General features: G+C 37.5%; 2 protein-coding genes and 1 long non-coding RNA gene across 11 annotated transcripts; 1 reads left to right on the top strand and 2 right to left on the bottom strand.

Annotated features, from left to right (window-relative positions):
* Nucleotides 1-30,301: 30,301 nt before the first annotated feature.
* LOC142075535 (uncharacterized) lies at nucleotides 30,302-75,470 on the bottom strand. The gene is made up of 13 exons (XM_075136968.1): nucleotides 75,317-75,470; nucleotides 67,310-67,401; nucleotides 63,792-66,275; nucleotides 60,684-60,866; nucleotides 57,222-57,389; nucleotides 55,369-55,470; nucleotides 51,558-51,668; nucleotides 49,727-49,905; nucleotides 37,507-37,664; nucleotides 36,388-36,430; nucleotides 33,332-33,518; nucleotides 31,321-31,456; nucleotides 30,302-30,569 (listed from the first exon to the last, which is right to left on the bottom strand). Exons 2-13 carry the CDS (start codon nucleotides 67,365-67,367, stop codon nucleotides 30,470-30,472), a joined length of 3,909 nt encoding a protein of 1,302 aa, XP_074993069.1. The 5' UTR covers nucleotides 67,368-67,401; nucleotides 75,317-75,470; the 3' UTR covers nucleotides 30,302-30,469.
* Nucleotides 75,471-75,924: 454 nt separating this feature from the next.
* Nucleotides 75,925-89,370, bottom strand: NUDT12 (nudix hydrolase 12). Of its 4 annotated transcripts, none has more exons than XM_075137620.1 (7): nucleotides 89,267-89,370; nucleotides 88,157-88,370; nucleotides 84,956-85,551; nucleotides 83,881-84,048; nucleotides 81,951-82,064; nucleotides 80,224-80,423; nucleotides 75,925-79,294 (listed from the first exon to the last, which is right to left on the bottom strand). In XM_075137620.1, exons 2-7 carry the CDS (start codon nucleotides 88,360-88,362, stop codon nucleotides 79,184-79,186), a joined length of 1,395 nt encoding a protein of 464 aa, XP_074993721.1. In that variant the 5' UTR covers nucleotides 88,363-88,370; nucleotides 89,267-89,370; the 3' UTR covers nucleotides 75,925-79,183. The 4 variants fall into 4 exon arrangements, with proteins under 4 accessions (XP_074993721.1, XP_074993722.1, XP_074993723.1 ...); XM_075137621.1 differs by lacking the exon at nucleotides 89,267-89,370 and adding an exon at nucleotides 88,668-89,173; XM_075137622.1 differs by lacking the exon at nucleotides 89,267-89,370 and adding an exon at nucleotides 88,693-89,087.
* Nucleotides 89,371-89,577: 207 nt separating this feature from the next.
* LOC142075766 (uncharacterized) lies at nucleotides 89,578-119,388 on the top strand. 6 transcript variants are annotated; one of them, XR_012671015.1, is made up of 4 exons: nucleotides 89,599-89,978; nucleotides 90,699-90,822; nucleotides 106,285-106,425; nucleotides 113,601-119,388. It is a non-coding gene; the product is annotated as an uncharacterized LOC142075766 (long non-coding RNA). The 6 variants fall into 6 exon arrangements; XR_012671017.1 differs by lacking the exons at nucleotides 106,285-106,425; nucleotides 113,601-119,388 and adding an exon at nucleotides 91,920-94,630 and having other exon boundaries at nucleotides 89,578-89,978; XR_012671014.1 differs by lacking the exon at nucleotides 106,285-106,425.
* The last annotated feature ends 24,791 nt before the right edge of the window (nucleotides 119,389-144,179 follow it).

The following is a 144,179-nucleotide window of genomic DNA, read 5'->3' as shown; positions in this document are numbered from 1 at the left end:
AACCAAAATGGTAATTGCCTTTAGCCATTCTCCAAACTATCTGTGAGCTCAGTCTGAATTTACCGAACAGTTTTGAATGAAAACATTGCAGAAAGTGATGTCCCACAAAAATGAAGGAAGAAGTGCTCCATTTTTACTCACTAGCAAGTTCCTTAAGAGTGACAGGGTTTGCATGTACAAATCATCTTGCAGGATCAGAGCTGGAATTTTAAACTCTTCACGATGGAACTTGATTCTCAATGCAATATTTAAGTGACACTGGTAATTCTATAAAATAAATAAATGGAAGAACTAGTGTCATACTTAATGTAGCACCCAGCAGAATTGAAGCCTAATTAACGCAAAAAAGCACCTTAGGATTTTTGTATAGGAGACTGTATGAGAAGGCATAAAGTGACGATAACATTTCCTATTTTAGATTGTGTGTTCAGTTGTTCCAGTAAATTTGTAAAGTAATTTGATATTAAGAGCAAGTAATGCCTAGAGATAGCTACAAAAATGTAGGCCAAAGCAGGCATGATTTCTGTTAATTGGAATTTTGTTGGATAATTTCTCTGCTTTGACGGTATGAAACTTGTCTCTCTGTTAGACGCTCCCTGTTGTTTGCAATAATACAGGCCAAAACATAACCTTGTTGTGAAAGTTCCTTGTGCTTTGCCAAGCTACTGAACAGCTTCGTCAGGCTTATTAAGGCAGGAAAAAAAAAAAATCTGTTGCTCTTAAGTGATGTTTCAGGGTGTATCCTAAATCAGTAAGAAGCAGCTAAAATGATTTTTAAAATGATACTTGGAGAGGTTAGGGGTCAACACAACAGATAAAAAGGCTTACAATGAAGAAAGGTAATCATAAGTTTTCTTTGGTACTTCCCCAAAAATGTGGTCTGAGCGTGAATGTGACTGAATTTTTAGAGCTAACTAGCAATGATTTTGGGAGGCATCCTACAGAGCTGGATTCTTTTTCTACCTATGACCCTGTCTCCTGTATAGTCTTGCAGAAATCATATCACTTCTTTGGAGGAGAGGTGTGAAACAGAAACGTGATGGAGAGGTTGCTACAATATCCACGTCAAGTGTGGGGGCAACCTAACCATGCTATTCCATTTCTGTGCTTGAAATAACAAGTCCTGCTAAGATAGCTGGTTCACACAGCTAGGCTATTTTTCTGGGCTTGAGTGAGATCACATGGAGTTAATTATTTATTGCAAATCTAGTCCATGCAAGAGTGGGCAGAGCCAATTCGCCTCTCTTGTCATCTGTCAGTGTACTCCATGGCTTTATTGCTCCTTTACTTTTTGTTCTTTTTCACTGAAGTTATAACCTCGGTGTTGGTTAAAGGGCTTATCTCTTTTGACATGTTTGTACAACACCTCTTCTGTTTCAGGCTTCTAGGTATTGTGACCCTCAGAGACAATAATAGCAGAAAAAAAAGATTTTTTTTTTTAGCCCGGTTTATTTAATTTCATTTGTGCTTTTTTTTTTTCTGACTGCAGTTTTCCTCTTAGCTGATGTAAGTACTTAATCAACTTTTCTAAGTTATGCCTGCACTGAGACTACGTATTTGGTTTTTAGCTGAAGGTGTTATAAACTTGGCTTTAGTATAAGTAATAAATGCCCTGCCCTCTTATCTGCATGAAAATATTTGACATTCTTTCTATGTCTATAGCATTCCCATTTTTGATGGTGAAGACAGGATGAAATCTCCCTGGCATAGAAAAAGGGAACCATGCCTTAATGGATTGAGGAAAATTGTCTCTTCCTTAGAATTTCTAGAAGGACTGAACTCAGGATGAAAATCGAAAAATTTATTCCTTTTCTTTCTTGGGTGAAAATAAGCTTTCTGTCTGGAGGACAGAGAACTGGAAGCAGTTGTAATTGTTGTTTTATTTTATAACTATTTGATATTATTTAAGCCATATATTTTCTGGGTACCTGATGATATTGCTATGGGTGGTGAGTAAGAAGGAAAAATCTTGATAATTCAAAGGGAGAGAGTTCTTTCGGCATCTTATCTAGTTTGCTTTATACAAGACTCAGTTTTCCTTACAAAATGTTTGCTTTTTTTTGGGGGGGGGAAAAATGAATACTCCCTCTGTAAGAGTGTTTAGTCAGAGCTTGTTTGTTTCAGCAAGGCCACTTTCTCAAAAGTTGATCTGTATTACTTGTTTTATACTTATCTGGCTGAAGTCATAGGATTCATTCTCATGTAGTGCTGGTTCTAGGTTTTTCCAGATGCATCCTGTTTTCCACCTTGATGACATTCTTTCATGAATTATAGTACTAATATGGAAAGATTGTTTTTTATTCTTGAACTGTGGAGTAGATTTTTTTTTTTAAGATAAAGTGCAGAATAACTACAGACAGGAGGTGTGCAATGGTGAAATCAGCTTGAAAGAAATGATACCAGTTGAGGGGAGGGGGAAAAAGAACTCTGAAATTTTATTGGTTTAATGCTAATAGCAATCCTTTTTAATAGGATTTAGAGAACTTTATAAGAAATCTCCTTTCTCCTAGAAAGTGAACTTTATTTTTTCAAAGTAAAATCTTCCTGTACTAGGAATTTCTAATTGGGCAAATGTTAACCAATTTAGGCATGATAGGGCTTTACAAAACCAATGAGGTGGCATTAAATATGGTAAGATATAGCATTCCACATCTGCACTCAGTGAATGAAAGAGATTTTTGTTTCTGCATTTGTGCTCTAAAAAGCCAATGTTTAAATGGCAGAATAAATGGTGGGAATCTATTTTTAAGAACAGCTCAGTCAGAAATGTCTCTTGTAGTGATATTTAGCTTTATTAACAATCTGTGTCAGCTCTCTTTGTGGAATGACCCTCATAGGATTCATGTTTCAAAAGAAAAAGGAGCTATACATCAAAATCATATATTCAAATGTATGACTATTAACGGAAAAATACAGTTATTTCTCAACTGAATCAAGTTTAGTTAAAACAATGTGGTATAATCATGAAACTAAAACAATCTGTCTTGGATGTAGCATGCATTCAAGTTTCATATATAGGGCAATGAAGAATTATTAGAATTCTAAGAAAAAAAATTGTTGAATTTTTGAACTGTTAACTTATGAATAAAGATTATAGAGGCAAGGTATGTTTAGCTTAGCTTAAGAATGACTGGAGAGGAATAGTATATTCCTGACACATTACCTACTGCTCCAAAGTGCTATGGTAACATAAACAATACTGTATAACAAATACCTGGTAAAAAGTTGTTGCAAATGTTAAGGATTAGGAAGTAATGGTACAAGAGCCTGCGACTTAGGAAATCAGGAGATTAAAATGCCAGCTAAAAACGATATAACAGCAGTGAGTATTACTTTTTCTTTTGGCACTTTAATATAATGAAATAAACGGATACAAGTTGTCATTTGCCTCATCAAAATAAGCACTGTGATTTTTTAAGGATATTAACTGGCAATGAATCTGTAAGGTGCATAAGTCATTTAGTATCATCTGTGTGTTAGCACAAAGTATATGCTAAGTATTATTGTGGGTTGATTAGTAAGAGGAGAAAACTGAAATAAAGCAAGGGGAAAGGAAGTGATACAGTGATACGTATTAATTTTTAATGACCAAGTATGAGTTTTCTATGGCTGACCTGTGTTTTCAGACGTATGGCTAATTGATTTCAAGATTGCTAAGAAGTATTTTTAAAAATAATTGGAATAAACAGAGATGGTAAAAGGTCAATGTTTCTGTCCTTGGATGTTTATTTTTGTCTGTGTTTGGGACCAGAAGCTGAAATGTATTTTTACAGAGTAGGAGTTTTCAGGCCCTCTCAGAAGAAATGAGTTCAAATACTCCAGTCCGACACTTTCTGTCTTCACTTCCAGAGTCTAAACACGCTCCCTGGAGGTGTTGCACAGTGTGAAACCATGCTGGTGTTGATTTAGTTACACAATTTCTCTGCGTGTGCACAGCTGAACGGCTCAGTGCCCCGTAGCATTTGTAGCTGCATGGTAATGCAGCTGAAGGCAGTTGAAGTTGATTATATGTTACAGTAGTGTTTTGTGCCTGCGTTACCTCAGCATGAAACTCATGACAGAATGCAGTTATTCCTCTGTCTTCTTTAAACGTTTCTATCAGTTAAGTATGAGGCAGTTTAAAATCACTTGTGACTTGACAATATGTAAAATACAGTGAAAATTCAGTTAGGATTTGGGAAGAAGACAATGTGGAGGGATTGTTAGATGGACTACTGGTCACGAGCTGAAATTTTTTTCCTGGGAATTGAGGGTTGAATATGGCATACTTAGTGAAGGCTGGAGATTTCTCGATACGAAAGTTTTTGTGTTTTCAAAATTATGGAGGGATGAGGAAGCTGGATGCCGTGTCCTGGCTGGGCAGTATGAAGTTGACTCTTCAATTCAGATATCAGAGATGGATGCTAAACTTTCTCTTCCACCTGTTCAATCTAGAAATCAGGAGCGTTAAGGAAACATACAAGTAAGATCAAACTTTTTTTGATCGATTAGCTGTGAAGAAAAGTTGTTTCCCTAGAAGGGCCTAAAGTATTTTGGTCTGGGTATCAGAAATGAGAATATTTGTTTTCAACAGCTTCTTAATAATGGTTTCTCATCTCAGTTGTGGCCCTTCTTTTTTGATCTCTTTTTTAACAAACAGAACATGCAGGCATGAACAGAATTAAAATCCTCGGTATGGTAAAAATTAAGTGAGTTAAAATAAAAATAGCTGAAAGGAATGATTTCATCTCGTAATAGATGTCATTCTTTCTCTCACAACACACTGAGTTTTTAGATTATTTCCCTGATCAATTATTGCTTAAGACTGCTGTGTAATTATTCACTCACAGTGCTATAGTGGCTTTACAGGTACATTGCATAAAATGGTATACTCAAATTTACTCCTCTTGCAACTAATCATCTGTAAGACCACAACTAATTTGGCTGCTTCAATTTAGCATTTCTTCCAGCTAAAATATCACCATTATTTTTAGGCCAATTATGTCTCCAAAGATGTAATTACTAGATTTCTCTGTATAATTATAACTTGAGTTTCCTGTTAAATTGTTAATAATTGCATCTTCCCTGGATAATAAACACCTCAGGACTGAGCCTGAAAGTTGAGATTTTTTTGGTTAGGATGTAGTTGTTCCTGATAACCAGGAAAAAGGTCACATTGCAAAATTCGTTTACTCCAGGCCACTGTCATAAAAAGGAAGCACCTTATGATTATTCAGTTACAATCTTTGAATTCGTTCCCCTACTAACTGAGAATATCTGCTAATGCATAAGATATCAGCTGCCATGTCGTTAAGGGCTGAGGACCTACAATGCAGTTAGTCTAATGTCTTTTGGTGGTTTATATGTGTGTCACATGGCAGCGGACTGGATGAGCCTGTTGATTTTGGCAAGAATCAGAAAACAGAACTGGGGTGACGCGCTATGCCTGGTCGGCCCACCTTCTCCCTACCCTGGTTGTACTCGGCAGCCCAGAAGAGTCTTGACGCCGTACTGAAATGTTGGCACCACAAAGAGTTTTGTTGATTTTGCCCGAGTAGAGAGATAAGGTATAAAATAGGAAGTGGGAGATCTGTCACAGGGAAGGAAGCGTGTTGTCCCGTGCCCAGGGAGTCCCTGCTCAGGTGGGAGCCAAACCAGTGACAACAGCGAAAGGGGAGGCATGGGAGAAAAGGGTGCCTTTGGCATGGGACCAAATACGTAATGCAAGCACATAGAGAACTTATATGTGAACAAAATACAGAACAGTTAGAAACAGGGGGACAAATATAATCCTGGCAGTAGGAGAAAAAGTGAGCAGGGCAGGAGTGAGTAATGCTTAAAAGAAAGAGGGAGCATATAAAGCCCATGGCATAGGAGTGAGTGGCAAGGCAGGGAACAGTGGTTTTTGAAAGTGGGACAAAGGAGCACTTTGAGCCCCAACTTTGAACCCTGGCAGGGAGGTCATCATGTGGAAATTGCAGGCGATTTCCAAAAACAGAAGGAAGTGTCTGGAGGATTCATAGTGAATCTGGAGGAGAGGAGGAAAACGGAAAAGCAAAGGCCTCCTGGAGATGTGCAGTGAACTTGAGCTTTCAGTGCACAGAGCGCTCAGGTCCCTTGTTCACACCAGCACTGGAGAAGTGGGGTGTGCAAGTATGGGTCTGCAGGCAGAACCACGGGCAAGATAAATAACAATGAATGCCGTGTGTATAGCTAGGGTGAGACATGCAGTGGCTTTCGGTGGAAAGCCAGGAACTGCTTAAAATGTATCTTCAGAAAGTTTATGAGTTTGTTTCAAAAAATCTTGAACATTTGTTATGATTTGAGGTAAGGTGTTAAAGTAACGCGAAGCTTTTTGCTAGGCACTCTTTTATGGCTGTAAATGTTTAGGTAGAGACTGCCTGCTTCCATTAGGGTGCCCAGAACAGAGGTTTTCCTGTCTGATCTAAATCAAAGTCCAGTGGAGCAGCTAATGAGATGAAGAGTTGAAATATAATCTTAAGGGCATGTTCTCAGATTTTAATAAACAGAAAGCTGTGTGTGAGATTCATAGAGTACTGAATGCTCTGGATATAAATCAATTCCTGTAACATCCAACTAGAGGGCTGTTTTTTATTTTTCTTTACCATTCACAGACTAGACCAAAAAAAAAATCTTGACTGAATTAAATGTTAACCTCAGATAATTTTGCTTAAAATTTTTAAATAACATTTAAATGTTTTATAAATTAAATACTGAGCTTTCAAACTGAAAAATGAAAATGTAAAGATTTTTTTTTCTTTTTTTAATGTCACTTTTGAATCAAGGGCGTGACGTAGTGCATGTACTTATGATCTGAATTTTGTTCCCACTGAGCAGGTAATCTTATCAGGAAAAAGATCTGAACAGTTAATATAAAATCTGTCATGGAAGGACCCAAGATAGATACAAAGGTTTGAATGGGACTGGGAGAATAAAGCTCTTTTACACATTAAATCAACTCTTAAACTTATCTATTTGATGACTATGTAGGAGACCTGCACTAGTGGGGGCTGTATCTGTTTTGAGACAATATGGAGAAATGTCTGGCTAATGTCTACATTGTGTGCAAACATAGTCACCATAAAAATAATGTATTTCAGATTAAGAGAGTAAATGTAATGGAATAAAGCTCTCAAAAGGGCAAAATACTTCAAAGCTTCTTACCTGGGAAGGACTAGCATGATGATATAAACTGAAGCATAAATACCTTGTTTTTCTATAACTTACATCCATACAGGAGCATCTTACAAAACTGAACAAATACTGTATTAATAAGTAAAGCTACTGTTAATATCTTGCAAGAATGAAGACTTTTGCAATTGGGTATGTAACAGAAAAAAATTGATTGTGAAGCATGATAGGAAATTATTGGTTATAGAACCATTTGAAAGTGTATTTCCCTCACTATATTGAAATACATATTTTTGGTTTGGTATTAAATTGGTTTAGATTAGGTTTTTAATTAGCATTGAGATAAGAGCATACATAAGAAATAAGTCATGCTGCTCATAGATTTCTCTGTCAGACTGATAAAATGCATTACATGTTGCATATATTAACATGAATATTCATGAAAGTATCTCCTTGATGTAGAAAATTAACAGTATTGACACTGACAAAAGGAATGGGATACATGTAATTTTAAAATGGCATCTCTATATTTATGGGGTATGCCTTGAAATGGTTTTTAAATTATTTTTCGAATGATATTTGCCTTTATTTGACTTTCCACTGAAGTGTGATTTAATGAGCAACTGCCTGGCAGCTGATTTCTGCGTTTTATCCAAGATGTGCTACCTGGTTGTCAGCAGTCTGCTAGTTGGTGCTGCTAATTAAATAGATTCTATTAGGTGAAAGACAGCAAAAGGTAAGAGAAGTAGATGGATAGGCATTAGTTCTGCTATATCGTATTTGTGTATATAGAAAAATGAAATACAGTTATAAAATTTTATCAGTGGATCTGGAATTATAATCTTCCAGTGTTTATGAATGGCCATGTATACCTATTCTGTATGTCATTTGTGATATTAAAACAATAATTTTGATGGCCAGTACCTCTGATAATTATAATAAGTATATGTTTTAAATGTCAGGATTGTTGTTTTACTTTAACCTTTGTAAAGAATAAAATGTTGAGCTTCACTTAGAGGCAGCAATCTTCTGCTCTCTTTTTCCAGTGGTACTGTATAAGGCGCAGGTTTCCACAGTTGCAAAGCCATAGAACAGCTGACTTCAAGGCTATTTTTTCATTCTTTAAGGCATTTTTTTCATTCTTAGAAAATGTGTCACTGTTTCAGGTCATGCAGCAGAGTGACTTTTGGTAATTCCATACTCTGAAGAAAAAAAATCTGATAGCAGACTGAGTTTTTATTACTGGTTATTATATGGCAGTTTTGAGGATATAAAAAGTTAGAATAAACCTTGCTGAGCAAAGCTTATCAAAGGCCAGATGAGAAAGTCCTGCTGTGTTATACAAATGATCCATCTGCACCTGCAATTTGTTTCTGGAGATGGTAGGACATGTGTTTTAGGGCGAGTGAGTGCAAACTTCGTTACTATGTGCAGTCCATGTTCCTTCTACTCTCCCAACATCCATAGTCACTATATTAAGGATATTAGAAGATACATTCCTGCCTCTTCCACCAGTATCTCTTCAATGGACCTGTGGTGCATAAATTTGCCTTGTCCCTCTTTGAACTGGCTGACACAGTTCCAGAAACTCACTACCCCCGGTATAAAAAAAAAAATTTACTTTCTTATATGTATTTTAAACTGATCTCCCAGTTTCGCTGGGTGTCCCCGATTTGGAGTTTGTGAGATTTGGTAACAGTTCTGCACTGACCTTATCTGCTGCGTTTATGATTTTGTAAATCTTGATCATATCCCTCCTCCGCCTTCTTGCCTGGCAAAGCAACTACTCCTGGGGAGGTACTTGCTCCATTTCTTTAATCTCTTTAGTCACCATCCTCAGCACCTTCCCTCTGACTCCTCTACCACCTCATTAAGTTGCAGAGGCCAGAACAGCCTATAGTACTCAAGACGTGACTGTGCCAAGGCTTTGGATAGCAGCAAGATGGATAGAACCATGTGGCTCATTGCTCAGTGCCCTTTGTGATGATGGCTGACATCTTCTTGGGTTTCTTAATTGCCACTGGACATAAAGCCAAAGCTTTCAGACACCTTTCAGTGATGACTCCAAGATCTTGTTCCTGAATTGTAATTGCCAAATCTGCTTTCAGCCTCTTGCAGGCATGATCTAGATTATTTATCCCTATAGGCATCATCTTAAATTTATCGTTGCTGAAGCTCCTCTGTCACCTTTTCGCTCACTTATCTTTGTAAAGTTCTTCTGGACTATGTTGCCATCAGCATGGCATTTGACTGCAGGGAATTCAGTATCTCCCATAGACTGGACCCGCAACAGACTGGGGACCTTCCGCTGTTCACCGCATTCTCCAGTCTGGCTATTTAAAAGCAAATAATTCTTCAATAAGTTTTTATAACTTATTTTTTTGATGAAGTGAACTCTGTTACAATTAGGTCACTTTTCCAAGTACTGCCTCAATTTTTGCAGCCTCTTCAATTTGTGATATTTCATCTTAAGAAGTGGAGCAAGGATTGAATGCATTACTTGGCTGTTCATCTGAACAAAGCACAATGAAAAGAGAAAAGCCTTTGTGTTCCTTCCTGTGTATTACCCAGCTGTGTACTACCCAACTTTTTTTTTTTTCCAGTCTCAGTTTTGCACCTGGGAGTATATTTTCAGTTTTTTGTCTACTGTGATCCTGGTGTCGTTGTCACTGTTTTGGTTTGTCCTAGATTTGAGTCTACTGAAGTTCTATTGTTTGTGTACACCAGTATCTATCACTCTGCCAGTCTTTCTATTATCTACACACCTTGTATTTTTTTGATGCAACTGCTGAACAGCTTCTGGCCCTATACTAACAATGTTAGAAATACTGATTCCCTACAGGCAACTGCTTCTGGGGGTTTGTTACTTACTGAATTCTTAATGTGTATGAAAATGTTGGGGTTTGACGTTGGATGGACAAATTATAGTATTCGTTTTCCTAAAGAGAATATAAATAAAAAAATCACAGAGGTATCTTCTTTTTTCCCCTAACTTTTACAACATAGATATAGCATGTATTTTGAAATTTCTGTGGTGCAAAATTCAGAGATAATCTATGAAGAATCCTTATGGTTTATATGTTTGGAGACTTACAGCTAAACTTTCATCTTTTAAAAAATAAGTATATGATCAGGAGATGTTTAATTCTCTATTAAGGTTATAAACAATGATATCAAAAGAAAACTGATCTCTTTGCTGCTTTTGAAGAAATGAAGTGACTCATTCTTTCCATTTGGGTAAGTTCCCTTTTCAATAGTTTTGAAGATGTGTGCAAAAGCCTCCAAGTATATGATGACAAGAAATTGTATTTAACTTTCAGTAAGGTGCTAGCTGTGGTGGTCTTTAATGGGACTTGTCCCCTCTTCCTCAAGATGTTTTTCTGTGACAGCAGTTCTTCTCTTTTAAAAATTGTGTTTGTGCCCCTTGGAGTCCCTTAATCTATTTTAAATATTAGCTTAAGATGTCAACAAGTTTCTTCTGATAAAAAGCAAGAAGGGTTAAATTCTCAATTTACAGAACTGAAACGTTATTATAATTTAAGAAAAAAAAAATCCTCAGTTGCTCAGTTGATTCAGCTAGCTTGAAGGACTCTCAGTTTAGCTCTCAACAGTCCAGGTTTTTTTTTTTTCTTAAAGAAGTTTTCTTTTCTTTTCTGCTTCTTACATTTCTATCCACCTTCCTGATTTTTTGGGTTTGTTTTTTTTTGTTGTTGTTTTTTGTTATTAAGAAGAATGAGGATTCTGGATTAAACGAACATTCTTCCCTATTGAACCCTTAGAATTAAAATGCAAATGGATGAAGAGGTATCTCTTCCCTGGGAGCTTATTTCTTCTCTTTCTCTGGACGCTTTCCTTTTCTACTATGTTCCTTGGTATTGTAGAGTTCTTTATTTGCCTGTTACTCTTGCTGTTAGCGTGGGGACACCTGCCATTAAATAATAAATTATTGTCCATTTAGGTCTAACAGTTTTATACATTGTTTCACTGCAGAATTTATCCTACATCTAGTTGTAACAAACATAGAGTTAACTACTGACATTTGTAAAGATTTTTTCATTTCTGTAGCTGAGAACTTATTTGCAGATACAGCCTGTCCTAGGGAACTGAGTACAGCAGTTGTGAATTTTGTTTTAAAATACTCTCCATAATACTTCAAAATGTATTACTCAACACAGAGTGTTTACTAGAATACTTGTAGTATTCTCCCTCTATTTCAGAACATAGCATGAGATGCTTTGGTTGCCAATTTTAATGGGAAATCCATATCAGAGACAGTTATAAGACACAAGAATTGGGACATGGCAAACATTTTGTGTTCTGAAAAGTGTGTTTCTAAAAGATGGATACTAAAATCACAAAAGATTTTGCTTAATTTGCTTATAACAGAATGTGTCCAGACCAGTGAGATAAAGGACTTAGAAGAAAAACACTGCTCATCAGGAAAAAGTCACATTCTCCAGGTGAAACTCTTAGACTGGTACGCAGTCTTTGTGTAAGTATGCTCTAGTACTCTATGTTGCCAAAGTAAAAGGGTAGAGGAATTGTCTTCATTTCTCTTTGTGGATTGCCAGGCATACTGTGATCTCTGCAGTCTGTGCTTTGGCAACATGAAGACTCTGGGCTCCATTCCTCACTTGCTGACCAGTACAGCTGAGCAGAAACTAGTTTAGTTTGTTACTAGGATGGGCCAGCAACACGCTACGATAATCTGTTTCTTCTCCACCCGTCTTCAAGAAAGGTGTTGCTGCATTTCAAAACACCTTATTCTGGAGAGGCTAGTTCTTTGGGGTCAGGATTGTTCAGCCTGTCCTTTCACGCATCCTTCCACAAACACCATCAACAGCAGCCATGAAGGAAAAGAACAATGTTTGTGAAAAACTGATTTAACTTCACTTTGATCTCAGAAGAGCTAGCAATAGTGAAGGATTTGGCAAAGGTCACTGTCTGGGTCTAATACACAAGAGTAGCCTGCACGGAAAGGACACTTACAACCTGCCCAGTCTCCTGAGTTGAATGTTTTTATGAAGTACTTGAGAATTAAATGTGAACACATTGTGAATGATCTATTTTAAATGCATTCCGCAAACAATAGCTGCAAAGCCTAAAGATATATCTATATGAAACATTGATTTCCTCAGAACATAATCCCTTCACCCCCGGATTTAATTCCTACCTATTCTGCTACTGCTCACCAACTCTGCCTACAGGTATTCAAGCAATTAATTTGATAGATTTCACACAAACATATGCTTTTGCACGTACCAGGATTTTTCCTCCTTTAATCACAACAATAAACAGAAAAAGAAGGACAAAATAGAAGTTCTGGAGACAGGAATGGAAGGCTTTATCTAACCTACAATATGTAACTCTGGTCTCAAAGTACATGAGGGATAGTTAGGTGTCAGGTGCTACTAGGTGCAGAATTGTAGTCTTCATAACTGAAGTCTTTTCTCTGTTGGTCAAGAACGGAAGGAAGATTTACCATTGAATTTAACATCTCATTCCACCTTCAGAGGCTTGGCTTCAATTCTGCTGCTTATTGTCTGCATGGGCAGCTGATACCCGCCTAGTGCAATAAGGCTTGGCAATGTTTGTGAGAAATTCGCATTGCATTTTAATATCTCTGATCCTTCAGTCACGAGTGAGGCAGCATTTGAATGAATTTGTTCATGACATTTTTACTGATATCTCTCCATACAGAGCAACATTTCACAGATGCAAGTGCTCTAATGAACAGGTTATACTAACAGTAGCATATCTCAGTCACTATTCAGAATTTGTACCTACAGGGACAAGTGCTGTATGTTGAAAACAGCCAGTTTAGCTTTGGTCAGGATCTATGTTTAGTTCATTATCAGTTTCCTATATTCCATGAGAATAAATAAAGCTCTGGGTATATGATAACTAAGCTTTTTATGAGGCATATTTATACTCCAGCAAGGGTTGCTAATGTTTATGGTTCTTTTTCATGATTTTGTGTATATATTCAATAGATATATAAATATACTATATGCATATACGTCGTCTATGTTAACTGCAGTAAATTCAGCTTTTTGGAAAACAAATATATTATGCCGAGATTGAAAATAACACATAATAATAAAAGGTCACTGACACTGTGACCTACTTTAGCTTGTTATAACAGCAGAGTGAGAAAATCTACTGAAATTTATAGCTCTGCCTTTTAGAGAGGTCAAGTGCAAGCAGGTCCTGTTGATTCCTGCTAGAGTGGATATTCATCACTCCTGAAAACCTGGCTTTAATTATCTGCTGCAGATATCTTTAAAATAACCATTGCATGTTTGGCAAGAACGTGAATATGAGGAAAGTATTGGCCATCAGCTCAGTAGATCCCAGAAAAAAATAATCTGTTATGTATTGTCCTCCTATGATTCTGCAGGAACTGTTAATGAACAAACACTACTCCTTCCAGACCTCTGCTGTTATCACTGATGATGCTGTTGCACAAATGTGCTTTCGTTTGATAAGGAGCTATGTAAATTGAAGATCTTTTTTGAAACAAGAGGTGTTTAGTTTCTCCCAGTCTCAATTTGTTTCCTTCCATGCTGCTTGCCTCACCTATTTAAAAAAAAAAAAAATCAACATGAAAATAATTAAGATAACGTTATTTAAGCAGTGCAGTGGAAGGAAAGAAAAGTTGGAAAGGAAATACTGTCTGAAACTTTTCATCAGAATGTATTAAAATGATGTCAATGTAAGTATATATTGTATCTGATTTGAAGACCATTAAAATCTATCACATATTTCTGAGTCATGTATATAAGGTATACTGCCTTGAACTAGATTATGTTATCCCTTGCTTCAGTGAAAAGGAAATTTTGGATTTCTTATTCAAAGAATATTGACATGGGAAAACCTCTAGTCTCTCATATCTCTACTAATGGCTATAAATCCAAATCTAAGGTGAGACACTTCAGCTAAACTAGTTATAACTCATTAAATTTGCAGGGAAGGAGGGTGACCTTTGAAAAGGACATGGAAAACAGGGATGATTTCAACACACTGTGGAAGAGGCTCATGCCTTGCATGTTTGGATGTAATTACAGAAGGTTTTTCTCCATGTTTCCCATCATTCTCCTCTGTGGCTGCCAGACTGGTAAGTGAAATCTGCACTCAAGCCTTCTGCTAGAAAGCATACAGGGACAGCGTAAGCCCTGTAGTACGAGGTCATCTGCATAGATCATGAAGATCAATAAACTTTTTCAGTAGCTAGGGAACGCTGTCTGCATTTTGAATCGTACACGAATGATAGGTGATTTTGGCCTAGTTTCAATTTCACCTTCTCCTGCCTCTGACATTACCCCTGTGGGACACCAAAGTCTCTGTGCTTTGACATTTGGAATTTTAATGCTGATTTCTTTTGAAGAAGGTTGACTAAGGAGTGTTCCCTGATTGCAGTCTAGTTTTTCTGGTTACAAGATGGAAAGTGAAATGCTGCCTGTTACTAGAGCCCATAGCATGGCTTTCTTGTTGAATTTCACTAGCTTGGTTTTGGTGCCAAGGTGAAGCTCAGATCTACTGTTTTCTGATGCCTTTAAGAATATGTATCTGCATAAGTAGATACCTGTATAGGAATACGTACAGAAACTGTATTGGCTCTTTAGTGAAATGCATTTAGTATAAAATTCTACAGGGGCAAGAAAAGCTTTCTGGTGACATGACAGATGTAGAAACCCTTTAACATTAGATACCCCATTCTGGTTACTTGTTTAAAAGGGATTAATCTCGTGTTTCACCTTCAAGGACAGAGACATACAACAGAAACACACAACACGGACTCTTTGTTTTGAGAGAGACCACAAGGGAATGAGGTAGCACTAGAAATAATCTGTAGATCTGAGATATCACAGTTAAGCATTTCCTCACAATCGCTACTGGCAATGAAGGCAAAAAAAATGAAGTCTGAGCGTACAGAGACATGATTTAAAGATATGAATGACTGGGAATAATGCTGCTCTGTAGAGCAGGTCATACGCTTTTACCAGGTTTGTTGACGATGGCTTGCTGCAGCAAATGGTTCGTTCTGCAGCATGTAGCCTGCTATCATCTTAATGTATTCGCACTGACACTTCAAGGTCATCTAGAAGCTGAAATAAGAATTCAAATATTTATTCTGTGAGACACTATTTAAATGAGCTAACCTATTTAAGTTAAATAAGTTATAGTTTTAATGGCTATCTTTCCAGAGTTACTATACAGAGGAAGAGACTTTCTAGGTTACCAGTTTCTTCAGATTTTAGTAGTATCCACCATTACACAAAGATGATAGTGTGTCTCAAGCAAGGAGAATCTGTCAAAAAAGAATGTTCCCCTCTCCCATCACTGCCTGAAACATTTAAAGATGTCTTCACTATTCATGCAATAATTATAAGATGTTATGTGCTCACTTGGCTTCCTGTCAGCCTTGCTCCCTCAGTCCACATGAAGCAGCAGCTTTGCTAAAGGACTTAGATTGTGCAACTTTGCCTACCCCACCACCTTCTTGGATGTCTTCACTGGCATCAGTACTTCACTTGTGCCATGTTTCCCTGTACTCCACAAATTCTCCATTTACTTTTGTTTTGCTTCTCTTCCCTGCTCTGTTTCTGCTCCTGATGCTCCTTCCATTTTTCTGCCCATCTTTGTCTCCCTTTAGTCTCTGGCTGGTACTTTCTCTTACGCAGTCCCTTTGCCCCGGATAGGTCCCTGGATCATCACCAAAACCCTTAAAATTAATTTTCTCCAAGGAGCTGTTCTGGTTTATTTGCCTCATCTATAGTCTCACTTCCTTGGTTTGTTTGGCTGCCTGTCCTCTCCCTTTTCTATTTGATCTTTGTTGTATGCTGAGGCAACATGTGGCACAGAAAACACATTAATCTGGATTTGTGAATCATACGCATGTTACTGAAGGCTGTGGCAGTGTCACAGTGCCTTTTCTGCCCTTGATCCACCAAGGATACAAAGCTATTATATATCTACTCAGTATTTCATGCTTTTAGTTCTGACAGTTCAGGCAGTTGGCCAATGCAGCAGCTGCCACACACATATTTACAGCACTCCTTTCATTGTCACCAGTGGCTATTTGATTAAAAAGAGATCTGGGAGGAATGTAGGTCTAAGCCTGGCTCTAATGAAGTTGTTACATAAAGCCCACTAACAATTGCTTCCTCCTCACACTTACTTGCTTTTTTAGCACATGGGGCCAGAGCAATTTGTTGTTCCCATACTGGGACACCAAGGGCGGTGGTGGAGGTGCTGCTGGGGCCAGAAGGCTGAAAACTTGAAGCTGACTTTTTGAAAGACTTCTTATTGCATCTGTAAAATACCTTTGCTTCTTTGCATACCCCCTAGCAAATCCTTTGGACTCTTTGAAGCTGACATACCGTTGTTTGCCTTAATGGTGATAAAGCCTACATTTAGATTTCACTCTCAAAGCTGTATGTGGGGTTCTATGTACACAATATGTGTTCAGACAGTGTATAATCCCTTTGAGGCTGGCACCCTAGAACTGTTCAATTTGTGGAAATCATCATGCTTTTTGTTTTAGCGTGTGGCTGAATTTAGCTCCTTTTGCGCTGTGAAGTTATTTGTTCCTGTCCTACATTCTGAATGCATTTACGTTACTAACACATAAGCATTTTCATGAGCTGCTTGCTCTCTGGCATTCGTTGTACGTGCCCCACATTTGACTCGAAAGCTTTTCCACTTCTGAGGTGAATCCTCTTCCTGCATGCTTAAGAGAAAAATATTCAATTGATGCTGGTTAGAACCTGCGGAAAAAAATCCTGTGGAGATGCTCATGAGTGCTTTTATTTATATAGGAATAAATGATTTTAAGGTATGATTTAGTGCTTAATGCTTTCTAATTTTCCCTTGCAAGAGAAAGAGTGAGTAATAGGAAGAAAAGTCATATGGAGGGGAAAGAAGCAGCAAAAGTAATGGGTCTTTTTGCACAGTTAGAACAAAAAAACTGTCCCAGATGCTAGTGCAGACAAAAAGTACGATTTTGGCAAATATCATGAGATCAGATACTGTATCACCACTACTGTGAATAGTGACCCTGAGAAAAAGACCCCTGGAGAGGCATGGGCTTTTAGTAAGATTGTTTCACAGCTGATAAGTAAAATCACACTGTGTGCTTCCACTCTAAATTTGTTTAGCATGGAAGATTTTTGAAAGTTTTCAAATCTTAATTAAATGCTTCAATTTTTATAAATTCTGTTGGTCATGAATAGCAACAATAAATCAGTTTAGGAAAGAAATTACTCCTCCCGTCAGCCTGTAAGTGCAGTTTGAGTGTTTTAGGACACCTTTTATGATTTGGCAAGGTGAGCACTAGCATGTATAAAAAGCTGTGGCATCTCCAGCAGGTCCTTCCTGATGTGAAATGCTTTAAAATTTCTTTTCCTCTGATTTTTACTAATTACACTACATCACTTATCGCTGAATACTCCTTCAGTGACCAACCCCAATACTCTCCTTGTTTTACATTGTAATCTTACCTCCTACAATGCAAAAGCTTTATTTTTCATTGTAGTGCCATTTACAAGATGTTAAGGGCAAGGAACTGCACAGTGTGAGTATGCATGGATATTTCCGTTAAGCCTTTGTTCTTTCACCGATACAGCAATTAGACTGCAAAGGGACAGGAGAAGCTGCAAAGGGACAGGAGAAGAAAAGCTGTCCCTGTGCAATTCCCTCTATCAAGCTGCACATCTCTGAACCGAAATTTCTGGGTTCATTGCTTTTGTAAGAATGCCATTTTGGCACTCTAAGCAAACAAATGATCAAATAAACTGAATTCACACTTTCAATTAGGAGAGGTCTGATGTTCTATTATTATACATTTTTATCCTCTCAGCAGCTAGTACGGAGATCTTCAAACTATTCCCTTGGGTGTTTCTTGGTAGAGAGTTTCCATTTTGTTGAAAGGCTCTTTCTGGGCAGCTATCTCCAGAGAAAATCATGTCTGAGCTACTAGACAGTAAACAACGGTGCAGTCCCACAGGGTCTACAGTGACCTGAATAAGGTTCAAACTAAAGGTAGTGACAGCAGTACAATCCTTCCAGAGTGTCTGTGCATGTGTAATGTTGACTATGAATATTTTAAATAGCCTTGGTCAAACCTCAAGTAAAACAACTTACAAGACACTGTGAAATAAAGGATGTTTTTGATAGTGGTTTACTTTTATCTGCACAAATAAATAAATTTGGTTACCAATGTGTCAGGGTATGTCCTTATCAGTCCTTCCAAGATTTTATACCATTTACTCTTTTCACCTGTTCTCTCCTTGTATGTAGATGCTCCATAATGTTGTCATGATGAATGTGATGAGATAGCTTTATATATCCAGGATTAAATTCTACATTTACTTACACTTATTTCCTGTTCTTCGTCTCTCCTTCCTCCTATAAGCTGAATAACGGGAGACTTTTGCCTATACTGCATTAACATCTACAGCTCAAGCAAGTCTCCCTCAACTTTTCCCACTGGCCTTAAGCTAGTGCCTTGCTTGCTGAACAATTCATTTTTACTAACAAGTTTTCTTTTTACTGTCTGTCAGTTGTCACTGCAATGCTCCATAACAGGTTTAATAAGTGTGCTGAGTCCAATTTTTCTTAGGAAAGAACGTCATTTTTTTAATTTCTAGATGCAGCATCTCAAAACTATTTTAAAGGAGACCACCTTTCTTTCTGTTAACAGGAAACATGTTTTGCATCTGTTTATAGTGAACTATAATGCACTGCACAGGGAAAATACATTTTGCAAACTTTCATTTTATATCAACAAGGGCTGGGAAGTCCTAGACCGTTAAGCCTCAGCCTAACCTTGCATCAACAGACTTGGTGCAAAGCCTGCATGCGCAACACACAACTATGGAGATATGCCCGCGCGAGCTTGTCACCTAGTAGCCCAACCGCACCACTGCACTAACCTGGCTACGCTGCTGTGGGTATCTGAGCTAGCTTGTCTGGAGGTCAGCATGGGAGGTCAGCATGGCAGCATGCTGTGGAGTGTGGACCCATAGGCCCTTTTGCGTGTTTAGATGGATTGTACTACTTGAGCTGAGAAATCATGGCTTCTTCAAAGCTGTTACCTGGCTATTCTTCATCACAGTCAGTTTACCTCTGTGGAGGCAACTTGGAGTAGCAATTACAGGCTATTATACTGCTGGAAAAGAATTAGTATATTGTGGTTACTATTTTGATACGCATAATAGTATATAATTAAAAAAACCTTCACAGCTCAAGACTCTGGCAGACAAAAAATAGAAAAATATATTATGTCATTGCTATGTGAACCTGAAAATAATGTTGTTCTGTATAAAAGTCCTTCTACAATACAATACCTTCTTCATTTTACCAACAGAAAAACAAGAAATGAGAAGAGAGAAAGGTTAAAAACAATGGAAACATTATTTTTTTTAATTGTATTTTTTATTCTTTACCTTTGATCTGAAGTCTCTGAAGCTGGAGCTGTGCTCCTGACAGATCTCAGTAGCTGATAACAATTGCTGAAATTTCATGTCCAAACTTGATATCAAAGTAAGTCTTCTGTGAAAGTTGCATAGCGTTCTGTAACAAAGGATATACAGCTGCTATTCAGATGTACAGTGCTGTTATCTGAATGTCAGAATACATTTTTAAATGTCTTCAAGAGTAGACCTTTCTTCTCATCGTTTCTAGCAACCAATCATCACCTCTGCAAATCAATACTTGCAGCTTTTTCAATTTTTTTTTTTTTTCTTAAAGTGCAGGACATTTAGATTGTCAAATATGTGAAATCTTTCTTTTTCTCATAATTATCTTCAGGAGCAACTAACATTTACTACTTATCATCTTCCAAGTCATTGGCAATAAGGCCTTTTTCATCCTTGGACAGCATTAATAGGAAGGTATTTTACTTAACTTGTGGGTTAATTTTAGTTTAATTTTAGAATTTTTTTTTCTAGGCAATGTGAGGAGATACTATCTGTGATATAAACACATACTAATTTTCATTTTCTCTCTTTTTCTTGTTGCTGTCTTATGGTGTTACCACAATAGGAATATATCTTTCATACTAGATTCTCTGTGTGTGAATAATAAGTAGATCCTATGCTCCAAAGAGCATAAAATGTAGATGGATTAGACAGACAAAAGGCAGTATTATCTCTGCTGGAGAGACGGAAAAGAGAGAACACCTTTGACTATCTCTGAAATTTGGCTTGGATGGAATGAAATGCTCTGTTCTCTGTTATTGCAGTCTTTCTAATTCCCATCTCCATACATTCCTTACACTCTACAGATAAGTACTCTCAGCTGGTCTTCCAGATTTGGTTAGTAGATATACTCCCTTGCTTGTTGTGAGCAGGATTCAATATTCTGGTGGGAAGTACAAACATCTTGAGATGTCTGCTCTGTGTACCAGGAGAATGTCTTGTTCCCCTTCACATAAAATATTGCCCTTACTAAAGGTCTTCATCTTTTGGTACTATGCAATAACTTTTAAAGATTTTTTGTTCATTGCCATGTGGCCAACTGTGAATTATTTGCTGCCTTGGCACCCTGGCTTGTTGGGTAATTTGTTGGCTTGCCTGGAAGCTTGCATAGGAATGGGAAGTTTTTCTAATCTACAGTTGTGAAACTCTTAATCTCATTTTGCACAATGGAGAATAAATAAGATTCACGCACTTGCTGCCGTCAGTGAATTTTCTCCCTAGTGCTGTACATGCTGATACATAATACTCTGTGGCTTTTTCAAGATGCTTTTTAATGGCTTCCTGTGCAGTTCTTATTCAAGGATGAGCTAGTGATGTCCTTTAGTCCCAAGAACTCAGCCAGTAGCTTCCTCTTGGCCTGAGCCTTTCCCTGCCAAAAGTTGTGTGCTGCTGCCCCTATCCTGCTTCTTGGATTTAGCAGAACTGTGCCTCTAACAGCAGGTCAAACTGCTGTTCAGGGTTGTAAAGACTTTAGGACAGCATTTCTTCATTTTTTCAAGTGCTTGCTGAAGCCCTCTCTGTATCTTTGGAAGATGAACTCTGTCAAGGTTTTCCATAGGAATGCATGGAGTCTGGAAAAATATTGGCTATCCCCATAAATTTTTGAGCTCCTTTTATAACCTGGGGTTTGACTATTTACTTAACAGCTTTTGGGATTTCACTGGGGTCCTGCAGGAACCAATGTGTATTAAATATAAGGAAGTCAGCTCTCCTCAGCTTTGCATAAAATCTGCTCGCAGTTGTCAAGGTTTAGTTTTATGGTCTGATGTAGCACTTTTCCCAATGGATGATTGCATCAGAGAGCCTTCAGGGGCTGAGCTGAGGCTGCAGCACCACTGGTGGTTCCCAGCAGCCTTGTCAGCGCCAACTTATCTAGCTAGATAGAACTGAACCTTTCTTAACAATAGAAACAGAGAGTCATTTTCCCTCTGATAAAGTAGGTGTGTATCCTCAGTCATTTGCAATGGATAATGGCTCCTCTGCTGCAGGGTCAGCATGCAGCTGTACTTCACCAGATTCTTCACTGCCAGCAGGCTGCTCATCCACGCCAGCCGGAGTCTGTGACACCCCGTCCTTGTGAAGCACACTGTAAGGATTCTTGTGCAATGACTTTTCTGGCGCTCCTGCATATTTGTTTGTGCTTTAGTGAGGAGGAGAAAAGAGTCTCTTGCTGACTCCACTTTGTCCACTCAAATCAAGATCCTTGATCTGAATTATTTTTCTGCTTGTCAGAGAGAAGTGACTGTTCTCCCTCTTATTTCACATTGAATGTGTTCTGTGGGATTACCTTGCTAGCACCGCCCTGTTGTGGGATGGCATCCACCCATTGCCATCAGTTCAAAGTGACAGTGTTTCCTTTCACTTACCTGTCATATTTACAGCTTATGTTTCTTCCCACAGATGGCCCCTAGAATGATTTTTAAAAGCATCTGGCCATATTTCTCCACTCTGTTATTACTACGTATTGATACTGTTTGGATTATGCTGTACTCGCCTTGCAATCCAGATAAAATTGGCAATGACCTAATGATCTAACAGAGTAACTGCAAACAAGCAGCCTTTGCAGCAGTGAATGTACTCTGAATGCATGGGAAAGAGTGACTGTTGCACAAATATGTAAACTTTTGTTTTGCTAGCACAGGTATTTACAATCATAAAGGCGTAGCAGGCTGGAATTCAGTTTTGCAGGGATTATGGGTATTTGTTCGGATTTCCAACCTGTGCAGAGATAGATGCCAGCTTGTCTTGTGTCTGGTAATATCTAAAGTCAAACTAAGGCAGATTTTCTTACCTCTGCTATAACCACATTGTGAGAATCCTGCTTTCTCGTTGGATGCTTGTATGTCCACAGTCACTGTGTGTACTGCTGCTCTTTATTTAGTTAGGGATGACTACCTAATTTAATTTTTTTTTTTCTTCTGCCTTTGCACTGTAGTTTTTAGCCAGGATAGTTTTCATTCCAGCTTTCATGCTGTCTCCTTGACAGTGGATTATAATGAGTGTAGTTTTGGCTGGGGTTACTTCTTGGGTTCTTGCAGACTGAGCTTGGAAACTTCTTGTTTTCTGGTGGCTCTTACTGCCTCGATCCTTTCCCTCATCACATTGCTTTGGTATTTCCCTAGATTTCACTTGGCCACCGGGAAGTGGTCTTTTTGCTCTGTGCAATTTGACCAACACATGCATGATGCCAAATTTCCTTAATGAAAGTCATTAGCTGTGCTTGCTAATGACTGGCAAATAATAACAATTTCAATGTAAAATGCAGTTGTATAGAAGCATCAAAGACCTGGCCTCTGGCTTAGTATGGGTCCTAGACCAAAATGCCCAGAGCCTCAGTGGTTATAATTTGTTCCCACTGAAAAGAATTAATTTGTTTCATGTCAGCAGAGAGTCCAGAAGAGGCTGAGCACGCTGCTTTCTCTGTATGGTGTATTGACTCATCTGGCCTTCTACTCCGGTAAGAAGTCTGAGGAAGAGGATGTCAGAGCTGTGCATCCACTGGTCTTTCTGCAAAAGGACTCCAGATGTGCGGAAAGGGGAATCACACTTCATTGACAGGGAGCTGCAACCTGGGGTGTTTTTAATGGCTGGCCTGGGAAACTGTGGTTCTTCTCAACAGCTAATTTTCTTATTTCTCCCCGTGTGGAGAAAAACATCTTAACTGTAAGAATGGTCCCATGGCAGCTGACAAGTAGTAAAATAACTGGTGAATATTGGGTCTGAGTAAAATTATCTGTCATCATATTATTTTAGAATACCCATTGCGGTGACAACTGGAGAGCAGTGAACAGTTGTTCTTGTCCTGTCAGGAAAACTTTTTATTTGTGAAAATGAAGATCAAAGTAGTGACCTGAATTTGTTGAATCTGCATAGTAGACCTGCTAAAGTCCTGAGGGCAGCTACAAGTTCAGCAGCTATTCTGCACCTGTGGAATTACAGCGGTTTATCACGTTTTTCATTTTATCATTTAAGCTTAGCTCTTAAAGAAAGAATATTTAGCTAAAGACTTCATAGAGTTGCTAAAAATGTTGCATGTCTTCCTATTTCAGAATTTGGAACAATGACACTATTTAGAGAAAAATCCCAGCCTAAATCCGATAGAAGATTAAAAAAAAAAAAAAGCAGTAATTGATTGTATATCCCTTAGTATTTACTCAAAATTCATAAATTAACATCTCAGTAATCACATTTCAAGCTTGGTTTTTCATTCCTAGATGGGACAAGGGCAAGTATGTTCAAATTTTTTTGCAGAATATCCTTCTTCCAAATGTTTGTTTCAGATCATTTTCATTTAGAAATTGGAAATTAACTTGAAATATTTTATTATTTTTTAAGTGTAAAAAGGCTTACCATTTGTTTTTTATTGAAATATGTCTTCTAAATCAGGTTTTCAAACATTTTTCCTGAAACACAGTGGCTGCAGTTTATTGTAATGAAAACAAGACATTTCAGCTGGTGCTAGATAACAGCTGTTCTCAGCAATGTAAAATTAAGAAAATATTAAGTTATAAATTATAAGAATAGGTATGATATTATACAATGCTACAACTGACATCCTATAATAAAATATAATATAATATGCAAATGAAAAAAACACCAAATATGATTTTCAAAACCTCTAGCTGTCCTAGAGTATTAGGAAATCACATTGGGTCTTTTTTCCTGTGTATTTTCATTAATAGGAGACCTTCTCCTAAATGATGAAACCTTTAGGTGGAAGCAACATTTTTTTCCCAGAAAAATGAAAGTATTTCCTGGCTCTGTCAGCATGAGATTTTTTTTGTTATGAAGTATCTGGCTTGGCTGGCATAAATTGCCCTCGAGAAGATCATCTTGAATAACAGATGTCAAGTTCTACATACTGCTGAAATCCTTCCCCTCCACTCAGATAAAATTAAGATGTCTTCTTGTGAACGGGCACAATGCCAACAGAGGGAATGGGCATAAATGTTCACATGTCAGCAAAGTCTGGGTATTAGGCAGTCAGATTTCTGTCCCAGAGTGCTGCAATGTTTCAACTTTGGCTAATGCGTAGTTGAAAGGTGGATTAACTCTGGAAAATTCAAAAAGATTTTCCACTAAAATGAATTTCAGTGTCTGGGAGAAAGAAGGGGAAAAACTAACCCCAACACCTTTATCCTTCAAAAACATGCTACAAAAGGGAATTATGCACTTTGCAAAAATGTTTTTGTGGTCTCAAAGTGTTTCCTGCTAAATAACTCAGCCCTTTGCGGAAAATGCTTGGTGACCTTCTGTGGCTTTCCCTCTGCAGACGTTGTACATATTTTCTGCTGAACAGGGCAGAAAACGAGCTCCATTTGGAGTGCAGCAAACCATCTGAATAAATCACGCTTCAAGTACATGACCCAATTTCTTCTCAGAGAAATATCATACTCTGCTAATGGAAGCGTTCTGGTTTCAATATAGTTATCTTCTTCCTGGCAGTGAAAGGAAAACCTTGAATGTGGGTGTATCTAGCAATAAAAAGAAAATCTTCAATGCAAACAAATGACCCATGGTGAGATACTGGCAATACAGTGATTGCACAGCTGTGCTGATCCCTGACTGACATGAGACAGCAATGAAGCAGCATACCCTAGTTTCACCTTCCATATTTTCTTTTGAAGGAATTGCAACAAAAGCTAAAATGGGACTAAAATTTAGATTTCAAAGGGGAACTTTAAATAAAGTTTTAAATCTAAACTCCCTCAGTCTTTGGAGAAATCTGGATTTGGAGATGTCATGGCTGACTACTATTTTTTTGGTGGCTAACTCAAAATTCTGTTCCATTTCATAGCAAACTATGTACCTCTTTTTTTTTTTTTTAAATTATGTTATCTAAGATATGTCTAATTTCTGGAGGCTTTCTTTTCATGATTCTTCAGGAATATTTCCAACCTACTTTCTTGAGTTCCCATTTGAAGTGTTGTAAGTATAAAGATAATAGCATTCTGTTGACATTACTGAAATAACTTGAAGACTGGAAAAAGTAGCATTCTACTTCATGTTCTTTCAAGCAAAGAGTGTATTTCTTTCTTAGTCCCATACAAAGGCCAACAAAGACTTCCGTTTCTTGGGATGGAGGTAGGGTTTTCCCTGTGATCATATTTTTCTTACTGTTCTCCCAACATTTTTTCATGTGAAGATAAAGGTAAAGCTGTCTGTAGTCATTTAAACTATGCCAACTGATTTTGCATTAGAGAAAATGAGGAATTATCGCACCATACTTCTGGCTCATAAAATGTGGCATTTTAACATGGATCTATTCCTCAAGTGAGGATGGCAAGAAGCACTTGAGGGTAAACACAGCTAAACTGTTTTTGCAGTTATTGCTGCAACTGGAGATAGGATGCATCAACAGCAAATTACAATATTGAAATGCAAGACTGGTGTGTCCTTGCACATTTTTGTTTAACAAACTTAACATTGATGCTCTTTAAGTTCAAAAGCTCACGTGTTTTCTGTTCATCCTCTGGGTGTCACCAGAAGTGTTCACCTAATTATTATTTAAATATTTTTTAAACAGCCAAGCACTTCTGTTTATGCTTTTAGTGTTATAGAGATGATTTATAAGATACGTTACAGGTTAATAGTCATATGTCTGAGAAATCTGAGAACTCTCATACTGAAAAATTACTAAACATAAGGTTTTATTACAATATCTTTTATAAACTCAGACAAAATGATATTGAGAAAATTGTTTCATTAGTTTGCATCCAGACTCAATTCTAACCCATTTCAAACCCACTTTTTACTTTTTGTTTCAACCCATAATTAAGTGTGCTCTAGTCTAGCTTGAAAAGCATGCTCTTGAGAAGTCACATGCATGTCTCAAAGTCACAAACGTAATCAACAGGATGCAAACTGCTGTTGCAGATATGATTCTGTAAAGTGTAAAATACCATAGGCATGATCCTAATTTCTAATCATATGTTTAACTTTAAACTGAGAGAAGAATGAGACCATCTATTTGACTGGTGGGACTGGATTTGGAGTATTCTGCAGACTTCACATCTCAGCCCTCAGACTGCACGCATTATGTTAAGAAAACTGGAGGAAAAGTAGTTCTTCAGTAAGATACTGACATTCCACTGTCCTTTTTGCTGTGGTGCACCGTTACCCAGGAAGAGCATGGATGTGGCAATTCTGCTTGTGGCTTTACCCTACCTTGTCAAAAAAGGCATTTTGTTTATTTATTTGGCCTTAAAACATTCCTGTTTAAAGATCACAGATAAGTAAACATAAAGTGCATGGTACTGAAATAGTGCATGTTGTAAGGGTACTGGTGTAATAAAACTCCTACCTCTTAAAAGAATTAGAAATTACTTCCACATTTAACAACACCTGCCATCCAGTAGCTTTAGCACATGTTACAGGTGCCAAGTTTGTCCTGGAATAAGTGAAAAGTTTTTTTTGCTATTGAACAACTGCAGTTTCTCCATCAAATCACCTTATCCAGTGCCTTACCCTTTCCCTGCCCAAGAGATCTAGGATTTTTTACTTTCTTCCACGAAAGCCTTACCCAAAACACCTTCATCGCTTCTCTCTGCACTGGTAATTATATTTCCTCTAGTATAAGAGATATTTGGATTAGCTGTTCAGGACAGTGAAGGGTAAATTGAGCAATGTGGTTATGCTTTTATTACTCTCTCTCCTACCTTCAGGAGATATTATTGCATGATTAAAGAAATGGCCATTCACTAGAGACAAGAGACGCATTAGTGCTTCATCATAAAAAATACTATCTGGCTGTGTTATGGAAAGGATGTAGAGTTAATAATCCCACTTTGATTTTGTTTTTAAAAGTCATGGCTGACTTTAAGACCATGACTAACATTTGTCCTGTAGTCATATGTATGCCAAGCTAAGTGAACTATATATCATACTCGAAGTATTGTCCAAGAAGTGGTGTGAATACCTGTTAAGAATAAAATCAGCTATGGTAACTAGGATTAAGATCTTGCTAATTCCTCTGCTGACAATTCTCATGCTATTGATACATACGGAGGAAAAACCTCACTATATTTTTCAAAGTGCTTTTGGTCCTGGTAATAACGGGAAGAGATGAAGTGTGTTACGAAAATGACTGGACAGCAGCCTACCTCCTTGGGGACCATAGCCTCTTCACAGGAAAATAAGAACAGCCCATAGGCTACTCTGATCCCTTTTCAGACATACAGAAAGGAACCAGCCTTGGCTCAGAGAAACATAACAAGCTTGTCTTTGACTCCTCCTCAATTTTCCTGGGTTAAAAAGTAGATAATTCCAAAGCCTGATAGTTTTTTTTAATAATTTAAATTTTTCACAATTTTTCCAAGTTTATGGTCCTTTTAGAAATGGTACGTTTACTACACCTTAGTATTTTATTTGATTTTGGAAGTATAAAATCATAGAAGAGAAAGACAAATCATCAAGTCCATCAAACAGAAAGATTTCAATAAACTCTGCTGATATACTACCCAGTTAAGCAAAGAGCCCCAAAAAGTCTGCTGTGTAAATACATAGTTTTACAACAGAAATAAGATTTGATTCTATTTTATACAGGTATACACTTGAGGCATTTTTGATACATTTTTGACTTGCACCACGGGAGGAAGTATGTACATTTTAAAGTTTTCATATTTGTTGCTTACAACACTGAATAAAGCACAAATTGCTACTGTAACACTAATATACTTTGGAAATTATTGCAATTATGGGGGAAAATAATTCTAATTTATAAAGCACTTTATAATAATGAAAATTTAGTGAGACAGTAAAAGAAAAGACCCTATCCTGTAAACTTTACTCACATTGAACAGCTCATTTCTTTGTGCACCTTGCTAGTGAGGGTACTGAATCTTTCATCGCTGTCAGTTCTTTGTGCCACATATATTATCATAAACCTTCAAAGGTTTATAAAAACAAGACATGTGGTGATCATGTGATTCTGTCTGAGGATGGCTGCAAGTGAACTTGTTAGAGGGAAAAACATGCCAAGTGATCTAGTAAAAATTGAAGGAACAACTGCAGGGATGTCAGTTCAGAGCCTGTGTAAGGAGATTACCATGGGGTAACTAACCCTCTCACAGACCCCACTCTGCTCATTTAAATATTTGGTTTCGTTTTGTTTTGATTTTTTGTTTTGTTTTGTTTTGAAGCACATTTGTTCTGTTTCATTTTGTTTGCATTTGTTTTACTTACTGCTTGTTTTTCTGCTTCCTGGCTCTGAACTGTCACTCTGAATTGGGTAACTGTTCCTTAGGAAATGTTAGCAGTTATTAGTCTCAAGTCAACAGCATTTGTACTTGACCCATATGTGTTATTTTCTCCAATGTGGAAAAGAGTAAGAAAAAGAAGTAATTTGTACCTACTTCATTACTTGTTCTCAGAGTTGTAGCCGAAATGTGAATTTCATTTCTGAACATGAAAATTTCAAAATACTAGCGGTAAATGTAGAATATGACTGTGATGACTGCTTGTTTTCAAATACGGTTATACGTTTTACCTCAGAGCACAGATATATACAAAGCAAGCATGTTAGCATATTTGGAATGCCTGTTTTCAGAAAATTGCTTATACTGTTTAACTAACCATTCTTATTTCTGTGTTAAATCACTCAAATAACTGTAGCAAACCATTTGGACTGTTTAACAGCTTTCTTTGAAGTATTATTGCTTCAAGCATCTAAAACTAATGAATCTGTCTCCTAAAAAAAATACATCTGGTGGTTGGGGGAGTGCCACTTTCTTTTTAGCTTTTTATGGCATTGCAGTCGATATTTTCCAGGCTAGTAATAAGAGCAAGCAAGTAGTTGAGGTTCTGGTGTGTTCAAATGATCTCAAGGTCTAAGGACCATGATAAGAAGACCAAGTATCACAGGCTTTGTCATAAAATCTTGCAAACTGGCAATTTTTTGTCTGTATTGGGTGCGTATTCTTTTCCTTTCTGTACTTTGCTGCAGCAATAAATTGTAAATTTCTTAGGATGAGATATTTAGTTAGTAGGTGGATTCAATAAATATATGGAATTAACCTTTGTTGTTTTACTTGAATTGGTATTTTGGGAAGCTTGGAAACGGAATACCCAGATTTATCCATGGGAAGAATTATGTTAATGTTAGAGAATAACATCGAACACTATGTATATGACCAGCTGCAATAACCACAGATGTCTAATGCTCCGGTGAGGATTTATGCTGCTGTCTCTTACTGCTAACTTTGGAAGAATCTTCGATTCTTGAATTCATTTCTCTCCACAAATATGCTGTCCTGTGATGGCAGATGGCCAAATCAAAACCACTTTAAAATTAAAATTTACGTTAAGATAGAATATACAAGAACAAAAGTATTCATCCAAATAATACAAATTTATTCCATTCCCCCAGTCATGCTGTAATGGTATGTAGCTGCTAGACTTTCAGTCAGCCCAGCCTGTCCCAATCTTAAGCCCCACACCATCTAGAAACGTAAAGGCAAAGCCACATATGAAACGTCTGGATGGAAAAGCAGAAGTCTTTGCAAAGGGTGCATTTGCAGAAAAAAAGGGGTGCAGATATAAAACACCAGGGAGTACAAAATATACATTGAAATACAGTGCTTCCTCTTTTGTCTGCATCAGATAAATGTTGATGCCAGTTCATTGCTGTAAAACAGACTTTATGCATGGTCTGAGTTGAAGCAGAAACATGAAATAAAGACAGCCACAAAGAAGGCAACATTGCTTTATATTTATTTACTAATGCTTACAAAAGTTTTGAATGTATAGCAATGCTAAAGATTACCTGCTGCTAGAGCATTTTTTGAGATTAATTATAAGACATAGCATAGATTTTTTAATGGAAAACAGAAATTGAGGGAAAAAAATGAGCTTTCTTCTCACATCCTTGTCTCCTCCAGTGGTCTGTTCATGAAATCTTGGATTGCCTGGTGTAGGGGTAACCATTTACTAATTGAAGCTTTCAAAGCTGTAATCCACCTAGAAGAAATGAAAGACAAACAACTGTCTTTGATCAATTGTTATGCATGCATTTTTATATTTTTTGAAACACGCCTTTTATAAATGGTGTTTGTACACCTGTGTTACTATGTATGGTGATTGTAAGTGGATTGGAGAAAGGCAGGAGTTGGAGGAGTTGACTATAACAGCAACATATCTTAACACCAATTTCCAACATACTGAAAAGCTTTGTCCTTTGTTCATTAAATTAAAACCCAAATCCTGTAATTAGACAGGATTCTTTAGACAAGAAGAACTCCCACTGACAGCCATGGAATTTGGCTGGATTATGATGAGGGAATTCACCCTCAGAACATGATTTCATAGACCAATTTTCTTTTTTAATTCTAATGGTCATTGTGGGAAGCAAATAATTCTTGGGAATTGAGGAGGATGTACTTCCCATTATCTCTAATGAGAAGTATCATAGCTTTTCTGTTTCATGTGATCACCCACGCATCATTGTGAAAGGCACCTTATCCAGATTTCTTTCTGAACCTCTGCAAGCCAGCCTTGCTGTGGTTCCAGCATTGACAATAGCAGAACTGATGACTCACATGGGCCAGCATGTTATACTGCAGTTTCACTAAAGTTACAGTTACAGGGAAATCTATGGGAACAAGTGAAAACAGAATGAAGAGTTGTCACTAGATCTTCCCAAGCTATAGTGTTCCCGCTTTCCTAAAGTCTGGCAAATAAAATTGAAAAAAAATAAAAAAGATTGGTTTACCTTTTGTTTTCATTTACATTTTCTGCACATAAGTAGAAAGTTTTAAATTCTTCAGATGGAGGTTTGAGTTCAATTACAGATCTCTTGGAGCCCAGAGACTGTTCACTCACAATATACCCCTGTAGGTAAAGGCCACCTGGACAGAATAAAATAGCACGGATCATGTATATTGCGGATACCTTTTATGAAGTTACTGCCATTTACAAGCATACCAACAATTCTTGCAAGTTGGATTTTCAGATGCTTTCTGTTGGGTGTTTCGACAGAGTTGTACAGAATTTACATATAAAATATTTTAAAATGCAAAAGTTCAGGATTTTTTTCTGAAAATTTATTTGAAAATAGTGTAAAACATGCTTCCTGCCCAGCAAATGATCAGCAGTATAGTTTTATTTAGCTTTTCATTAAATAAGAAGTGGCAAAATATTTTTTCTAGCTTTTGATGTTCTTTTTCTTTCCTTTAAAAACTAAAGGGATACAAATTTCAACATTAAAAAAAATCCTAAAGCCAGCATTCGTTCCCCTTGCTGCTATTAGTAACTGGAATGTCATTGCAGGCCACACTAGTCATCTGTGAAGGAAAGGCATTAGACAGAATTTGCTCTTCATGACATTTTCGTTTTAGTCCTTTTTTTTTTTCCCTTAGACATCACTTGACTGAGACAATGTATATATTCATTTTATACATACATGGTGAATAGCCAAAAAGACCTGTGGAACCAATTAATCTGTTATTGTCTTCAGGGTGTATTTTTTTTTGGCTCTCACATTTAGTGACAAGAGCATCAAATTAATGCTATAACATTGAGAATGATATGGGGGAGTGAGAATCTGTAGTGATATTGGAAAAAACAGTATTTGCAATAACAAGAGAGTAAACAACTACTGTATACAAGAATTTGTATATAGTAGAATATTTGAATACCGAAGTGACATATTTAGCAGTAGGTGCATAGGCTTGGATGTCATAAACACATAATACTTAATTTTTACCTTTCCACTAATTCATTGCTTAGCTCTGGGCAAGCCTTAGCTTCAGTTTCATGTACAGAAGAAATCTCTGATCATTTCATATGTACAGCCCTTGGCAGAAGTAAAGTGCCATGTAAATGGTCTAGACTATAAAATGGAATGCCTCTTGCCTACTCATGTGGCAAATAGCACAAACTCTAAGAAAACAGTTTTCCTTTTTGATCTGAAAGCTGGCTAGTAAGCAAAAGTACAACAGCACTTTCTTTCTGATTCTTCTGACTGCCAGCTTCCTTAGCACAGGGAGAGTGCATCTGCAGGTCCTGACCCATCCCCTCTGCCTGGGGCACCTCTTTTTTTCTTTAAAAACTGACTTTCACAGAGTTGTGCTTGCAGGCTCTCCTCGGCACCTGAAACTCAGCTCCTCTACTTGCAGTTGACCCTGGTAGCCTCAGGTTGCTGCCTTCAGAGAGTGGCCAGACACCCTCTTCTCGTACGGGGAGTGCTGCTGCATGGCAGCTTTAGCTGCAGATGTACGTGGCCACACCCTGGAGCACCAACCTAGGGAAGTTCTGCCTGTCGATGGGTGGACTAGCTTTGCCAAGGCCATGTGAAAACTTGGTAGTGGCAGAGAAACCAGTCCGAGTTTATGGCGTTCCTCCCTCTGAGAATGCGACCTAACATGCAGGAGTCAACAGCTTTCAGCAGATTGCCAGTGAGACTGGCTCAAGCCACTGTGAAGTGCTTTGGAAGGGTGGCTCTTGTCACTGGTACTTGCTCCTGAGGTAATGTTCACAGATCCTGACTAGCTCCATTGCAGAAAGAAAAATCAGACCGTGGGAGGAAAAGGAAAGAAAATGGGGGGGAGTGAGGTGGCTATTTTATTAAAAAGAGACTGAGTCTGGTCTTCCTTCACTCGCCTTCACAGAACCTTCAGAGTTTTCTGGTAAGAAAGTCTCATTAATGGTAAAAGTTCTATTTGGAAACTGCAGTGAAACATTTCTGCTTTAACAATCAATTAAAATCCAGCAGCCATCCCTACCTTGGGCAGGTGTAGAGCGGAGAGTGGCATAAAAGTACAAACAGCCATCCTTCAGAATGCAGTAGTGCTGAATCCAGATGTCTTTGTTTCTGTCTAGCTGGTGGAGGAGGCCCAGGCACTCTGGGTTTTTGATAGCCAAGGGTGGAAGTGTAGTGTTATGCAGTGTGACATCTACCCACACATGGTTCTGTAAAGTAAGCATGTAATGAAAAGTTCTGGTAAGAAATTAAGGAGGACCTGCTAATATGAAAAGACAGAAGCTCTTACTCCCCTGTTAGGAAATTAGCTTTTGTTGTGAAAATAATTTGAAAAGTCAACACTGAAAATGCAATTAGAAAAAACTGTATTTGATGGCAAATAGCAACCAACTTCTACTTTCTTCTTACAGTAATAACTTTTCTGCATCTATTTTGTTTTTCAGTACAAGTTTTGCTGATAGAAATAGGATTATTTCAAAGCTGTATGAAGAAGCTTTTTTTTAAAAAAATTGTTTTGCTGACTGCCTGAATTCAACAGTCTTTACTGTATGTAATCTGGCAAAACAAGATTACACCATCACCATCTACGCTCACCTCCAGAGAAAATGTGGTGGTGTCTGAGGCCAGAATACAGCACTTGGACTTGGATGGAAGCACCACCGCACACAAAACATGTGTGGATGCCTCTCCATCCCTTTCTGGAAAGCAGAGTCTTCTTTATTACTACAATTACCCTATTGTCATTTACAGGTGAAGAAAAAGCTCAACGCATGACACACTGTCATTGTGTAGGCTATTTGTATGATAAGAGAATCCAAAAAGAAAAACAGGAAAAAATAAACTGTTGTTTAATAAGACCAAGTTGTCTAATGTGAGATTAAAGCGTTTCTTCTTTTCCTTTAAATCTGAGAGGTGTTAGGAACTCAGCCTATCCTAATGTGTTTTGCTTATCTGCAATATATATTTCGAATTCTGCACCAACCAGTGTCATTGTCATTTGAAATCCATGGGGTGAATGAGTGCAATACCAATAGCATCCTCAGTGTTTCCACGTGGGTTTTCTTTTGCATTTGTTTATGATATCTCTTTAGTATCCTTGACAAGGCAATGACGGAAAAAAGACCTGGCACAATATAGGTAGCTGTATTCTTTGTTATGAATGGGAAACCTGCTGAGACTTATTGCAGGAAAGTGCAGAAGAGGACTTCAGTAATACTAGGTGTATTCACAAAACAATTATCCTTGCAGATTCATTACGAAGATATAGTGTCAGTACACTGGTCTGTTAAATAATTATGTTGTGAACCCTAATGTAACACACCAGCTATTGCAAAAAGTCCATAACAAACAGTACAGCAAGCAAAAAAGAAGGAAAATATAAGCTTTTTTTATTCAACTGTATGCAAAGTCCAGTTAGAAGGAAGGAACAGATACAGTGTTCATTAAGAACAGAGGTTAGGCAATGAAAGTGACATATTAAATCAAACATTTATTTCAGAAAAGGATATTGTTTGCTCAAAGACAAAACTAAAAAAGAAAAAGCAGTCAAAAATAAGATGCAATAGCACAGAAAGGAGCCAGCTTCCTGTGTTATTAATGGGTGAATGCATGAGAGAACTTTCTATATCTATAATGCTGGAACTTTTTATCTAACAAGTCATTTTTGCATGTTACACTAAAGAATGATTCTTTTGATGTGTTTTCTTTTGTGTATGTGTGCCTTTATCCCTCCTTTTGGCTCAGGCTATTTTTTGTTTCTTTTGGCTAGGGTACACACTTTAAATTGTTTGATTTATTTTTGCTGTTTTCAAGTATGTGAATTCCTTTGTATTCTTTTAAGAAACACTGCCACGTAGAATATACTTGGAAACAAATTTGGTTTTGCACTTACAATCTCATCTGAAAGCTGAAGCCAAAAGAAATATATGTTAGATCAATTTTATTTCAGTGGAAAAGGAATTAAAGTAACAATAAACACCTCCTTTCACTGTTTGGAAACTAAAGCACACTGCTGAAGAAGTCACTCATGTGCCGAGCTGAGAGAAGGAGGAAAGTAAACTTTTTTCTTTTTTTTTTTTTTTTGCACTGCAGTAATGCAGGTTATAATTTGTACCTTGCAATTTTCTTATTTATTTATTGATTATTTTATTTCACCTGCAAAAAAGGTAGTCTTTGATACTTACTCTGCGGTTGAGCCTCACATTCTTTCTACTAAAAACCAAGCTGGTTCAGTAGCTAAACCTTTTTAAAAAAAGATTTTATGGATCAACAGTATATTTTTATAAAGGTGGTCTGCCTATTGCAGGAAAGAATAAGAATCATGGGGCTGGGAAAGGGCAGGCTAAAGTGGATTTGACCCCTATGCTTCCAACCTGGAAGTACTAAAATTAGCTTTGCAGTTCCCAGTTCTCGGGTCAGCCAGGGATTAATCCTAAATTACGTTGGGTTTAGCAAGGTCTCTCTGTAACAGCTCAAGATCAATTATGGCTATATTTCTCTCAGCCATAGGGGCCAGAAGAGAGTATAGCTGTATAAAGAGAGAGATAAGTCAAATTTTATCAGCTAACTTATCTTTCTTCATCTCTGAAAATACAGAAAAGAACTCAGCAACCCCCTCCCCCCACACCCTTCCTAATATTCTGTCTGAAAAAGCAGGTGGCTTGCAACCAAGGCAGACTTTCAGAGAATACTTAAGAAGATACAGCCCTTCCCTCCCTTTACTCCAAATACTACTACCTAGGGCAGAACATGTGGTCATGAGAGTCATCTTCGCCCTTCCTCCCTTCCCACTCCCCTCATTTTACGTTATGTTTCTGAACCAGCTTAAAGCTGCTGATATTTGGAGAGGGGGCATTTTGATTCATTCCACCGTATGGCAGCAAAGCCTGTTTACTGAGTCACAATAATGCCTGTATATGGCTTTTAGATTGGAGCTGATTCACGTCCCAGCAGCCCAGAACAGAAGTATGCAGCTTCCCTGTTGCTGTCTGCACCTGACCATGTACAAATACATCTACTCGTCTCTCGTCTTCTGCACAATCTGCTATACACATGCTTCTCATATAAATAAAGAATTACCTGATGGACAGGATGCACTGCTTTATCCATAGCCTCCAGCCACCTATAATATGACAAAAAAATGAGAATAGCTTAGTTTAGTAGAGCAGAATTAATGTGCTTCACTGCCTCTTTTAACTCTTGCTGACATAGCATTTAAAGGGATGTGCAATTTTCAGGACACATTCAGGGCTTCAAGATAGAAAAGTAGTGGATTAAATCTAAATAAACATTGCTAATTCACAGAAAAATAAGTCTAAAATCTTGCTGTGTAACACATTGTAATAGATGAAGGCAATATTGCAATGGATGGTATAGAATTTGGAAGTGGAAAATGCTCTGATATTACAAGAGTGGTGCTATATTAAGTAGTAAGGTGTTATAAAAAGATGGGTGGATGAATATCAAATGTCATCCTACTTAATAGCTTTGTATTTTTGATAATTCACAATAAAACAAAGAGGAAAATAAGATTAGATTTTAGTACATTTTGAAATTAAAGCCTGAAAAGATGTTACTTGTGTTTTGCGTGATTTTAGTCTCTTTGTTTTGTCAGCTATAGTCTTTGGGAAACGCAAAAAAGAGTATTTTTTAAGTCTACCTCCGAGTCAAATCCAAACTCATTGCTTCTTATGAGAACCAGTATCCTTTTGTGGCATGTTTGCATTTTAAAATAATAAAAAATTATAATATGACAGAATGACTGAAAAGGAAATGGAAGATGGGATTGTATTTATTACTAGCGCTGTCCTTGTTGGGCAGAAGACAGATCATTCACGTGAAATGACCGATAAGCAAGTTTATATCCACAGGAAGATTTGCACTTCCACTTGAATATAGCAGTGGATAAAGATTTTTTTCTGGAGATAAATCAAGAATACAGGGGGATCTTGAGCAAAGCACGAATATTAAAGACTTTATGAAAAAAAATTCTCATTAAAAAAACTATGAAGCTGAAAAATAATATTTGAAACTTCTGCAAATGAAAATTAGAAACACCGTCTTCCCATAGTAGCTGATAGATTGTTTTTTTTTTTCTACTGATCAAGGCAGGTATTGTGAACCTCCTTCAAAATCTCAGACTCCCTCTCCCCAAACCAGAAGAACAAAACTGACCGTGTAAAATGAAAGATCACTTACCTCTTCATTTCTTGGTTAGAAGTTGCACAGAAGTAGAAAATCCTGTTTCCAATTTGAGGTATGCATTTAAAAACAAACGGTTTGCCCAGACTGGTGTCAATACCAATTTCCGCTCCTTCCAGCTTTGTTACTTCCAGGGGTCTGCACTTTCCTTCATCCTGCAATTAGAGAGAAAGAGTGCCAAAGTTCAGAACTAATATGAAACTGATCCCTGTGAGATGGGGATAAACTCAGGGAATACTCAAAGGTGTAGAAGTTGGTGATAAGCTCTTATTCTTTTGAAACTATTCCAATCATCATACGGTTTAATCATCAGCAGCCCCAGAAAATACAGTGCAGTCACAAAAGATAAACTGGTCAAAGACCCTCTAAATCTGCATCTCTATTTTTGCTCTCTTAATTGTTTTTGGTTCATCAGAAGTCATATCTGCATGTGGAAACCTCGCTAGGTATTTGTAAATATTCCATCTTTTGAGGGTGCAGCTGAGTGAGAGTGGGATTTTCAAAGCGCTCCAAAGAATTTAGGAGCATGAGTCTCTTTACTAAGTAATGCTGCTTGCAGTCTGGGTTTATGCTGAAAACCTCACCTTATATGTGCAGATAGAGGGAACAAAGGTTTACATTCAGAAGCATAATTTAAAAGGCTGGATTTCAGTTCCTTTGCAAAGTTGCCCTAAATATCAGTATGTTCATAACCCTTCCCATTCATTTCAGACAACTTTCAGTGGAAAGCATTTCAAAACCTTTTGTACCATATTGTTCCTGATTGATTTAAAGCTCTTTGAGACTGAAGGGTATTGTCAGTGTCTTTCTCTGTGATTAGTTATAAGAAGCCATTAAGCTCCTTAATGCAAGTAGGTAGGTGAAGCAGTTCCTCTCCCCACTTTCCCACCCCAGCTCCCCTCAAGAACATGTCTTAACTCAAAACAAAGGTGCACCATCTGGACAGTGAACTCTAGCTGTGCTTTAAACAATATTCTCAGCCCCCTTGCTTTGAAGAGCTATGACTGGAGCTCTAACAATTGCATTAAATTTGGCAGCAATAAAGGAGAAAACATGAGTTAATACTGGGTCATATGAAGAGCATTAGTGCCGTTTGCAAAATACACAGATTGTGGAGTCTCATAGAATAAAATCATTGATTATTGGGAGTTAAATGTTGTCAGTAGGAGCTGAATATAAATGTCCCATGTAATTTTTTTATTAGCCTAAAAATAAACATACATATTCTTCCACGAACAAAATATGCACCTGTGGATATGAGACAGTTAAATGCTTGCTCATATGCTCATTGCCACATGTAATTATCCCTTTGTTATACATTAATTTTCTGGGGGAATAAAATAACCATTAATACTGAAAAACAGTGTAAACAAACATTCATGAATGCATTTCCTAGATTCTTCTGCTTCTTTTTTCTTTTTTTTTTTAAATGCAAAACTAAAGTCAGTACAGAAGATGAAGGCAATCCTGAAAGTCGTCAGTGCTGCGTGACCTACTTTACTTATGATGCCTTCAGACACAAAACTACATTGCAAGGACAGCATAACCAAAATATGTATTCAGGCTCCAAATCTCACTCCTAGTGTAAAGGATACTAAGTGCTAGGTTGACGACATGTTATTCAGCAGGATCCTCTCCATGGTCTGGGCTCTGCTAACTGTCCTAACCTGAAGGCGTCACTGCAGATACTGAAATGGCTGTGTGACCACTATTATTGCACATCCCTATAAACTCCTTTTCTAAACACTTTCTGTGCTGTCTAGAATGAATGCAGATAGAGCTGTGTGGCATCAAGAATGGTTTATGTCCACTCCATTTCAAATCAATACATCTAGGAAAGGAATAAGATGGATTTGAGGCATTCAAAGTGAGACCAAATGGATTTCATTTAGGCAGCCAAGCTCCCCTAATTCTGATAAGCCAAATGTAAGGGGCATTTCTTTTCACTCATGTAGCTTTCATGAATAATATCTTGAGAGCATTCCTTTGGCAAATATCGCTTTGTTACAAAAGTGCCAAAGGTATATTGCTGAAAAAATAACTATAAAACTAATTTCTTATGCCTGTGACTGGAGAGTAACCCACTGACGATACTGCCACTATGGAACCTAATATAACTATGTAATGCTGCTTGAGTTGTGTGGTGATGCATTGCCCCCACCTCCTAGCCTGCTCCACGATCTCAGAAACTCCCGTTAAACCTTGGCCTTGGTGTAATGAGTCAGGTCGTGAAGCGTCCCTTTACCGTATCAGGAACCCTTGCGTAGCTGAGGTTGGGGAATGTACTGATCGTACCAGAAACTTCCACTGCCTCGCCCAAGTGGAGGACGAGAGTGGGGATAATTGTCATCCCCTGATACTCTTATCTGAGTTGCAGCTCAAGTGGAACAATACCATTGTTACTGAAACCTTGAGAGTTTTGACAGATGACTAAAGCCAATCGTCTTGCGACCCTATAAACAGCGGTTCCAAGCGAGGCCCTTTGAACTCTCCAGGACCGCAGTGGGCTGCACCCAGCATCTCCTTCTGAGTGGGACGCCTCTCAGAGATTGCGACCTCTCGAGTCTGCGATATTCGAAGGACCTTTGTTTGACGGGACCTGGGCTGAAACTCTTCACTCCTCGAGGCTCAGCCCTTGCCGGTTGAGAAATGCCGAGACATTGTTCACTGAAGTTAAGGGGAATTTTTAACAGGTATACCTTTTGCACATTTATATATATTTCTGTCTCTCTGTGTGTGAACTAATAGTAAGCATAATCTGTAGTTAAGTCACTGTCGTGATTGTAGTAGACTCTACTAACCTACTTTGTAAATGTTAAATTATTGATTAAGTGTTGCTAAAATTTTGTGATCCACCTTAAAACTCCGAACCTCATGACTCAATGAGAGGGTATCCCTTACACTTTTCATCCTTGGTCTCTGTACAAATCATTCTAGCTCAATTATAACTTGATTTTATTTTGTATACTTTATCCGTGTAGTAAGTAATAGAGTGGACCTTGCCATCAAACTCTGTTAAGTCGCGCTTTTATAAATCACTAGTGAAATCACTTTCTGCTAATACCTTTGATGGCAATTCTTTAACTGGCCTCTAAGCACTCATTCGTGACAAGTTGATGATGTGTATCATACAGATTTTAAATGAACTAACTCAGATTTTAGCTACTACTATTCCATTCTGCACTTAAGTAAAAAACATTTTTTTTTCTCTCAAGGTTGCTATCAGCTATTTTGTGGATTCTTGGCTGTCTGCAGTATCTAACATGGATGGAGTCCTCTGGGTAGAGGGCAGAAAGCATATGCTGCTTTGGTAAATTCTATTCTAGAAATAATAGAAACATCTGAAGTAACCTTTCCCTTGCTGCTAGTTTTTTTAAGATGGCCTGAGTTTTAGAGGAAATATTTCTGCAAAAGAATTAAAATATTAAACAATATATAGCTATAAGAGACTAAAATAAGGGAGAAATAAGAATAGAAAAGTAGACGTCTCCTTCCTTTATTGTATGAAGTGGTCATTAAGGTAGTGTATGTAGCCTGGGGGGGTTCACAAATCAGCCCTATTTAATTTGGTGTAAATACTTCCAGAAAATAAATGGCATTCATAATATTTCCTGAACGATTCACTGTGATCAACGAATTTTGTTTGAGCAGAGTTATATTTGCTATTCTAGTTAAGCTTCTTTGTCTATTAGGAAGAAGAATCTGAAAAGATATATGAATATTTCATGCTCTTTGCAGTGAAAAAAATAAAAAGCTACAACAGGAATAACTAAAATTAAGCCACACGAGGCTGCAAGTATTAGGAAAATGGAATAAAAGAAACTTTAGAGAAAACAAGATCAATTCCTAGAAGAAATAATAGAAAAAATCTAAAACACAGTGTGAAAACTGAGCAGTGCTAAAAAGCAGAAATGAACGACTAGCTAGCTCAGGAGACAGGCAGTAGAAAGTGTAAGGCAGTCACCCCTAGGTCACTGTTCAGATTGGTTTCAGGTCAGTAGTGGCATAACCGAATTTTTGACAGCCTTTCAAAAATGTCTTCCTGGATGTCGCCCTGTGTTCTTAAACTAGACATCTCTGAAATGAGACGTTGAAACGAACACTTTTTGCTTCTTATTTCTCATTTGCCTAACTTTCTCCATCACAGCTGACGTGGCCACAACTCTCCCTGGCACTCAGGCTTGCAGCATTTTCACCATCTGTTATTGTCTGTTTTTCTCAGACCAGCTTCTCCCTGAGGTCTGTTGCTGCTTGCTTAGTGGTATCTCTAAAATCTTCCCCTCTTTTTTTAATCTCAGTGCTTTGTGGTAGGCTCATTGTTCAGATATTTAGGAAATTATAGCTAAAGCCTGTTTGCATTTCTTTGAGCTGGGCACATTGGTGCAGAGGAGAGACTAAGGCTTTTATGTCTTTTTCCCCTACATCTTTTTCCTTTCCCCTTGAAGAAAGGACTTGCACATGTCAGTGAACAGAGAGCTATAGACTCCACAACAGTTTGTATGGCATTTTTCACCAGTAGAGATTAAATTATTTAGTTTTTAATTTTGTTTTGCTTTAAATAATTTACATCTAAATTAGAGAGAGTAGAAACATACTGAAGAGCAAGACAACAGGGGAAAAAGCTGTAAAAGCTCTTCTGATTTGAAGAACCTAATTATCCTACGCTAACTCTATTGGCTGTCAAATGAAGTACGATCACGTGGTCTTGTGATGTGATTAATCTTCACATTCCACTTGGTTCTTTTGTTGAGGTTGAGTCATTCGCTGCGATTAATTGCACAAAAGGTAATGAACAGTTTGCAGGACCAAGCCTCACAAGAAGAACTATTGATTGGGTTAAACTTTTGAACAACTGGAATCAGGTCAAATAATATATTTGATTATGACTCTTTCTCTGGGCCAGTGTGTGCAACCTGTTAGTAGTCCAAAATTAATTTGCGTATCATATCAGCCAGTGCTATTCATAATATATTAATAGAAATAATGCAGTGGAAGTATTGGAAACCTTGGATTCAGCATCTCCTTAAATGTAAATTGAAAAGTATACGCTGGAGCCATGGGAGTCATGGAAAACATAGAGAAGAAATCAGATTGTATACCAGCTCTAAATAATGTGGCAGCTCCCAGACCATGATGATAAAGCTCCGAGCAAGAATGAAGAACAAATAGAAGCGGTATCTTTATAAGCAATGGCTCAGACCTAAATCTATTTATAGCTAAGCCTTTTATATAAAGTGCTTAGGCTTAGTGATGAAGACACAGACCTGCTCAAGAGAACAAAGGACTGAATGTTTGTCATAGATTGAAATGATGTGAAGGGTCCACACATGGCAGGCAGGGGATTTCTTTCTTGCTATAATGATTCGACTCTATATATGCCACAGAAATTCAGATAATTTAAAAGCATTTTTTTTCTCTCTATTCTATTCTACTGGGAAGAGTCTTAAGGGTACACAAAAGCAACCAGAAGCATGTACTGTAGTGTCTGAGTTACAAAATTTTTGTAAACATACATTCTGTAAAATGCCCTGTTCCCATGTACAGAGAAGACAATTGTAGAAGGAAAAGGGAACATTTAAGTCTGTATTTAAATTTCCTCTCTGCATTTAGGGAGGGCTTTCATTTGTTCCATGAGGCCTGGGTGCAAAGTGATGTGTCTTGATGTGAATAAAGCGTAGATGGAAGCCCGGTATCCAGCTGGTTGTACAAGCTGCTGTTGAATCTTATTTGGAATAAAAATAAATAGCAAATTGTAATACAGATTCCAGGTGTTCTGAATAAGGCAGAGGGTGAGAATGGAATGATTTACAAACACAAACATACCCTAATAGAGACAACTAAGGAACAGTAATTTCCTTCACAGAAACACCACTAATTAAAGAATAGTCAATGAGGAAAACATTCTGCTGTTGAGAAAAAGTGAAGGTTATGGAGCCCTTTGAATGTAAATAGCACTGTATAATTATCTGAGCAATAGTTAATTGCCAGTGTGCTGGCTGTATTAAACTGCAATAAACAGAGAAGACAAAATTCTGTTGAGCTATTGAAACGGACTGGCTTCATAATGGAAACAGGAATATGATCTAACATCTGATTATTTAGCTAATTAAATAGCTATTTACCAGGCTGGGCTCTGACTGTTTTTGGTTGTTAAGAAATGCACATCTTTGTTCCCACTGCCCTTGCCTCAGCTTTGAGAAACTTTGTCTTAGTTGCTCACACTATGCCTGAGGGCTTCCTAGAGGCATTAAACATGTGAGCCTAAGAAATGCAAATCATAGTTCTTTTTTAAATCAACGTTATTATATATAATGACATTATATATATATATATAATGACAAAAAGCACATCCTTCTCCTTCACTGCTGCCACTGTGTTCAGTAAGAGTACTTCTCAAGACTATGTGTTGCAGTTTTCTTACAGCATGTTTCAGGGCATTACAACCATGAACTATCACGAAGGCCATTTCTCTGAGGCTTGGGCTACAGGTGAGGGTCAATTTGCTCTTTATTCACAGTTCAGACTCTTGCTGCATCTCTAAAGCACGCTCTTTCTACTTATCTACTGTCAGGACAGTGGTTTCCACCCTTAACTGCTCCTTCCAACTTAACTGCTCCTGCTTCTTTTCTATCACAGTTTGTTCTTTTGACTTTCCTACTTTGAGTCCATACAAAATGCTGGCAGCAAAGTCATACTCTTTAGACATTTATTCCTAATTACTATTGTTCCACATCATTCTTAGCTTAGGGAATTGGAGAAAGAGATGGAATAAATGACAAAAGTAACATAAGGACCTGACAGACAAAACTGATTTGACTAGAATACATCAGTCTCTGATTTCTGGAAAGGAAGTCTGCAAGGGAGACACATTGATAACACTTTCCTGTTTGGAGCCAGTCATCTTTATAGCTTCTCCTAGACCACAACCTCAATGATATTTACTTCATATTTTCCTTTCAGGTACTAGATTGGTTATCTGTCTCACTATCCTCTTTCCCAGGGTCTATTTACGGCTAAGGGACAGGAAAAAATTCCTAGGAACATAGCAAGACACAAAACAGAGAGGAGTTAGAGTGTTGTTACAAACATGATCTTTTGTTAATTCTTTTAATTTTATCAACTCTACCTTTTTTTTTCTTCTTTTTTGACCCATAAAAATCACTTGTTATACATATTTTTTAACTAGTCTTACACAGCAAGAAAGCAATGATGAATTGAAACTATGAAATTCTGGCTTTGGCTGGCATTTTTAGTGGATTTGTAAGTCCCAGCATTTAATTAGCTGAGCTCCTTACATGATGGATATTTGTAATGAGGAATTTTGGGAAACATATTTTTCGCTATAATGCTCTCTTTATCTTTGTGCTTTCTTATTAGGCCTAGAACGCTGTTAGTTCTCTAGCAGGTATGTCCTCATGATAGAGGAATGCATGCTCCACAGCCTTTAAAACCCTTATTGCCCCATTTGTCCCTGGGTCCCAGGAATTGTATTCCTTCTTTTTAATGGGTTTGCAAGACCAGTATTTTCTTATCCTGAAGGCTGCAGCATGTTGTAAAGTTTCCAAGTTACCTGACAGGTTCTAAAAGCCACTTGGTGATGGCAGCTCAGAGATCTGTGTGAACTTATTTAATCTGTTGAGCTGATGCTTTACTGCTGTGGCTAGATTGCTTTTTTTGTCTTACTGGCCTCACGTAAAGCTGATTAAGGTTTCTCTGTCCTACACTGTAGTCTTCACCATAGACATTTTGTGGTGACTTTGCAGTCACTTTATTGTGCTGAGCAGCAAATGCTAGTTTTAGAGGAGCAGACACTACTATTTGTAAAGAATGGATCAATGCTTGATTATGCTGATGTGTTTTCAGCTTTCCCTGAAAAAAGGTGTAAGTTCAAGCACAAGAAACTTGATTGCTTATATTTGCCTCAGGGTAGGACCTAAGTGTACATCATTGTCTACCTTCTCACAATGTCCAGATATATTTCCTTTAGGAGAAAAACTGAGCACATTGGCAAAGAAGGAAATAGCATGTTTGAAATGTCCAGTGATCTGGACAATGGGGGATCAGAACTGTAGAGTGTATAGTGGAACCCCACTGTTCCTAAGTGTAGATAAAAATATTATAAATCATTATATCTCCACTGATCTCGGTAATTTACGCAAAACAAGGTTCTAACCCAATGTGCCCAATATTTCTGCTATGAGGTGGCAAACATAGCTATGTCCACTGAGGTGAAAAATGTGTTTTAGTTACTTATATCGATTGTAGAGTCAAGGTCAGTGGCAACATCTGTTTGAGGGAAAACAAAATGACCTTGTATGTAAGGTGACTGAATCTGTTGCAACAGCTATCACTTCATCAATGTGTGATTGGATAAAGATGAGTCTGAAACAGCAACAATTACATGGGTGAGTCAATATATAAAAAGCTCTAGAAACACCAATGTATTTTTTAATGTAGGTGGGAAAAGGAAAGCTCAGGATGGAAAATTTCTGCCTGTACATAGCAATGATGAGGAAATGTAGCTCCCTGCATTTGTTAATATGGTCTCAAGAAGAAGATGAAATACTCTTTCCTTTCTCCACGACAAAATATTATATGCACCCCTTCAGGCATAAATAAAAGGCCTGGTTGTCTTCTTACATAGGTAGAAATCAGGCATGACCTTGCTGGAGTCACTGGAATTACACCAATATAAGTTGCTGTTCTTAACATCAGAACCAAGCCCTGAAAATTGATAGCTCTGCTTAGTTTGTTGGATACTGACATGCAGATTATCTGAACTATTTTTGTCTCTCTGAATTATTCTTGCCTTCAATGAACTGTTTCAAAGAACATCTTATATCCACTAAATAGAAAAATTTTTCCTCCTGAGTGAGGCAAGGCCTGGAACATAATATTTCCAACTTAATCAGACAGTTGACATTACATAAATGCTGTGTTAAACTAAGAACAGTATTTGTAATTTTGTTAAAAAAGAAAGTGGAATGAGCAGCATCTGTATGCGTTGTTCTTCTTATGCTCTGATAGAAATCATAACAAAAGAAAGAATAAGTGCCAATGAGTCCAACTGATCTCCCTCTTACTTCTTTTGGACATTGGATCTGTCAGTAGTGAAGCAGCGTATTTGTATTTAAGAATCTTAAATGTCTTACTAAATGACTCTTCAGAGTACTCTGTAAGGCCATGAGGCAGTGAAGAAGGTCCTTGTGCTTTCAGTTGCTAAAATAGTACGGCAATATTTCAGTGTATTCTTTGGAGTCCAGAGACACAGAGAGAGCAGCTGGCAAAAAAATTGTATGAAATAATTTAAAAAGTGATTGAATGGCACTAGTCTTGGATAATGCAAGAAAAAAAGCAGTAGTTATTACTAAAAAGGGTTTATGCGGTGCTTTAAATTATTTACTCTTTTTAAGCAAAAGCAAATGCGTGCTTTCAGTAGCTAAAGAGCCTACTATCAAAACACAAGGTCGGTATGGTTGAAATAGCTTTTTTTTTCAGTGCAGTAAATAAGACAAAGCTAGCTGGGGAAGAAAAGATCGGCTTAAAAAGAAACCTGCTAGTTGAAAGAAATAAAACAAAATTCAATTAAATATTAATGAATGTAAGATTACGTGGCGCCTCCTAATCCTCAATCCAATTTATTTAACACTTGTAGTCTTTAGAGGTACTTAGCTGATTGGAAAGTGGAGAGTGTTTAAAAGACATACCTAGATTTTTTTTCACATTTCAGGAGTTTGATGAAGGACCTGACTAGGATAAAATAAAACCTTCTCTCCAAACAAATGTTCCTATATGTTTCCAAATGTTTGTATCCTTTTTAGTGTGTGATATGTTTATTTATCTGTTTTTGTTTTGAGACCAGAATAAGTAGTGTTGAAACAACGACGATGGAAAGCCAGACTACTTTGTTGTATACCCAATGGTTCTGCAGCATAACCTTGATTAGATGACTAGGGTGTATATCATGGCATATGCAGAGACATAAACCTACCAGATTTTCTGCTGGAAATGTCAGGTGGATAGAGAATTGTAGAAGAGCAAGCTCTTTCTATGATTTTTAATTACTTTTCACAAAATGTCTTTTTCTCACAGAAGTGTTTGGTTTTGATCAAGAAACTGAAATGTTGAAAGTGTGATTAATTTAAGTTTGGATATGAAACCGCAGTGCCTCATGTGAATTCTTTTCTTTGTCTTAACAGTATTGTCCAAGAAAAACTATGCTTAGGATCACGAGGAGGAGGGACCAGAATGCATTGGGGGAGTTATCAGAGAACCTGAACTATAGAGAAAGATTAACCTATGCAGTCCTCAATGTACAGTCCTTGGGAAGCATTGCATCAGCATCTTTCAGGTAAAAATAATTTGGTTTCTAGTTTTCACTAAAAAGGAAAAAAAATCAAGTGTGGATTTTACTGGAGTGGCTCTACTGTTCATGTAGAAATGACCAAACAGGCTAATACATACGAGCAAAAAATGAAATACATAGATGGGAGATTGAAGTATGAAATAGAGAGAGATGACACAGTAGAAAAAAACAGTACAAAGGTAGATTCATAATCAGGAGTGAAGCCTGTAGTATTAGCTCTCCTATTATCTTATGTTGATTTAACTTCCTTAACACCATCTTGTTGTCTAGATTATACTCACTTTTATTGCAAAATTGAGCTGGTATGTCTACATATGTACGTGTGTACATGTACGTCTACATCCTTCATATGCTGAGTTTACCAAAAGGTGTGTGACCATGTTAGCAAAGATAAAAGCTATTTACTGGTCAAGGATTTAATGCCGTGCTCAGGTTCTCACGTGGTTTTTGATGAAGGGCAGACATGGGTATTTCACTGGTATGTGTTCAAATTGTGTGTTGGAGACAGACCCATTTCTACCTGTTTCTAACCAGCTGGTATTTCCACTGATGCCTTTCCTAGGTTGCTAGGAGATTCCTTGGAAGCTACATGGGCTTCATCTAGTGATAAATCCCTCACCAAGGCAAATTTTCTCAGCTTCACTAAGTTTTCTTGAAATCAGGTTAAAATGAATGCCAAGTGGATGACCTTGAATCTTTTTTATAAGCTGTAAAACATTTTACCACAAAAAGCCCTGAACAGACCACAGGCTTTGAAATCAACCTGTTCAATTTTATAGACGTAACTTTCTCAATGAGTAACTTCATCATGAAGCTGCCCAGGGGAAAGGATTAGTAACTTGTAGTTACATGCAGCACCCTCTGAACCACTCACACAGATTGCAGTAAAACACTACTGTAGGGCGGGTGAGTTCATGGCTCCGCCGCGGCCAGGGCTGTGAGCCGTGCCGGTGGCCCGCTGCCCACTGCCCGCTGCCACCTGCCAGAGCTGCCCCACGGTGCCTGGCCTGAAACCATTGGGCAGTCACCCCCGGAGGTAACCGCTTCAAGGCAAACCCCCTTTTTTTTTTCTTTTTAAATGCGATGTGTTTATTTAGTGGTGAATAACTGTGTAGAATGCTCAATAGCTGAGGTAACCGTTAAAGCCACTGAGGGGCTTACAGCTAGAGGGTTGTAAGTTATGCCATATTAAAATGGAGCCTCAGGATAAAGCCAAGTAAAATATTTCTCTTCATGAAGCACCTGTTTTACTCCTTTTTTGGATGTCTGCTGTTAGATGAAGTTAAAGTCTTACATAATGCTTAGGAGTACTAAATACTATACAGGTCCCTGCTCACATGACAGGGAATGAAGTGCTGGGCAATGCTATTCTGAAGAAACTAAGCCTTCCCAATATATCTCTGTGCAGGTCTATAGCTTTTTCACACACACAAAGAAAACTTATGGGCATGCCTGTTTAAGAAAATACATATAACGGTAGACAGAACACAGAGCTCCTCCACATCTGAAACTACTTCATCTCATCCAAGGCCTCCCAGGACCTTGGGAGGGTTCAATTCATAGATCATTCATCTATCAATTCATAGATGAATTGATCATCTTGATGATCAGAACTAAGAGATTAAATATGAATCCATAAAAGCCTGACAGTGCCTATGTCTGTGAATAGGATATAGGAAGGCAGAACTACTCAACAGCCTCCTCTTTATACCACATACAAAAACATCTTTAGTGGTGGTGTTATTCTGTAAATACTACAAGGCAAGATAACGATCTGTAAATTTGAGTACAATGCTGCTGCACTTTGTAGTTCAGGACACAGCTTGCTTTCTCACCAGCCTCTCTCCTTACCTTCTTGTGTTTGTAATAGTGTAGGTAGCCATTATGTTTCAGCACAAACCACCTCTTTCTCCAGCCCTTCAATATCGCTGACTGTGTTCGTTTGTGCAAGTATCCTCGGCAGGTAGGTCTGGGGGTGTTAGGGTAACGGCTGATATCTGATCCCACCACCATAGTCAGGATATCAGGACCTAAAATATTAAATGAAGAATGTGAAAACATAGGTCAAAACTATAATCCAGTCTGTCAATATTTTTGAATACCCCTATAGGGACGGAGCAGGAAGGCAGTATTCTATCCCATGCCCTTCTCCTCCCAATGTAGTTTCTAGAAGCAGCAAGGAGCAAAGCAGCCTAGGAAACGGTGAATTAAATCAAGCAATATTTGGCCTTCTTTTAACAGAAATTCAGGAATAAAACCAATTTTGTGTTGAGGACTAGTCATAGAGCCAGCTATCTGAAGACACCTCTTAAAACAGTTTTTGTTACCTACCTTTGCAAGCAGTAGCTTAAGTGCTTGCATATTTTATCAGTTTAAAGAAGTGTTTGGATTTCATTGCTCAAATGTTTGGGGTTATACATAAATTGGGGTTATACAAAAATTGCTAAGAATGCTCTTAGGGGCACCTTCAATCCCTGTTATCTTACATATGCTCTTGAGAATTCTTTCTTTTCCATGTCTTGGAATCTACCAACCTTTTCTGCTATCTGTGCTCCTCACTGAGGAGGTTTGCTGTTGGAGACTAACCTGTGCTAAAGTGTCTAATTATCATTTGCAAAAGGTAAGTGCTCAAAGGAGATGTTAGGTTACAAGATTGTCTGAAAATGTATTATTGTTATCAACAATGAGGTACAGTTTCATAGTATTCACTGATGCAATCAATACATCTATGGCTTTGACCCTAAAGGTCTGAAATTCGGATTCTATCAGATACTACTTCAGAGCAGGTGGCAACGCCTTAAAGAGCATTGAGAAATGTGACTATATTTTCATTTGCAAAACATTTGCTGGATTTCTCTTTTGAGGATGTTTGACTTCGGGAATGCTGTCTGTGTGCCAAGATTTAGGCCAAGGGGTGTTCTCTGAGGAGTTAAAAATACCCAGTAATCAGAGATTTATCTACTAAAAGACTCGACATACTCTTAAATATAACAGTGTGAATGGGACCTCTGTAATTAAAGAACTTGGTATGTGTCAAGTTAAATTTGTCACTGTCTTGTAAAAGCATTTTAATTTATTGAATTTCCTGTGAGCCCTTGTCAAAACCATATCTGGGATAAATAAAAGAACTGCAGTAGATTAACTTTCAGCATGCAAACATGGGTATCTTTAGGTTTTAGTCATCACAATTCTAGGAAGAATATGCATGATTAATATCACTGACTCCTTGTTTCTGTGCTGCAAAAGGATGCCTTATGAAATAACCTCTCTGCTCTCCTGACTAGACTTCATGTCTTGGTGACACAGAAATAAACACTGGGTGCACTGAACCAAGCTGTGAAGTCTCTCCCTGAGGAAGCATAGTATACCATAAATAAAGTATTGGTGTCTCTGCAGTCACTTTCAGGACTTTCTCCGTCACTTTCTTTAAGGCAGGAGAGCCAAAAGCGTTACTGTCACATGTGCTCTTTGGGGAATATTTAGTATGTCTGTTTTCTTCTGTGTTCCTAGCAAGGTCTAGATAAGAAAGTGACTTAGGCAATACTACTATATTAAATACTAATGCATTAAATTGTTAATTAAGGTTTCTGCTGCATCCATCACCCAACTTGTCTGGACATATTTGGAGCATTGTACGGCAATCCTGACCCATCCGTGTAATTTATTGTGATCTCAAATTTACCTTTCCTTGCCAGATTGGCAGCTTCTGAATGTGGCATGCTGGTGACATCAGTTCCATTGACTGCTATCAGAATATCCCCAACCTGAAGCCCTGCTTCTTCAGCTGCACTGTCTGGAATAAAAAAAAATCATTTTATTTAGAGTTAGGATATCAAGCATGTCTATGTGATCAATCTTTTCTAGCAAAACAGATATCTGTCCAACCAGTGTAAGGATTACGCTTTGGGACCTTCGCGATGACAACTTGGAAGAAGAGCAAGTTTTTCTGAGCAACCTGTTAGTCATCTGTAAATGAAACTTCAGGATTTAGGTACTGGTTCAACACTAGATAATCACTGGCAGTGGAGAAATGTCATTAAAAATGCCATTAGGACTTAAATGCTTTAAGGTGCAAATAGGCATTTCAGTATCTGAGGGTTTTGGCCTAAATTGCAAACAAAGATCTGGTGCAATGTTCAGCAAAGTCAGTAGAAAAATCATCCATTATTATGGTAAGTTTTGGATTTAAGACCAAAAGACTACTTTCTGTGCTGATGTTTCTCCTGCTGGTTAACAGAATTTGTTTATAGTATTTTGTGAGATTTGTGTTTAGGAGGAAATAACGTAGTAAGTTAACAAAGGGTCAGTGAAGGAGGGATTGAATCAGATTTGTTAATATATCAATCTTTTGTTTATTCGTTAACTGTTGCAAAGCACATGCACTCCTAATAAAATAGGGCTTAGACACATGACAGCGAGGAATGGAGGCAAATTAGGGAAGTGATAAATACGTTCCATTCACAGGCACTAATACACACTTATTTAAATCCCAGTTACAGATTTTTCGGACACAGTTTTTTCCTTCTCAATGATAATCAAGCATTCAAAATTTACTGAAAAAATGGTTTTGAAAATATTGTTCCATGTCCATACTATTTAATGTATACTTTTAAAGATTTTGTACCCTATCATGCAGTAAATGTGATCATTCAGTGTATTTCTGAGGATGTTTAGAAGTTGTAGGGAAGAGAGTTGTAGTAAAAGCTTAATAATAAACAGGCACAAAAAAGCCATGGTTCAACCTCATGTGTATTACAAATTTTTTGCAAATTTGCAAAGCAAACACATTTTGGTTTGTGCTGGCCTTGAGGATCTCATACAAGACTTTATGATCAAAATATTATTAAAATAATGTCTCAGTATATTACAATGATGTGCAACAAAAAAGGGATACAAATGCAATTTTCATGTCTGTTTTAATGAAATGAGTCATATTTTGAGAAAACAGAATTTTACTGGAAGTTTGTAGAAGTCTGTAAAATTCTGTAGAAGTTTGTAGAATTCTGTAAAAAAGAATACTCTTTTTTTTGTTGTTGCTGTTTTAAAGAAACTACATTTGAAAACAAAACATGCAAATAAACTTCAGAGGAGTGATATACAATGTGAGTAGCTGGTTTGCTATACTTAATTAATAGTAGGTTACAGGGTTAAATTGGTAGGTATTAGGGCTAATGTTGTATGCATCACCTATGATTTATTTATATTGAGGTAAAAAACCTTCCCACATTCTAATTTGAAAGACCTCTTCTGAGGTTATACTCTGTGATTTAAGATTGCTAAGGGAATCTGTATGTTTACAATTGGGAAATAATCTAAAACTTTTAATGCTGAAGAGAAGAAACATTTCTTTGCAACAGAGATAACTTTGTATCAATAGGTTCTGAAATTCCCAGCAATCTGATAGTAAAGCCTAGTTGTCCAAGCACACGCACATCATCACAGTTGTGCTATTTAAATAAATGATGGCTGAGCCCAGTAATTTTGTCTTCTTAAAATAATCAGCAATGAACGATATTGATCTTTAATGTTTTAGTCAAAAGTAACATTCTAATAAGATGAGCAGAATGAGTTTTTTCATTCAAAATTACTTTCCCAGATTCATACTAAATCCCTTTTCACATAAGTTATACTGTGAAGATTATCTAGGGTCAAGGACTATTAAAAAAAATATTCTGGACTAAAATTAGGTATCTAATAAAGATCATTACATAGCCACTTTAGCCACAATTTAATCTTACTAAGTCCTTTGTCTAGTATTGTGTAGGCAAAGATTTTTCAGATTTACATTATTGGCAAAGCTTCAATTGATAATGGAAGTTCCTGATGGTATTCAGACATGTATAAATACAGAATGATCTGGTGTCAAAATCATGTTTATTTTCATGTAGTTTACTGTAAAATATTAAGAGATCCTGATAAACAATAGATATAGCCATATAGAAAGTAAAGCAACCATTTCCAACATTTTCCCTTATTTCTTTTGAATAGGTCTGCCCTTTGCCTGAGTTCCTTTTCTGGACTGAAGGCTTTATTTTTAGTATTTAATAAGTAGAACGTTTACTCTGAGCAACAAGTTAGAATGACTTTTAGAACTGAACAGCAGCATCATGCAAAAAGCATGACTGAGGTATAAATCTAACTATGTTCAGATCTTAAGGGGATGCATGGGTTTCTCACACAAGTCTTAGAGTTGTAAAGTGTTAGTAAAGTGATGATCTTTCAGATATGTATTTTTTTTTCCTCTGCATGTTGCTCCCTTGGTCAGATTTCTGACTTTTCTGATCTTCCCTAGTGGAGTTTAATGATGACTCTAATAGCTCAGCAGGCAGTTTTTTAAATGATGGGTTCAGCTAAGGGATTCACAGGCCTCTAAACTGACAGGCTTTCCCAGTGTTGCCAGGAATCTGGACAATATAATACATAAGGCTGACAAAGTGACAGACCTGTTCTTAGATGCCTTGCTAGAAGGCACTCACTAGCATTCTTAGTCTAGGATGACATTTTTCATTATATCTGCCTTTGGTAGTAGAAATCTACCAGAGTCTCCTGTACGTTCTGCTCCTTCTCTAATTCTACTGTGTCCATCCTGAGACGCAGAGAGCAGTACAGCAAGCAATACTCTAGATTTGGGTGAAGCAAGGTTTTAGGTAGCAGCAAAATGACTCTGTCTCTCTGTGTCTCATTCTCACTGCTGTTACTGATGGAGCCAGCCTTTAGCCAGATTTCTAAGCTGTCATTGCGCTCAGAGCCAATGATTTCAGAAACCTTCCAGTGGTGACTCCCAAGATGTCATTCCTGAGCGTAATTGCCAATACCATGTTCTCCATCATGTAGGCATGTATAGATCATTCCTCTCTAGAGGCATTATCTTACACTTCATCTTTGTTGAAATTCATCTGCTGCTTTTTTGCTCACTCACTCAGTTTTGTGAGTTTCTTCTGGAGTTCCTCACAATCATCAGACTACCCTGAAGAAGTTAACAGCACACCTCTAAAGATTTATAGATGGCTCGATGGAAAACCATCGAAGCAGAAGTGTCGCCAGCTAATAAGACTTTTGGAAATGTTGTTATGAGGATCACTGCATCCTCCATTTCATTCTTAAAGGCCTGTTGTCATTAACGGATGTCAGTGCCCAAAAGTTATAGACTTTACATCTGGAGAGAGGGTGGATGCAGACACTTGCATGAGGTATCAACTGGCATGGAAAGACACAGAACAGTGGAGTCCAGTTTACCCACAGGCATACTGAGGCCCTAGGATAGTTTGTCATGAGCAGTTCAAGGACATGTTATTAAACATGTTACACCACTAATTATGGAAATTATTTATGTACATCTATATTATATATTATTATAAAACAGATGTTTTATATTATGTATATTATATTATACTATAACCATATAGTTATAGAGTATAGTATGTTACTAAATATCATATATTTATTTTCATACATTTTCATAGGAGAAGTTAACTAGTACAAACACAACTTACTTGTGTCAACTTCAGTCACAAGGATAGGCTTTGAGAACTGAATCCTGAAACCCCAAGGGTAATTGCCAATTCCTTTAGCGATCTTCACCGTTCTTTCACGAACTGCAAAAAAGGAAAAAAGACATCCCTTTTTCTCTACAAGTCAAGTTCAATTTAACAAGCAGCAGCCTGTTTTTAACGTTTTTTATCTATACGCACTGGCAGTTACTGATTTTGCAAATGGCTGGGATGCTTTCAGTATCACTCCTAGCTGTTTGGTAATGCTCCTCTGCCAGTGCGTACCCTGGTCTCATGCCATGACTGATTGAATGTCATTCATGTTAGGGCAAAGACAGAGAGCATCAATGAAGTGTACTTTCACCAGCAGTTTAAGTTAAGTGCCTGGACTTTATAATGAAGAGGTGGAGAAGTGTTCACATATTCCACTCTACCGACAGTGTTCTGGGAGGGAAAAGCGCTCCTGCTCTCTGTGTCAGACCTCTAAGCTGCAAATACAAAATACACTCTAAATTCTCAAATGAGTTTAAATCTGTTTCTTGCAGTTTCATTCTTTTTATATTTTAGAAGGTCTCTCTCTTTTGGATATCAATTGTTCTTTTCCTTTCATCTACCCTTCTCTGTCCACTCCCTGCTCCCACTGCCTCCCAGACCTCTAGTCCAACCCCCGATCACGCTGGCACCTGCTGCCACCAGTGGCTGTACCCATGTGAAATGTCCTTCAAGTCAGCAGAATTTAACACGTAAAGGGATCATCCTTAGTAAAAAGGAAGATTAGGGTCTAATGGCCTACTTCTAACTTTTTCTCAGGGTCTAGTATTATTATTGTGTCTCAAATGGTCTGGCTTATTAATAAATCTTATAGTCATGAAGGACTTCAGTGTAATTTGAATTCTCAGTGTGTCTGCTTTTGATCATCTGACTGTTTTACTGGGTTTGTTTAATGGAGGCTGATTTAATAATACTTCATGACAGCTGTTTTGTCTTCAAATTGTGTTCTATCTGGAAGCTAGAAATTGCTTTAAAGGTTACTTTACTAGCAGGCCAATTGACGTTACCTCTCTAAAAGAGCATAGATACTTCAATACTTATTTTAACTATCTTGCTGAACTTCTGAGCTCTTCCCTGGGAGAAGAGGCAATCAAAACGGCTCTCCAGAACACTCTCATATATTTTAAGGGAGATTTTTCATATCTGGAGATTTATAGAGGATATTTGTTTTCTCTCACATTGTTAATGATTTATGAGCTCCAGCAAAGAACTATCTCCTGGAAAGCTACAGGGGTGTTTCAGTTTGTCTTAGTTCTTTGAACTGTGTTACTTTTCAGTAACTTAACATTTGAAAAGTGAAGGAAAACCTCCCATCCCCCTGCAAAAGTTATTCACTATATCTGTTTGAATGACAGGTTTAAACTACGAATAGAACAACCCTTCTTACCCATAGCAAATTTGATTCTTTTCTTTCTGGATCTGCTATATTTGAAAGTATGATGAAGTATGACTGTTGTAATACTTTATGTCCACAAATAGCTCTCTATGATTTTGCCATTCTTGAAGGTGCTATGAAATTACATTGTTTCTACCCTTTTCATGCAGCAAGAGATAAGATTTAATTATGACCTTTTACCAGTATCAATTTTGTCAAGTAATTATGATATTTTGCAAGACAGTAGCTAAGTAAGTATTACTTATTTGCATTTTTTTATAACTTTTTAGCTTCTTGGGTTGCTCTTTTTCCTGTCTTCAGCATAAGTGTCCAGCATTTTCTCCAAAATGTTGACCCCCTGGAATTCTCAGAGTCCCCCAAATAAATACAGTTTTATGACATTTATTACCTGTTGCTGTAGCCAACTTACTTGCCACTGGTCTAGGCCTTTTGCTGAGACATCTAGGACTATTATCTGGAGAGACATCATCTCCTCTGAAAACCCAGGAAGCAGAATGAAAGATTTCTGTGTAAAAACCTCTGTCGTCATTTTCAGAATGTAGTCCCAGATCTACTGACCGAGCATCCTCTGAATTTACTGTCATGAGGACAAAAAAAGGTAAGAGTAATGTCAATAGGGAAAATGCATGAAGAATAAGAGATCTCAGCCAGTCAGCATGGAAGAAGTGCCACAAGCTTCTTAGTGAACTGTTTGTAATGTCTGTACTTAGTTCTGCAATTTTGCTGCTGTTAAAGGGGCAGTCTGCAAAGATGTCCAAATAAAAGATCACAATATTGGATGCTATTGCATATTGAACTTGAATGCCAAGTGAAGTCTTAATGCAAATGGTCAAAACAGGAGCTGCACCTCTTTAAGAGAAGTCTGGCTTTAGCCCGTTGTCAAGCTTTCTTATGCGGTCCATTTTGTTAGGAAACCAAACAAGATTGCTAGAAATTTAGTATGAGTTCAGGGCATATGGAACAACAAACGAGAAGCTGAAAAGTAACTGGCATGACTCAGGTGACGATGACCATATTTGCTGTTTGCTTAATCTTAGCTCTTCCAGATGTCTGTATTTAGTTTTGTTAAAAAGGACGTGAGGAAAGAATAGTTTTGTTGTTTTGTTTTGTTTTGTTTTTTTTTTAATATAGAACTTCTGGCTTGTCTTAGGCTGTTGAATATTTGTATCATGTTGCATGTGTTATCATGAGGATTTTCAGATTCATATTTACATTAATTTACATTCACAATGTCTTGCAGTGAGTCCACTGAGACAAACCATGTCACCCAGATTAACATGGAGATAGAGGAGAGCTCTACTTCTCTGCTAAAGGAAAAAGCAGTAATGTTCAGCCTCATAAGGAGATAGGACAGCAGGCAGCTGGCTGTATAACAGACAGGCTATAAACAGCAGTTTGACTTTGGAGAAAAAGGTTATGCAATAGTACGACAATTTCCCAAGCAGACCGGGAGCTGGAACTTCAAAGCTAAAACTGGATGGTGAAAGCTATATAAAAGTATAAATTATCAGAGACTGTGCTAATAGATAGACTGAAAAAATGCTTTAGTATAAATTGACTGAGAGGAAAAAAAATCATGCTCCGTTCAGTACAAAATGCCTGGTATAATAATGCAGCTAGATTTAATGCAGCTGGAGAAAGGACCTGTTTGCTTTGTTTATCCTATGTTTGATGTGGCAATTATGCAGAACGATTTCCAGTTTCAAAACAGAAAAGATAAAAATTAACCTTTATTTAGTTTTGCTCAGGAAGTTACTTCCTGAATACATCTAACTGGCAGTCTTTTTTCACTTTGACAATTTGTTTAACTGTATTTATGTAGACAAATACTCCACATCCACTGGCCTCTCTGTTATTATGCAGAAAGTATGAGATGGCATGATTAACTCTATAAAAAGCTACTAGTAAACAAAAATAAACAAATAAATAAATACTACTAGGCTGATATGTTTAAAGCACATCTTAGCTTGTTACCATAACTTTATAATTAAGAAAAATTAGACTAGTACTAAGCAATTCAGTACAGCACAGTATTTTGCCAGTTTAATATTGAATTTTTATAATTGTGGTAGAGCTTAAAATGTGACAAATAGGCAAAATTCCAAAATAAATGCTGCCACGCTGCATTATGGAGTTATGCCAAGACATTTCTTGAATGTCTTTTCACCTCTCCCCTCCTTGAGCTTTCAGAACAGACATCAAACTGAGCAGTTTATGAGTGTCAGGAACAAACTTCACTTAGGTTCTTCTCAGCTGTTGGAAGTAAGCATGTAAGGAGCTGCTGCTTCCAAATATTGATTAGAGTTGTCTCAAGTCTGCAAACACCAGGGAACAGCTTAGCTACCAAAGCAAAAGGGACAGAAGTCTCAGGCCTGTAGCATACTATCCAAAATGATTAGATACTAGGATTTGTGACACAATTATCTGCTCACTCACCTGTTCTGGAGGCCTGTTCAGGTTCATGCCATGTGCTACCAAAAGCTTTGTCTCAAGGAAAGCAATTCTAGTTCTTGCAACTTGGTCTTTTTTTGGTTTGGTTGATAGGTTTTGTTTTTGTTTTTGTTTTTGTTTTTGGTTTTGGTTTTGGTTTTGTTTGTTTGTTTGTTTTTTGTTTTGGTTTTTTTTGTTTGTGTTTTTGCTGTTTTTGGTTTTTTTTTTCATTTTCTTTATGAAACCAGTGTATGCTTGATCTAGTAAAATTTATGGTCCAGTTTTATATTCAAGAGACATTACTGTTGAAATCAATGAACAGTTTATCTTGGTGTTTGTATCTCCTGATAGTTTTTTTGAGCTCTTGTGGTTTGACATGGTAACTTTCTAATCTCCTTGCCATAGACTTGAATCTCAGAACCCTCTTGGCATCCCAGCTGGCAACTGACACCTATGTTTAGGTAGTGAATTGAGGCCCTGCTGATGTAGGACTTACCTTTTCAGTACAGGGGTGGAACATATATATTTACAGTTTATTTTGTATTGGACCTGCACTGAAGTCTTAGAGCTGTCAGTCTTCTATAAGTTTGCAATTAACCTTATTCAAAAAGGAGGTTATATATCTACAAATAAAACTTCCCTCACCAAAAATAAACATTATATCACAAAATATTTCCACAGGGAAGTGGAATCATCTGTACAAAGTACTTCTTACATTAGTAAAATAGCAAAACAGGAGGCAAAGGTGGTGTGAAGTAAGAAGTACCACATATGTTCTCTTCCAGACTGTGCAGTCCTTGCTTGGGGACTCCATCTGCATGAAATGTAAATTCATTAAGCAGTTCATCTTTAAAATTCCTTCCCATGCGATTTAAGCTGATGAGTCTGGTACAGGCTCAAGCATATGGCGAGGTGACAGATTTCTTAATGAGACAGTTACAGGACTATCTGTTCCAGTAACTGGAGGGACAGTGAAGGACAATCTAGGCAACAAGCCTGAAGATAAAAGGCTGAGCAGGTGGTTATCTTAGTGAGGAGAGAAGGACTCCCAGCTCACCATGGCTTTGACATAAGCAAAGTAAGTACCAGGATTATGATTTTTGTTACACCCTCAAAGCTACTGCCCTAAGTGATTACCTGTTTGTCTGTGCCTAGAGCTTGTCTTAACATTAATTGCACATGGACAAGGATGGTACAGTCAACTTTTTTCAGTGAGATTGTTCGCTTGGTTATATGAAGGAGAGAGGATACTAACTCCCATAGTGAGGAATAGTTCAATTGAATAAAATATGCTTGCTCATGATAATGGCTAAGACAGAAACTCGGGTTATGAACTGCAGATCAATTTCCTTAGCTGAAAACTCTGTCAGACTGTCAATCACAAAGTGATTTGTCAAACACAAAGGAGAAAGAATACAATTTTTAAGACTAATGTACTCACTTGATCCCTCAGTGATTGTGCTGTTTATGGAACTTCCTCCAGTTGAACTGCATTTTTTGCTGTCTTTGAATTGTTTCCGTCTCCTGGCCCACTGGTCTATTGCTTCTTCCTGGGAACTATCGCTTGCTCTGGAGTCTTTCATCAAAGGTAGCTTTCTGGTTTTATTCATTTCTGATTTCAAGTCTGAATTATAACCAGACATTGTTTGTGAGGAATGCGTAAGGTAACTTAAGGAATTATACTCTTTAAAATTTCCACATCCTAAATACAAGAATAACCTAACCAAACACAGAAGTGAAAATACCAAATAATACTGAAAATGTTCATAAAATATATATTTTAGAGTAATTGAGGTCTTCATGCAGAGAAAAGTACGTGCAATTACTTTGTGGTAGTTGTATCTGTAGGTGAATACCTACATAGCCATTTGTATGGCACCATTTTTATGCAGAAACATGTAAATTGCTCATGGATTTTATTTACAAGTGCTCATACATTTTTAAGTAGTCAGTATGTAGATACATAAAGTGCTATTTAAAGACTAAAAATCTTGCAAGACACATATGTAGGTAAAAGGAGGATATACCTTTCTACTTTAGCTTTCTTTCTAGGTAGGGCAGTATAAATTTATTTGTTGTATGACTATTTCAGCTAAAACAACAATTGGAAAACAGTTTTTGTATTAGATTCTGTTCTGAAAATGCAACTGTACCCGAACTGGCAAGGACAGATAGGGAGAAAGTGACCCCAGCCTCAAGAGACTGCCTAGAGGATTCTGTAAGTCCTCTCTTGGCTCAATAACCTCTCTCCGGCTTCAGTCAGATCTCCATCACAGACCTGTGTCACTGAGCCCCTGTTCCAGGGCAGCTGACTATTGCAGAGTCAGGAACCCGATTTCTTGTAGTGCCTTTGTAGTGCTCTTTGCATAAGTCTAATAAAAATTGCCCCTCTGATAATAATTAAGTTCCCACAACACCAGCAGAATTCTAGATTGCCTGGACTCTTCATCCTTTTTACAATATTTGCATCTGTTTTTCTCCTCTGTTCTAGATGCTTTCACTCTTTGTTGAAAAATGGCACATTTCCTTTCCAGCATCACTGAATTACCGAGCACAGGAAGTCCCACATTGCCTCTTGTGCCCAATGTCTTGACTAAGTAGGTTGGTATTCCCACATTACAAGTGGACTTTGATTCATACTAACCGGTTTTAAAACTTTAAATGCTTATACTTTTTTTCTGGATGTAAACTTTTACTCATTTAAGGTAGAACCTCCACAGCATTGCTAAGAATAATACAGATGAAAAATCAAAATATGACCATAGACCAAAACATGGCCAAAGTTACAGACCAGGTGAGGTGATAGGTAAGAGAAAGAATACACACAGATAATTGTTAGCAAGGGACAAAATGCAAGAGGAGAGAATAAAATAAAAATGCAAGAAATAGCTACACCTCACTTCTGTGCAGTGTGTTTAACCACTGAGGTCTAATGTATGAGAAGTCAAAGTTTTTGAGCGTACAGGCTTCCTTCAGTGTCTTCTTTCTATACCTTGTTCTAAAGAGATTTCCATTTAATTAATTATCTATTTATTTTTATATTTTAGGTATTGATCTATATAGCAATATTACCTATACAGTATATCTATATAGTCTATATAGACTAGGTATTTTTGAAATTTCCATTACCAGTGCCAAACATGACAACCTTGGAGGACATAGAATAGGCTATTTCAGTTGGAAGGGATCTACAACAATCACCTAGTCCAACTGCTGACCAATTCAGGGCTGACCAAAAGTTAAAGCCTATTATGAAGAGCATTGTCCAAATGCCTCTTAAACACTGACAGGCTTGGGGCATCGACCACCTCTCTTGGAAGCCAGATCCAGTGTTTGACCACTCTCTCAGTGAAGAAATGCTTCCTAATGTCCAGTTTGAACCTCCCCTGGCACAGCTTTGAACCATTCCCAGGGAGAAGAGACCAGCACCTCCCTCTCCACTTCCCCTCCTCAGGACGCTGTAGAGAGCAATGAGGTCGCCCCTCAGCCTCCTTTTACCCAAACTAAGACAACCCAGTGTCCTTAGCCGCTCCACATAGGATATTTCTTCCAGCTCTAAGACAGACATACCAGTATTTTCTGCAGATATTGTGAACTAGAAAGATTATTAAAAACTTTCTGATGCTTTTTACTAAGATCCTTGAAGACATTTTCCCATGATAAGAATATGTATTTTTCAACAGTATAAAACTCCTAACCTCCAAACCTGCTGGAAACATTCTGTTCTGAAGAGGATAACCTGAGTTATATTTGCATATAACTTGATTAATATTAAAAAAGTAAAATTAAAGTGTTTGGAATGATATTTCGAAAACACACACATACACCTGTGTGTGTATGTATTCACAACGTAAAAAGCTTACATTGTAGTGTGCAGTGTCCCAGTATGGCTTTACATTTTTATGATTCAAAAGACTCCTTTTAAATGACCAGTTATGGATATGGGTAGATGGATTACAGAAGGGAAAACAAGAAAGTTTGTAAAAGATTAGCTATTAAAAGGAATTCTTCTTCATATGCAGTTTTCTTAACTACATAAAGAGAGGAGAAAAGAAGGTTAAATGATCCACTACGGTCGTTCCATGACACATAAAGGCTCAGCCAGAATTAGGACAGAGATGTACTTAGAATTCAGTATTTGCTTAGATCACATGGATTCCAGAAACAGATTTATGTGGTTTTAAACACTGACTAGAGCTCTGAGTTCATGCCACATGGCAACTGCAAAAAACCCCTTCCTGTTTTACTGTTTGCTTCCCCCACTAGATGTACAGGATGGGTTGACAGTTTAATGTAGGAAACCCATCGAGCAAAGTTGCATTAAAATTTTATTTCTTTTATTTAAGTTACTTGGCTCTATGAGATGGATCCTATAACTGCATACACAATAACTGCATATTATAACCAAATGGCCAAGCATACCAATATCATTTCTTTGTAAAGTTATAATATACTTTCATTTTCCCAACAAAGATGTCACCAAAGCACTAAACCACCTATGCAAAAGGTGTATAAGTGATATTAACTCCAAAAGTCTTATAACACCTACCTTTCTGACTAATCTGTTTTACTGATGATGGGGGCATATCTGCATTCTGATGAAAATCTTCTTTCATTTCAATCTTTTTCTCAACTTCATCAGAGTTGGATTTGGCTAACTGAGGTAGTTGATGTGCTCCAGGCTCTCTCCTTAAGCTATGATCAGTTGACTCTTTATTGCAAAAGCTGTCCGGTCTTTCCTTGACATTTGAGTGTTCTGTGAAATTCTCTTTCTTTTCTGTATATGCTGAAGAGGTAGATAATACGGCACCCTGTGCTGAATCGCTATGGCAACTGAATTCAGCAAGGGTATTCCCAGATACATCTTGTATCTCAGAAAAGCTTTCTGATTCATTATTTATGTCATGCTCCTCGGGATCTAATAGCAAGGGTGACAGCAAGGATTTTTCTTGTAGACTACAGGGAAGTTTAGGCTCTTTTCTTACTCCAGAGCCAAAGGAATCAGGTATCAATTTAGTGTCACCTTGGATGAGTCTTCGTTCTAGTTCTCCGGTTATCACAGTCATTACTGACCCTCTCCTTTTCTTTGTTACCTCAGGCTCTGCAGGGGGTGGGTGAACATTTTGTGGTAAAGCTGGAAGTTGTTTTGGGGCACTTTCTGTAGATGCATAATTAGTACTTTCTTTGTCATTAATAAGTTCACCCGAAGGGCTTCTAGAATGTGGAGAGACCTGTACCAGCTGAGCTTTGTTCTGCAATTCACTGTGATTTTCTAGATAGTTGTACTCTGGTGTTCCTTCATCTAAAGCATCTTCGGTAGACTCAGAGTCTTCCTCCCATATGGCCAGGTTTCTCAGAGGCTCTGCATGACCATTTTCTTTTTTCTCATTCATAGTACCACTGGAATGAAGACTCTCCATTAACGTTGCTTCTGTTTCTTCACTTTGCCCCACATAGCCTGCATAGTCATTCAGTAAACAAGTGTCATCTAGGCTTTCTTCAGGCTCAGATGGATAAATGGTAGTATTATGATCAAATGACATGAAAGCATGCTGATGTGAAGACTTACAACCTCTCAAACTTTTCAACGAGGAGGTCAAGTCAGAACACTTACAAAGTTCTGTATAGCTGGTATGAACATGTAAGTTTCTGTTACAGACATCTCCTGCTTTGGTCTCTGCAGGCAATATTTTTAAGGATGGCAAAGAATAAAAGCCAGAATCCCTTCTAGGGTGAACTGGTGATGGTACATCAAGGGTAGTATCTGGGAAAGACTTTCGCCTTGCTGGTTTTTGCCCTGTGTCTCTGCATCTGTCACAGTTATTTCTTTCTTGACCTAATAAATTGTTCTCACTGATATGCTCCTTTCCAGTGTTTGGGTTATTCAAGGTGTTACTAGCTACAAGACAATTTGTATTATTTATTTTTGAGAAAAGTATTTTATCTTTTGAAAAATCTTCCTTTTCACTGGTGTGGTTTTCATAGTCCTTTTTGTTACGTTTACAGAAATAATTTTCTTCCCTGCAAATTCTCAAGGCTGTAGAGAGGCTGTCAGATTCCTTTCTGTCATTAACAGGGTACAAAGATACACCCTCTGCAATTGTATACAAATGCATTTTGTCACAGTCAGCAAATTCTTCAGGTGGAGGGAGAAGTGTACATTCATCTGGGAATGTATAGTCTACTTTTTCATGAAAGCTAAAAGATGACTCACAATCTGTATTGCAAGGTGCCTCTGTTACAGAATAATCTGTTTCACTCCAATACGTATCTTCATGTTCCTTGTTGCAGGTTTTGCTCTGTGCCTGTTCGCCAGGTTTGATATCAACCTTTAGATTTTTCTTTCTGCTAGTATATTCCACTTTAATTTCCTTTGCTTCAATGTTCATTTTCAGGGAGGCATTTTTGTTGATGGCAGTTTGAATTTTATGTTTAGAGGATCCCTTATACTTCCCATTGTGTTCTGCTGAATGGTCAGTTGAGGGACACTGGTACTTCGAACATTTTGGACACTGGCTTTTCTGGTATTGTCTTTCATGACAATGTTTATTGTTCTTTGAACTTCTCCTTTTTTCAACTACAAGTTTTGTTCCAGAATCAAACAAAGAAACATTCTTAATTTCTACTTTCACATTAAAAGAACTGTATTTTACTTCTGCAGTAATTTTTCCAGTAGCCAAGCTAACTGACTCTGCAGAGTCTGGCTCACCCCATAGTGTAATTTTTCCTGTGGATAAGCCCTCTGATTCACCAAAAGTTATTGTAGCTAGGATTTCATCTTGCTGAGGAGAGAACATTTGAGGAGGGTAGTTCTTTTCCTTCTTTCCTTCTTTTTCGCTGTCTGATATGTTATCAAGGTCTCTTTCTTCAGATGCATCTGAGCTACTCTGATTCTTGTTTTCATGATCTTTTCCATTTTCTTCAGTACCCTTTACATCCAGTGGCTCAGTGAAGTGAGCCAGAGCCTCATCTGCTTTATTTTCAAGGCTTCCTACATTTTGCTGGCATTTACAAATGGGTGACAACTGTTCATCTAATTTAAGGTGAAAAAAAGAAAAAACATTTTTCCCATGATTTGATAAGCAGTATCACAAATGTATGATTAGCTTTGAGACACTTTTCATAGAAAATGCCTATTTTATCTTTAAAGTGTAGTGCATTTTCCACAACATTATTTCTTCATTTCAGTATTAACATCTTTTGTCTTAAGTATCTGATAAGTAACGTGAAGTCAGATAAACAGGGTAGGCCATGTTAACTCACTGTAATTGGAGGAAATTACTACATTAACACTTTTTTTTCTCAAAAAGTTTGACAGTTGTTAGGTGATAAGGTATTATGTGATAATTTGTTAGGTGGTATTTGCGTTTGGAAAGATCTACCCTTTTTACTTCCATTACTCCTCTCAGTATTTACTTCATTCCTGTGAACATGCTGGGACAATCAATATCCCATTGCACGTTTGCAGTTAGCGGTAAATTACATGGAACTTGAATTTCTAATCCTTTTACAGATGAGCAAACAAAGGGATTAATGAACATTCACAATCACACAGCAGATCAGTGGCACATTGCCAGGAGGTGTGAGCCACAGCTCAAAGCAGAAGCAAATATTGTTTCCTGGTGGGAGCTGTACGAGGCAAGTACCAGATTTCATGGCATTCAAACAGTTACATAAAATTCTGCTTGGGCTTTTTTTAGAATAAGTCATGTGCATTAGAGGATAACAGTTTACAGTGACATCTACCTAAGCAGAATTAGAATAAGTTGTTAAACTTTGACAACATTGAGAAATTTACAGCAAGAACACTGAAAATTTGAGGCAGTTAAACATCAGCATCTTTGGAAAGACTTTGCCAGAAATAGGTAGGATAGCAGCTCAACTGAAATAAAACAACAAGCCTCATCAAGACATTACCTATATGTACCCACACTTGAGTGTAAATATTTCCAATTTGACAAACAGCTTTGGGCACAAAGATGGATTTCTGTCTTGATAAGTAAATGGAGAATAATCACCTACGATTCTGATGTTTTTACTTCAAATTAAACATTTCTGTAAACTTACATTCTCTGGAATCAGAGCTCTTTCTGCCCTTGCAGCTTTTTCTTCTTTTTCTACTCATTTCTAAGAACTGAGGGCATCTGCGTTCCACTCTTCTGTGTGGGAGGGAAAACATTGGATAATAAGAAAGTTTCTCTGGAATAATTTTGCTCTCTAACTCTCTCAGGCTTTCTAATTTGGCTTTTCTCCTGTATAAGAATTGAGTGGTTATAATAAAAAACAGAAAAGTGCTAGGGCAGGTATCAATGCATCTATTTTCTTCTCTTGGTTATTTAGAACCAAATTTTCAAAGATTTCTAAATAATAGCTTAAAATCAAGGTCTGGTGATATCAGCTATGGGGTCTGAATTGATACTCTTCGAAGTCTGTGGGAGATTTGGGCTGTGGCTGACCTCTTCCAGCTTATGATTTCATCTGATTCTGATTTTGAGAGATTAATATTTTGTTTTAAGCATTCATTTTAAATTCAATCTTATTTATGTACATAATGAAATACTTAATAATAATTGTTTTTTTCTCTTGAAAAAAATTCAGACTTATATAAAAGAATAAAAGGCCTAAGCTGGGACTGAGTGCATAACTGAGCTGCATGCAGAGCAAACCAAGACCAAGGTATGTCTCACAGTTGGGGTTGTCCCTTGCATTTGTGGGAAGAATAATAATTTTCATCTCACAGATGAACTTGTTAAATGTAAGATTAACAGTTAGTGCTGGCTTAGTATTAAAGACATACTCGACTCAAAATTAAATGGTGGTGGAAAACCTCTAATAATTATTTTTAAATATTATTCTTTTCACAAAATCAAGAAAATAAGAATTAAAACATCTATTTGTGTTTCTCCATGGGCCTGTGGGAAATTTCACTGTTTGAATTTAACAGGCCTTAAGAAACATGGTATCAAAGAAGGCTTAGCCCAAGGGAAGCATTATGGATGTTACTATTTTTGTTCTTTAATTGAGACAAATGAAGAATCCCTAAACCCTCAACTAGGAACTGATCTTTGCATCCATGTTTAGTTAGTCAGTCATTTTCTTGCAACTGATCACTGAAGTGAGACCTTAAATTTATATTGAACTGAGCAGAATGGTTAAAATCCAGAAGTCATCTATCATTCCTATTGTGCAGTGGGGCTGAGTGCTGATTGAAGGCATGGTAGTGATGGAAAAGGTCTGTATCCCATGCAGCAGGGTTACTATGTAGAGGCTATTTAACCAATTAAAATTGGTAGCATTTGCTGGGACTGATGTTTCCTTGGAAAATTGACCAAAACTTACAACTGTTTTTTTTTTCAGATTTTTTTTTAGAGTATTGAAATATAATGAGAATAGCCAACTTTTCAAAGTAAGTCAATGTGTTAGGATTTGCTTCTGTTTATTTAATCCAAAGATTTTCTGTTGTATTTTAAATGACCTTGGAATAGATAATTCACATTGTTTGAAACTAGAAGTATTTTGAACTGGTAGTACATCATTGGGATAGTCTTGAAAATCAGTAGAGTTATGTTTGGAAAAATCAACTTACTGCAAGTGTTATTAGTCATAATCATCTTTAGATGATCATTCATCAGTACATACGTCATTGCGGAAGGAGCATGAGTGAATTTTTCAGGCTGCAAACTTACCTGATGTAATGGGATGTATGAGTTTTCTTATAAAAATGAGGATTAGGATAAAGCTTTTTACATCATTGCATTGACATTATAAGATTCATGTTACATGTCACTCTATGCAGTGATACATAGCTAGCCAAACAACTGGGAAGAAATTCTTCTTTCCAGACAGTCATTTACTTCTGCTTCTGAAAACTTTTAAATTTTGTGTGAGGCTAAAAGGCTGAATATGCCAGTGCACTAACACATTAGTTGGCTGCAAAAATGTACACATTCTCCCCTGTCTTTTTGGAAGACACTCTAGGGAGACTGAGAAAGTTTTGTATTTATTTCATAGCAGACACTTTGGAATATTTACATTGTCAATTTTCAGGATGATACCTCTCTGGTTTTTCCAGGTGTTTTTAGTCAAAGCTTGACAGATAACAAAACCTGCCAGCTGAGCTCTGTTCTCAGTGGGAAGAATGATCTTAAAGCCAAATACAAGGCTTTAAAGGACACAGAGGCAAGAGCTGGGATTGATATTTTTCTGTAGTTTTGGATATGAGGCAGTGCCTATCAATTCCAGATAAAAATCAATATTGTCTTAAAGAGTTACATATGCAAGTATACTAAAAGCATCAAACTCATATTTAGGGGTGTCTTATGTTATGTAAGATCTGCAGATTGGTGCATATATTTGTGACAGTAACACAGAGCTCCATAATTTGACGGTGATACTTGATGTTTCGGTTATATTTCATTGTTGTAATTGAGAAAATATTTTTACTTCTAGGAATTCTCTCAATTCAACCTAAGGAAGATGCTACACATTCAGTTCCTTCCCCTTCCTCTTCCCCTCCCCCTTCCTTTTCCCTTTCCCTTTCTTGACCTTCATAGTTGTCTTTCCAAAATACTTTCCTTTGTTATACTATTTTTTGCCTTTCCCCAGGAATTCCACTTTCATGGGTTTTCCCCTATCCTATGGTCAGTAATGAAATGGTTAATCTCAATATAGGAAATGTGATAGCTAAGCTTCATTGCTAAAATGCTGCTAAAAATTATTTGCAGATCAAGAACAGCTGCCTGTTTTACTCTAGTATCTCTTTGCATTTGACGGTTAGTTGTACAGCTGTATGCACTACAGATTACTTTAAAGAAAATCTGAATGTACCTTACAGGCCAGGAATATATTTAGTACATAAAGTGTTTAAGGCCTTTTTTGAGGGAAGAATAATAGGCATGACTGTAATCAGTTAGCAGTGGATTTGAATTATGATGGCTTTGGGGATAAGGTTAGCATGGTTCAAGATGGATGGAGGAATAGAAAAGTGAAAAGAACATTGAACAATACCAAAAAGAAAAGAGGAAACACTGCAAGAAGGATGCTGGAATATTAAGGAAATAGAAAGTATTGTGGATCAATTAAAACAAAAATCATATTCATTCTCCTTATAGTTGTAATGTATGTTTTTGCCAGGTTTTGTCATGGCAAAACATCATACAACTTTGCAGAATGAATTCTAGGTCTGAGATGTTCACTAGTTCTACTAGCATTCAAATAGCATTGAGTGGCATGGGACAACCTGAAAGTACTGAAGGTAGATAGTGTTGGTTCTCTGCGTGCCAGGACTGTGGGAAATGATCTAGCACCTTCTAAAACTTAATATTTTGAGCATGCAGCAGTGAAATCATCAGTAGAGATAGCCACAGGTCGAAGCTGCTCATTGTGGTAGCATTACAGGTTTTGCTGTGTCGTCAAAGATGAGATGTAAGACCTAGATGAACAGGATGATTAAGCTGGTTTGTTTTGTTCCCCCCCCCTCCCTTTTCTGTAATTGGTAGTAAGTAGATCAAAATTATAATTTAGAATGATTGTTTGCAATGTTTCTTTGTGATTAAGACTACTATCTCTCAGATGCTAGTTTTCATATTTATGTATTATGGATTTTAATTGTACATACAGTGTGTTAAATTGTTGATATCTTAAAGTAATTTTCAAGTAAACATTGGAAAGAACCTTTATGATGCAAATAGTTTTGTTGTCTTTACTACATTTCCATATTTTAATTTATGCTTTCTAAGGTTTATCACATCAGAAGAGGCATTAGTTCTTTGCTTTTCACTCATCTTTTCTATGCATGTTTTCCTTGCTTTGTCTTTGTCTATTCATGCGTTGTTGGTCCTACAGCTGCAATGTGCTAACAGAATTAGGTATCTCATCACCTTCAATCCTAGTCACATGAGTAGACCCATTGACCTGAGTAAGGATTAGTTGTATGCATCAGGACTGCAAGGTAAGACCTTGCACTAGGGACTATTCTGCCCACTGCGGGACACTAGATGAACACTAGTCCAATTAGCTTAGACAAGAATACAGGCACTCAGCAGCTCACTGGATGGAAGCCAACATTCACTGACATAGTGCTCCACGTGACAGGTTATTCTTACCACAAACAGCAGTGCTTGGGTTAGCTCAGAATAGTAACTTCTTAATTTTGAGTGAAAGATCACTCTCCACCGTAACAATAGTTAAAGCTCTGCGTAGAATGTGTTCATTTTCACTGTGAATAGCATGCGTAACAGTATTTCTTTCAGGATAATGCAGGTGATGACAAACTTTGTGATAATAAAGGCAACAAAATATTTTTCTAACATATGCCTCTGGGATCATCTTGCTAGGCAGGAAAAGTTGCCTTAAAAAATGCTGGTTAGAAGTAAAATTGAAAATACAGGAGTTACTTTACTTCACTTTTATATATTTATATAATGGATGTTTTATATGAAAACGTGTGTTCTTGAGTTTTCTAAACAAGCATGTTCAGTGAACCTATACAGTAATGATGAGATACTGGCAGCAAAGATAAACTAAAAAAAAGGAAAGGAAAATATGGAGAAAATATTTAATAATGTTGAATCAGAATGGTGTGGTTTCACAATACATTTGCAAAATATTTAATGTTCTTTCAGGATAATATTAATTGCCTTTTTAGATGGTAAGTTCTCTTTTTTATCGTTTCAGTATCTTCAGGTAGAAGGCATGGCTATAAATATATTCAGTGGCAGCTCACTGAGTACTTCCTCATTGAATCCTATACCGTTCAGAGACTGTAGAAGAATGATGTCACAGAATACCCAAACAAGACTTTCTGAAACAAGAACCTTCTACTGCTCCTTCCTTCTGTATTTCAACTGCATCAAACCTTTCTGATTAATTTTGTCCCGCTGGATACAGAATCCGACTTTTTGTCCCCATTGCCATAGATAACACTAACTACACTGAATTTTGTTCTCATTGACTTCCATTGTGCCTCTTCTTGTATTCTCAATTTTCTTCTGTTCCATACTAATCTTCTTTGACTTTGCTCCTCAACTTACCGACTACGTTTGGCTCAGTTCCTCTCCTCCTCTAAAATTATTCTTAAAACTTGATTTTTCCTTGTGAATTCTTCCTTTTACTCTCCTTACTGATTGTGCGTTGTGGCGTATTACCTGCATTAGCTTTTAAGCATTGAGGCAGATGCCCCTCAGATCATGTCTCTTAACAGAGATAATGTCATTAGAATGAGTTGTGTATGAGAGCCTAGTAGTTCCATACAGAGAGTAGGCAAAAAGGGCTCATCATTAATTTACCTCTTACTTACCTCATTCAAGTATGTCTTATTCAAGTACCTTCCATTTTTGCCTTTTTCTACAAAGATGCTCCAAATCTTTTTATCAAGCCCCCGCTATTACGTTATTTGAATAATTTCTGAGCACGCATTTCTGGAGTAATGTTGCCAAAGAATGTATTTTATGCCAAACACATGCAAGAAAAGCAATGTGTTATTAAAAATGCCTGTCTTAATAGTGTTTCTTAATCTCTGCCTCAGCTGGTATGTATCTTATTTTCATTCGTTTATAGTTTTGTCTACGTATTTTCCAGAAAAGACTGGTCCTTAAAAATGTCTTTGCAAAATGTCTAGAATAAAAGAAGCAGGCAGCCATTTACAGGGGCTGTAATAGGACTTTAAAGCATTTTATAAAACTAATTAAAACATGAATCATATGGCTGCAAAGAATCAGCTTCCATTCAAATGGAACTCAGTAGTTACCTGGCAGTATCCAATTAGCTGAGAATAGCGCATCCAAATGAAATGCTTAGAAAAGCATGGGTAAGTGAAATTAATCTGTAACAAGTATTGTACTAGGACCCAGTGGTCAACCATTTTCCTTCATGAAATGTGCTGTGGGACTTTTAATGAGCACACTGAATCAGGATTTTGCTTTTTCAGATCATGAAAAGATAGCAAACCCAGTCAATAATATTTCTGCAGTTCTGATTCTCAAGGAAGGTTACTGCCTAAGCAACTAAGAACATCACTTATGCCATAAATGAGCATATTCAGGAAATCCAAACCCCATGTAATTAGATTTTGCATTATTTTGGACTCTTCTATAAGACACCAAGTGACACCAGACAAAGTGTTAAATAGGTTTTGACCAATCTTTTTTAAAGGAATAGTGGGTATACTATTCTGGCCATTATGTTAAAGATACCCCCTTGCAGGTAGGGTGCTCTTCACTTCAGTTTTAAAAAAGGCTAATATAGTAGCAGTCAAATGTTTCAAGATTATTTTAACTGAGAACCGAGAATGCAAGTGCCAGCAAATTCACTAAAAACTAGTTCGGCTATCGTGGGCTGTATATGCACAAGCATTTCTGCCTTTTTAGGGAGAAGACAAGTCATAGGTCCAGCTTTCAGTTCCTAAGTTCTGCAAAACCATATATGAAACTCATTCTCTTATAAAGCCCCTGCCTGCTCACTAGGCTAATCTTGCTTTCTGTTTAATTATTTCGAGCTTTTGCCACAAGAAGAAGAAATAATGTATTAACAAGGATAAGCATTTATTTCATATTTTGGAGATGTTTCATTTCTGCATCAACATTGTTCATTTCTACCCTCATTTAAAGACACTGCAACAAAATGAAGAATCAGTAGGTAGTCTCTGTGCTGTAAATGGTCCATACAGAGATCATATGATGATTTTAACACAAGTACTATATCATGAATATTTCAACTAACTGATCAGTTTTTTCCAGTGGTATCCGTTTAATGCAATGGATATTCATGTATTTATTATCACGTATATAAAAACACTTTTTAAAAAACTGGCATAGAGAACATATTTCATTGTGCATTATATCTCTGTTATACTGGATAAAATAATTTTTTCTTCAGCAAAAGTTCTGAAAATATATTAAAAAAAATCCCATGAATTGCCATTTCTGTTTCCATTGTTGGAGCTCTGCTATTCCTGTTTTAGTGACCAAAGAAAAAACTGCTAATTTGAATGTTAGATGGATTAGCCCTCTTCTTGTCAGTGAGTTTGTCATTCTGATATTTGGTGTGCTATCTTGCCTTTTAGTCACTTTTGTTTCCGTTTTGGCATGTAATTCATGCTTTGTCAGCATCAAACATGACAGCAGGTAAGTAAAATACCCTTCAGATGTGATGTGGCAATTGGTGATGAAATTAGTAGAAATGACCATTTCCAATAATGAAATATAATTTCTACAGTCAAAGATGTTACTGTCAATGAAGTACCACAATTCGTTGTCACGCCAAGTTATTCAACTTTTCTGAGCTTCAGAATTGTTCATCCATCATAATAAAAATAATGTAAATCCAAAATCTTTGATAATACTTGAAATTCAGCTCATCAAAAGAAACCTGTGCAATAATTGTACACTGTAACAATTTTCTCTGAAAATGAAGTAGCTTTTTATTTTGAGAATGTCTACGACTACAAAATATAAATAACAATTAAGTGAGAAAAATTTGTCATTTCTCATAAAATACAATAAGGGCAAAAAACCCTATCCTAGCTTCTAGGATTTGATTTCTGGCATCTAAAATGAAGAAAATCAGATACCATATTTTCTGACTATGCAGTTTCCACGGTCACTTTCTGCAGAAGAGCAATTTATACTGCATAAATTAGGAGTAATTTGGGTTTCGAATGACAAAAAATGGGATGTTTAATATTTCATAGGCTCTTTTTCAGTTTTAGCAGGTGTGCTACTACACTTTAAGTCCCTATATGCTAAAATAAGATGACAGATACAGTCTTAGGAATCAAAAATCCATCTTAGAAATCCCTACCATTTAGGAAAACATTCTTATTTACTCACAATCAAAAATCCATCTGAAAAATCCCTTCTATTTAGGAAACTATCATTCTTACTTACTCAGAAAACTAAACTATATATTGAACTATAATTGAAATCCTTTAAACTGTATCTACTGTGTAAAAAACCTGCAGAAATCCCATATTTTATAAAAGCTATGATAACAATTAATGATACAACAATTAATATCCACAGAATACTATCTGACAGGGTATCATTTAAAAAAAAAAAAAAAGATGTTTATACTTACTGTTACTATGAGCCAATATTCATCCTCCTCAGGTACTTGCTTGCTATTATGGACTCTCTGTGAATAGTTTGCTTTTCTAAGCTCATGAAGGATGGGCTGGCTGTCTTTCTAAGGCTTAATAGGATAACAAGTTCAATTTTTTTTTTTCCTTTGGACTTACCCAGTTCAGTACTGTCAATCCCAGTCAGCAATGATATGCTGTATACACATATCCTTCCAGTCACTGAAGCAATAAAAGACTACTAGTTATTTAACTCTTAACAGCTAAAGCAGGTAAGAAAAATAATGACTCAACTTACCGGGGCTTTACAAAATGTCAGGTTTGTCTAAAAAGTCTTAATCAATCAGATTACTTAATTAAAATTAAAGATAAAAGAGAGAGCAATGTTGTTCACAGTCTAGCTCCACTTCTTTTTCTATTTCTGTCTCCTAAGCTCAGAATCTGATTAGTATATTTAATTCCATGAAGCATCATGACTGGTCTACCTTTAATCAGCCTGTTGACATCCACCTCTTTTTCCTTCACATGTTGTAGAATCCAGGATAATAATTTACCAACTTGGAAATATTCCTACACAAACCACAAAATATCATGTTCATGCTATAGATTCAACACTGGAATGATTTTATTTTTCACATGTTTACACATATCCAATATGAAAAATGAGATAAAAGAAGTATGCTTGTAAGGACCAATGCAAACTTCGTAAAAATCTCACAATCAGTATTGTACTTACATGAGTTTACATGAGATGTCATTAAATCACATGAGCTTACAGCTTGGTTAGTAGTATCAATTTTGTTTTGTGTTTAAACACCTCATCTGTTTTTTTCCACTTTATTAAATTACTATTTCTATTATTTGTAAATTAAACAAATAAAATACAGAATATTTACAAATTATATACTGAATAGAAGTTAATTCTCATTAGTGTCCAGGCAAATTGGGAGAAAAGGCATATCCAGAATTTTCTGCCTTGTACATCCACATGTAGTGAGTACTCTTTTTGTAAAAGCAAGGGAGAAGAGAGTGAGAGATCATTATTACACAGTGTGAACAAAACCCATCTATTTTTAGTGGTTTAAGGAATACCATTTTCTTAATGTACTGCATTAACTTAGTGGCAAGTAATAGCCTGTTTGCAAAGCTGCAGTCTTTTGGATACGGCATACAACTCGAATCTTATGCAAGTGTTGCCCTGACCATATTCCAGTCAGAATTACTACATTCTCTGTTTAATTGTTGCTAAATTTAATTCGGCACTTTTCTAAATTGCTCTGGTTGCTAAATAACTACAGCATTTGGCTCTTCAATTAGATATTTCATATGTCATCTGCAAACAATAACTATCCTTCAGAAAATTTATATGCATAGGTATTTTCAAACTAAAACTCAATCCTACGACCTACAAACAGGTCAAATTAAGCAATAAAAAGCCCGGAAAAGTTTCAAATAAGAGATTAAAATTATGAAATTAGTTTTCTTAAACAAGGGGTGTTTGTCATCTTCTCTGTGAATGGTTCATCTCTTAGGGAGGAAAAGAAGAAAAGAAAGCTTAAAAATGACTGTTGGTTTAGCTTTTGAAAATGTTTATATAGTAAAAATTGTTGCAACACCACAGAACTGAAAGAACATTAAAATATTACTCTCAAACTCAGAGATTATTGAAGTGTTGTTTTCTTTTTCAAACTATCCTTTTTCTGATTTTTTCATGCAGTAAAATGAAATTTTTCAAACTATTTATTAGCATTGTAATTGCAGATATATATTGTTTATGCAGATTTTCAATTAAAAAAATAGACTGATTCTTAATATCTGTATTGGTTGTGGATACTTTCTTCTGAGTTTCACAGTTACAAACCCATCTCTATAGCAACCTACCACAATTTCTTACATGAAAAACTAATATTAGGATGGGTCTTATAAATGTATTTTTAGTTACCTCAATGTGATAAATTATTTATCTTTACGCTACCTGTATTTGCTCTTTGCTTTATCCTCTTTACTCCCTCTGCTCTTCATTCCTTCCTTGATCATCTTTCTTGACATGTAATCATCATACTACTTGTTAAAAATTCCTTCCATTGCTTAGGTTCCACCACTGTTCACACACTGCCCAATGTTCTCCTTTACTGGTATGAAACAACCTGCAACTAGGCTTCCTTCTGTGCCACAATTTTTTTTAAAGATTAGTTCCACTGACAACATGCAGTCCTGCTGTAGTAGGTAGCTGTAGTCCATGACAGCTTTTCATACTTCCCCCTTCTCTGCAAAGGCAGAGAATTTTTAAGGGAAGCAGTGTATTGCTTCCTTCTTATTTCCAGATGACTCAACAGATAACCTGATTTTCTTCATTTGGAGGTATAGCTGAAGCAAGGGAGAGAATGAAGCAATATAATGATTTCTCAGCTGTTTCAAGTCTGACAGAAATGCTTCTTGCTTTAAAGTTTGATATGCCCTGCCCTAAAAACAAAACAAAACAAAACAAAACAAAGCTGAGCATAGTATGACACTGGATGGAAAAAAAGAAATATTTGGATTTGCAAAACATTTTTACTGCTTCCAGTTTGCAGAGAATTTCGAAACAAATCTGACATCATTCATTAAATTAAAAAATACTCAAATTACTCTGAATAAACAAATCACCATATGATAGTGAGTTAATATTTATGACTATCATTATATTTCCTTCTGGTCATTTGCATTTTTTATATCACTGTAATGACTGCATAATCACAGACTACTGAACCATTACATAATGACATTAATAATAAAAACAGTACACTTTTATAACCTTCCATTTTGAAAGAATATTAAGTTAACATTCTTTTCAATAACACAATAAATCAAGGCACAAATCTGAACTGTAGCATTAAATATACATAAGTAAATATTTTAATTCATGTATTGCTTTCCCAGTCTTACAGCTGGGGTTAATATATTTCTTTCAACTGTAAAATTCTTAAAAGCAGTAACAATCTTAGTGTCTCCATTTCTATAAAAAGAACTTTGTGCACATTTTGAGATACTATGTCTTGCTTAATTAATATACTTTTCTCCTCCATTACTCTATAGTTCCATTTCTAATTATCAGAGAATGAATGCCTAGAGTCAATAAGTACATTAATATCTTACAAAAATATTTAATACTTAAGGTTTTTGGGATGGTTCTCCAGTACCTTTTTCATAAACAGAGTATTGTGTTATATATTTAAATTCAGGTTGACATACTTTTTGGTAAGTGCAGGCCAAATCAGTCTAGAACAGTAAATACTCTGCTTAGAGGGCTATTAATGTAAAAGATACAAAGTACTACATATTCACCATTTAAGTATGCTATTAGCTTAAAAATAACATTGTTGATAAGACTTTCAGCACTGAATGTTGATTTTTGTGCCAGGCAGAATTTAAAGAATGGAGACAGGAAAAAATGAGAAAGAAACAACTAAGACAAAATAGGAGGATGTAAATACAGAGTTCAAACAGCAGGCAAGGTCAGGCCTCTTTGTAATACTGTGACTCCTTCTAGTGGGGGACACGAAAGACCAAATCAAACATTAAGAGCGTAATAGCAAAAGGCATAATAATTTGATTCTAAAACAAAAAAGCAGCCTGTGCACAACAAGGTACCAATTTTACCTATTTGTTGCTTGTTTGCTTGGGATAATCACTGGGTTGTTTTTCAGTTCTAACTCAGATCTGAAAAAACCTACAAAGGTTTGGCATAGTTCAGCTCAGCAACAAAAGGAAAGGCTCAAAAATTCACATTGTTGCACATTTATTAGACAAACAATTCTTTCTAATTTATTCCTAATTTAGCATTCACTAGAAGAAGTAATTTAACATAAAGAAATGAATTATTTGAATTAAAGATTAGCATTCATTCCAATCCAATGTTTTATCAACTGGTGCGCAATAGCCCGACTTGGTGGTACAAAGAAAGAACGCTGATTTCCTTTAATAAGAACTTCCACGACCTGCAATAAAGACAGATTTTTTTCTTTAGAAGATAATATTATAAACTATATGGAATGTAACATTGTATTAATGCAGGAATTATCTTACTATGATGATCCATCAGTCTATCATTACTACAGCTATTAAAGAGCCACTATCAGATTCTCCAAGACACATGCAGAGAAAAAAACACTAGTGTTGTCAGGAATACACTGAGATTGTCGGTGACTAACTTTGCCTTCAATTTGACTTACAGAGTTGACTTGCAACTGCTAGGCAGAAGTACAGTGTTATTAAAAGTTTAGCTTGTAAGTAGCCTGTGGAAAAATCTATGAAAACTATGTTGTGTAAGCAACCTTGCCTTTTTCCACTCATGGAAAGTCTTTTTTTCCTTTCTTTTATTTGACTATATTTTAAACACTCAGGAAAGCTAAGTGTAGAATTTCCTATTAATACATAGTAAACTCCATTCAATACCAGAGTATTAAAATAGTACTGCATGGAAAAAGATGTTCAAACTAATGAATTCCCAGAGTTTTTACCAAACCTCCCCCCTCCCAGCAAATCTGGTAGCATGCTTGTTTGGAGAAACTCAGATGATGAGTTTAACACTATTAAACACTACTTCTGCCAAAACGAAAAGCACAGGCTTGCTAAGAAAGTGGGTTAAAATAACAATAATCTGGATATCTCCCAAAAGGAAAAGGTGAAGAGCTAACTGGCAAAAATGTCGTAAAACGGGCTTGCAAGTGACTCAGAAATTACCGCGAATATCTGCCTTTCTCTCATTGTGTCTAATCTACAATTACAATATAATGCAATTGTAGCAATAAAATGGAGAGTATACACGCTCATTCAACTTGCTGAAAAAAGCAAGTATCTGTTGTATGCCAGAACCAATACAGTCACAGACTAATCAATACAAGAATGAAATTAAATTGCACTTTACCTGTTCTCTAGTGAACCAGCGGGCATCCTCTATTTCATTCTTGTCAACTTTAATTTCTGTAGACGTTGCAACAGCTAAGCAGCCAATCATTAGGGAGGAGGGCATTGGCCATGGCTGACTAGAGACATACTGAACATGGCCAACTTTGACTCCAGCTTCCTCTTCTACTTCTCTTCGAACAGCATCTTCTATTGTTTCACCTAATCAAAAAGGGCAAAGAACAAGCAGCTAATGAAAATACTCCAAGCAATGACTACATCCTGTGCTTTGAACTGACTCAAAAGATTTGAAACTGCCCCACACAATTATCTATGGAGATCTAGTTCACAGATCAGGGCACAGATGTTAAGTACAAGATACAGAAGTCTAATAAGGTAGAACTAGCCACCAAAGCAAAATGGAACTTTGAAAATAAAGTATGATAATTTCTCCATCATAACGCTTATTTCCTGAACTGATAAATTATCATACAAGCAAGCTACTGTTACCACACTTAAAACGTCAAAAATTGGGTAGGAAATACATTGTTTCTTTAATTACTTTTGAAATGCTGATCTGTTCGTTTATAAATAGCATTGTGTTAATTTTTAGATTTTCAGTATGATTGTAACAGCATGTAATACAACTTGAAAATCAATATTTAAAATAACAATAGTAAGAAAATAAAGACTTAATAAAGACTTGCACACATTTCTGCATTGTATTATTCACTGTGCCTGACTCATTCTTTATTGTCTTAACACAGACAGACAATTCTCCAAACTTAAACTGCAATGGAAAGCTTTACTTCCATATTCACGGAAAACTGCTAGATGTATATGTGGAGTGTTGATTGTCATAGGCTTACCTATGCCTACATGTACTGTGTTATAACCACTGATTACAGGTTCATAAAAGCAGAGAGTCCGTGCATCAGAGCTAGAAGTTTTAGTTCAACTACGTTCAGCTGATTAGAAGCTGATGATAAGATCAGCTACTCTTAGATTTCAATTTATGTACTTGAATTCAGTATCAGAAAGTAATAAGGCCAGCAGAAAAAAGGAGGGAGTGAAGAAATAAACATCTTGACTTTTTTCAAATGATACTGGAATGAATTTATTCATGCTGTCACCGTATTTCACCTGCACACAGTTATTGAAAATAGTTATACCCTATAATTTCACTAGCGATTAAGATGTATTCCCAATATAAGAATGTTTTACAGATTTTTCTGCAGCTACCAATAATTGTAACTAATTCTAACTATTATCGAATTATAGCTGAACACAGCTAGCAAAATCCTACTTTTCTTTCGAAATTATGTAATTTCTGCTTATCTTTCATATAACCCATCAGGCCCTAAACATGTAAGCATATTTAACTTTATGTTACCTTTAAGTTATGCTTTAACTCTTATTTTTCCTATGCTAAAATACCTTGCTAAGTATGACCAAAGAAAGGACCTTATATGTATTTTAAAATGTTTTTTCACTTAAATATGTGATTAAGAATGCATGATGAGAAAACCATTTTTAAATTATATTTACTAAAGTTGCTTTTTTTACTAAAGTTGATTTTTTATAAATCAGCTGCTGGAAAGTACAGAACAGATTTATTATAACAACTTATCTAACAGGAAGCAAAAACACTTATTTGACATAAGACCGAACATATTTCTGTATTATTTTCAATGTACAATACTGATATGTGAGAAAAAACATTTGGTAAGGGAAAATGAAATTACTCACCAGGTTCTACAAACCCAGCAAGACAGGTAAACATTCCTGGGGGGAACCTCTTCTGCCTACCTAAAAGGCAGTGGTTCCCATCTGGATGGATGACTTGCATTATCACAACAGGATCTGTAAGTGACATAAAAGGAACGTATTTCAACATTTGAGGGACTTAAAAGCAGTAATAAATTTCAGTCTATTCGATACCAATATAAAGACAAATAAGACACCTTTAAGTGATTGAAATCAGAATCGTGCAGATGCCCAGAGCAAGTTGTTATTTTATTTCACTTTGTTTTTTTTCTCCCTGCAAGATATCTGTTTATTTTGTTTTGCAACATACATGCTTAGTAGAAGTAGTTTACTAGCCAAGGCTTGAAATGCGGGACATAAATTACCTGCCACCAAAGCACACAATCTGTTAAGAGTATCAGCAATACTAACCTAGCTATGCATTCAGCAGATAGCAATAATTTCTGCAGCAAAAACAATTTATTATCACTTCCTCTACACACACAGGTCTGAAGAATGTATGTTTGAAATACCAAAGAAGAGCCAGATACTCTAGTTACAATGTAAATACTGAATAACTTTCCACTTTTGACTTTGTTGACTGTTTGCTATCAATCTCTCATCTGATGTTGCACTTTTATCTACTTTCTCACTTATGGTCATTTTATGTATTTTTTTCTTTCTTGCTTAATATTTTCTCCTATTGGTGTAATTCTTTCTGTCATGCCTTTCTGCACACTGTTCATCTATGTCTTTTCCCCTTTTTTATTGTTATCTAGCTTTTAAGTATCTCAATGTTTTGTTCTTAATTTTTACTATCTACCTCTGCCTTTATGTTTTTTTCCTCTTGCTACTGTTTTTCACGTTTTTTTTTGTTCAAAACACCAGTATTTTCTCTGTATGAAAAGGCTTGATTCAGCAACCACGATAAACAATAATTTCAAAGATTGTTGTCCTGCTCAAAGATATTTGCCACGTGGCACAGTGTAGAATATGCAGTGTTGCTGTCTGTAAACTTTCTTCAGAGAAAGGCATCAGTAGAAAATGCTGGTTCATCAGTCTTTCCTATATAATTCCATTCCTTTTGTAAGTCTGTTGTGCTAAAGACTGTAAAGAAACAGCCACTAGTATGTTAACAAGCTTCACTATAGTCCCTAAGACAGAAGAACATGGCAGAATTTCTTTGATTACCACAAAGATGTATCTAAAGCATGTAAGAGAACATGAAATTCAGAAATACAACACACATACAACACCCAGAACTACAACTGCAGAAGAGAGGACAGGGTAGGGGAAGGAAAGGTGATCAAAGAGTCACCAAACGACCCAGGGAAAAAAGCGTGTTTCCCTATCAATACATAGTAGATTTCCTTTGCAACACATGAACAAAAGGAGCTATAGAAGACTATCTATACAAGCTTGTATTCTGAGTAGAAACAGGCCTGGCAGTTTGTGAGTGACAATGAATAGTGAAAACCAGTGAAGATGGTTAATACAGTCAAAGTGGCACTACAGGAAAATGAGCACTGTATCAGAAATTTGATACAGGGCCAAATTTGATACAGAGCTATTTCAAGCTCAGAGGGCTTGCAAAATGAGAAAACAACACGCAGGGGCGGGGGGGAAGTAAAATGTGACACTTTGTATTGTTAATATCTCATTTATGTTGTTGGAACTTCTGACTGATATTACTCCACTGCAATAAAGATTGGTAATGTCACAGCGATTCTTTGTCGCAGACTACTGCAAGAAAGAGAAGCCTGAACTACTTAATCCTAAATGCAGCCGACAAACACGTACTGTGGGGAGAGACAAGTATGTGAGACCTGGGAGAGAAGCAAGCAGCTGAAATAACTAAAAAGAAATTGATTTACACGTATATAATAGTACAAACAAGCTGCTTTTGGCCAAGTTTATCCTACAATATTCTCACCAACTCTTGGATATGATGTGTTGTGAACACCCTGGAGACTGGGACAATCTTCTTTTAAGCAAGTTTTCTTGTAACCCCCTTCTTCAATCTTGGTTGCACTCCCACACGTCGGGCAGAATCGGTAGCGACTGTGCCATGCTAGAATAGATCTAGCCTGGGCTACTACTCCTTTAAAAGAATACATTGAAAATACACAAAATCAAATACTAATTTATGTAAGCTTTTAATAGTATAGCAAAAGCAAGCAGTAAAGTTTAACATAAAAATCACAGCAAGACTATGGCTTAAATTGCAATCTACTACAAGGGAAGTTGAGCCATATGAGTTATTCAGATCTTTTTCTTGGTAGCACAGCAATGCAATAGAACACAGTACTATTTAGCTGCGTTCAGAAACAAATTCATCCTGATCAATATACCTTGTTTCTCAGAAAAGTTACTTTGTCTGGGCAAAGTGCCAGAATTATGTATCACACCTTTTCCAGATGACCATTTTAAGGCTACTACAGGTATTGACATAATAATGCATTGATCCATTTAAACTTCAGGTGCAAGTTAAGCGTGCCCTTTATCCTTCTGTAAAAGCAAAATTGTTACAACAGCAGTTGTTAACAACATGTCCATAATGACATTCATTCACTTTAAGATCTTGACTTTCCAACGCTTGCTCACATTGGTTCCTTCTCAGATGGGTATCCAACACACTCTTATTAAGGATTTAGCTTAATTTCTTGTAATGAAAACTCAGCAATGACAGATTTTTTTTGCTTTGTTTTAGAACATTAATGTGCATGCATTAATATTTAAATAATACCATTTATAAAACCATGATGATCAATAGATTTTACAGTCTAATACTTGCTATTGCAGATGTTAGCACTTTGCAACTGCACATGTTCTTACAGACAAAATTCTTCACAAAACCACTGGCAGGCTTTTAAAATTAAAATATTTCTAAAGCCACTGAAAATACCCAATTCCTTTGCAGTGGTTTGTCCTTGCATTTATCTCAGTGAATCCCAAAGCATGTATTTCTGATCACATATTTCATAACTGCTGCATTTTATAAATCTTACCAGCTTCTTTTTCAGCTAGCTGCAGTAGTGCTGGCATTGGTGGGTGAAGAAAGTAACAGTCCTCATGTTTCTGTTTAAATTTCTCAGCAGAAGCAGAATCTACACTAAGAGCAAACCAAGCAACTAACCCATCCTCTTCATCTTCTTGCAGAACTCTTCCATTGCAAGCAGCCAGCAGGTTCTTGTGGAACTGAAGTTCAACTCCAAGAAAAATCAAGGTGCCATCTTCAGTTTGGTTCATGCACTGCTCCACATCCTTGTGGCACAGCCTACAAAGCTTTACTTCTGGCTGCTGGGAGCTCTCTATTCCCCCATCCAAAGTAACCAAAGGACTTAGATTTGAAAAGAGGATGTATACTGTAGTTGGATGGCTTTGTTTTTTGCTTAGCCACTTGGAATCTGTTCTTTTATCACTCCTTCTGTCCAGAAGTGTCAAGCCAAAATAATTTTCATATTCTTTCATTTCATTTGACAGAAAATTAGGCCTCTGTCCACCCTTCACATTAGCCAACAAATTAGCTATGTGCTTGTATCCCCAAAATTTAGCAATGTCCAGAGCTGTCTGCCTTGATTTATTAACAATGAACCTGTCACACCTAGAGAAACAGAAAAGAACGGTGGTTACCAGAGTAAATACGTTTAGGAAAAGTCCTGATGCTGTATTATTCTTACTTACAGCATATAGATTTGATACTATTAAGGTGCAAGAACTTTTAGACACTCTGCCTATACTGGGGCATTCTTTAGGCTAAAAACTTAGCATTACGGTAATGAAAAGTAATCATACTTCATTTTCTTTTGCTAAGGCCAGATCCCACATTTTTGTTGATCTGCTCCAGATACCACTTACGAAGGTTCATGCTGTACTACAACAGCAATAAATTAATTAAAATCCCAAACAATGCATCATGCAAAAAAAAAAAAAAAAAAGGCTGAAGATCATTTATAGATAGAACTTTGAAAGCCAGGCTACAGGTCTCTTCTGAATAACCAGTAATTAAAAAAAAAGTAGTTTAACTAGCATGACTTTCTAGAAGCTACTGAAAGCTACATCAAAACATTTACAAGAAAATATTTACCATTAAATAAGAATCAAGAATAAAGCCTCTGCTTAGTGAGAGAAGCAGCACCCTTATAACCGCGGTGCTGGTCCCTGTAGGGATCTCTATTACCAAAATGTCTGCAGAATGACACAGATGAGGAAACATTGCCTCATATATTTAAATATTAACAAAATTAACTATATTTAAATATTAACAAAAAAATAAAAAATATCTGAAATAGACTGGGGTTGATCGGGAGGTCAAAAATAATGCATGTTTATTTTTTGTCAATTTTAACTCAAGTGAATAAGTGAAACAGAAGTTTCACTGTAAACTACAAATTATACAGTAGAGGGGCCAGACTCCTCAGTTTTTAAAACCAGAAGACACCAGTATATTCATGTTGCTGATACACAGGTAACTGTACCACAAGCAAGACTGTTTAGACTTGAGATTTTGTATTAACCTCAATAGGTTTTGAGGGAGTTTGAGTCTATTTTAGACAAACATTCAAAACTTAATTTACAAGCTTTTGGTGCAAAAGAAATTACAGTTGCCCATTTATCTTTAAAGATTAAGTCTCCTTTAGGCAAAATCCTGCCTAATTTCCTACTTAATTTCCTATCTTTCAGCCACTGAATTTTGTTCTGGTTTTGTCTTCCACCTTCTATCTGCTCAGGTACATGCAGACTGCGTTCAGGCAGTGTTCATAACAGTGGCCTGAACTCTTTAGATCACTAAGATCTTTTTTTCCAGTCTACAAACGTTTCCTGCAGCTTTTCTCAAACACGGATGACTATAAAAAGAAATGGACTAGCTTTCCACGATTAGCCTCTGGAATGTTATGTCATATTACCTTAATAGACATTCATGTTTATATATCCAGCAATTGTATTTGTCCAAATGATTATTATGACTAAGCAAAACTAAAATGAGACCAATGAGGTCACAGTATCACCTCAAGAACTATATTCAATGGCCTAAGAGAACGGCCCTGAAAAGGACATTTACAAGTGGATATTCACTCTTCTTTTACAGTAAGCATAACTTAAAAACTGTTATCTTATTTACCAAACTGGTAAATTCCCCAAAATCTCAAAAGATTCCTCAATACACAGATGATTTCAGTCCACAAAATCTGGCACTGAGATACTCCACTACTTGCTGGAATATACTGATTTCATCCCTCACTCCGTGCTGAGCCCCAGCAGAGGGCACAGCATCTGGGTAAGACTGAAAAAAAAAAAAAGTGGGATGATCACTGGAGGCTGTGGAATGCTGCGCTTGAGATTACACATAACAACAGAATGAACTAAACTTGCTTGGTTCTGTAATTAGGGGTGCAGAAAGGAACAGACTGGGCTTGACTAATGTAGAACTCAGTTGAACCGCAACACCTGACTCTCACCCTTCATTTTGAAATGGTTTCGATTTGAAGTATTTGGATCCTGACTTTATTCAGGCTTCAGAATAATCTTCCTTGAAGCATTCTTTGCTTTTCTGACTGTCTTGAAAAACTAGAAGTACAACAGCTGACTTGAAGATAGACAACAAATATGATAGCAAGTTTTTGACAAGCAATGAACATGCTTAGTGTCGTACTGACTGAAGAAAATAACATGACAGCTCAAGGAGGAAGGAGGAAGTGAATTATCCAAAAAATAAAAGACAAATGAAATTCACCAATGAGTAACTTTGGTAAAGGTACGTCTGTCATGTCCTACCTTAAAAGCCAGTACCTCAGCAAACATTCTGCGCTGTAACATAGATGCAAGTGGATTACAAATAAAGTTTACAGAAAAAGTCTAAGCGGAACAATCAAATATACCAAATTTACACTCAGTACAGTGGATGGAATGGGATACAAACTTTGTTCTATTCTGTTGGTCTCTGGGAGGAGTGACAAGATATGCCTGAAGATCAAAGGATTAATTTTAGAGTTGCTCATAATTTTTAAAGAGTTTCTTAGCAAATACAGAAAGCATGATGCAATAGCAGAATCCAGCTATAAACAGATGCAGAGTACACTTTCCTGAGTTTTAACCCTGAAAATTCTTCCGCTATCTGTCAGGTAAATTTACTTTTCTGAGATCAAGTTGAAATGGGCAGAAAGGGATTCAGGTTAGAGCTTTTCAATGGGATCTACTGAACATCTTACCCTTCTTCAAGAAGAATCTGCACAACCTCAAGGTGTCCATTTCTGGCACCATACATCAGGGCTGTCCAGCCATTATCTGCAGCTGCATTGATAAGTGACGGAGAATGACTGAGCAATGCTTTCAGTTTGGCTGCATCTCCAACAGCAGCAAAATTATGCAGTTGAGAAATCATGTCCTGACGGAGGTTCTTTTCAAAGTCTGTCATTGTGTCACCTTAGTTGAAAAAAGAAAACATAAATGCCTGAAAACATATCCACCATTAGTAAAAGGATTTAAATAAAAGAATTAAGTTTAATGCTACACAGATAACCAACATTATTACCAAAACGAGGGGCACAACAGCCAAATTCTTATAATTAGTATGACATTGCTATTCCCAACCAAATCTTAGTCCCACACCTCTCCAAATATAGTGAAATTTTATCCTAATAATCAAGACTAGTTCTAAAGAGGCTTAAGGAGAGAAAGATTTTGCTATGAAAATGAAGCTTCTTTGAACGTGAAACACACGCCTGGTTTCCGATCGAACACACACACAGGACAGCGCAGCACAAAACTCCACTCCAAGAAATGAGCCTCGGGTGCTTTGGAAAGAACGACCAGCGACCGCCAGTAGGCCGAGTCCCTTCGCAGGCTGAGGGACTCCTCCGGGCAGTGGCAGGTTATTGTCGTAATTCTGCTCCGCCTCCGGCGGCCGCCCACCCCTCCGCCCCGGGCCAGGGCCGCTGGCAGCCGGCACCCGCGCAGAACGACGAAAGCTTCTATTCCGCAGTGAGCTGCTGCCCGCCCCGCGATCGCGTCTCAAAGACGCACACAAGCGCAGACCGCCTTCGCCACCGGGCCTGCTAACGGCGTCCCGGCAGCCGGCCTGCGGGGCCCGCCCCCCAGCGCGCTTGCCCCGGGCAGCTGCCGCGCAGGCGGAAACCGCCCGCCGCGCCCCCGCCTCTCTGTGCCCGTTACGGCGGCGCGGGGCTGCAGCCGCCCCCCAGGCGCGGTAGCGGGCGGAGCGCCGCGGGTGTGCGGCGGCAGCGGTGACGGCGGCCGCCGCCTCAGGGTAGGGGCGGGACCGCGCATGAGCCGTGGGCTTGGCCCGCAGGGGGCCCCGTTACCGTGAGCTGCCGCGGCGGCGCAGCTTCCGCGGGGCGCCGGGCTCCCTACGGTCTTCCGCCGCGGCGAGGGGCGCGTCCCGGGGCCGCCCCGCCTCGCGGTGCCGCGCAGGGGAGCGGGGCGCGAGTGGTGTCCCGGGGTGTGCGGTGAGGTGCGGCCGGCCGGAAGGAAGGCCCGCCCCGCTGCTCGGCCGGGCGCGGTGCTGCAGCGCCCGCTCCTTGCAGCGGCTGTCGGCCTTCGCTGCCGCCATCTTCCCGAGGGCGAGGAGGCGGTGGCGGCGGCGGGGGGGGTGGTGCTGAGGGAGGAGCGGCAAGCTACCGCTGGTGGAGATCGCCAGCCATTACCAGAGTGCTGCTGCCAGCTGGGCAAGCTTGCTGGATAGGTTAAAGTGCAAAGAACCATTTTGTCTTTGAGGCAAGAGACGTTGTGGTTATAAAAAGCAATCAAACTGTTTTTTAGCTTTGCTTCGCTGTCCTAGGGGAAGGCAAAACCGGGTAGCAATAGAATATGCAAGTACTTGCGAGAAAAGTGGAGCAACTGAGATGTCATGGCAAGGGAGAATAATTAGCAGGGAAGTTGGAATGATGATACAAACCAGAAGATAGTTTCAATAGAAGTGTGTGCTGTTAGCCTAAGAAAAGCTTGGGGAAACCAAGGCTATGCCAGTCCTAGAGAAATGAACTTGGGACTGTTGTTCCAGTGCGTTTGCCTCTGGTGAGTACCTAAGAAACTTTGTGCTTGGTTTACAAAAATTGCTACCAAGTGACAAACCTTAGTCCAGCACCAGGTGGTCTAAAGTCTTGATGTTGGCCTTGAAGTTTCAGAGAATAAGAATGCTATTCTTTTAAAATTCTTGTTACCTGAAAACATAAAAATATTGGGGTTTCTCTTCACTTGCCTTTGGTATTTTTGAGTTAGGAGGATTCACATCTTAAATTTCTTCAACACCACGTATTTTCAAAACCAGAAGAACTGGACAGCTTTTGTTCCCAATGCTTTAAGAAAACATAATACATTCCTAAATCCATATATTACCATAGTGCCATATATTTCTGATATTGAGTGAAGAGGATTAGAGATATTGTGACTGGGTCCTGTCAGTCCCAGTAATGGCACATCTAATTGCTATATCTCATGTAGTCATGGATAGAAAAACTTAACCTAGCCTTAATTTTTAAAACTCATAATAAGACATGAGTTACTATTTTTATATGTTATTTTTGTAAGTTATAAAGTTTACGTAAGTTATTTTTCGCAACATGTGCAGTTCTATATTTTTTTTCATTAGTCACTATTAAAAGCTTTCATACGTCATAGTAAGTGGTTTGTTGAACATAATGGACAGTACAAAGTTGATGCATGTATTGTGTCATCTTTATAAGCAAGCTTTAAAGTCCATGCTTGGTGTTCTTAAGCTCTGTACTCTTATTAAAGCTTCTTCAGCAGGGGGTCAGCCACATGAGAGAAAACTCCTCTTAGAAGCAATGCAGATGCAAACTAGTGAATGTGCATGAAGAATTGATAGGAGTATTCTTCCAGATAGGAACAAATGAAAAAGGTAAGGGTTGAGATTTTAATTTTATTCACTCAGCTGGAAGCTAGCCATATCCTCTGTGATGTGGGTCACGTACCCGTAAGCAGTTGTTTCCACCTGGTGAAGGGGTTGTGGTGGTGTGCGCTCCCCCCGCCTCCTCATAAGCAGTGACCACCAGTGGGGGTTGTGATCGCCACATCCAGCTTAGGCTGGGCTTTGGGGACGGGTGGCAGCATAGTAGCCAATGGCTGTCTGGAGCAGTGACCCAAATGTCTTGTTGGTATGCAAATATGACTATAAGTCAGTCATCTTACTCCATAAATAGTGGACAGCTTAGGGCCCATTGAGCTCTTCTGCCCAGCAGTGGGCTGCACGCCAGGATCTCCCCTTGAGTAGGGATGTCTCTCAGGGTTACTCCTCGAGGTTGAGAGACTCCTTGCCACAGCACAGCACATCCTCGGTAAGTGACCAGTACTGTGCTAAACTTTGAAATCTTAGCGAAGTGATAGAAAGGATTGATTGCGCGTATATAATCCTTTAGATGTAAACCGTTGACCAAGTCTGGGACTAGGATTGGACCCAGCTGCACCTAGACTCCTCTCTGAGAAGGAGTTTAGACAGCAAGGGGGTCCTTTCTGAACCTCATGGCTCAACGGGAGGGTTTCCCTGACAGTTTTGTCTGACCGTGTACTCCATGCAGTAAATAATCAAGTGTACCTTGCCATATAATCTTGTTAAACCATTGTTGCATTTGCCATTGAACTTTAACTCACTGTCTCACATCAGTGAAGTATATTTTTGCTTCTCTCTTACGAGTGAAGTGCACTCTCATTCCATCCGTGACAGGGATGCCACCAGCCCTTCAATAGCTAATGCCCAAAGTAATTTTTTTCTTTCTGTGGTGATTAATGGCTGAAGAAGAAAATAGCTTTATTGTTGTAGTAGACAAAGGCACGATTCTACTTCTTACCTTCTTAGTAATGTCTTAAATCTGCCATTTATGAAGTTATGACATCTCAGCCTTACATCCTGATCTGTGTAATGAATTCCCTGATTTCTTAGGAGGGCTAACGCAGTGTTTGTGTTCTTTACTTGACTAACTCATGGTACCCTGTTAACAGCTTTGAAACTTGTTTTGCTTGTGTGTAAAACTCAAGAAAAATAAAGCATTCTAAATCCTGTGGACAGCATAGTAGGAGGGAGACTAAGCTGAAAGATGGATGTTTTGGATTCGGAAGGAAGTGGATCACTTGATGCTTCTATGAAGCAAAGTATGTGCCATCTCTTTAACATTCATAACCAAGATAATGAGACATATGTAAGTTACTTGTGTATAATGTATATAGACAAAAAATCTGGTACTGTACCACTGAACAGCAAGTTACTGTATCCTGCTACATGGTGAAACAAATGCCACAGACTAGAAGATCAGTTATGGTTTGGGGAGGCTTTTGGAATCTTTGGTGGTGCTTCTGGCAGTACCTTTATCATCTATGGCATGTGCAATGTGAAACGGAGTTTCAGATGAGCATCTAACTAAACTGTTTCATACTCCAGTATTTAATTACTTCATTAGGCTTTTTTCTTGTAATAAATTGGTTTTTTAAAGGTTAAAAAAATCAGTGGTACTTCTCGGTATTGCTAGAACTTTTATTTTTCTGCTTTAGAATTTTTCTATGTGTATATGGGTGTCAAGTTATCTCTTTTAGCATGACACTGACTTCAGTATCAGCTAGATATGTGGAATATTCTTTCCTTTAAACTTGTGAATAAAATGTGTGTAGACTTGGTATTGTGTTTGTAAGGCATGTGAAATCTGGTTTGTGCTATTAGGGTATTATTGCTATCAGAATGCTCGTGCTTCCCTTTTCCCTTCTCCCCTAATGTGCCTTCAAGAAGTTTTGACCACACAAGTCATGTATGTGTTGGATCCTACAGAAAATTCTGGCTCTGCCTTCCTGAAGGAGGAGTCACTTTGAAGGAATTGTCCTTGGGAACCTTCTTCAAAGTTTTTTTTTCTTTTTTCCTCCCTGTTTTCCAAATGTAAAGGGATTGTATTAGCTTTAGTATTATTGAAGGCTTTCTCAATTTGCAATATGTGAAGCATGATTTTCTTCTTGGATGAGAAGCTATTTGGGCAGAAGGGTTCTTGTTCTTAATTTTTCCAGAGTTTTGTACCTGTTCCGGAAGTATAGTACAAGGTGACTAATAGGTTTTTTTTTGTCTACCATTTTGGAAGAAAAATCTCCTTGAAATAGAGCAAAGTTCACGTTCTTTAGAAAACGTAATTTTTGTAATAGTTCAAATTAATTGTATACTAAGTATAGCTTGGGGGTTTTTTTGTTCTTCCCTGCATGCTTTCTTGTATGTTAAAAAAAAAAAAGAAAGAGACAAGTAGTATTTGAGAGGTCAAAATACGATAGTGATACTGCTACAGTAAAATCTTGCAAAAGTGTTTGCAGTTACTCCAATTGGGACACGCAGATTAAGCTGAATCCAGTTCTTCCAGTATTACATTTTCGGATTTGTCACTTGCATTTGTATTAAACAGGAATAACTAACTCATAAGGATCTCTGTTTTAATGTTTTATTTAAATTGTTCACTATGTTTTCAAATACTAAATAAAGTGATTGCTCATCAGCTTGTTTTTAAATGTGGATGTCAGAAAGTTTAATGTGCCCACTCATCAAATATCTATTTTAGAAATAGAGCTTTAGCTAGAGATATATATGTATATGTAATTGTTTTAATCTTTGTTAGAGCTGCAGGTAGAAGGGTCATGTTTTCTAAGCACATGATTGAAATTATGTGGAAAAATGGAAATAGCGTGAGATTTTGATGCCTTTGAGCTATAAATCCTATTGTTAAATAACTTAAGAGCCAAACTGTGTCCTGTCCTGTTCTCTGTGTACTGATTCTTGTTACTGTGCAGTATATTTCCTAGTGAATAGTGTTTCATTAAAAAATATACATTACCTTGTCCTTTTAAATTCGATATGGTTGTAATTTCAATGTATATTCACCTGAAAGTCCACACCAGCCAGGTGGTTTCTTGCTAGATCAGCGTTAAATGTGTTCTGTGTGAACTGCTGGTATGGTCAGACCATAGCTGGTGACTCTCCAAAGTGTAGGCTCTTCAGGACACTTACTTTTTCAGCATAGTGGTTTAAATTTCAAAATTTTTGTGTCCCCCTCCTCACCATGTGCCTTTTCCAAATTTGTGTACCACACAAATGATAATATTTAAAATAACAGGGATTGTGCTATGCTGTTCCTGTGCTGCTTGCACGTACTAACCTATTACTCAAGGGCAGTGTCATTTTTGAATCATGAGGAGTATTGCAGAAGGCTGGGAATGTATGATCAGAAATAAATAATTAAAGGAAGCAGTTTTTTTCTTGCTTATGGGAGGGTACATTCTCCGTGTCTTGACATCATGTCAACACTCCCCAAATTGCATGATTGTGAGTACTTCAAGGGGAATTTGCACCCCCTCCCAGCGTATCATTGCAAAAATAACGTAGTACCCCTTGTTTTAAATATCAGTGACTGTAGTAAAAAAATTGATTGGGAACTTAAAATGAGCATAACATACCAACTTGTGCATTTGAAAATGTTTTAGTTCTGCTAATGGCTTTAGTTATTGTGCTGGATAAAATGTTACAAATTCTTGTGAATATGTAGAACTTTATTTAATCACCGAGCTGAATTTTCTAATAGCAATTTAATGGTTCTTTAGAATTAAAATATGCAATGGTAACTTGCTTTAAAAGCTGTTTTTTTCCTTTGATGTGTTCAGTATCTAAATAAAGCTCACTGAGGAGGTTACAATGGTGCTGGACTTAGGTGTGCCATGATTCTTGAATTTTGTAATAAATAAACTGGCCAGTATAGGCTTTGACTTGAGTGAGTCCGTTAGCTCTTTTGTAGTGGGAAGCATTGTTGTAAAGGTATATTTGTAAGGCTTCTGGAGTTTGAGTGAGGTTGTCAGTGTGAGATGGATGCTGTGCCACTAACTTACTCTGATCTTGAAAGAGACTCTGGTGTCTCTGTATTGATAGTGACTAATGATAGTCTTTTCAAAATGCTTGCTGATTACTGCAGACAGCAAGCAGGGAGTAATTCTGAATGCCCCGATGCCTTATTCATTTTGTGGTGCAGCCTATAGAAAAAATTGCATGTGCTGTAAAGAATGTACCAAAGTGCCATTGGGAGACCGCAGTGTGCGGGCAAAATAGAGTTGGAGACAACTCTGCAAGAAGTGACACAACACCGCTCCTGTTAGCCTAAAAGATGGCAAAATGATAGTACAAACAGGAGAGAAGCAGTCTGAAAAGATGTGTTGATCCCCAGTTGTTTCATAACCTTACTTGCAAAAGCTTAGCATTACACAGTTATTGTGAAAACAGGCTCTTAGTGTTACTATGGAAAAGTTGCAGAAGTGGCCTCTCTGAGCTAGAAACCACTGTAAGTTTAAGTTCTACCAGAGCATGTAGCTGTTCAGGGATTCCAAATGCCTGAAGAGTTTAAAAAAAAAAAAATCTTAAAGGGAAGAAACTTGAAGAGAATACTCTGAAATTCTTCTGTCTGAAGTGGATGTGGTATATGTAAGAAAAAATAACATTCGAATGTATGACTTGTGACCCTCCCTCCCTGAACATTCTTAGAAGTAGTATCTCTGGGATCTTAACTGTTTCAGACTCTCAAACCCTTTGTCTCTTCCAAATTAGTAGTTAGATGATGACTGCAGAAATAGATGGCAATATGGACTACTGAATTTGGAATACTTTTTTTTTTTTGATTCATTCATACTGTCATACCTCACGTACAAGCAGTAAGTATTTTTCTGTGGAGGGTCAGGGTAGTCGGACCTTGCTGTGAGATGCAGATGTTTCGATGCCTGGCTGTTAACCCTGAGAATGTAGGTGCCTGACACTTGCTGTAATGCTTTCAGGATTATGCAGCCCGGGAGAGATGACTCTGAGACTTGCAATGTGTTGTCCTTAAACATCCTGTATTAAATGAGATCTTGGAGACCTGTCAATCTGAGAGACTTAACACCTCCCTGTATGCAGATGGCATTATGAAGATTCTGCATCTGTAGAAGCCACAAGCTATGTGGAAACCAACAGTACACAAGAGTTAAGAGGATGTAATTGTTACTTACTCCTATGGTGTGACTTCAATAGATTGGTCTGCCTTTTTAAGCCTAATGAGCCTGGGGCTGCCTGACCATGTAACAAGCCTTATTCAGAGATCAGCTCTGCCTGGGCAAGTAACGTGTGTAAAGAAAGGGGCCAGTAATGCATTTCTAGGGAGGAAAAATGTTTGTTTTTTTTTCCCGAGGACTGACTTTAGAATAAAGTAAAGTGTGTAGAAATTAGGTATCTGTTTTTCAAGCCTGTGTTATCAGGCAATATAGCTCTGGTCTGAGTTACCTTTTAAGACTTTTTATTTGAATTAATAAACTGTGCTGAGGGAGGTGTCTGGAAAAGACTTCAGTGCCTATCAGTTCTTTCTGGGCTAGGGAAAATGGCTATCTTAATTACTTAGGTTAATAGATTTATTAAAAATAATGTAAAATCTCATTATTTTTATGAATTATTATTTAGATTCTTCAGAGCAAGAATGGGATTGATCCCATTTTAGTGTTGGGGCTAGATGAACCACAAGAATAATATATTTTAATTTTTTTCAAACTCAGTAAACCGGTAGCAATATCATAGAAGGTTTGCTAGTTCGTTATTTGGGCCTGTACTTCATTCTTACCTCTTAATTTCAACATGTTTTATGAAGGCTCTGTTTTTCCAAGAATCACTGTGCTAGGTCAAGTTTAAAAGGCAGCTCTGGTTCTAAGTTGTTCATTGGAAGTGAACAAAGTAAGACAATGGATATGTGTTGCCAAACATTTTAGTTTATATACAGTGCATTATAATAGATTAAGCTTTTAGCACTTCCTGGCTTCAAAATAAAGTTTTAATGCATATGTAGCTTATCTTAAGATTCAAGGCTGTTACAAGGCAAGAAGAAATCAGTATTATCTGACAAGGTTTCTTGAATTGGCACTGCAGCATTCCAGAATAGTCTCCTTTGCTGTTTCCAACCAGGGCTTGGAGCACACCTAACTATTTTTTTTCCCAAGCATCTCCCTGATCCATTTCCAAGCAGTCCTCCCTGAGAACCGATTGGAAAAATGCTAAAGGGCCTGATCTAGGGTCTGTTGGTATAAATGTGAGTCTCTTGGTGCTGAAGATATGGAGCCAGTTTGGTGGGAGTTTTCAGTTGCTTGTACGAAAGAGCTGTAGGAAAGCTGTATGACAGTAATTATTATGGGGAAAAAAAATCCATTTGCAGCTAATTTCGATTAAAAAACCCTAAAATACTATTAGGTGTTTTTAATGCTAACCCTGTGCCTCAGCTAGCAGTCTACAGAATGGGGAGAGTAGGAGTTCTTTCAACTCAAAACGCTTTCAGTCATCTGAACTGTTAACAGGAAGTTTCTTTCAGCTATGGTATGTACTGCAATATATGCTGTGCCTGAGGAGAAAAAAGGAATGCAGCAGTACCAATCTGCTCCGAATGTGTTCCTGAAAAGTGGATGGTTCATGATATGATGGTCAGTGAAGTAAATTTTCGCCAAACAATTAATGTAATGGGGGGGTGATAAATGCAGAAACTTAATAAATGTGCATGAGTTAAATTTGCAGGGATAGTATGCACGATGTGGAGGACTGGAAGGCAGGAGCACGATCATCAGGACTGTCAACTGCGGAGGTGTTAGCTTTTAAGCAAGTAGCTTTTCAGAAGGGATCACCGCTCTGAAAGGTCCCAGCTGCCTCATCTGTGAGATTGAACACCTGACCATTACCCTGTTTTTCTCTCCTTTACCTTGCTTAACTTGCTTAATCTTGATTCATCGGACAAAGATGAAGGCAATAAAAATGTAACTGTTCAAAGATCTAACCCAAAGAGGCAGCAAGATTGTTTACAGTATAGTAATCTGCTGGACTCCTCAGAACCTGATAGACTGTGGTAAGGCTACAGAGAAAAGTAGTATCTCAAGAGAGAGGATGGGGGGTAGGGTATGGGTAATATTATTATGTGTGCTTTGTGGCTGACGGAGATTTTTTAGTTTTCTCCAAATTATTACTGTGTTTTCAGTTTTCTCCCTATTCTAATTTGGTTTCATTTGTTAAGCACTTGTATTTAACTGATTGCTTATGAATGTGGCAGCATGACTCCCTGAGTACTAGATAGGGTAATTTAGTTTCTCAAGTTTCTCAGGTGGTGGCTAAGTTGGTGTTTGAATTGTTTAATAAGAGTCGATTAATAACAATGGTTTTAATAATCTGTCAGTGTTTGCCTTACAAATGTTTCCTCATGATTAGTGAAATCATATTTGCAGTGATTTTTGGTTGAAAGAACTGTTACTCTCCCCATTCTGTAGATTGCTAACTGAGGTCCGAAGTTAGTATTAAAAACACCTAATAGTGTTTTGGGATTTTTTAACTGAAATTAACTGATGCCTGCAAACGGATTTTTTTTTTTAATGATAATTACCTTCATGCAGCTTGTTTTGAATTCAAAGGATGGCTCCCCTTAAATTAAAGGGGAGTTTAAAACTAGGAAACTAGTTTTACTTGTTTTGGGAAAAAATAGACTTTCTAGGTATCCATGGGAAATGGTGGAGCCAATACAGGGATAAAGATTGAGCTCTCTGAAGCAGCTTTCATAGAACTATTCCTTCTCTGCATTAATTCTTTGCCTTGATCATATTCACCATCTATTTCCAAAATAAATGAGGCAGGAAACATGCAAATTATTTTCTGTTTTCAAAACAAAACTCATTTTGTTCCCAGAACAGAGAATGTATATGCACTGTAACAAAGATACTACAATGAAAAAAACAGTATGTGGTCATGTCGTGGGAGTCCTATTACCATCTATAAGATGAATTAAAGTGACATTAATTATGAGACTTTCTAATTTTAATGTTTTACTTTGCAATATTCAAAATCTTACACAGGGTTTTGTTTGTTTTGGGTTTTTGAATCTGTATGTGAAACTTGTGAAGTTCAGCTTACTCTTTCTTTGGAGGAGTGAAAAAAAAATACTGTTTGTATTTTCAGCAGTAGAGTTGGTACGTTAAGATCCACCAGAAAGATTTTTGCTGACTGTTGTAGTTTAACCCCAGCCAGCAAAAATAAACCCCACGCAGCCGCTTGATCACCCCCCTCTCCGGTGGGATGGGGGAGAGAATCGGGAGGGCACAAGTAGGAAAGCTCCCGGGTTGAGATAAAAACAGTTTAATAATTGAAATAAAATGAAGTAGAACAGTAATAATAACAATGAGAACAACAACAATAACAGAATACACAAAGCAGGCAATGCGCAATGCAACTGCTCGCCGACCGCCAACCGCGTGTCACGGACGGGGGGGGCGAGCCACCCCCCCCCCCCCCCCCCCCACCTGGTTTTTATACTGAGCATGATGTCACATGGTATAGAATACCCCATTGGCCAGCTGGGTCCACCACCCCGGCTGTGCTCCCCCTCCCGGTGCAAGCATCACCCAGCAACAGCCAAAGCATCAATGGGCCATCAACGCTCCTTTCACACCGAACCCAAAACACAGCACACCCCCAAGCTACTGGGAAGAAAGTTAACCCTGTCCCAGCTGGAACCAGGACACAGACTCAACTAATGATGTAGGTGGAAGTGATCATTGAATGGACTGGCATCGGAAAGAAAAGAAACAGAGTACTGTCACTGAGGGAAATAGTTTACTCAGTTCTGGGAGAGCTGCCTGATACAGCTGTTAAGTGATGGAGGGAGTGCAGCTGCCTGCTCCAGCCCAGGCCCCCTTCTGCCCAGTTCCTGGGGCACAGGCTGGGGACCCGGAGTCTCTGCCCAGGCTGAGGGACAAGGGTGATGTTTTCCTCTTTGCAGGTTCAACGAGTAAGGGAGTTGAGCGCCTGTCCCAGAGACACACGGACACACACACAGAGGACACTGACACAGCCGGTCACTCGCACTGCCACAGAGGAGGCACTCCGACAGCACCCCCATGGAGGACTCACACACACAGACAGCCCAGCCCCCTCCTCCTCCTGGGCTGGCAGAGACAGAGGGTCACTTGTGCAGCACACACAGGGGACTCTCCAGGTTCACAAGCACACGCACGTTCACAGATCCCCCGAGTACAAGCATGGCCTCTCTGCCCACCTGGCATCCCTGCCCCAAGCCAGGGTCTCGTGCTCGCCAGCTGGTCCAGCTTGAAGTTTGTGGGTGATTACACATGCACACGCCATGCACACCAGGTTTGGGGAGGATACAGACACTCGCCCCTCTTCCAGCCACCAGCTCTGAGCCCCTCACTCGCCTCACTCATGCCAGTGCTCCCCAGTAGCTGGTTTTGGGGCACACACCGTTCCTGCCCCGTGGCTGGAGGTTAAAGACCCCACCTGCTCCAGTAGCTCGCGCTGGGATCCCCCCACTCACTCCAGTCTCTGACACCACAGGCCAGGGGTGCCCACACCCCCGGTCGGACTCCAGTGGCTGGCACCAAATTCCACTCGCACACACGTGGGTCTGGCACTTAGTCCTTGCAGCACGCACATGCGCGGGACGGAGAGTGAGATTATGTAGAGAGGTAGTTAAGAAAAGTTTTAATAAGAAGATGTAAGAAGATGGGACAGACTGCGGCGATCAGGCGTGGGACTCAGCCAGGCAAATGTACTGACCGGCCCTGTTTTACACGCGACTGGACCCCTTTGTACACCTTTCTGTCTGCCCCCTCTTTGTTCCTCCGTGCTCCGCCTTCCCCTGCACGTTCCTCTATGGGTCTGTAGAGCTCTATCGATTCCCACGCCCCCCACAGCCCGCGGCCCCCGGGTTTGCAGACTTATCTGTTGCAAAGTCCAGGTGGATCTTCCTCGAAGTGGTGGTAGTTTCATATAGCCCATCAGCTAGTGTGACTGGCAAGGTTTGTTTCTTGTCATTGTCTCCATGTTTGCTTTGTCAGGTGTGTGTCTTAGTATATTTTGGTTTCTGACTTCCCCCTTTTCCCTTGGTTTCCCAACTGGTTAGCATCTCGCAAGGAGCTGTGCAGCTAGAGATGATGTTGCTGAGATCCATAACCAAGATAACCTTGCTGGAATAAACATACCCACACTCTCACATGCCCTCATCAGTTAGTGTGACTGACCAGGCTTGGTTCCCAACACTGCCTCCCTTACCATGTCGGTCAGGTTTGTGTCTCTGTACGTCCCTGTGTATGGTTTCCTCTTTTCCTTATTTTGTCTTCTGCATTGAAAAAGGTCCTTGACCAGATACCCTTAAAAAAGCTGACACTTGCCTTCCACATACCTTTACTGTAGCCATTGTGGAGTGTAATTTTGTATCTGCCAGCTTAAACCCTTTGCCCACCTCCGAGATCTACTTATGTCTGCAGTCTTGATTCCTACCATACTTTTCATGCTCATTATACTCCTTTCCTCTTTCTCACTATTCTTCATTTTACCCCAACTTCTCTCCATATTTTTCTCCCACCCAATCACAGTTAAGTTTTCAATGTAGTTATCCAAATAGCTACTTCCTGCCTGTTGACCTACTGTTATAATTTCCTATTCTGTTACTCTCCTCAGGTAGTTGGCTTTTCTTGTTTTCAGGCTGGTGCTTGCTCAGTTTGTTTATTCCAAGATGTCTGTCACTTCTTTGGCAGTGATTAAAAACATATCCCATGTACATGTGCCACGTTTGAATTTCAGAAATAAAATTATTCCTTAATTTGTCTGCGTTTTTTTCTATACAGAAACTTAGGATCGTTCTAAAGACAGTTGCAAAGGGAAGATGTAATAGGCTCTGTTTCATAGGATAATGGCCCTTTCAGATTCTCAGCATTCTCTTGATACTGTAGAGCTGAAGGCCTAACTTAAGAAATAATAAAATCGCGCAACACATTTAGTAGGTCTACTTTCTAAACAATAGTAGAACCTATTATCTTTAACGTCTTGAATTCATGTGCTAGGTTTGTGGGGTTTAACAAAATGAATAACATGATTTTATAAATTTGTAATTAGTTGGTTTACTTTTTAATTTTTATTCTTTTAAAACCTATTAAGAAACACATACAGGATCCTAAACAAACACCTCCAAAGTAGACAGAAGGTCTTGCTTCTTTTTTGTGATTATTCTGTGTGCTTAAAAAAGCATGAGAAGATGATAATTGTACATCTGGTGCCAACAGAAACTGTAACAATGAGTGGTGTTTAAAATGGTTAAAAAATCAATGTTGATTATATGTCTTTCTTATGGACTAAGTGAAATTAGATGTACAAAATTGATGTTTTAAAACTATTGAGTTTTTAACATCAACAGCAGGTGGCAGTGCTAGCAAGATCTACATTTCTGATGTGTGTAATCAGCCAGTGTTTGTATAGTGTCAGCTCTTCAGCAAAAAGTAAGTTAAATACCAAGAAATTAATGAAATCTTGTGATTTTGGGGTAAGTAATAATGAGATATTGGTCACAGCCTTGTGTCAAGAGGTTTCTCCTGCTGAAAATGTGAATTAGAAGGCTTTAGGATCTTATTTTCATAAGCAAGACTGTATTTTGTTGTATAAGATAGCAAGCTTATTCTGTGCTTGCTTTTACATGGAATTATGAATGATTGTATATTTAAGAATAAATAGAGAAAATGCATGAAAGTAAAAACTGATAAAATAAATATGGTTATAAAATTTCAGACAGGCCAACATCACAGTTCATGGTAATTCTAATGCCGTTATTACAGATTTGTCATATCTTTGCTAATGCAGTGCTCTTTGTCAAAGCTCATGAATTTGTTGATGTTTTAAAGAGCATTTAAAAAAACATTACTGAAACAGTTTATCTTAAAGACCACATTTTAGCTTTCCCTCATGATGTTGTGCTAAATTACATTTATACATTTAATTACAGAACAAATTGCTAAGCTTGTTTATTAATTTTTTACTTAATTGGCCCCTGCTGCAATTTACTGCTGTTTATGGCAGCTTTAAGTTCTGCCAATGGTTAGCATCTCGCAAGGAGCTGTGCAGCTAGAGATGATGTTGCTGAGGTTCACTGTGCTTGTGTTTCTCCTGTTGGTTAGCCTAAAAATTATTCCAGCGGTAGAGAATGGCAGGATCCTAGGTGCAGAGAGCATAAGACCAGTTAGAGCTGATGACTGTCCCAGGCACATTTCGCAAGCATTGTTTTGAGGTTTCTGCAGAAGCCTGCAGTATGTTGGTGAAGTGTTCCCACTGTGCTTCTTAAAAGAGAAAATCAGTGAAATAAGTAAAAAATTCAAAGATAAGACAAATGGAGTTTAGACTGTTATGTTCAGAAGTGACAGGCCCTCTTATGGGGCTCTCCACTGGCGTGGAGTCAGTGTACGTTAATGAACTTTTTTGAGTGTAGTGTTATTAGAAGAAGTGAGTTAGCTCCTGTTCTTTCTGGTTGGTCTAATCACATGACTTCCCAATGTCATCAACTGAATGGACCACTAAGTCTGCCTTGATTCTGCCTTATCTAGTAAGAGGAAGAAGATTTAAGAAACCCAGAGAAAAGATGTAATATAAAAATATGTCTAAATTGCAATCTTTCACGGTTTTCCTAAGGTGTGTCAGCTGATCCTTAATACTCTGCTTTGAATTCAAACAAGTTTTCAGTAGATGATAGATTAACATGGTTAGCACTAAGAGTTTAAGGGGCTCCTAATGATTGTGTCATTTAGAGACCAAAAAAAAATGTTACGTAAGTGTTGTACAGATGATCAGTTCTTCAGTAAAACTTACCCACTGAAATATAGGACTTTATGAACTCTGGCCTTTGGTAATCTATGTATTAAATTAAAGTACAACTCTTTTCAAATCAATACAATGAATTAATTTGTACACATTTCAAGCAGGGCTGCTTTCTTTGGATTTTTGGTATTGAATTTGCACTGTATTTAAAGCATCTTTTCTGTATAATTAGATCTATATTTGTTTGCTTCTTCACTAAGTTGAAACTGAGTTTAAAAGGCCGAAAGGTAAGTTAAAGCAAAAATATACAAATGTATTAATTTTAAAAAAAAAAGATCCTGAGGTACTCTTTTCTTGTATGAAATACAACATGTGAGAAAGTAGGGTATGCTGTGGTTTGATTTAAGCTATTTCGGATGTTTTCACTAAATATCTATGATGCTATATTTAAGGAATTTCAAGGTTTTCACAGAAATACTAAGTTGCTTTCAATCAGCACCTCTTGGTTTTTACCCATTTCTTTAGTAGTTTTTTTGACCAGGCAAAGAGTTTGCTTATACTACCTTATAGGTATTCCTGAGCTTTTAAAATAACTGTCTCTGTACTAGTAAACTCTTAATTGCAGCAGCAAAACCCAGCTGAGAGCTAGATTAAACTGGCTGGTTATAAGCATGGCTCTGTTTAGACTGCTAGTACCTGAACTAGCTCATGTAAAACTGGTAGTGTAACCTAACGGTGGAGCGTGTGTGATAGTACTATGCTATGCATGTTGCAATATGTGTTGAAGTGGTGTTTGGGATGCATGAAAGATTTGGATGTTAGTACCTGTTTGTGTCGAAGGAATCCCAGCAACAAATAGTTTATATGAATCAGTAGAAGAAATTAATGGTTAATCATGCAGTTTTGTCTGAGTGCGGACAAGTTAGGGGAGATGTTACAAACATGAATAATTGTTCACCATTGCAAATTAGCAGCACGGTCCAAGAACCTCAGTCAATAGAGGGTGCTCGTGAGACTTGAGATAGTACAAACCAGTGGATCAGTACAATTTATGAAGAGCTTAAAGCAAACAAAATTAACATCCCAGATAAAAGGATTTCATGTGTAAACAAATCAATTTTTGACATTATATGTGCTTGTTCAATTTTATAACAAAATACATGGTTTGCAAAATACAACAGGGGCTAGGGAGCGTGTATTTATCTGTTTTTGTGTATGCGTAAGGTAGTCACACCAAGAACACTTGTATATGCACAATATAGTGGAACTGATGCTTTTCTCATCCCACAAAGCAAATAAAATAGGCTGAAGGACAGCAAAGCAATGTGTGTGTGTTTTTATTTCTGTATGATATGCATTTGCTTTGGGTACATACGTTGGTTCTAAATTTGTCACGATCTTAAACATGTACAGAATCTGCACAGTACCTGATCTTGAGTGTGATTTACTCTTTCTTTGCAAATACTAAATTATGTTTTGTTTTTGAAATGTCAGTTCAGAAGGTTTGTTTAATTGAAATCTGACACAAAACAGTACTTGCCAGGGAAAGCTTTTCATTCTCATTACTGAGAGCCATTTGCAAAAGATGGAGGGGAAAAGTATCAGGATAAAAACAAGTTAATGTACCCTGTGAATATTCACATAATCTCCAGTTATGCTTAAAAAGCATGAAGAAATTTAAGTTAGGTATTTTGTGTTGATTACAGGAAGACTGTGGGAGAAGGTCCAAATAAGGTGAGGTGTTTGGTAAAAAAGGCATAAGCAATAATTACTAAAGGTTTACAAAAAATGTTTATTTTTGTACAGCAAAGAAGTCACTTCAGAGAGTTAACAGACATTGGAACTAGAAAGCTAGGTATGAAAGTATAAGAATTTTGCTCATGAGCCTAAGAGCTTATATGCTAAAGTTTCCTCCTATGTACAAATTCAGAAATGTTGTAACACACGTAAGAGGGGAGAGATTGTAGCTTATTTTTAGGACCATAATATATACAAGTAAAACTTATAATTTTCAGGTACATGAAGTCATTATTCTTTAACGGTATTAATACATATGGTATTTGCTAAAACGTTTTTTCAACCATGTGCTACAAAGCTGATAATTCTGTCCTTGTTACCAAAATCTTGCTTCATTTTTGTTCAACACTATTCAGTGTAGCATGTCTGTTTAACAGTGACCTATCTGTAAATTACTATGGACTTATAGGGAAAAATGTTACTTATAGAAGCCTAGGATCAGGCCCCTTTCTGTAAATTCTATATAAGTGCTTGAGTTGGTGTACATTGGTTTTAATGGTAATCCATTTTAACTATTACAAAGACAATGTTGTAATCCATTGTTATGGGAACACAGATTTATTCAAAACAAAGAATGGGGTTAGTTCTGTTTTTGGAAGCAGTTCAAATGCTGCACACTGCTGAATGAAATACATTTATGAAAACAACTGCATGCAATTCATTGTATAGATTGTCTGAAAAATTGGTAATAGCGTAAAAAAGACACCCTTGTTTTGTCAAAGTCAGCAAAATCTTTTCTTACTGGGGAGGTGCCAAGTGTGCATATATTTGTCAACTCATTTTGAGTAAATACACCTCTAGAACTAGGCCTTTATGTCCTGTTAGTATAAATTAAGAGCACAATATGACGACTTACAATCTTTAGTAGAAGTTAATCATATATATAAAATCTTCTCTTTGTTTTGGTGTGTTGGTTTATAGAAATTACAAGAATTCTACCATCTCAGAGTGCATCTGTCTGACACGGGCACACTGCAGACCAGCTGCAAGCTTTTCCGTGTATATCCAATGTAGGCATCCGTTAATGCTTTGTAAGACATCTGCCAATTCCTCTGGCTTAGGGTAAGGATGTATTTGCTTTGAATACCTTCATGTAATTTGGAACAGTAATTTGAATTGTGCTTTCATTTCTTCTGTCTCATCCAGAATCCTGAATTTGCTTACAACTACTTTTACGGTATAGTTACAGTTTTTTTTCTTTGTATGGGTAGGGTTAGTTCTTGGCTGGCAAGTTTAGATTCTTTTTTGCTTCTTTTCACTAACTTTTGGACTTCCTGGTTATCATTACTTTGTGTTCTATTTACATCGGAAAATACAGACAAAATTATATTCAATATTGTGCAAATTACATTAAAATTGTGCTAAGCTAAGGGATATTGCAGTGTGTCTGGAGCAGATGGACTGGGCTTTGAGATTTCAAGTACCTAAGAGAGCTGTTTATTAATTATGGGTAAGTAAGTATCATGTTAATGTAGAGATGGCATGAGTGACCTTGATTATAACAGAATTCTTATGAAACGGCATACTACCTGCACAATAATAGCATTGTGACAATCTACTTAAGGTGTTAATACCTTAATTAAAAATTCATATAAATGTGTTCAGCTGTTGTGTGGCACGAAGTAAAAGAGAGCTGAAATACCTGAGAAAATAGGTAAAAACACATTTAATAAAAGGTCTTACTTGCATTGACAGTAAAGCCAAGAAAGGGTTTGAATATACTTAAAAATATGTGTTTTTAGCCACTAGAGGGTGCACAATGCACAGGAATAGCAAAAAGAGGGGCAAAATCCTTTGCTACTTGCATGTTTCACAAGAGCACAGAAAAATATGTCTGAGGAACCTTATATGTTTAACATTTCAAGAAGCATTCAAAGTTTCTCAGAGCATTTCTCTGAGTGTCTGAGTCTGCAGCTGACTGTACTCAGGGTGGATTTAATGATAGCTTTCTTTACCCAAACCCTCTGAAAAACAAGTTGTCACTGTTTATTCTTACAAACCTAAAATATGCTTCAAACTCTTTAAGACTACTGGAAACAAAGAAGAATTTAATTTACTATGATAGTTTTAGGTATTATTCCCCTTTGTGCTCTGAACTTTGTAGGCACTTTCCATGAAATATGACTAATCACTGAATGATTAGAGTTTACCTATAAAGCTTCCATAAGAATCTCACTTTTACTAGGTATTGGAGTGCAGGTGTTGCATATCTGCAGGGAACATTTGGTAGAATGAAAAATGGAAGTGTAATAGCAGGTGATGCATAGGATTATGAACCATAAAATACTCTACCTTTTTTAAATTACTGCGTAATTTGAATTACTGAGTGTGGTTATTCTGTTCTATTGGGTTAGATCCTCATTCCTGCTTGGTGTCCAAGTACATGTTATGTGGTATTGTCCTCTGAATGCTGTTGCTTTTCTGAATTTAAGTCTAGGTTCCAGAAACACATGAAATAAGAAATCAGGAGTGAAGTTATCTAAACCACTAACAGATTTTTTTGGGTCTTTACACTGGTTGATGTGAGGCATTCCAGGCACCCTTTAATACTTATTAATATTTTCCGTCTTTCAACGAATTAAAGGGTTTCTGGTGGAAGCAAGACATATACCCAGAACCAGTTGAAGGATGTGTGAAACATATGGCTACATGGAGTGCTTATTTTCTTATGGTATTCTTCAGAGGCCAATATCCTTGGTCTGGGGACATCAGCTGTAAACGATCTCATATATCAGAACAATTGTATGAGGACTGGTAGCAATAACCAGCCAGGGACTGAGATAATCTCTGTGCATTCTCTTCTACAACATCGTCGGGACCTGTGAGGAACCTGTGGCCAGATAGGTTGAGCACACCCAGTTGTGTTTGTATCTTCCCATTTACTGGCTCAGTCCAAGGGCAGGTCCCCTTTATCTCTGTGCCCTGGCACCTTTGTTTTCCTGGAGCCAGCTATCAGAGCTGGCTTCTGGCAGTACCTTTTGTAAAAAGAAGGAAGCACAATTAGAAAGAAAAAAAAAAAGAATGACTAAACTGTGTTATAGTTTGATTATTTCAGTGAAGGTAAAGGTTATTCCTTTCCCTCCCACTCCATCCTCCGTGTAGTTAAATTCCAGACCATCTGGTACTATGAATATTCCTACTGTTAAGCTTCACAGAGATCTCTGAGCACCAAAGAAGAGTTAAACGGTCATGGAATTGGTCCACATCCTTACCACTCTGCATAAAGGCTTGCTGTACCTAACACGTCTTTATGCAGTATGCAAATTCTGAGCTAAAGCACCTCTTCCAGGGCTAAAAAAGCAATTCATTTCATATAGCACTGATTCTGCAACCATTCTTTAGAGACTGCCAAATCCTGTTAACCAGTGCCACATGTAGATCACTGAGCACACCACATTAGTTTTGTATAAAACTTTAGGACATAATTGCTTATGGCTTTCATCACTATCATCTTATGATGCATTTTAATTTGTCTTATGGAGTTGAAAGACTCTGTGTAACCTTACCAATGATCATGAATCATTCAGGCCACTTGTTTTAGATTGTTTGAAATATTTTGCAAGCAGCTGCAGGTACAAACTACAGCACTGAAAGAAAAAAAAAATCAAAACAATAGTAAGTCCATTAAAGACTGTTAACGATATGCACCATTTTATCATGAGAACAAAGCAAACATTGGGAAGGAGTAGGGACAGGGAAGATGAAAGCAGGAAGCACATTTTCAACATGTTAGAAAAATGATTGAAGAAGATTTGAGAAAATTCTTCACTGATATGCTTCCCTCCCTGTTTGGAGGGTGGAAGGAAAAAGTATTTCTTGGTCCCTTCTGAAAAGAGGCAGAAGTTGTCCTTTTGCAGATTTTCTGTATTCTTTTTAATGTTGAGATTTGCATTGAAGTGTTTTAGGAGGCACAAAGTAGTAGGAAAACAGAAAACAGCTGCCAAAAAAAATCATTTAGGAAAAAAGAGAGGGGGAAGCAAATGCAGTAATACCCTTTTCATCTATATATTTGTACTCTTTTTTTTTTTTTCCTTCCGTCTTTCTTCTGCTCACACCTGTTTCACACTGTTTGTCTTTTGCTTAGTTCTGCCATGATGATTCATGATCACCCTGTACACTGTTTTTCAGTATCTTAGTAAGTGACTCACACACTGACAGTACTTTAGAAAACTGGCCCAGGTGCTGAGTCAGACCTATGAACTAGAGAGGTCATTCTTCTGATTGTTGTGTTGTGTGGCTGTTGGAGCTGAAAGGGTACAGGGAAGAGTTCTTCTTTCAGGGGATGAACTGCATTGTGATTATGGAACTGATTAAGCTTCAGTGACCTCTCAGCTGTCTTTCTAGGGAGCCATGGTCTGGCATTCCTAAATAGTATGAGGTCTAAATGGCATACAATTCTCAAAATCTGAAAAGCCATAGTAACTACAATATCTAAATTAAACATAGTAGGCTGTACGAATATATGTTATCTGCTCTATGCAGTTTCTCCACACAATTCCAAATCAAAGCATCAAGAAGAGGAAGAGACTGAAGACAGAATGAAAGGAGGGGTCTGTGTGGCTTTGTAATGTTGTGCAGTCCATCAACACCATCGAGAGGCTGGTTTATATTAGAGTAATTCAAAATGCAGCATGAGCAAAGGCGTCATAAACTTTTTCCTGTGTGCTTTGCCTCTCAGAAAGCGTACTATGCCCTTCAGGAAGCATAGCACATAGTTTAGCGCAAAGGATTCAGCTTGTCCCAAATGAAGAACTTTTGCTTTTTTTCTCTTTATAAGAAAAGACTAGATGTTTCAGGAATTTCGTGCCAAATCTAGGCATGGAACAAAATTGAAGGTAGTTGTAAACTAGACCTGAGGCCTGCAGGATAGCCTATCATTTAAAATGGCTAGTGACTGCTTTGTGGCTACAGTGGTGCTGCAAAGTGTCTGCAGGATCGCTGAGAATTATAACCTGTGCCTCTAGATTTATAAGAAACCTCATATTTTTGATACATTGGGAATAGTTTCGCAGACAGTTCTTTCCCTAGTGCTTTAATGTTTTTTTACAGAAACAGGATGTTGACCATATTTCTTGAGATGTGTTGGGGTTTTTACCCAATGCAAATCAGGATGGTTCAAGAATGTCATCTGTTGCGCTCCTGTATCTTGTGTAGTTGATTCTATAATTAGCTGTGCCAAATATATACTTAGTGAACCTGTTTTTTTGAAGTGCTTGCCAGAAGCATATGACTTACCATGTCTTTGATGAACCTACTGATATTGCCATGTGCTAGCAATTTAAGTTAGCATTTGCAAGTTGATGGTGTAACAGTTAAACTACTAGTGCGATAATTGCACTACGGGGTCCCAGAATGTAAAAGTAACAAACACTACGGCTAAGTCATTTTGCTAACATGAAAAGGGCATCTGGCCAAACATGCATGGTCTATATTAATTCCAAATTTTTACTTCTTTAAGTCTATGCCTTCTGTAGAGAACCACACGTATTTCTTGACCCCTTCTACATAAACATATGTGTTCTCTGAAGTCATTTAATGTCTGACTTTGTAAGGTCCCGAACAATCTACAACTGAATAATAAGACACTGCTGAGCACGTGGTAGAAAAAGACCCAAAATATTATTCTACTGAGACCTTTCAGTCAGCTATTGCATTTCATATCAGAGGATAAAGCATTTTGCTGGTGGCTAAAGTGATGCTTATATAACCTCTGCCAAATGATGGGAATGTTGTTAGAATTAATTAGCTGACAATTTTTAGCTTTTTGAGATCCTTAGGTAAGATGCTGTAGAAGTGAAATAATTGCTTTGTGCTTGTAAGAAATTTTGGTGATAGTAAATGAATAAAAGATTATGGTGGATCGTTATGTAGCAATTCCATAAAATCATGATTAAAGGAGAGGAATTAAAAAACATTTTTCCTTTAATATAATTAATAAATTAAGATTGTGATAATTGGTATCCAGGTGGAGTATTGTAGGTCCTTGACGTGACAACACAGTTTAAAGGGCTACAAAGGAAAAAAAAAAAGTGTCCTTTTTTGCTGAACACACCTGTTATCGATTTTATTTGAAAACGTAAAAATTATAAAATTTATTAAAACCAGATCATTCCTGTGATTGCTGATATTGTTTTTATTAAGCATGCATATGGTCAGAGCATCTAAGCTGCGTTATGATTAATGAGGAGAGGCAGATGAATATTTTTGATTTGTAGCTCCCTTCACTAAACCTGCTTTTGCATTCAAATACCCATTGCAAACTTGTTACAGGACAATTTAATGTAATATTATTATAAATAAGTTAAATGAGCTCTGTGTTAGAAGTGGAACCTGGAATAAAGCCAATCTTTCCTCATACCTACTCTATCACGCTTTTTAGAGGGACCCTGCCCTTTTCAGGCATAGAGTCTTCATAGCCTCACTGAAAATATTAGTTACAGTCGTCTTTCTCATCTGAGATTGGAGTTAGACATATGAGAACAGGCTTTATTGTTCAGACTTGCCTCCAGAAAGGAAAGGTGCTCATAACCATTCATCTTTTCTCTTTCCAGAAGAAAAACCTGTAAAGTTCCCATGCTGTGACTGTGAGGCTCACTCTTTACACCTCACCTCCTAATTCTCTGACACAGAGATTGACTGTAACACATTCCCAGCACAGCTCTGCAGTATCTCTCTAGCTTTCGACTATTTCTGAAGTGAAAGGTGCCATGTTATTGCACTACAGCCAGGCCTGTATCTCTTAGAGAGAAATCCAAACTCAAAGAAGGTTGACTGAGGGTACCTTTCCAAGGCATCAGGCTAGGAATATGGTTGACCTGTCTAGTCTGAAGGCATACCCATCGTGTAACTGCACATACATGCATATCTGTCCTGTGACTGTAGAATGCCACATGCCTTTCCTGCAGCTTTTTTACCTGGTCAAATGCTTGGATTCTTGTACATCAGCATTCAGGTAAGTTGGAAAGCCTTGGCAAGCAGGAAGTAGAATAGGACTCAAAAAGAGAGTAAGTCAAACTGTCTCTTGAAAAGAGCTTTAAAATATACTTTGGGGTTTTTTACTCTTTGGAACAAAAAGTGTGTTGGATTGTTGTCAGGCATAAATGGGTATAATTTGTGAGTATAAAGAGATGCAAGCAAGTTTGTTGACTCATTGCAGTGGTGAGACAAGTAATAATCTTAGTTAGATTGTAATGAAAATTAAATATCTTGCCCCCCACTAAGCAAATTCATGGTCAGATTAGTCTAAAGGGGTAAATAATTCCTTTACATTTGCATTGCTTTTTACCTACCGATACGGATTTTTCCATTGCTTCATACATATAAAGAAAGGAAACTGACTGATAATGAACTCACTGAGCAACTTTAACCATGAAAAGAACATTTTAAAGGCAGAACACAGGGTTGGGTTCTGCACATGGAACAATCTGAATTTCCAATCAGAATAACAGAATTGAGGTGGTCCGAACATGCCTGGTTCCTTCTCAGTTCTGATGGCCTTGTGGGAGGCTTATGCTCTTTGATCCAACTGTGAACAGAATAGGACATTTCTTTTTGTCTTTAGATTATCAGTTTTTTCTGTGCGTGTTTCTGGCTATAGAGGCCTTTTTCATATCCAGGAAAAAGAAGTGAAGAAGTGTGTTTGCTTCTATATGCACACTCATTCCACCTTGCGGGGTGGGTGACGTGGCAATATCCCATGGGAGGAAAGGCAGAATTCGGAACATCTGTACAAGAATGTTTTTCATACATTCTAGAATGTGTTTGACCTGATACTGTATATTTAATTATTTAATATACTGAGAATTTTATGCTATAATCTTTGTCTATTCCCTTTCTGAAGTGGGTTATGGAAGAAATACTGGGAAGTGAAAAGGAAATTAAGTGCCCCATACTCACAGGCCCTTTCATAATATTCCTACTTAAGCTTTTTTATTATTTATTATCATTATATATCGGCCAAGTATTTAAGCACATCTTCAGTCCAAGCCAGTTCTAAGGTTGTTGGTATCCTAAAGCCAGTAACCTCTGATTTATAGTGAAGCCAGATTGTGACTGATGGTTTCAAATACAGAAGATCTTGATAGTAGGAAAAACCCCTGACTTGATGTTCAGCTTGAGAAGACTTGCTTATGACCTGGACTAAGATCAAGAAGGAACAACAAATATTGGAGAGGCTATTACTATTGTAATAGTCATTCAGGCAATCCTATTGATGTGATTTTTTTTTTCTGTTACAGTTGCAGATACCAACTTCTGCCACATGGGTCGCATGCCAATTAGTTGGCAGTGCTGTCCTGGAAAGAGGAAAAAGCGCCAACGGTGGATGACATGGTTGGCAGACTCTGGGATTTCGAAGAAACTGTCTCCTCCTCCCTTGTCTCGGCTGTGGAGAAACTGTCTTGGAAGGTCCAGGACTGGAAGAGGATATGTCCTATTCTCCACCTGTATGGACCAGTATCTCAGCCATTAGGAGTCAGCGTTTTTCTGCTCAAGAGAGAGGATATAGAAGGTACACACCTCGGGGCACCCTGTGGTTTTACCTGTGTGACCACGGAGAGGATCCGAGGCCTGCTGCACTCCAACTGAGAAGGAGATATTGACAGCATATGAAGTGGTTGGTACTCCTGCTGCGGCATAGACATAATCTCGGCCACAGGCACTTTGAGATGTACCTGCTTGGAATAGGTAAAGCAAAAGCCGCGCACGCAAGCAAAGCAAAACAAAACAAGGAATTCATTCACTACTTCCCATCGGCAGGCAGGTGTTCAGCCACCTACAGGAAAGCAGGGCTCCATCACGTGTAACAGTTACTTGGGAAGACAAATGCCATCACTCCAAATGTCCCCGCCTTCCTTCTTCTTCCCCCAGCCTTATGTGCTGAGCATGACGTCATATGGTATGGAACACCTCAGTGGCCAGTTGAGTTAACTGTCCTGGCTATGCTCCCTCCCAGCTTCTTGTGCACCTGGCAGAGCATGGGAAGCTGAGAAGTCCTTGACTCTGTGTAAGCACTACCTAGCAACAACTAAAACATCAATGTGTTATCAACATTATTCTCATACTAAATCCAAACCATAGCACTATACCAGCTACTGGGAAGAAAATTAACTCTATCCCAGCCAAAACCAGGACACAAACATACACTTTTTGTTCAGGTCTCTAATCCATACTTCATTAAATCCAATCCATTTGTATTTGAATAGTCCTGGACGTTTCTTGCAATGATGTATGTCACTGGAATGTAGGAAACAGGACTGAAAAGAACTCTTTGGGTCATCAGGTACAGACCTCTGCTATCATATCTGAGTACATCGTACAATCCTGTTCATCAGCTTATCAAACTGTATTTTAAAAATAGGCTTATTTATTCTTCTGCATCTATAGGATGATTGTTCTGGAATGCTGTTCCAAGTTTGACTCTTCCGAAGGTCAGAGAGTATGAATTGGAAAATCTGCCCTTTTATCTGATGTGAAACTATTACTACATGTAAAATAATTCTTAGAATATATATGTTTCCACAGATACCTACAATGTACTTAAGATTTTTTTTTAATTAATTTGGAAAATTTGGTGGTTTTCTGAACTTTTGAGATTCAGTATCTTATGCTTTTTTCTAACATGGAGCTAATAGTAGCTTTTTTTTTCCCTCTGCTGACCTCTGATTCACTGATACACCTTCCCTCATAGCAATTTAAAGCACTGCCAACAAAAGATGCTTTGCCATGTGTTGAATCTGTCAAGCTTTTAACTAGTTTCTCCTCAGGTGTCCATTGAAGATGAAGCAGGTTTTGAACAAATGTGTCTTGGGGACTGTTTGTTAGTTAATTTTTCATCTGAGTTTCCAGCTGCACCAACAACCTGAGTAAGGAAAAAAGAAGGTGATTTTCAAGACAAATCCTCACTGAAATAGAATAAGCAATGCAGTGTTTGCTATTTGTCTTTTGAGATAAATTACTTCAACCGTGTTACCTTCATCTGTTGCTTTGTTATCTGTATGTTTGTTTAAGTCACCAGCAGTACAAAATTTGACTGGAAATACAGGCACAGATCTTTAGAACACACTTTTCTAGTACTTCGTAGAAATTTATGCCAAGACTGCTATTTCTGCCATAGCTAATTTCTAATTTTGGAAGAGTCTTGGGACAAAGGTCATTCATAAGGAGTTGGCAGTGTCTGATAAACTTATAAGTAGTTGTGTTTCATTATGAGATAATAAATGTAATCAAATAATCTGTATTTCAGATGAGTGTATAAGGAGATAAAATTAATAAGGTCATATTCAGACTATTGCTGCTAATGCCTCCAGATGCTGTCCTTTCTCAGTATTATTAAATCAACGTTTTCTTACACTGCCCATTAGACTGACTAAAGAATTCCTGCAAATCACTCGCATAGCACTAAAATCCAGGGAAGGCTTGACATGAGGAGTTGAAGTGATGGGGGTTAAAACATTTGGCATTCTGTTTGGCTGCAGGCACTGCTTGCAGTATCCTTTCTATGGCTTTTCTTACATGGATACTAAGGCATGTGAGTTTTCTGTTTTAGTTTGGAAGATGTAAGTCTTCAAACAGATTTCTTGCTTTGCTGTTTATTTTAAGGCGAGCATCTTTGTGTAGTCAATTCATTTGGCCTTTTAGTTCTTTCGTCTCAGAATTCTGAGATGTCTAGTGGCTTTACCAAGAGCGAAGATGTTTGGGTTTTTTTTCTTTTTCATTTAAATTTTTGAGTTGTATCACAGAACAGGTTGGGCCACATGCGCATTTAAAGTAAGCTGTCAGATGGCTAGTAAACAACAATACTAGTGATCAATAATCTAAGCTTCGGTATGCTCTTTTTTGGTCTTTGTTTATTAAATTATTGTTGTAAATTAGACTTTTGTAGATTGGTTCCCATCATTTCTTTAAATTTATGTGAACATTAGCAATATATTGTTCAGTAAACATCCTGCATCTAAAAGACCCAATCACCTGTATTCCATGATGTTATTTAACATGTTGCCGTTTTCTTCATGTTGATACACTTTCATCAAAGTCATGAGTCTCAAAATAACGAGATCTTGCTCTGTCTAGATCAGAATTTGGACACACAGGAAATTTTTCACTGCTGCTTCTCAAACTGTACGTATTCTGTACAGTTTGTGTGGATGATTCATCTCTGGCATTTGCTACAGCATATCTCACAAAGGCTAAGATTCAACTTTGAAAGCAAATACTTATTTACTTACTTTTCAGATGTGCGAGCAGGTAACTTCTAATGTTTTGACTTTAATAAACTGGATGCTTCTTGTTCTCATGAGTTTTGCTTTCTTTTTCAGTCAAAACACAAGTGAGATTTCAGCATTCTGTATCAGGTGTTCTTTTGTACCTTTGAAAATAAGTTACAAAAGGAGAAGCAAACCAGTTTCAGGGATGCTGTATCACAAAGCTGCTAAGAAGTCTTTTCTTAACTGGAGACCTGCGATTGTGAACCAACAGTTTCTTTCTTTGAGGTCAGGAAATCTAAAAGCAGAGTTCGCATGAACTTAGCTTTTAGCGAAGTGGGACGCAGTATCAGATTGAATTAATATGTACACAGATAACGTAGCACACTTCATTCTAGATAAATAATGAAAATCAGTGGAATTAAGTATAAATTTGAGAAGTAATTTAGAAATAAGTCATATATTTAAAACTAAATATGTGCATAAGTGCTTCTGCTAGACAGGGAAACATATTCTTTTGCCAGTTACCTAACCGATGATTTTCTAATTCTTCATAGCCTTCTGAATGACTGAGTTTGTGGTTCAGAACATCCTAAATCAATAACAATAGCAAAAGATACGTCTTACAGGACACTCATCTAAATGTAATGATTGCAGTGTGCTATTTCTAACTTTAAACTATTTAGAATGGAAATCCCACGTAGAGATAATAAAGGTCCTGTGTCATCTTGAAGAGTGATGTAAACCGTATAATCAATTCAGTAAGATAATGTTTGTCATAAATTTGTGTAACAAACTGAGTGAAAAATAGGGTGAATTCACCTCTATGGTAAATTTGTACTTCGGTGTTTTCTTTGGTTTAACGGGTGTCAGGAGTAAAATTCATTTATATTTAGGTGGCATGTTATGTATTCCTATTATTGATTTCATATTTGTGTCATGCTTTATAGTTCCTAATTCTTGCCTCTTTAATGGCTTTGGTGGAAACAATGCTCTTGACTGCTCTTACCGTGTGTAACAAACCTCCGGGCAAAGGATTGGGGGAAACTGGTGGTTTTACAATTCCAATCCACTTTGCCATCCATAAAGAGTTCAAGTCGAAATGAATACACTTCTCAAGACTGTCACCTGGAGGCTAGGGAAACTGATACAGTAAATGTTGTTGGGTATTGTATGCGAAGTAGCTACCTCATATGCAACAAGTGTTTCTTGAACAGTAGTAGTATTCATTTTTGCAGCTTAATGGATATAATTGGCTAACTGTAATTCTTTTTCTTCACAACTTTTAACATCTGTGTAATCCATCCAGAGGTGAGTTGGTGCTCATGCTTTATGGATTGCAAAGGTGAAGTGGAAGATATGAAAGGGCTATAGCTAAAATGGAGTAAATACCTGAGAACAAAGCAAACTGAGAAAAATGCAAAAAACTTTCAAGGTTAAGCTAGGAGGTAGTCCCAAAAGCTAAATAGGCTTAAAGTCCCTTTTTGTTTTGAATCTCTACTACATGTGAAAATATCATACGATAGGCTTTGGTTAAGTGTGCTTGTTGATGGAGGGGTTGTCAGAAGGTTGAATACTCTCTTGTTTCTTTCAGGGTTGGTTTTTTTTTTTTGTTATTTAGCGTGAGATCAGAGGAAATGCTATCTTCTTAGCTTTTTCACTTCTGTATAGGTGTATGTTTGTAGGTTTCGGTAGTGGCAATGGGGTGGCTGCAGGGCGGCCTCTGTGAAGAGAAGCTGGGACTGCCCTATGTGGGTCCCAGCCGGTTCCAGCCGGCTCCAACGGACCCACTGCAGGGCACAGCTGAGCCGCTCAGCCAAGATGGTGCACCTCTGTGGAAACATATTTTAAGAAAGGGTAAAAAACGCTGTGCAGCCCAGTGTAAGAGGGAGGAGTGAGAAAAAATGTGAGAGAAACAGTCCTACAGACACCAAGGTGAGAGAAGGAGGAGGGGAGGAGGTGCTCTGGGCACTGGAGCAGGTGTTTCCCTGCAGCCCGTGGAGGAACACGTCGGAGCAGATAGCCATACTGCTGCATTTGTAAGACCCCATGCTGGAGCAGGTGGAGGTGCCCTGAAGGAAGCTGCAGCCTGTGGAGAGCCCATGCTGGAGCAGGTTCTCCTGACAGGAACTGTGGCCTGTGGAGAGGACCCCATGCAGGAGCACATTTATCCTATCCATGCTGGGGGACGAGAGAAATGTGAGGAGGAAGAAGCAGCAGAGAGGATCTGTTGTGGGCTGACCGCAACCCCCATTCCTAGAGGAGTTGGGAACGAAGGAGTGAAGGAGTGTTTGTATTAGCATGTTATTGACAAGACACAGGTAGAGTTCAAATAGTTTTGAAAACTTTCCCTATTTGCCATTATTACTAGTGAAGTGTCACAACCATAAGCCTGAGAAAAAGGGGGTTGGGGAGAAGGTGTTTTAGCTTTCAGTTTTTGTTTCTCACAGCTAACTCTATTATAAGTAGCAATAAAATAATTTTCCCTAAATTGAGTCTGTTTTGCCTAAGATAGTAATTGGTGTGTGATCTCCCCATCTTTATCTTGACCCATATACTTTTCCATCTTATTTTCTCCCACCACCCTGTTGAGGAGGAGGACTGCAAGAATGGCTGGGTAGGTATCCGGCTGCCAGCCAAGGTCAGGCCACCATCACTTCCTTTAAGGGCTTTTAAAGAATTATCAGTTTTAAATGGCTGTCTGTACTTTATTGTCTTTCTACACATGGGTAGATATCAGAATCTATTATGAAGGGCTATATTTCTAGATTTCAGAGATTTTTGTTAAGCATTTAAATATTGATATGCTTTTTATGACAAGAATTGTAATCAGAATGGAATAAAAATACTGTCAGGCTGTCTGAATTTGTCTAGGGCTCAAACTACGGGAAATGAGTTAACATTCTCAGTGCGGAAACACATTTATTCTCTTTTTTTAATGTTACCATGTTTTCTGTGAACATCGTTCTTTGTAATTCAGAAAAAAGATTTACTCCATGAGATATATTTTCCAAGTAACTTCCTGAAATATTGGATTGTATCTATACTATCAAAAAAATAGAGTAAAAGTTTTCATATTAGCATGCAATTGATAGGATGCAAATAGAGTTCAAATAGTTTTGAAAAATTTTCATATTTGTCATTAATTCTACTGAAGTGTTACAGGTACAAAAATCTTCTTTATACATTTCTTGTCATCTCAGAGAGAGTTTTGGATATTTAAAGATTACAGGATTAAGAAAAAAATTTAAAAATATGTTGCATATATTTGTTAGGAATTACAATGCATTCAGCTGCATCTTGACACAGAGGTAAAAGTATGTCTTCAGCATAAGGTTTCACTACAGTGCTCTATTTGTATTGATTAACCAAGGACACTAGTTACTGATTGACTTTGCTGTTATATTTTAGAATAACTGATAACTCAAATTTAGTATCTCTTCTATTGCCCATGGTGGCATCCTGTATTTCATCATACAGGTATTAGCTATAAATACCTCTTTAATAATTTCTACTTTGTTTTGAAACAAGTGTACTTAAAATGATAATTTGTGTTGTAGTGACACTGTTCACACAAATTTAAGTATGTTGCTATTTTGCTGGCAAATACTGTATTTTCAAAGGTTTATAAGGTAGTCATTAAGATAATATCTAAAGAAATGTAATATTCATATCTTGAATGTGGGAATAGAATATTATTCACAAGAAAAAGGGCAACATGTTCATTAAGGATTTTGAAACCTACTAAATCATTATTAAAATTTTATATCTTAAGATGCAAAACTGTGCCATATTACGAAGATAACAGAAACAAAAGGTTAGATGTGCTTAACTTGCATTTCAAGAAATAATGTAAACATGCACTTACATAATAAGCATCTGGGGATCCATCTTTTTTCCCCTGACTTGCACTATAGTTTGCTTACTGCACTAGGGGCAAATCCTCGGCAGATGTAAACTGTCATAGCTCTGACATCAAGAGATCTATGGCAGCTTATAGTAGTGAAGATCTGCTGGTGGTCTGTTTCTACGTATTTTCTGTTCTCTTCCTGATGTATTCCACAGTCTCACAGACAATGGACAGGAACTGCTTGGCCATCCAGCTCACTTCAAACTAGCACTCCTGACAATATTTTTTTAGCTTTCTCATTAAACATCCTTTATGATGGCTTCTAACACTTCAAACTTTTTTTTTACTGTTACTGGGAAATAATCTGAAACATTTTATAATTTGCACATTGAGTAAATAGCACTGGTACACCAGTGACTCCTTGGGATGGGTCAGTTGTAAGCACTGACCATGGGGATTTTGTGTGCAGAATGTAAAGATACAATATAGTTGTAGGAAAAAATACTGCTTTTGTATGCCTTAATTCCAAACACTGTTCCTTCTGGGGGAAGGGTATGGGTTTCGGGTTTTTTTCTGTGTGTTTGTGAATAACCTTTAAAGTCAGTTGTTTTTACCATTTAACCACTGTCCAGATGCTGAAAAACAATTTCATATTTACTGACACATAACAATGCCTATTAACTTTTGCATAATCTAGATCTGATAATACAACTAGCTTAGCAAACAAGTGAAGATGACTTTTGGGGTATTTATTTAGTCCTTAGTGGCTATCTGTCCAAATCACAGAACTACAATACCAGATAACTTCTGTCAGTCCCTGCACAGGAGAGGTCCAGATCAAGAATAGCAGGGGTGTTATAGGTCAGGACTGAAATGCATTTGCAGAGCTCTTCAGGGAAGCTTGTGTAGCATCTGCTAGTACTATGTCTGGCATTTTTAACCACTGCTATTATTCCTTACTTGAACAAATACACCAGAAATTCACCCCAAACCTCAGAAAACCTTCTCTACTAATCTATCAAAAAGAAGAAAAACTTAAGTCCAACAGCAAAGTTAAAGACCTAGATTTCAGTTACGGAAGCAGAGATGCTTATGGAGAGGAGGAAAAAAAATAATCTATGGATTGAACACACTGTCTGTAGCTGGTGCAGCTGCAGCTTTTCCTCACTGTAAAGAGTGGGGTTTAATTTAAAAAGTGAGATAGGAGTGTAGGTGTAAAAAATGCAGAGAAGTTTTGCATCTTCATTGGTGTTTACAGGAATAACACTAACACTTGCAAATGGATTTTTATATAGTTTGCCTAATACGTTGTGTGTATCTTGGGCTCTTTTTTTCAAATATAGTCCCTATTTTAAAATTCATTGAAAGATGAAATATCTGAAAGGATGACATAGTCCTATGTACAGGAGTAAGAAGTTTAGAAAGGGGATTGTAGTCAGAGATGAGGAAAACTAAAGTACTGTTGCAGAGTAATATGCATCTTAGTTGCTAAAAAGTATTTTGGAAATGAAAGAAATGAAGATACAAGTGTCTCTATCTTTCTTCCACCTCTCCTTGTAAACTGCAACAAGAACATTATGAGCTCTATTCTGTTTCTTGAACAGTGGCAGATATCTAGAATATGAAAGGAACATTGAAGTTTGCGATAGTGTAATAAACCAACTCATTTTTATGTGACTTTCATGGTTTTATGCAATGTGTTTTTGTATCTTCATGTCAATCAGTCATTGAAAACTGAAGTTTACTTCAGCTATCTTCTTTATGGACAGTTATGATTTCTCACATTCATATGAATGGGGATGAATATTTATCTTTCATCTTAATTGCAGTATTGCATCTTAGAGGATTTTTTTTCTTTTAGACAAAGTGAAGACAGAAGTAACAGACATGGTAGCAAGTGCAGAACTGAGAACTAGGAGTAGAACTTTTCTAGACAGAATTATTCTGAGAGGATCACTGGTAATCTGCATTTACACATGTAAACTAGTACAATAACTAACAAATTTTGAAATGCTATTGCCGCCTGAGGCAAGGAAAGTAGAGCTGACTGAAATTTCTTGTGAAATATTCCAGTCCTATGGAATTATAAAACCTGATGATTAAATAGAAGGGAATACAGTTCTTGTTAAATTGCACTTTCCCTAGAGAGCTATGAGAGAAAATAATGGATATATTTGTACTAGTGTTCGTGTTCATTATTTATAGATGTGTAGCTTTGTTTTAATTAGAATGATCAGTTCTTTACTCTTGGCAGGGGGGAAGAGGCTTAATATTCATTCCAGATCTCTGAGACAGTAAGTTCCACTTTCAGGTGCATCATCATAGCGATACTGTGTGGTAACATGTATGAAAGTTACAGTTATAAATGTAGACCTTGTGACAGGCTTGTGCATTTATGAAAACCATTTGTGATTGGCCTTGTTAGCCTGTTAGCAGATGTTACAAATGATTGCAGCCCAAGCAAAATAGGGAGTGAAGACTGAGGCTGTAGATGTAAAGGCTATGGAAAGACTGGTGTGGAAAGGAAGATTATTAAGCAGGGGATTAAGAAAGCAGTCCAGGTAAACAGTAAGATATAGATGGTCTGCTGATTAACATAGGATTCCTGTGTGGGAATACCTGTGAAGAGGGTAGGTCTACTTCTGTGTTCCTTTAAAGAAACTTGACTGGTGGCCTTGGAGACAGTGGACCAAAAGCTGTGAAAATACGCAGAGGCACAAGATCAAGTGTGAAGTTGTCTGGATCTTGAGACTGCTTTGAACTGTTACCAGTAATTCCCAAAATTTATGGACAGGGCCATGTTGTAGATCCTTGTATGTTTTTGCAATTCCCTGTGTTTTTCATTACATTATTGTGAATGATTCTGGCACATTTCAAGTAGGTTTGTGTTAAAAAATAAAGAGCAAATACTCTAGTGGAAGACTGCTGTTACTGAAAAAACATGAGTCACTAAGCTTTTTGCCATACAGTTGCTAAGTATGTTAGAAGAAGAATAATCAATCTAGGTCTCAAACTTAACTTGAAACTGGAAGCTTTTTCTCTGGGGATATTTTTCCACTGATCATAAGACATGTTTTTAAATTTTTGCTTTTCTTCCTGTACTGTTTGTGTCTGCAAACAAATAGGAGCAAAGCATGGTAGTAGGTAACGCAAGCTGCTTGCAATGACTCAGTATAGTCCAAGATGGCACTATAGGTCCTTGTCTTTATGAGTGTAGATAAGTTAAGAAGTGCAATTTAAAGGAAAGAACAGTTAGATAGAACTATGGATAAAGACAAGGAAAAAGAGAAAATACGGACTCTCTGATTATGGTGCAAAAGTTAAACGAGAGGAGGATCTGAGGGTGACAGTAGAATTTCATCAAATACCTGTGAAAAGCAAACAAAATTCTAGGCTGCTTAGATAGCTGTGTAAAACATAACATGGGAACATTAGTCTCATGAAGCTGCATCTGGAGTTGGGTATGGTTTGGTTGTACTTTAATAAAAGTGAAAGCATTATAGAAATGTGGAAAAATAACAAAGGGTAACCAAAGTGAAAGCATTACAGAAATGTGGAAAAATAACAAAGGGTAACCAAACAAGGACTTGAGGAACGATGTGTGTGTGTATATAAATATATTGCAAAAGTAAGCATGCAATCATCTGAGAGAAGATGATTACAAGGATTTCTCAAGGAAGCACAAGATACAAGTTCTGAAATTGTAATAGGCTATTTTTCCCAGGGCTTGGAACAAGGGCATGCAAGCTTAAATTAAGGATGTCAGGCAACTAAAAGATTGAATTCCTTTGTTCTGCCTTTGTGTAACACAGAATAAACTACCAAGAGCAACATTACAAACAGCCAGTACCAAGAAGCTACAGTTATTGCATGGTAAGTTATTTAAGCAAAATAAATCAGCTTTCTTAACTTTGTCAGAAATTTGTAGTCCACTCTGATAATCTGCAAAATGATTAAATTTTTGGAAGCAGCTCATGCTGAAGACAAAGCTAAACTTTAACAAAAACAATCATGTATATGAATTTTATCCTACAGTTATTATCTTTAAATATGTTGTATGATAAAAATATAAATATAAATACAGTGAATTTCACAGGTATGTCACATGTAGCAGAATTTTTCATCCTTCAGCAAACTTATGTACTGTTGTAGAAAGACATTTAAGAAAGATGAATGTATTTAATCTGATGAGTTTTCTGGAATACATTTTTTAACAAAATTTCTTACCAGAATTTTCAGGATACATTTAAATATCAAAAGTAACTAAAGTAGCTGTAAAAGACAGGACAATCAATAGCTTTCAAAGAATATGTCTGTCTGTTTTGTAGAATATAAACTATAGCCCTCATTTTCTGTTGTTGAAAGGAACATAGCCACCAGCAAGGGTACCTTGTATCACAGATGGCAGTATTAGTCTTTAAGAGCTGTTTGCAGGCATCTCTTTCCTTTTCCTTGTAGATGCTAGGATAGGATGTAGACAATGGAAGACCTGAACTGATTAGATCATATCTCTTCACATCTGTTTCCACATAATACTTGCATAAACTGCAAGCAGATCGATCTTGCTTCCAAGTATGGGGCTTATTTGGTGTTTAGCACAATACTTCTGCCTTTTTTCCCCCCCAATTTTAGAGTGATGAAAGTAATGTACAGGAACTTTTCTTGATCCTCTTTGCTGTTCCTTCCTTGCCACTTTGGGAAATCTTTACTGGACAGAAAATGAATAGAAGAATTCCAGCATGTAAGTCACAAAGTCATAGTAGAATTTAGCAGCGTTATGGTATCTGCTGCAAAAAGCCTTCCTACATACCTCTGCTATCAACTTTGATCTGTCTGAATAGAAGGAAAAAGCCTGTGCCCCCATCCCATGCAGAATTCTCTGAAGTCTGGGTGGTTTGGTCCCTGAAGCCTACAGATACTCCGGTGTATATGTGAGAAGGCTTTTACCTTCTAGAGACTGTATAGAAATGAATGTTTTGCCTTCTCCACTGTACTTTCAATCCTGTGACCCACAATCTCCAGGTCCAAAGCTTACTCACTGGAGAGCAGCTTATTATATTAATTCTGGTTTAGAATTTGGTATCTTTTCTGTATATTACTTATTTGTAGACCCGGAAAAGCCAGCTGTTCCCTGCCTATTTAGTTGGATAGTTAAGAAGTGCACAAAAAATAAAAGTAGGGCTATTTTCTTACCTGAGAACAAGATACAAATTTTTGGACTATGGTTTCAATTTGTGCATTGCGAGCCTTGAGTTCTCACTTAAAGTTATTCTCTAGAAGCATGAGAATGACAGCTCTGAGTAGCTCTAAAGGCCTTGAGGAGCTATTCCTCTCCAGTTTTTTATTGCATAACAATTCTGTAGTTATTTTTGTTCCCCATTTTGCATATTTCTACTATTCTGAGCTGCAAAGATCTAAGCCATGCCCTTCTGCATCTGCATTTCTTGTTGAAGGAAGACTTGTGTAACTCTGAATGTGCAGGAGTTCAAAAAAGTGAAAAGAGTAAACACATGACAGAAATGGCATTCTTACACTTCAGCCTAAGAACTGAAAAAATGAAACAAAACAAACCCTATAAATAATGGGCTGTTTTCTTTCTGCATTGCACAATGTAGGCATGGTTTCTTATTTCTGAGTTTTCTTTCATTTGGAAAGCATTGTATTAATGGTCAGTTTGAAAAAGCAGAGCAAAGTTTTAGGGGAATATGAACTGATATGACACTCATTTGCAGAGTTTGTGGTCAACTAGGTAAATAAGGGTTTAGGTCGTTTTTTGATACATACTCTGTAGATTATAATGGTTTGGGAAAAAACTCATTATCGTCTATAATCCATCTATGCATTTTAGACACCTTTAAAAGTGGCTGAAATGGCTTTTTTTTGAATAATAAAAAGATCTCAAATCTAATGAGTGCATACTAAAGGAAAGATTGCATTCAAGTGGCAGTAAAACATTCTTTTCTGCCCCTTAGAATAAGACCTTTAGTATTTTAGTCTACCATTGATTTATTCACAGTCACTAATCTCAAAAGTCCAGCTGTTATTTATAGTTTTAGAGCTATGTCACTATTCACTTTGAACTTTTTGATAACCTCTGTGTAGCTATATGAATATATAATGTTGATTTACTTTAACATAGAGGCACTAAGATTTTCAGTGTGTTCTGTTCAAGAAGATCTCTAAACCATGCTTTAATTAAATTAGTTGTAGATACGAAACAGAATTGATCTGGATTCAGGTACCATTCTTGGAAATAGTGGTGAAATCCTTTCCTTGAAAAAACAGTTCTTGCAACTTTGTTGACCCGAGTGGTATATAAATCAGTGTGCAAACAAATTGTATTGGTTCCTTTGGAGTTTTTTCAGGAGGAAAATAAGAAGTACTGACTTTTCATTATTTTAAACCTTGGAATTGCATCTCTAAGAATGCAGTATATAAACTGGCCATTAATTAATCTCAGACAACAGTTTCTAACCTTTGGAAGTAGGATTGACAAGGCTTCTGATTCTGAGGAATATAGTGGAAGCAAGCCTCTAGTCAGCTTTCTGGTGAAACCTGATCAGTTTATGAATTACATATCATGCATTTTTTTGTAATTGCAAAGTACTGGTTTTGATGACTTAGGTTTTCTTCTACTTCTAAGCAAGTAAATGTGCATTAAAGCGACAAATTGTAGGCCATTACTGTACTTTGCAAAGACAATCAATTACCTAGTCCTTCCATCTGCACCTATGACTTCTTCTCTTTCTCAAAAATGAACAGAAAGATATATTTGCATCTTGAATTTTTAAAAATCCATTCCTACATTGAGAGGAAAAATAGAAATGTTATCTCCTAAATCAGAATGCATCATTAGTTCAGAATGAGACTTGCAAACTCAGAGCCTCTACCAGCAAAAATCAATGTACAAAAGCCATGAAAAAGAGAAGCATTTGGGCAAGTAGTGTAATTAGATAAACATTAACTGTAAAACCTCTGGAATCTTGGTGTGAAATGAACCAAAGAAATATGAACCTGGAGAGGCAGTCTGCAACATGAGGGCTTTGAGATTACATGAGGAAACGGGAGAAGATGCATGGGTGTAGGCCTAAGTTATTTGTGTGTCATGGTTGTGTCTATGCAAGCAACTCTGAGTGTGCCATTAATGTTTTCTAGCACTGGCACACATTCATCTGTGCTAACAACAATCAGAATGTTTATTGGCATGAATTTGGCCTGTGCCAACCAAAGCCCTCCCCAGTGCCCGCCCTGGGTATGATTTGGAAGTTAAAACGCTCTCAATTACTGGAATAGATAAGGCTGTGCCACTTTGGCACGCTCCTTCTGGCACGACTCTTTAATATCATCCCAGCAGGCTTTGTGCCATGCCACAGGCCATGCCAGATGCACCTTTGGCGTCATGCTATACAAACACCATTCTTACAAAGTGCTGTGAAGTAATCTGCTGATTTTTCACAGTTGAACAGCAAAAACCAGTGTCTTGGTATTGAGGAGGCCAGGACATGACCACCCTCTTTATAGTCTGCAAGAAACTGAGTGAGAAAGGCCAGATCACTCTGCTTCATCCATCACTACCTATGCCAAGATTGGTTTGCCCCCTCTGCCAAGACCGATGATCAGACACTTCCGTGCACTGAACAGAGGCACGATACACAGCACTGACATATGATTAAAAAATAAAAATGTCTGCCACAATTATTTTTGTGCAGCTCAACACATGTGCCTGCACTATTTTGAGATGCTTGGGATCTTCAACTGGGAGACCCTCCCAGACCCCCACATGGGGCATGATATTAGGATGTTCCCTCCTCCAAAGAACAATGCCAGCCCTGGGTATAGGACCTGAGAGAAGGCCTGTTCTTTCTTCTGCTTTTGTCATTAATGTCATGTGGCACAATCTGGCCTGGAAACCTCAACTTGAGTGAAAATTAGGTTCTTTACTCATAATTGAGGAGCTGTATTTTGGGATCTGACAAATGGAGACACTGTCTAACGGTCTGGAATAGCCAGCACTAGGGATTGTGATTTATGGGAGGGAGAGGCTGTTAGCAGGTCCTCAAATAAGTCTCCCTTGTCCACTTTTGCATAGCTGACAGCACCAGCTAGGGAGAATTTCTGCTAGAAATCATCCATGTCACACAGCAGGGCCTCATCTCCAGACTAGGTATGGAGGTCTTCTTTCTATTAAAGAGCGTAGCCAAGGAGGCTTGAGAAGACAAGGCAGCTACCCAGACAACAAAATTGGGACCAATAAGGCCTTGACAAAGTTAAATTTTTGATACATAGCAGCAGCAGCAACAGGTGGCATTTAGCGCTATGTACCCAACAGAGGTGACAAATCTTGATAGGGCTTGGCATGGGACACATAATTAAATGCATGTGGGGTATACTGATGTGTGGCTTTTATAAAAAATTGAGGAGAGCATGACACACATGGTGCTGAAGAGATGTGTGGCTGAGTAGACAGACTGCTGTGTGTTTATGGTAGGTCCTTTTCCAACTAGGTTGGTTGTTTTGAGAATGTTTGCTAGTGTAGATATGGTCTGTTCCACATTAGCTGGTCTTAATGACCAGAGACCATTCCTTGCTACCTTTAATTTACACCTGTAAAGCATGGATCCTATATTCTTCTCCAGCTTAGAAGACAGGCTCACTGCTGGGCTGTGTTGGGGTGTATGTAAGTGGTGTGAAGCAGCTGTGCTGCTGTGTGTGTTTCTGGTAGAAGAGCTCACCTAAAGTCTCTGTGTGCTGTGTAGAATGCAGACTGTGATGACCATTATGTCACTGGGATGCTGGTGCAAGCCTGTCCCTTGGTATCTACTACTTGAAGTTCTTCTGTGTCTTTGTTGTTTAAATTGGCTGTGCTTTGCCCTATTGTGTAGGGGGTATAGATGGCAGGGAGGTAGGAATTGAGGCCCAAGTTTTTCTGCTAATGCAGCATGGATAAATGTGCTACTGGGAGTTCAGAGCAGAGACTAGGGACTTTACTGGACACAGTTTCTTTAAACAGTTTTTTGGAAGGGGTTACAGTGGTGTGTTTGAGACGGGCAAGTCAGAAGTGGATTGTATGCTGAAGGGAGTGTGATGGTGAGATATGCAGAATCATAGCTGACTGTTGTACTTCAGAAAAGTCCTGCTGAAATGAAGTACAGATGTAACCCAAAACAGCTCTGAGGCATACCATTTCAGTGCTTCTACAAAGAAAAAGCAGGACTTCCATCTTGTGTACTTGTTTCTTGTCTTCAGAATAGTTTTGGATCATGAGACAATCAAGCAGCCTTCAATATTTTCTGATGCATAGTAAAATAGAAAAAATTGCCAAGATTTTTTTTTTTTAAAGAAGTACACACTCTTCCCTTTAATTTCTTCAAAAGAAAAACAATTACTAAGGAAACTTTTTAGCAGATCGAGTCAATGATGTTTTCTTTTTTCTTGCTTGGTCCTAATTGTAATGAGGCCTGCATATAAAGAATTTAACAGTATTGATTATCAGAGATTTTAAGCACTAGTTCTTTACAGAAATGCCAATGAATGTCATAAATAAGCTCACATGGAAATGAAATGCTAATACGAATGGCATGAAGTCTAAAGAAATGTTACAAAGTAATGTTTAAAGATCAAAAGATAACATTTAATATTTATCTTTTTCTCATGAGTTGAATACTGAAACTCTGTGTAAAAATATTAATACTAAAATACAGCTGCATAATGCACATTTTTTCTGTAGTTTATTCTTCATGATGATAATACTTTTTTTTGGAACTAAATATAGAAAGTCAGTGCAATAAAACTTGGTTTTCTGTTTTCAGTGGAATATCTTTCTCTGACCTTGTATTCAGATGAAAAATAGAATATAATGGAGGCCACAGACGGGTTGCCAGTTGGCTTTTAGATGGTAAAAAAATAGAAATAATGCAGGATTTGGCATTTAAAAACACAAAACACTTATTAGCTAATTTTGATGCTGGTTTCCCGTAGATTTTGAATGTTACCACATATCCACAACTTGCAACACAACATCATGCTAGAAATCCCTAGCTCAGCACCAAGCAGAGAGCTCAGTCAAATACCATGATGATACACTAGTTTAGCCCCTGTACAGCAATATTATGATACTAATTATTTCTGCCTCTGAGCAGGTTAATTAGCTCGGGAATGGCACAGTGCTTATACTTTTCACCTCTGAAATTACTTTGTTCAAAGTTGGTTTGGCTAATTCTGTGCAATACTTTCATTGTAATGCACGGCTGTATCCTTAATACTGTTGTTTCCTTGTTTTCCCATCCATAATTTGGGCTGAATTCCAATCACTTTATCAGGAAAACACTTTCTAGAAATTTTTAAAGGATTCTACAGATTATATATGGTCTGTCTCCACCCTTTGGGCATTTTTGAAAACATTAAATATCAGTTGGACAATGTTTCTGCTGTGGAGATTCTTTAAAAGAATCTCATTAGACATATTTCTCTCATAAATCCCTTCGAAAATTTGGTACCTGGAAGTTGCTATGTTCTATTGATTTTGTCACATATCCTCATGAGTGCATTTAATGATTTGTTTTCATTTTTTCTCAATGAGGGCCGTAATTTCTAAGCTATTTTATCATTAACTATGAAGTATAAAATTAATTGTTAACATTTAAATGATATTCTAGCTGAGCGTAGACAGGGCTATACATTTCTCTGTGAATTTAATTTTGTTCTCAGTAGGTAATACTTATTGAGCAAGCTTAGTGACTCTAGTGAAACTTCCTACATGCATATTTGAAGTAACCTGTTTAATTTGGATCCTCAGTGATTAAGAAAACAGTGAACTTTCCCATCAACAACCCAAACTATATAAATAAATGATTTTTAAACTTGTGACCATATTTAGACAAAGCAACAGATGAAGTAAGGCAGGTGTATTACTAGACTTCTTTAATGATAAAGACACTAGTTTCATAGGTAATACAACTGTGAATAATAATCAGTGTTTAGACTAGTAAATAGATGAATAATTACTTTAAACAATAGAGACATAATAATGTTTAATTTGGAATAGAAGTAATGAGGTTAAGGTGATTAAGTGTTGGCACTTTTAATATATTAAAAGTCAGGGAATGGGCATTAATATCCTGGACAGATTTCTTTAAATATTTCATAGGTGGTATTATTAATTTGTATTTTTCCTGAGAAGATAATTCAGGGAGTTTTACATATGAATATACATTTATAAACCTATCAAATGAGTTTATGGTGGCATCTATTTATTGTTTAGCTAACATCTGTGTTCATTCCAAGTAAAATTGCAGTTTCGAGGGGGCTAGTCATTGCTACTTGTCTGTTTCTCACAAAAATTTGTCCTTTTTTCATCTTTGTATCCCAAATTATGTTCTCAAAGAACATAGGTCTTATTTAACTCAGGATTTATACAAACAGAGATGAATTCCAGCACAGGGGATAGGAGATAAATCTGTGAACTGTTCTAAAAGATAGTGAAATGAAGAGCATACTTAATGAATTTGCCAATGTCACTAATTTAGGAGAGGCTACAAGCATCCTGGGATATTGGGTGGAATTCAAAACTATTTTGACAAAGTGAGGGAATGGCTCTTCCCTCAAGAGGTCTAGAAGCCTGACCTATCAGGAAGGATTGAACAGCTTGGTGGCATTTAGCTTAGAGATAAGTAGAGTGGGGGATACGTGATGGCAGTCTTCAAATACTGCAAAGGCTCCTGCCAAGGAGTAATACTGTGTTCTTCAGTTCCATGGGATTGAACAGCAGGAATGAAGACTTTATTAGAAGAATCAAACAGGAGATTTCTTTTTTCTAACAATAAAAAATCTTTAAGTTGCAAATAAAAAGATGTCATAACGATGAAGTTACAAGATATCTTAAATTGGAGCAGTCTTATATTGTTGTGATTCTGTGTGGAGTGTTCCCTGATGCAAATGGAGATGATTTATCTTCCTCTATCATGATATGTGAAGAAGTGAACACTGAGTCATGAAATCCTGTCCTATTTGCGTTCTCCATACCTGTTACGGGTTATCTGTCAGCCGTATTGTTGGTTGACTTGGTATTCTTACGTGTACTGCAGCGAGAAGCTGTGCAGATGAAGTATATGGAAACATTCCTTTTAGCTGATATCATCAATTATATGTGGTATATTTGAAAGCATGCCCAAAGATAAATGATGAGCTAATTTTGTAAACTTAGAAAAAAATGCCTGTATCATCTTTAGAATTGTGTTGTCACCTACAGGTACTTGTTTTTGGCAGTGAAAATTTTTCTCTTTCAAAAATTGTCAACCTTCAGAGCTATACTCCTGAAAAAACTGTGAGTTTTAAGGAGTGATATTAGAACTTGTTTTTGTTAAAGTAGCATGGAAGATAATTGCAAGCTAATGCGGTCTTTCAGATAGCTGTCTGGTTTGATTGTCTGGGAAATGTCTGGTGTGATGCACTATGTATTTAGTTTTCTTGTCTTGTGTTTATTGAAAGTGCTGAGGGAGGGTTGCTCTAGGATAAAACACCAGATGTGCTGAATTTCTGTTACTTGCAACTTGCCATCATGAAAATGGATATCCTTTTGTTCAGTGTGTGAATATTTTCACCTCGACTTGACATGTCAGCTTTTTTACTGCAGTCATTTTGTTACCTGTCACAAGTGAGATTTTTCCCACCACTGGGCTCTTCAACATCCATATTTATATCATAGGGAAGGGGATGGCATTCTCTTTAATATTCACCAGAATGCCCATTCTGAATGTCTTGGACTTCACAGGGACATTCTGACCTCAGAGATGATCCCTGGGAATGAAACAAAAGAAGAAAGGAATCTCTGGAACTTCAGTGAGCCATTAACAAGTTTCATAAATTAATTTGCAATGCAAAAATTGTCATATCTTTGTGAATCCTAGCCATATGTATCCTGCTCATGTTCCCTTTCTGGAACAAATTTTAGGTGTCACTGTACTTGGAATCAGAGAGATGTAAATAATTTCTAACATGGTAAGATACTCTTCTAGCTCTGAGGGTACTTTGAAAAGCATGTAAAAATTGCCAGCTACTGTTAGTAGAGAGACGCCATTACAGCAAGAAATTAATTCAAAGAATGCTTCTCCTGGGCATGTCAGAAGAATCTTCTCTCTAGTATCTGCACTTTGCTTATTAGAATAAAGTTAACTGTCAGTACTTCTCCACCAGTGTTGGATTGGTTCCCTCAGCCCTTAACATTGTCAACATGTTCTCATTATTATAACCTTGAATTTTAATAGTGTGCATAAGGTAAAATGCAAGAGTTTGCCTGGCAGAAAAGTCTTTTCAATGTGTGTCTAATAAAGTGGGTCTCCTCTAGTGCAGTGCTACTGAATTTAGGGAAGACAGACATATAAAGAAAAAAAGCAAAGTCATGATACAGACGGATACTGGAACTGAGCAACAAGAGGCTAGGTGCTAATGCTGTCATGATCAATAACAAAAGATAAACGTAGCAATTATCAGGATTACCAGCAAAGAAGAAAGCAGGGCCTTCTTTTTCAAGGTTAGCCTAAAATGCAAGTTGTAATGCATTAAATCTTTCAGTCAGGCACCAGTTTCTGCTACGCCTTTGCCCAAACTTACTGTCCCAGACACATGACAAGGGCCCTGGCCTCAACCTGTGTTCCAGCCTATGGATGTATTGAGGGGTAGCCTTGGCTAAGGGCCAAACACCCACCCAGCCACTCGCTCAATTCCCCTCCCCTGTGAGCTGGGACAAGAAACTAGGATGAGAAAACTTACGGGTTGAGATAAAGGCACAGAGATCCCTTAACAATTACTGGCACAGGCAAACCAGACTTGAGCTGGGGAAAATTATTTCAGTTTACTGGCAATTCAATAGATTCAGATAATGGGAAACAAGAAGACAAATGTTAGAACAACACATTTCATCCCTCCTTTCCCAGGCACAACTTCACTCCTTCACTCCCAGCACCTTTACCCATCCCCCCACATGGCCATACCACAGCTGCCGTGTTGTTTCCTCTTCTTTTCAGAATAGGGTTAGCTGCCATTTTCAACAGAGGTGGCACAGCTCTGCACCATCGCTTATTCAATGTTTGAAAGCTATGGAATGATAATCACATATAGAGGTGATGCAGCTTCACTTTGTTATACAGATGTGGTGGATGGGAAGGAGGGAGAGCGCAAGAACGAGAACAAGTCCGTAAACATTACTTCATTCTTAACTGAAGGTCTTAGGCTGTCTCTGTCTTGCTATTACCTTGCCATTACCTGGATCATGGCTAGTTTTCTGTAAATATTAGCTGCTGGAGTCAGTTGTTAAACTCAGCAGTGGTACCCATGCTACATAGGGAGCTTAAACATCTTGGAATTTAATTTTGTCGTCTGAAGTGAATTGAAATTGTGTCGTGGAGAAGAGTGATTATCCTTATTAATATGCTACATCACAAATACCCACATAATGGCTAATTTATTATGTACGTAACCCTCTGTAAACAATACTTATTTCATGGCACAAAATACTACAGTAGTTATATTTTGCCACCACTTGCCTAACGGGTAGTAATTTGGTGATTTAAAAATGTACTAATATATACTGCCATGTTAATTTGGTGATACTGATAAGGCCAAGAAACTATCAATATGTATTGAGGAGTGAGTGTAATTAAACTAATAATGGTAACTGGATTTGTCACTTAGCGAGGAAAACAAATAAGTTTTTATGACTGATTTAAAGGTATGATCAACCTGTTGCTGAATGTTTTTCTAATTGAACTAATTGATGCAAAATAGACCAATCTCAGAAATAGCAAACATGGGAGATGGAATGATTATTACATGAGTACAATGTGTGGCCTTTGAAAAATGTTATTTCCTAAAACATTGGCTGAACTGTACAATACTCATTGGCACATAAAGCGTGAAAATGAGACTAATCCTTCATAACACTGTAAAGAAGAAAATTAAAAAGATTCTGAACATTTTCTGATTTTTTTTTTTTTCACCCTGACAAAATGCTGTAAGAAAGCCACAGGAAGGGGCTAAAAAGAGAAGTTACCATCTAAAAAACTATTGTGTGAATAAATAACTGTATTAGGGTAAGTATAGGACATCAACCCTAATATGTAGTCCCTCCCAGCTCAATTTGATGAGTAGAAGGTCAATATTCTTGTCCCTCTTCTTCTGCTGATGAGAGGAAGATTCATCCAGCTTTTAGATAACCACTAACCCTAGCCTAATCTCCTCGAATAAGGATAATGTTTTTGTTAGTTGTTACAGTGTCTTTACAGAGCTGATAATACCATTGAATATAGTCAGCAATTCAATGCAATAACATTAAGTTACTGTGCCATGGCGGTGAAAGAAAGCAGTTATGGCTCTTCTATTTACTCCATTTTTCCAAAATGTTGTATCTGGGTTGCATATCCATTCAGGAAAAATACCCAAAATGGTAAGAGATGAAAACAGTGAAGGGAAAAAAGCACAAATAAGGCTTATCCTCTCAGTCTCCTGAGTCCTTATCAGCTTTCACCTTATCTCAGGTAGTTAGCTTTAAAGCAGAAGCCTGATCACCAACAGACATGACATGCTTTTTATTGTGAAATACTATATGCAGTCTAGTTGGGCACAATACATCCTCTGTCAGGAAAAGTGCTTAAAAAACAAAAAGGCTCTACCAACGCTTTAGCTTGTTCTTGAATATAATGAGGATCATATAATGTAGATTGTTGAAATACAGGGCTATATGAGCCATTAGAGGAAATAATTCAATAGATAACAAATTCGTCTCTGGACCCTGAGGAGATAAACTCCTCTATTGCATGTTTACATATGCTCTCTTTAATTATTTTGCAAACACACTTGAAACTGAGCTTTTTTGTGTAGAAGTCAGTAAGTGTTCTGCTACCAATTTCAAAGGCCTGTACAACTATCACGTAACATTGTACTGGGAACTTTGCATTCATCAAGCATTAGATTGTATCTGATTGTATCTATCATCTAAAAAGCAGCTGGCTTGGTAGGAATAGATACTTTGTCTCAGCTGTGTATTCTGTGAATGTGCCTCTTATTTGGCTATCGAAGCTCCATAGAAACTGCATGGAATTGTTATAGCTGAGAGAACCTCCTCTAGTTTTACAGGCAAATTTCTATGTTAACATAGAGCTTTACTTCAAAATGTTTTAAAGCATTATAAGACAGCAGTGGCCCTACGTAAGAGACATTAGAAGTGTATCATATTCAGAATTTTTGGGAATCTTGTTTCTTATTTCATGGTTATTTTGAGTTTCTTATTTCATGGTTATATTCAGATAGTTCCCACTGGCCGTATCTGAATGATTTGGCCAAGGACATTTAGAATGATTTGCAGTGTGGTTTATTGTGAAGTGGTAGCCATTTCTTTATTAATAGAAAGTTACAGAAAGTCTGTGATTTATATGTCCTTAATTCCACTTGTGCTATTAAAGTAGAAGAATTCCTCACACATTTGTGCTTTCACTAGTTTCACTGGCAAGCAAATTGTGTTACGTAGCTTTTGGCTAGTGTATAGCAGTTGATCCATGGATTGAGATAGCACTAGGCTAAGATGGCACTCACACGAAGGAAAAATACCAATCTTTATCACAGCAAGTTTAAATATAAATATAAAGCAGAAAAAAAAAAAGTATAGCTCCAGGTACAGTGCGTAGATACACTGAGACAGAAGATGGTGATGAAACAATATGGGTCAGCCAAGGAAGCAGTGATCATGACACATTGCCCACATGCCCACTAAAACGTAAGATTAGTGTTATGTGAGCTTAAAACTTAATTCTAGTAATAACGTGGTTTTTTTGATGGCATACAGAAAATGGTACCATGGTGAAAACCAGTAGTGATGAAAGATTTTTATTTGAAAATACAGAAAGAGCAGTGCAAGTTGGCATCATAGACTAGTGTTTACATGTTAAATTAGAAACAATGGGTAGGTTGTAATGGTACTGTGAAAGTTTTGAATATTAGAAATTATGGAATTAACTTGATACTTTTACTGCTATTCTAAGCTTTGATTCCCTTTATTTAAGAAAAACTGTATGGCAACATGAACTCTGGTAGAATTTTCAGACTAAAAGATTTTTTCAGTATTTTCAGTTCTTTATAACTTCATGAATGCCTTGCTTGTCTACAAGTGATATAACATAGTGCATGATATCTTACTCTTGTCTTTTCATCCACAAAACTAAGCATGTGAAAGTAACAAGTGATGTTTGACACCTGTACTGGATTCAAGGAAACCAATTTATAGTAAGAATTGGAAGCATGCCCCAATATTTAGTTTGCCAGAGAAGGGCAGAGCTTTTTCTTAACTGTGGTTACTGTGATTTTTTTTTCCTTTTTCTCAGCCATGAAAACCGTGATACTGCTGAAGAATTTTGTTTCTCTTTTGCAAATCTTATGTCATATTGGAAGAGATGCACACAGGAGCACTGCATATATGGCAACGTACCTTGCATCAAATCTCTAAAAATAAGTTAATTTTTTTCATACAAATTTGAAAAAGGACATAAAAGCTTCCTGACTGACAAAATACAGACCCGCTTATTGGAATGCAGTAGTTCTACTGGTTGTTGACTGCCTCTAGCAATAGAGTTTTCTTTTGGAGTATTATGTTGTTCTGTACTTGAGGTCTTTGCAAAACAGTTCTAAGGAGTGACAACTGATGGAAGGTATCTCTACTGCAAATGATGTAAAAAGAAATAAAGACCATCTTTGTAGATGTGCTATGGGATGGGAAGGAGTAATGTTCATGATTAGCATCCTGTTTCTGGCACCAGACCGTATGGAAGTAGCCAAGCATATGCACCCTGAGAGTGTTTTTTAAACTCTAAGTGCAACATTGACTATGTGTGACTTGTTTCAGGCTAAAAATGTGAAGGACATTGTCAGGTATGATGCAACACTGAAATTTGACAACTAATAAATACATGCGTTATTTTACTGTTTGACAGGAGCAAAAGGAAAATGCTGCCAAAAGAGGAAACCAGTCCATTAAACAATATTTCTGTATGTGGCGGTGAGAAAATATTATCAGCGTCAATAATGGCAAATATGGTTTTGATGAAAAAATACAGAGGAATGATAGCAAGACTTTTTACTTTTACTCAGAACTCATTTATTGCCCAAATACCTGCAACTTGTTTTAAATGGGAATGAGGATTATCTGGAGATTGCTATGCTGCAAAGAACATCTAGTTTAAAAAAATGGCACAGAAATTGTTATGAAATCACGTGAATGTCAAAAACTTCATGTGGGCTGTGGGCATGTGTCTCTGAAGACTTTCAACTGTGCTTATGTCAGTGCTGGGAGAGGGAGCTTGAAGTACAGGCTCAATGAGAATTTACATCCTCTGTAAAAAAAAGGAATTCCACTTAAGTAAATTTAATTGCTACCAGTGTTAACAATGCAGATTAAGGCTCAAGCTACTCCTTCGTGGAAATGATGACTCTCATTCTATCAAGTAGGTACCAATAGTGCACTGACTAACCTGTAACTGACTAACGTGTGGTACTGTGTTTATGGTTTCTGTGTTAAATGTATTTGAAGGAGAATAAATATTCAAGAATTTTTCTCTTCCCATACATTTTGGAGCTTTCAGAATGTTTTGTGTTGTGTAAAATCTATACACACCTTACTGCACATCTGACATCACCTTATTGCAATGAAAACACAAGTTTAATTTTGAGGCATATATTTTAAATGCCAGCTTCCTCTAGTTCGTCTCTTCCCTCCATCCACTGGTTTTAGAATAACCTTCAGTGACTTCTTCTGTAATGGATTTCAAAGCTAGAAGTAGTGACTGAGAGTCAGTTCTTGCTGCGACATTTTTGTCCTTTCAATTTGTCACTCTTAACAAAAAAAGCTTTTCCCAATATTACTTTCAAACACATAGGCTGGCAAGCTTTGAGAAGAAGAACTCATAGAGCTTATCACATCTTTAGGTTTTCAGGATTCCACTGGGAAATATTTTCTTGTAATCAAATGCTTGACATCTGATGTTCTCTAGTTATACCAGTTAGCTTATTTCCAAGACTTTCCTGTACGTTGAAGTTTGCCACCTTCAGATGTATTGCAGACTGTTGTTTCATGTAAGCTTGGTGAAACCAGTCCTAGTCCAGGCATCTGGATCTGGTCTGGGAGAGATATTGGCAGAAATCTTGAACTGTAATTTGTATTGTGAATTTTACATACTCTGATACTTAAATTGAGAGAAACATGTGCCCTCCTTCCCACTGCTGTCATAATTTTTTAGGAAAATGGTCTGAAATGCATCAGAGGTGGGCCTCTAGATTCAGTCAGCACAATGGGAAATACTCTTATTCCCTCAGGACTTGCATACGTTTACAGACTTTGGAAAGCAATGAAGCCAATTCATATACATCAGTGTTTTTATCTGAAGGGTCTTTCAAAATAAAATGTTTAAGAAGGCAACTGCAGACATCTGCTACCTGTGCAGCAGTGGTGACACAGCTAGTGTTTACTATGATCTTCTACGTGTTTACAGCTTTAAGCAAAAGGACATATTGTCAGTTAGGTTTTCTGCATAATAGGCAGACAATGCAAAGCATAAAGCTGGAATTCTGTATTGTGGTAGAAATGCTCAATGTCACCAGAGCTATTGACTTTTCCCACCTGGCTTGCAGGCATTTGGAGAGAACTAACATATGTGCTGTATTGTAAAATGTGGGCTTAATAAACACACAGGCGTTATGTTATACCAAATGTAACAATAGACGTGATGGCAAGCTACTTAAGAACTTGTCACAATGTTTTGTTAGTAACTGATTTGCCTTTGGCAATGTTATAAGGAATAATGTAGACATTTAATTTCCAGTCCAGAAAAAACAGAAAATATTTCTCATGTACACTTATGTTTATTTTAAATAGCTATGTCAATATTTTTGTTTAAAGAAAGTGGTGGCAGTTTTTGTTTGGGTTTTTTTGATTTTTTTTTCCTATGGTTTTCACTAAAGAATTCAGTGACTGTTCTTTATTTGACTTTGATTTAACTTTTCTGCTATTTTCTGGAGACTTCTATTGAAGTATTTCTTTCAGATATCAAATGCACAGTTATTGCAGAAATGTTCTGCACAAAATAAGAAAAAAAAAAGAGAGAATAAGAAAAGAAATCCTTCATTAAAGTGCAAATGAAATTAGTTAAGGACCTCATATAACCTTAAAGTGCTGTGCAATTAAGCCTTAATCCCACAAAGTCTTAAGAACATGAATAATACCATTGGTCATCCAAATTACTGCAGGTTTGATTGTTTATCATGGAAACTCCACAGAGAATAAAAGAATGTGTTCTGCTTTTGCTGGTGAAACTCGAAGAAGGGAAAAATGGTGTTCAGGATAGGTCACTGGGCCGGTAGCCAGAAGTTAATTTTTCCCTCCTTTGATTTGGACTTCTTTTAGAACCTGGAAAATGCATGTTGCTTAAACAATAAAGTAAAACAACACTTCGAGTAGTCTTTTTCTTTCCCCTGGCAGCAATTTTGTGTTGTCCTAAGCAAGCATATTAGTGGCACCCCTTTCCACAGAAATGTTTCAGAATGTTGTTATCATTAATGCACTAGAATCTTCTTTTTGTAGATCCTGAGGGAAAGGTTGGATGCACCTTTTGTCAAGGGAATGTATCTTCTGAAGCTTCTTGTTAATCATCATTGTGTGCGAGCCATAAAAAAAACCTGAGAACTGGTACGTAACAATTCACAACCTCTGCCTCCACTTTGGTATGCTACGTAAACTAATTATGCAATGGCAAACAACTAATGCATGCCCAGTGAGGCACAGGTCAGTCTTTGCTGGTGAAGTGGAAATGATGTGAAACCATTTACAGAGGTGGTGGAACACTGCTAGTATCCTCCTGATCTGAAGGTGAAGAGCTTGCCACTGCTGCAGCATTTGTAGAAGTACAGTCACACGTCTTCCTCAAAACCAGTCCTATTCCTTAGCCCATGTGTGGCTGGGCCCAAGGGCTTCCTTACTGTACCTTCTTTGGAGTATTATTTCCCTGCTGAAGAAGAACAAGGATAAAAAACTTTAGCTAACTTTGTGTTAGCCACGTGAAGTGCTTGTATTCTGCCTAAGGCCATTCAGGTCAGCAGGAACATTTTTCTGTCTTTTGTTCAGGCCTCTGCTATGTAAAAATGTAAGATCCATGCAGAATCTGACTGAGGGTGGCTGGCATCAAAATTTGGGCAATTACAATATGCATTGCTCCAACACAACCTATAAGCCTATTTCCTGATCTGCTTAGACTGTCTATAAGCAGTCGAGCAGTTCATATCAGGAATTATGGCAATTTTTAATTCCATGCACATTTTTGGTATACAAATAAATCACATTTTTTATAACAGTAGTAGAACACAGTACGTATCATCCATAGCAATAGAGCTAAAAAAATCACTGTATTCATAAGTTAAATTGACATTTTGAAAGGTTAACACAAAGAGCTGCTTTGCTGTCTGTAATCAATAAAAAAAGGATTTCAAGTAATTAAAATCTCTGATGTGGACGTTCCTTATTTGGTGCCTGTCAGAAAGAACAAAACAGAGTAGCCATAGACAGGAGATAAATATAGATTGCTCCTAGGAGTTCTTATCTACCACAGGAATTATTGGTGCACAAGTCTTTCCTGGTTCAGATTGTAAATGAATTAAGAATAGCAAGCATTGCTGTGAATTTGCAAGTTGATAAAGGAAGAGAAAAAACAAGATACATGTCAATATTTTCACATGAAGAATATATAACAAATAACTGTTAAGTAATACTAGCTGCTGTACGTCATATATAGACGTTTGTTAGATTCAATTGTTTTAAAAAAGATTTAAAATATGCATAGATTTCTGTAATTTATGCTTATAGAATTAGATGAACTCTCTCTTCTTAAATCACCTCACTGTAAAACAGAAGAAAAAAAAAGAGCATTTGAACACAGCCCTTAGTTCTTTCATGAATTTGTAGTTAAGTTACACTTTCTTGAGGGCACTGTTGGTTGCTGATAAATGGTGATAAATGTTTTGCTATTAATAACCAAACCATGATACGACAGTAACCTGGATTCAGTTCTTTCTGTAAAAAAATACTTTCTGTGATTAGTGGGAGAGAGGAGCCTTTTTAAAAGATTAAGGAGTGTCATTGATGTGGCTCTAGGAGAAGGAGCAAGGAAAGTTGTTGGCTCAAGAGTCTGTGATCCATCATTTTTGTAATTTTTGCATTGCTTTTGTTTCATGAGTAGATGCACGCAAATGTTATAGAGAAGGAGATGGTAGGACACTTTTAAATACTTCCAGAGGAAAAAAAGGAGTAGTTTATGGAGTTACATGCTAGGCTTGTAAGAATGGGAATGTTGGCAAGCTGTAAATCTTTAAGTTTTCCAAGCTACTTGGTTCCAGTCAGTCTTGCTTGGGACATCACTTTTAGAACAACTAGGCTATTGAAGCATCCTAGACTGATGGCAGATTTAAAATATTATTACCTAATTTATTCACAGTAAGCAATTATACCTGTTGTTTCCTTGCATAGCTCTAGCTGAAAAGAATATAACCAGATCCATGTCTAATTTAATTGCTTCTGTGTGTCAGACCCATATGTTTGCTCAAATGGTACTTGCATAGGTTTGTCTTTGATGATTAACAGTGTAGTTAACTGTGCAGGGAGAGCTTTAAACTAGAAACCACTGGGGAGGGAGTGATTCCTCAAAAAAATAACTAAAGAAGCTGTGGATGGAGTAGGAAAGCCAAGGGCCTGGGGTAATGGAGCAAAAGGGACATAAGAATCAACAAAATAGAGCAATCTCTTTGAGCATGGCCACGTAAGCCTGTACTGGAGAATTAGCATGCTTGGGTGGCTCTCTGAAATGCCTCTACACTAGTGTGTGCTGCATTAGTTAGAAGTCTGTGTGCAGTCACAGGGCTACGACCTCACTGGGATCAAGGAAGTGTGGTGAGACAGCTCGCACAACTGGAGTGCTGTGATGGATGTATATAGGCTCCTTAGGAAAGACAGAGCAGGAAGGCGAGAAGAAGGAGTTTTCCTTTATGTGAGAGTAAAGCTGGAGTGCATGGACCTCTGCCCGGGCATGCGTAAGGAGCCAGCCGAGAGCTTGTGGGTGAAGGTTAACAGGTAGACCAACATGACTGCTGTTGCAGCAGGTATCTACTATAGACGTCCTGACCTGGAAGAAGTAGTAGCTGAGGCCTTCTTCAGACGACTGGAAGGAACATCACATTCCCAGGCCCTGGTTCTTATGGGGGACTTTAACCACCCTGATATCTGCTGGAGGGACAACACAGAAGGGTTCAAGCAATCTTGGAGATTTTCTAGAGCGCATTGATGACAACTTCCTGACACAGATGATTGAAGAGCCAACAAGGAAGGCTGCTCTGCTGTACCTGTTACTTACAAGCAAGGAAGAACTGGTCATGGATGTGAAAGTCTTGTGGATGTGAACTGCCTTGCCTGCAGTGACCCTAAGATGGTGGGGTTCATGATCCTACGAGGAGGGAGCAGGGCAAAAAGCCAGACCACAGCCCTGGATTTCAGGAGAGCAGACTTTGGCCTTTTCAGGGATCTATTTGGAAGAATCCCATGGGATACGTCCCTGGAGAGGAGAAGCGTCCAGGAGAGCTTGTAATTTTCAAGAATCACCTCCTCCAAGCTCAAGAAAGGTCCATCCCGACAAGTAAACAATCAAGCAAATTGAATGGAGCAGGGGTACTGGTGACAAATGACATAG

This window comes from Calonectris borealis, chromosome Z (assembly GCF_964195595.1).
Source record: "Calonectris borealis chromosome Z, bCalBor7.hap1.2, whole genome shotgun sequence".
In the NCBI taxonomy this organism is placed as follows: domain Eukaryota; kingdom Metazoa; phylum Chordata; class Aves; order Procellariiformes; family Procellariidae; genus Calonectris; species Calonectris borealis.
Note: the sequence above shows the minus strand (reverse complement) of the source record. Positions and strands in the feature narration are given on the sequence as shown.

What these genes read in the sequence shown, in the direction of transcription:
- LOC142075535 (XM_075136968.1), bottom strand. Translation starts at nt 67,367, where the DNA reads ATGAGTAGAAAAAGAAGAAAAAGCTGCAAGGGCAGAAAGAGCTCTGAT. An exon ending in CACAATCACTGAGGGATCAA is followed by an intron (nt 57,390 to 60,683) that starts GTGAGTACATTA and finishes TCCTCATGACAG; the next exon opens with TAAATTCAGAGGATGCTCGG. An exon ending in CCGCTCTACACCTGCCCAAG is followed by an intron (nt 31,457 to 33,331) that starts GTAGGGATGGCT and finishes TATTCTGTCCAG; the next exon opens with GTGGCCTTTACCTACAGGGG.
- NUDT12 (XM_075137620.1), bottom strand. Translation starts at nt 88,362, where the DNA reads ATGACAGACTTTGAAAAGAACCTCCGTCAGGACATGATTTCTCAACTG. An exon ending in CAGATTCTTCTTGAAGAAGG is followed by an intron (nt 85,552 to 88,156) that starts GTAAGATGTTCA and finishes CTGTTTCTCTAG; the next exon opens with GTGTGACAGGTTCATTGTTA. An exon ending in TGCTGGGTTTGTAGAACCTG is followed by an intron (nt 80,424 to 81,950) that starts GTGAGTAATTTC and finishes CTTTTTGATTAG; the next exon opens with GTGAAACAATAGAAGATGCT.